At 44.4% G+C, this 144,179-nt stretch overlaps 1 protein-coding gene across 5 annotated transcripts; it reads left to right on the forward strand.

The window, feature by feature from the left end:
* Positions 1–26,289: 26,289 nt before the first annotated feature.
* Positions 26,290–116,107, forward strand: C6H8orf48 (chromosome 6 C8orf48 homolog). Of its 5 annotated transcripts, none has more exons than XM_029607707.1 (7): positions 26,290–26,442; positions 66,507–66,648; positions 70,552–70,877; positions 79,564–79,689; positions 96,881–97,104; positions 109,021–109,173; positions 115,951–116,107. In XM_029607707.1, the coding sequence occupies exons 3-7, from the start codon at positions 70,619–70,621 to the stop codon at positions 116,053–116,055; spliced, it is 867 nt and encodes a 288-aa protein (XP_029463567.1). In that variant the 5' UTR covers positions 26,290–26,442; positions 66,507–66,648; positions 70,552–70,618; the 3' UTR covers positions 116,056–116,107. The 5 variants fall into 5 exon arrangements, with proteins under 5 accessions (XP_029463567.1, XP_029463569.1, XP_029463568.1 ...); XM_029607705.1 differs by lacking the exon at positions 26,290–26,442 and adding an exon at positions 26,475–26,844; XM_029607709.1 differs by lacking the exon at positions 66,507–66,648.
* Positions 116,108–144,179: the final 28,072 nt, after the last annotated feature.

Consider the following 144,179-nt stretch of genomic DNA (forward strand, 5'->3'; position numbering starts at 1 on the left):
TCTGGGATGTGGTAATCCAAAAGGGCTGTACGTGATGGGGCGTGAAAGACTGATGGATCTTGGTGTGATAGTGTCTGGTGATCTGAAGATGGCAAAGCAATGTGACAAGGCCAGAAGAATACTGGGCTGCATAATGAGAGGAATAAGCAGTAAGCAAAAGGAGGTGATAATGCCCTTGTACAGGTCATTGGTAAGGCCTCACCTGGTACTGGTGCACGTATCTCAAAAAGGATAGAGACAGGATGGAGGCGGTCCAGAGAAGGGTGACGAAAATGGGGTGGGGTCTGTGTCGGAAGACCTATGAAGAGAGGCTGAAGGATCTGAATATATATGTATACCCTGGAAGAGAGGAAGTGCAGGGGAGATATGATACAGACCTTCAGATACCTAAAATGTTTCGAACCCTTTCCGTTGGAAAGAAAACAATAGAACTGGGGTCAGGAAATGAAACTCCAGAGGGGACAACTCAGAACCAACGTCAGGAAATATTTCTTCATGGAGAGGGTGGTGGAAGCCTGGTATGCCCTTCCGGAACAGGTGGTAAAGAAGAGAACAGTCAAAGAATTCAAAGGGGCATGGGATAAACACTGTGGATCTCTAAAGGCTCGAGGACAGAAATGAGATAAGCATGCAGGGGGGTAACTTGCTGGTTTGGCGGTTACTACCCTTAGCCATAATGCTTTGATTCTTTTAATGCAACTGCAACATTGCTCTCCGCTTAAACAGCAGGGGGGAAAGAGGAATTGGATTCAGAAGACAACCAAGGGCCCCAGCTTCCATGGTCTGGGATACCGATATGCAGACATAAGGGTAAAAGCACAGGACTGCTTTAATGGCCAAGACCTAAAGCAAACAAAGAAAGTCTGCATTGGGGTAACTTGCTGGGGCAGCAGTTGCTATCCTTTAACCAATAAGCTTGGATACATTTTGTTGCGGAGGTGGACCCTTAGCCTGAGGTGGAGTTAACGCAACCCATGGGGAAGCCCCCACTGGTCCCCACCATCGGGAGGCGGAGCAGAACGGGAAGTGGAGGCCGACTGGAGCTTCGCTAATACCAACCCTCGTTCCCCACAGGTTGAGCCCTTGGGTACCGGGGCCGGCTGGTCTAAGGCGGGCCTCTGCGTGGTTGATACCGTGAAGGATGCTCAAGGCAGGGAGCCAGGAAGCAATGGAGACACAGGGTTCAGAGAAGCTGAGTTCAAGACAGGGCCTGGATCCAGATGTCCGGACAGGCTGAAGCAGGCTAGAGGTCAGGAACACGATAAGTCTAGGCTTGTAAATAGGCAAAAGCCTAAGAAAGGCCAAGTCCAAGTAGTCAGCTGGAGGCAAAGTCAGGTTCAAGCTGGAGTCAGGGCAGGCGGCTGGAGACAAGGTCAGGTACAAGCAAGGGTCAGAGCCAGAGAATCTGTCCAAGGCACGGTCAAGAACAAGCGAGCGTCAAAGCCAGGAATCCATCCAAGGCGTGGTCAGGAACAAGCAAGGTCAAAGCCAGGAATCCGTCCAAAGGGTAATCAGGAACAAACGAGAGTCAGGAACAGGAAACTGGAACTGAAGCACAAGAACAGGCACACAGCACTGGAACAGATCAGGTACAGGAACAGGAACAGGAACAGGAACTCGAACAAGTAGCAACTAAGCACACGACTGGAAGCATGGTTGCCAAGGCAAAGACCGGATGGCGGAGCCTGCCTTAAGTAGCAAGGCCCGGAGGCGTCATCATCCGAGGCCGTAGGAAAGTTTCCTGCCGTGGCCCCTTTAAAGTTGGGGAAGGCGCATGCGCCTAAGGCAGACAGACTAGAGCTACATGGTGGCGGCATCTCCCCTCGACGAACATGGGGAGACCTGACTGGGACCGGAGGAGGCCACGGAGCTGCCAGAGAAACCTGGGAGCATAGCAGGAGCGCGAGCGCGTAGGCGACTGCCTACCACTGCCAAAGAGGAAGAGCCAGATATGGGACCCGGGCATCGGGGGTGAGTATGGCCTGTTGTGGGCCTGCTGCGGCCGGGATACACAACACTTTTGATGCAACTCCAACATTTTGCCCTCTGCTTCAACGGCAGGGGAAAAGGGGAATTGGATTTAGACAGCAACTAATGAGGGTCCTGACTTTTTTTTTTTTTAACTCTTTGGGTGGATTTTAAAAGGGTTACGCGCCGTAACCCTTAAAAACCCCCCTGCGTGCGCCAAGCCTATTTTGCATAGACTCAGCGGCGCGCGCAAGCCCCGGGACGTGCGTATGTCCCGGGGCTTGCAAAAAAGGACGGGGCGTGGGCGGGCCGGGGGGCGTGGCGGGGCCTGAGCCTCCAGGCACAGCGGCCATTTGCCGCTGTGCCCAGGATCGCGGGCCGGCTGTTGGCCGGCGCACGTAAATTACGCCTGCCAGGAGGCAGGCATAACTTCTTCAACAAAGGTAAAGGGGGGGTTCTAGGTAGGGCTGGGTGATGGGTTAGGTAGGGGAAGGGAGGGGAAGGTGCGGGGGGGGGCGGAAGGAAAGTTCCCTCTGAGGCCGCTCCGATTTTGGAGTGGCCTCGGAGGGAACGGAGGCAGGCTGCGTGGCTCGGCGCGCGCAATTTGCACAATTGTGCACCCCCTTGCGCGCGCCAACCCTGGATTTTATAACATGCGTGCGGCTGCGTGCACATGTTATAAAATCGGGCATAGATTTGTTCACGCCGGGTTGCAAGAACAAATCTGCGCCACAATTTATAACTTTATATCATTAAAACTTCACAAGGCACATGTCATAAGACCAAGACAGTACATAAGAACTGCAAAATAGCATTAATGAGAAGAGAAGCCCCTCTCCAAAATACAAGATCTCAGTATGAAGAAAAAGAAAAGAACAAGACATAAGAACAAAAGAACATGCCATACTGGGTCAGCCCAGCATCCTGTTTCCAAGAGTGGCCCATCCAGGCTACAAGTATCTGGCAAGTTCCCAAAAACTAAGTCTATCCCACACTACTGATGCCAGTAATAGCAGTGGCTATTTTCCAACTCAACTTGATTAATAGCAGGTAATGGACTTCTCCTCCAAGAACTTATCCAAACCTTCTTTAAACCCAGCTACACTAAGGGGCAGATTTTAAAAGCCCTGCACGCGTAAATCTGGCTGAGTCACAGAGGTCTCATAAATTCACCAGGTTGATGCTCCCGCCGAGCTACTCTTTGCTTCAAAACAGAAAGACAGGGCCACAGAACTAGGCCAAGGTGCATATGCTAGACCGCGTGTTCCGATGGTCGATTGTTGTCCTTCAGCCATCATTCAGCCGCCGCGATGGTATCCAGGATAGTCGATCGGCCTTGACAAACGACATGGAGGTGGGCAGGGTAAAGCATGGCATACTTGTAGTTACACCGTGCAGACCTCTCTTAACTGTGGCGAAGGCCTGCTGCCTCCGCTGAAGCTCAGCCGAAAAGTCCTGAAAAATCATGATTCGGGAGTCCTGGTATCTTATATCTTTACTGTTCCGGGCTACATTAAGGATTTTCCTGTTGTCACTGAAATTATGCGATTTGATGGCCACCGCACGTGGTCAGCTTCTGGCCGTCAGGGCTGGTCCCGGGACTCTGTGAGCTTGATCGATTTTAATGGTGACGCGAGGTTCCTCAAATTGCAGAACAGCCAGCAGCCATTTGCCAAAGAAGGTTACAGCGTCGTCTCCTTCCATCTTCTCGGGCACTCCCAGGATACGAATGTTTCCCCGTCTCAATCTATTTTCAAGTTCGTCAAATTTGTCTTCTGCAGCGTTATACCATTGTTCAAGTTGATCTATTTTTGTCCCAGTATTGGTCAGCGCATTTCCAGATCCAGTATCTGCCGCCCTGCTCCTTGATCCTGGTAGCATTATCTCGCACGGATTCCACCAACTGGGCCACCTTATCCACAATTACTGCCAGGCGATCATCCAGTTTAGTGGAAATTCTCTCTGCAAATTCTTCCATCCAGGCTCGGACAGAAGCGGTCTGCTTGTCTGCCTCACGTGGCACGGCAGTCATGTCATCCTCAGAGACAGAGTCACGTGCCATCGATGGCCTGGCAGCGTCGGGCTTTTTAGCTGATTTTTTTAAGCGTGACTGCCCGATCTGCCCACAAGGAAGGCAGCGATCGTTTCCCAGTCTCTTTATTTAGCGCCATGACTCACCGAAGCAAATCACCCTCGAGGATTAATAAGCAGACAGGATAGTTGTCAGCAGGAGCTCCTGCGACACACACAGCATAACTGGAAGTCCTGGAGGGCCCTCGACTTTTACGGTTTGGGAAACTGATAAGCATGAGAGTAACCTGAACAGAGCAGCAGTTACTACCCTTAACCGAAGATATTACGACCCTTAACAAATAAGCTTTGATGCAACTGCAACGTTGCTCTCTACTTCAAAGGAGGGGGTGGGGGATGGAGGGAAAGAGAAATTTGGATTCATGGACAACCAACACGAGCCAAGACTTTTTAACAGTCTGGGGTACTGATGCGCAGACATTAAGGAAAAAAAAACACAGGACTGCTTCTTCAGCCAAGTCCCTAAGCATAGCACATCAAGCATCACTGACTGATACATGGGGGTAACCTGCATGGCAGATACCACCATTGGAAGCTTGCTGGGCAGACTGGATGGACCAGTGATCCTCTTCTGCCATCATTTCATATATATATATCCCAAAATAATGTCTGGAGATTATCTTTGTGCAACGCTTGGCTGTAAAACTAGCTGCCCTGAGTCGTGTAACTATTTGTAATAATGCTTTTGCTAAAATTGCTGCCGGGAAGAATTTTTAAATACTGCCTGCTTTCTGCAGGCTTTTCCAGGCAGGCAGTAATCCCCTGCTGCCTGCAGGGTTCTTGCTGGAAGCAGGATTCACATAACACCAGTACATATATTACTGGGAACCATGGCATTCGGGCATCTCAAACATCTTCTTGGCACTGTGAGAAAAGCCACCCCCGGCAATCAGACTGTCCTGTCGGCTCTGCATAAAGACACAGCCAGGCTGTGGGTATGACGGCAGATATGGACCATGTGGACCCGTCTGGTCTGCCCAGGTGTGCTATAGAGCCTAAGTGATCCCTGGCTTTCCTTTCCCCTTCTTGGTTCTTCGGCGATCCAAGGGACCAGGGATCCTCTGTGCCTGATCTCTTGAATTCTGTTACTGTTTCGTTCATCCCCAGCACCTCCACTGGGACGACATTCCCTCCAACACAACTTTATTGAAGAGCGGATCTCACGGCAGCTTCCTTCTAGGTTGCCAAGGGAAACCGAGACTAATCTCCACTCTGCTCGGGGAAAAGTCCCCAAAGTCTCAGGCTTTCTGTAAATAGTGATTTCTTGAAGGAATAGGATATAGATAACGCGCCAGTGATGATCCAATATATTTATGCTCTAGCCAGTGCATGAATCTGTAACTTATTTGGTACATTTTCTTTGCATCTCCTTGATAGGGCCCTCTCTCTCTGCTCCATAACGTAGAGAGCTTCCTCACTTGCATTCTGGTACAGGTCGAGCACAGCAGTAGCTTTGTGGCTGATCTTTGGCTTCTTTCGTTGTAGGAAAGTATTTGGTTCTGGCTTTACCTAAGGGACGTGTAAAAACATTTTTCTCTGTTCTCCGAAACTTGTCTAACTCTAGGACCAGGAACCTTAGACAAATCACTTTACTTCCCTCCTTCCTTTTCTGGTGTCTAAATCAATGCTAATTATGTTTAGGTAATAGTAACAAGGCATTAAGAGGGGGCCATACCCAGCACAGGGTCAGTGCTAGCTTTTTTGCTGCCCCATGTGAACAATTACTGTGCTACCCTCCGCCTCCACCCCTCGTACACACTTTAAAAATACTCACCCCCCCCCCACTGGAACCCAAGGCTGGTGCCCTAGATGTACCTTATAGCCTTGTTCCACTCACTACATTTAGGTGCACAAAAACACACTTGGAACCCATATGGTATTAGGCCTGATGTGATGTGTGCTGGGTGTGGACTTGACCCTTCAAAAGCCCTAAAACACTTCCTATTAGGAGAATGTCTCACCTCAGTCACACATGCAGAACACAAACAGACCCTCACCAAATACAGAATAGAGAGCAACCATAAAGCAGAAATACAAATGCGCAGACAAAAACTGAACTGGAAACTGCAAGTAGCCAGACTCTCTATGCAGTGGAACAATAAAAACCAGAATCAGCACCATTCCTCAAACAATAGAAACATACTAATAATATTTCAAAAACAGATGACAATTAAAAGATCAAATAATTAAAAACTTGCATACAGTTTCTTTTAAATGTCCCACACACCGATAAAATATTTCAAAACAGCAGACACATTAAATCATACCCAAAAAAATACAACAAAAAAGGATTTAAAAAATTCACTCTCCATACCTGGGAATTTTTTTTATTTCCAGTCACCCTGAGAATGTCTTGGATTAGTGGGTGTGAGGTACACAAAGTTTCTTAAATATCTCTATCTATCGTGTAAAAGCGATAAGGCAAAAAAAAAAAAAAGGTGTTTCTAAAAATGACAACATATATATATATGAAAACAAAGATCACTAGTGAAAGATTTCTAGAAAGATATTTTTTGTTATACATTTTTTATTTTATATAAAAAAATTAAAATACAAAATTACCAAGGCACAACTTATATCAAATTATGTTATTGCACACAGTGTATTAAAAGCTCTTACTATGCAATCTTGATACAATTCTAAATTTCCATGTTTATGATGAAAACGATTCACATTTCAATTATAAAATGACTGTGGTCCCAATCAAAAAGTTCTCATTTGAGCACACAATCTTCTTGCATACTTCACCATGAAATATTAAATGTCTGTCTCGCAAAGCGTGGTGCATGAATCCTCTCATTGCTTCTGCTTCTATTGTGTCTAATCAGAAAGGTGATTGATATCAGTCTAACAGAAATTACTAAATGAATCCTCTAGCTATGATAAAGGCCTTATGTTTCATCGAACTAGGCTTCCTCAGGGGGAGACCGCATAACCAATGAGGATTCATACAGAACATTCTTTACAGATTGTCTTAATCACACTGTTACACTCGCCGGCCGCAGAGCTTTGCAGCCGGCCTCACTCACCCAGCACTGTCCCACCATGACCTGACCAACCCCGACCTCACTCATGGCGGTAGGGACCCGCCGCCAATGCCTCGCTTCCCCTTCATGGTTCAGGGCTGCCGCCCACGCCGCCGATGTCCGGTCTCAGCCAGCACTTCCCTAGGCGCATGTGCGCGCCTCTCTGCAATCATTTAAAGGGCCCGCGGTGGGAAAGGCCCCGTGGCCCTCACTGATGATGTCAGCGTTCCAGAACTATTTAAGCCAGCCCCTGCCTTCAATCTTTGCCTCAGCAACAGGTCGAGCTCCTTGTGAGTAGCTAGTTGCGTGACTCCGTGTTCCTGACCTTGTCCTCTTCTGGATTGCTTCTCTGGCCTTGACCTCGGACTGTTCTTGGACTTCGTTGGATCGCCATCTGCCCTGACTCCTGGTACGCCTTCTGGACTTCGTTAGAGCGCTGCCTGCCTCGACCTTGGCACGTCTCCCAGACTCCGCTGTTGGCTGCCTTCCCCGACCCTAGAAACACCTTGACTAGCGTCCTTTGTGGGATTGTTCAGAGACCTGCACCTAAGTCCAGCCGGCCCTGATACCCAAGGGCTCAACCTGCGGGGAACAAGGGCTGGTATCGGTGAAGGTCCTGTTAGGTTTCCACACCGGCCAGCTCCGCCAGCTGACGACGAGGACCTGCAGGGCTCCTCCCTGCAGGTAGCATCAACCTCATCTCAGTCCAAGGGTCCACCCCCAGTAACAGTTTGCTGAGGCCATGGACCTAGCGGATCTGTCAGGGCTCCAGGCCATTCCAGGCTTGGCTCAGAAAATCCATCAACATCAGCACTTCTTGGAGATCTTGAAAGGCACGATGGAATGCCTTAGTGCCCACCTTGATGCTACTACCACGGCTAGTCCAGCGCCTCCTGAGACTCTAGCACCTGCGCCTACCGCATCTACCCTTCGTCTTCTGGTACTGCCCCGGTATGCGGGGGACCCCAAGCAGTGCTGCGGTTTCTTAAATCATTGGTTCATGCATTTCACACTACAGCCAGTGGAATTCTCCAACAATACTATTAAAACCACATTTGTCCTCTCCCTTATTGACAGGAAGGCCTTGGCCTGGACCTCCCCTTTATGAGAGCGAGGTGATGCCCTTCTCCGGAATCTTCAGCGGTTCGTTCAAGCTTTCAAGCAAGTATTCGATGAGCCAGGTCACCTGACCACCACCAGATCTGATTTACTGCATCTTCGGCAGGGTGCTAGACCTCTGATGGACTATGCCATTGAATTCTGAATTTTGACTTCCGAATTAAACTGGCAAGAAGACATTCTTCAGAGCATTTTCTTGGAAGGACTATCCTCCCGAATAAAGGATGAGTTAGCAGCGAGGGAGCTCCCAGAATCCCTCAATGCCCTCATTGATCTTGCTGGGAGGATCGACCGCCGTCTCCAGCAACAGTCCTGGGAGTTATGGACACCATGAAGGCATGTCACTCTTGCCCCATCATTTTCATGTCCCCTAGTCCCAAGCCCAGCAACAGATCCCAGTTTATTTCAACTTGAGGAATCAATGCAGCTGGGATGGAGTCGCCTCATGTCCGAAGAGAAGCACCGATGTCGCACTCAGGGACTATTTCTATTGCACTGGGAAGGGCCATCTTCTAGCGCATTGCCCTATGAAGCAGGGAAATTACCAAGCCTAGGAGTCAGTGGGGAGATGACCCTATGCCATTCCTGCTCCCCAATTTACTCTTCCGGTGGCAATCATCACGGATCAGCATGAATTCTCTACCCTTGTGTTTATAGATTCCGGCACCAAGGGAAACTTCATCTTGAAGAACCTGGACACTCATCTAAACCTGCCAATGGTTCCCAGGGACCCACCTTTAACCACCATTTACAGAGAACCTCTCCCTGGCTGAATCACCATGACTACAGCTTCAGTATGCCTCTATATCAGCCTTCTACATGGGATTACCCTGGCTACAGCTCCCCTCTCCTACCATCAACTGGGGAACTCTTCAACTGACGAGTTGGGGACCTCACTGCCATACCTCATGTCTCCTCTAGGTCAGACCTCCTTCGCTGGTTCCTCTAGCCTCAACACATCTGCATAGTCTGCATAGTATGCAGACTATGCAGATGTGTTTTCTAAAAAGAAGGTGGAGACCTTACTTGAGCACCATACCTTTGTCTGTGCCAACAATCTATTACCTGGCACTACCCCACCACAAGGAAGGGTGTACCCCTTGTCCCTTCCAGAGTCTACGGCTATGTCCCACTATATCCTGGAAAACCTCGAAAGAGGATTTTGTTAGTGATCTATGATGAGATAGAATGCGGAGTTGGCAATCTGTTAGCAATCAGACTGCGGAGTTAGCAATCTATTATAGACTGACTGCTCGAGTAGCAATCTGTTATGAAGAAGATGCTTGACGGGAGGAGCAATCAGATAGGAGGAGCAATCTGTAGAGAAGGCTCTGTGAAGCAGGGAGAGCGAGGAGTCAGCAATCTTGAAGTGTTTCAGATATCGTCTTGCTAAGGTGTAGCAATCTGTAATGAATCTGATATAGTTGTGGGTGGATCCCTGGGCCAATGGCAGATGACCACGCTCTCGGGAGGATACCCGAGAGGGACCACCGGCTAGGCTGGAGTATGGAGACAGACACACATTAGTTCTTTTATTAAACAGGTTATTAGAAACCACCAGAGGTGGCAGTATTGAGCTGATATGCCCGGCAGGGCTGTAGTACCTCAGGTACTGGAACAACGATCCCAGGATGGCTGAGCTGTTGAGAAACTGTAGAAAGTGAGTAGGCAGAGTTCATAAATAGAACTAGATGACAAAACTCACGTAAGGTCTCAAGTAAGCTCAGGAGCTGGAAAGAATTAGGCCCTCGAGGAGCGAGTACCTGGTTCCAAGGAAAGCTCTGAGAGAGCAATGGTAACTCACATTTGTTTGTAGCAGTGATAGCTTCCAGGCAGTAGAGAATCTTCAGAGTGTTCAGGAACATGGGCCCTCGAGGAGCGAGTACCGATTCCTATCTGTAATCTGAAAATAAAGAAAAGAGCGAGGCCCCCGAGGGGCGGGTACCTCTAGTAAGTCCGAGGAGGCAGAGTAGCTTGGATAGGGAAACCTTGTCCGTAACCTTATCCCTTCCCTTGCTAACTCGGTTTGTTAGCATTTTCAAAGACCTTTAAATATTGGAAGCAGATGATGTCATCTCAGGGGGATGCCCCTGAGGTTCGCGCCCTTGCTGGTACAAGAGTCGGGATGCACGGGCACGTCCTAGGCCTCAGGACAAGATGGCGGAGTTGCAGTGTCGAGCCGGTCCGGGTACGCCGGAGGGAGACGGCATGGAGACGCCGTGGTAGCCAGCCGTCCATCAGAGGGTGGAATGAGGGCATCGAGCAGCGACGGACGCAACAGATTTATCTGGCCTTCCATGTCTCCAACAGGGGCAGGATTCTTCTTTGTGGCTAAGAAGGATGGCATGCTATAGCCTTGAATCGACTACCGGTGTTTAAACACGATAACCAAAAAGGATCGCTACCCTTTGCTGCTTATCCCAGAACTTCCGGATTGTCTTCATGAGGCTTTCAGGGGGTGTGCAACCTTATCTGAATCAAGCTGGGATGAATGGAAGACCACTTTCAACACACGGGACAGCCTTTATGAATATCTGGTAATGCCCTTCAGCCTCTGCAATGCCCTGCAGTATTTCAAAATATGATGAACAAGGTCTTCAGGGATCTCTTGTATGTCAATGTAGTGATCTATTTTGACGATGTTCTTATTTTTCCAAAAGATCTCCAAACCCATTGTCAAGATGTCTGCCAAGTTCTTCAATGACTGCGGGCCAACAAACTGTTCGCCAAGTTGGAGATATGCGTCTTTGAGAAGGAGAGCTTACCCTTCCTGGGATATATAGTCTCCAGCAATGGCTTCCGCATGGACCCAACATTCTGGACTTCGCCCCTTACAGAGGTTCCTGGGATTTGCAAATTTCTATCGTTACTTTATTCCTAACTACCCTTTGCTGGCTGCTCCACTCTCAGCCCTCACTAGGAAAGGGGCAAATACCAAAAAATGACCTTCTGAAGCGATCACCACTTTCCATAAGTTAAAGCAAGTTTTCCTCCAGGGGCCATGCCTTCACCACCCAGATCCCGCGCATCCGTTCATTCTTGAGGTTGATGCCTCCTCCATGGGGGTAGGGGCTGTGTTAAGCCAACATTCTGACATCGGGGTACTCCGCCCTTGCTCCTTCTTCTCCCGTAAGTTCTCTCCTGCCAAGCAGAATTATGATAGTGGGGATAAAGAGTCACTGGCCATAAAAATGGCCCTTGAAGAGTGGTGACAGTGGCTGGAGGGAGCACAACATCGCATCACAGTATATACTGACCATAAAAACTTGGAACATCGCCATCACTCCCAGCTTTGAACGCCTGCCAAGTTCGGTGGTCCTTGTTCTTCACTTGCTTCGATTTCGTGGTGAGATACAGGCCTGCCAACAAGAACACCTGGGCTGACCCCCTCTTCTGGTCCTTCAAGGCAGAAGACACGCCCAACCTTCCCGGGCACGCTATTAATCTGGCACGGATTCTTTTGGCTGCTACTGAGACTGTCCCTCCAGGGAAGATGGTCGTTCCCCGCAAACACCACCAGAAGGTTTTGGAATGGTCCCACGACTCTTGTGTCGCAGGCCACCCTGGCCAGGCCAGGACTCTTGTGCTACTCCAATGTTATTATTGCTGGCCCCAGATACAAAGAGATGTTAAGGCCTATGTGGACTCTTGTCCAATTTGCTCCCAGCAAAAATCCATGGTGGGATGACCTTGGGGGCTGTTACAGCCGTTGCCAGCCCCCAAAGAACCTTGGACCCATTTGTCCATGGACGTTATAGTGGATCTCCCCCTCTCTAACGGCTGCCGCATTATTTGGGTCGTTATCTACTGTTTCTGCAAAATGGCCCACTTCATTGCCCTTCCAAGCTTTCCTTCTGCCCCAGAACTGGCGAAATTGTTCATTTTAAAGTTACCATCTCTGCTTTTAGCTAATTAAGAACTAGGTGTATTAAACTTTGTTCCCATAAATACAAAATAGGAGAAACCCTTTTGTATATCTGGTCCTAAGTGAGAGACCATAAGTTTCTTTGATCTTAGGAGCTCAGTAAATATTATTTTTGGCAGAGGTTCAGAATAAGACTGTAATTTAGTGTTTTTCAACCTTAGAGGCATGCCTGTCAGGGGAGCACAGACACATCACAGGGAGTGTATGAGACAGCCAGCACTTCCCAGGCACTAGCATGGAAGAAAGCATTCTACTTTCTGCCTCCTCTTTTTCTCTGCCCAATCAAGCAGAGAGGAGTTCCGAACAAGAACGGCATCTGCCTCCTCTTCCTTGCCCAATGAAGGAGGAAGAAGCCATGGATAAGCAGGACTGTCTGCATCTTCCCACCCCACTTTGCTTGCTGAATGAGTGAGGAATCAGGAACAAGGCATGGGGCAATCTGCCTTCTCTTCTCCTCCCTACCCAAACCACAAAGCAGAGATTAGCCACTTACCTCATCACCTCCAAAGGAGAGAGAAGCCAGAAAGGTAAGTCACCTGTCTCACCATCACTGAAGGACAGAGGAACCAGAAAGGAGGGACGCCACCTGCTTCACCATCACTGGAGGATCGAAGGACCAGAAAGGATGGGAGCCACCTGCTCCACCACAACTGAAGGATGGAAGGACCAGAAAGGAGGTGAGCCACCTGCTCCACCACCATTGAAGGATGGAGGAACCAGAATGAAGAAAAGCCACCTGCTCCACCACTACTGAAGGACAGAGGAAAGAGAAAGGATGGGAGCCACCTGCTCCACCACCACTGGAGGACGGAGGGATCAGAAAGGAGGGATGATACTTACTCTACCACCACTAAAGAAGAGAGGAGCCAGAAAGGAGGAAAGCCACCTGCTCCACCACCACTGACAAAAGGAGAGCAAAAAAGGAGAGACACCACCACTGAAGGATGGTGGTGTCCTCCTTTTCCTATGCAGCCTTCCTGCCAGTAGGGGTCATCAGAAAATCTAACTCACAACTGCTCTAGCCATCTCCTCATTGATCACATGATGTGGCAATTCCAGCCTTAATTAGCCCAGCCTGTCCATCCCCTCCTTGCCTCTTCATCGAGTCACCTCAGCTCCTTGATCTGGCCATCTTTGTCTTGTTTCCCTGCTTTGCCTTGTGGCCTATCTTGGCCTCCTGCCTTGTCCTCTGGCTTTCCAGGCCTTCACGCCTTGCTCTGCACCTTTCCAGGCTTACTTGCCATGTTCAATGGCCTGTGTGTTTCCAGCCCTAGCCTGGTCCCTGCCTCCAAATAGTGCCTCCAGCCCAGCTCTTGCTTACCTTTGGCTCCAACCTTGTCTCCAGCCCTGCCTATATCCAGCTCCTTTCTGCCAGCTTGTGTTTCCACTTCCTGTTTTGTCACCATGATGTTCTCCAGAAGGAAAGTCCTACCAGCCCTCAGAACTTGCGGGCTCTATCCAAGAGGGGAGGGGGCTGGTTAGGGAGAAGATCATCTCCAGTCTTGCCCTGCAGTCCTGTGTCACTTCTGCAGGGGTGATCCCAGATCCCAGCCTGCCAAACCATAACAGATGGAGGAACAAGAAAGGAAGAAGGCCACCTGCTTCACCACCATTAAAGAAAGGAGGAGCCAGAGAGAAGTGACGCCTCCTGCCTCTCCACAGCCAAAGGAAAAAAGGAGCAAGAGCTCATATAAACCAAGGAACTTTTCTACATTTTTGTCATGTTGTATTTCTTTTGGTGGACAGGATTAGTTATAATCAGGATGTCTGAAATTACAAATTATTCAGTTTAGCAAAGCAACATTAAGGAGGGAATGAGGCGGAAGCTTGGAGCCCATGTGAAATTATTGGGGATTGGGAAGAAGGGGAGGGATCTTTGTGGTATAGGTTGAGAAGCAATTTCCTAATCAGGGGAGCTCACAATGTGTGAGTTAACAATGTGTTTTTACACCAAATTTACTTTCCAACAATATCTTTTCTGGAAGAGAAAAGAAAGCAAACCCGAGAAGCTTAAATAGGAATGTGTAAAGCATTAGTTCAATCCCCATTGAATGGTGCAATAATCTCTGTTACTGTCCAGGCGTATACATTTGCATTCTCATCAGTTAAAATTAATTTGCCAGTGCAGAAATCACACTGCAGCGTTTTTTATTGGTTCCTAAAGTTTTCCTATATTTAGATCACTAACTAAATTAATTGCAGCACAATGATCGCACCTCCCCACCCTTTAACCTGGCACCTCGGGTTTCCATGGCAGCGTGGATGTAGCTGCACAGAGAAATCTCTCCCCCACATCCATAGTGCTGGCATCGCCGGGATGCACGTAGTGCGGAGGGAAAGGCTTTCGCAGTAGCAAGGCATGCAATTACAGGTCTGAAGATCCTGCATGAAGAAGACAGACCACATTTCTAATATCCTTTCTCCTGCCCAGCCTGTATTTCTTTTCTCTACCTCTCTCTGTGATAGGCACCGTGCACAGCGTTCACCCGTTTCCCCACAATGGACCTGCTGAGACTACCTGAGCCAAACAGTGTTACGTGTTCCTCCCTTCTAGCGCTGCTCTTTGATTAGCTACCTCAGGAGCATTTTTATCCCTGGCCAAACCGAGGGACTTCAGCTACTCCTTTGGCTGAATAGCATGCTAACTACTGAAGGGTGATGACTGGAGATAGGCAGGGGCAGTTGGGCAGACTGCACTAGTCAAATGGTTCCTGTTTGCTGACTTGTACTACCGTATGTTTTTATGAGTGAGAAGACAGGCCCAACATTATCTTGATCAACTATAGAATGTACTAACGATGCCAAGTGAGACCATTCTAATATTAAAAGAATTGGTCTTGCTCATCTCCTGTAAAAACCTGCAATGATTAGAAGACAGATAATACGCAAACAAATTCTGGACTGCATATGAGCTAGACGGAGTGAGGATGAAGAGGATGCGTGAGGAAGGTATATAAGTATATATGTTTGGGGAAAAGGGAAGTATGCAGGTACTGTGTATTGTGTGATGTAGACAAGGCACAAGGAGAAGGTGCGTATGTGAGAAAGCTGGGGTTGGAGGAGTGATGCATATACTACAAGACTGCAGTAAGTTACTACCGAAACAATAGCCCCTCCTTGTAAAATTGTTCTGAATTTCCTTAGGTGAATGACAACAGCAGTGGTGATGAGTATGCGTTTCATTTTCTTGCCAACACGACAGCCGAGCTCCCACAGTTTCAGGGATATCATACAGATGATGTTCAAAGAACATCAGACATGATGACTTAAAGTGGGTATCTGTGATTCTATTTACTTAGATCTAAACTGGTTCGCTGAAAGGAGTTTATGGGATGTCACATTTTCCTGTTCGGTTTTGTTCGATCATCTTTGAAATCAACTTTGATTCTGTGTTAGGTACAATTCATGTTGAGCCACCAGCAGGGCTCTGATGGAGATGTAACCATTTTCCTGAAGTCGTTCAGCACAAGGAGTATTGTTTAACAGCAGTCAAAGCACATTCATTTCTGTCACCAGCAGCAGCACAAATGAGAAATTACTATTTACCTGATAATTTCCTTTTCTTTAGGACAGTCAGTGGGTTATGCACCTCTGTCAGTAGATGGAGATGGAGGAAGCTGACGTCACGGTATCTATACCCCTACAGTGACATCAGTCTGCCAGTATTCTCTTCAAAAGCAACTGTGGACAGACTAGCAAAATCTTGATTAAAACAGATAACCATTTCAATTCTCAGCCAACAGGCAACACTGAGCTCAGACAAGAATGTAATGGCATTAGTCTAGGGAATGAACTAACACTTACCAGTAATCCCTGTAATATGTAGTCACACAGAAGGCCCACATTACAATCATTTGACAGCCAAGGGAGGGAAGCTGGATTCATCTGTTCTAAAGTAAAGGAAATTATCAGGTAAGTAGTGATTTATCATTTCTTAGCTCTGGTCAGATGAATCCAGAACAAGTGGGATGTACCCAAGCTACTCCTGAACAGGGAGGGAGGCTGCCCGCAGTCCTGTCAAAACCACATGTGCAAGGGCTGCATCCTCCCGGGTCTGCACATCCGGATGATACAGCCTGGAAAAGGCGTGTAAGGAGGACCACATCACCGTTCAGCAAATGTCAATGGGAAACAGCAATCTAACTTTTGCCATGACACTGCCTGAGCCCTAGTGGAATGAGCCCTAACCTGATTAGGTGATGGTTTACCAGCATCAACGTGTGCTGCCGTGACTACCTCCTTAATCCTTAATCCAGTAGACTACTGTAGCCCACAAGGCCAGTTCTCCTTGTTTAATACCACCGTGAAGAACAAACAGGCAATCTGTTTTCTGTAAAGGCTCAGTAACCTCCAGATACCGACTGGACCCATTCTGTGGAACTCCCTCCCCAACCCTCTTCGTTCAATTTCAAATTCTTCTCATTTCAAAAAATCACTCAAAACCCATCTGTTTCAACTAGCATTTAAAACATTTACTCAAGACCAAACATAAAGTCTTTTCCACCATCTCATTTACAGCCTCTATCACTCTCATTCATATCTCCCCCCTCCTTCCCTATTTTTTCCCTACTTTTCCCCTATTTTTCTTCCATTTACCTTATTTTTACTTTTGTACCTTTCCTCTCTTTCCCCTCCGTCCCATAACAATAGCAAGTCCCACGGCAACAATTTTATTTTTATTTACTTTAGTAAATATTTGATTTATTTCTAGCTAGAATTTGTTCCAGCTATTAATTAATTTTATGTATTTTTAATTTTTATTTATTTTTATCGTTTCTTTATAATTTTTATTTCTATTTTTATTTTTTATCTTTTCCAATGTAAACCACTTTGACTAAACCGATTTTATAAAGTGGTATATAAATACTTTTAAATAAATAAATAAATAAATAAATAAATGTCTCTTGACATCCAAGGGTCACAACAGACGATACTCCCCTACGTCTCTCTCTCTCTGACCAGAGACGGCAGGGAGATGGACTGATTTATGAGAAATTCAGTGACCACCTTCGGTAAAAAAGAAGGAACAGTACACAGTTGTACCGCCCTGGAGTCACCCAGAAGAAGGGCTCCTGGCAAGACAAGGCCTGCAACTCGGAAATTCTCCATGCCGAACAAATTGTCACAAGAAACATCATTTTCAAGGTCAGTAAGCGCAAAGGCAGATTATGCATCGGTCTAAACGTAGGACCCACTAAAAAAATCCAAAACCAAATTTAGACTTCATAAGGGTGCTCTCTTCCAGTGACTTGGCTCGAATCAGCCAGTCATCCAAATATGGGTATATGAGGATTTCATCTTTTCTCAATTCTGCCACCACTACCTCCATTACCTTGGAAAAGGTCCTTTGGGTGGTGGCCAGACTAAATGGCAGGGCCCGAAATTGATAATGGCGTCCCAGAACTGCGAACCGCAAAAAGTGTTGATGCTCTAGTTGGATGGGAATATGAAGGTATGCCTCAGACAAATCCGAAGAGGTCAGAAATTACCCTGACTGCACAGACATTATTACCGAGCACTATGTTTCCATGCGAAAATGCATCACCCTCAGATGACGGTTGACACCTTTGAGATCCAGAATGGGATGAAAGGAGCCCTCCTTCTTGGGCACATTGAAATAAATAGAATATCGACCCATATTTTCTTGAGACTTGGGCACTGAACCACAGCCCTCAGACTGAGGAGCCTTGTGAATATAGTTTCCACTGCCTGCAGTGGCAGGGAGACACCATGAACACGTTCCGAGGAACTCTGCAAAACTCCAGCGCATATCCTTCCCATATCATGTCCAGGACCCATTGATCTGATGTGATCTCATCCCACCTCTGATAGAAGAAAGAGAGGCATCCCCCTATCTCCTGTTCCCAGGGGTGGGTTGGCAAACCTTTATTGGGAAGGTCGAGAGGTTCCACTACCTGAACCCACACCCTTTCTTGGCTGTTGGGTATAAAAGGACTGAGACCTATCAAAAGGTCGAGTTCTCTGAAGGGTCGTTCCTCTATAGGGACGAAAACGTCTGGATTCTTTTGTATGACCTCTCATGTTAAAAGAACATGGCGTCTGCTTCTTATTCTCTGGCAAACGATGAACCGGAGATTCTCCACACTTACTGGCCAATTTTTCCAACTCACTCCCAAATAAGAGTGAGTCTTTAAAGAGCAAGGTTAAACTATTTCGGAGAAAGCTGAAAACATGGATGATGCTCACTATTTTTGATTGTTTTTCCAGTTCCTCTCCAAATAAGAGCCTTCCATTAAAGGGTAACTTCCTCGGTTTAGTCTTAGAGGCTGAATCTGCTGCCCAATTCTTTAACAATAACAAGCACCTCGCTACCATCTCCATTGTAGCTTGTTTGGCTGATACCCTTATGAGGTCATATATAGTATCTGCTACAAAGGCTGCCGCTGACTCCATCATGCCAAAATCTGTTGTACCACTTGAGAAGCCTGCTTCCTCTGGCTCCTGGGGGTCCTGATGGGCCCAGAATACCAGTGCTCTTGCCATGAAACCTCCGTAAATCACTGCCTGCAATGCTAGCGATGATAGCTAAAAGGCCTTCTTTAGGAGCGTTTCTACCCTCCTATCATGGGAGTCTTTTTAAAGCCGCTCCTCCCTTCCACCAGGATTGTGGTTGTCTTGGCTACTGCTGATATGGCCGCATCTACTTTTGGGAGGTTCAAAAACCTGTCCCTGTCTTATGGCTCCTGAGCCTAGACTCTGGGATCTTCCAATCTGCCATTAACATATCCTGGATTGCTGCATAGATCAGGAAAGCCCTGATTGGCTTCTTTAGCCCTGTAGGGATATTGTTTTCCTTCATGTTGGGCTCCTTGGCTTGCGCCTTCTTTAGGCTCAGTACCTGTGACACTCTAGATATCAAGAGTCCCCAGCTCCTCCAGTCTAAACAGACATACAGCTGAGTCCTTCAGTTCTCCTTCATCCTCCCACATAGGTTTTTCCTGGGATGAGGCCTCTTCCTCCACACCCCCTCCTGCTGGAGCCTTTTTACCAGGCCTCCATCTCTCCCGTGAAGTCTGGGTCTTCACCATCTCTCCCTGGGGAAGCTCAATATCTCTCTGCTTACCCTTCACCTGGCAAAATGCGTGATACATTACCAGAATGAAGCCGGTGGAAAATTCTCACTCCGCCTCCTGCCATGGGAAATCTGACCTCTGTCGCTGTTTTGTCGGGCCTACCCCTCCCAATGCTGCTGAGGAGTACCGTGAGTGTCCCAACACTGGGTCCAATAGTGCCAAAAAGAATGTGTTAGTCACAGCGCGCTGGTCGGTACCATCAGCCCCTCCTCTCTTCTCCACTGCGGTCTGCTTCTTGCCATTGCAGGTGTGGCAGAAGGAGCCAGCATCGCTTGGTGTGTGTCTAGCTTCACACTTCATGCATTTCCTGCCTTTTTCCATCAGGGAAATGTGTGTTCTTCGGGCCAGGTGGTCTCTCTCTTTTTTGTACTCATGGCTCTGCAGGAGAGGGCCAGAAGACCTGAATACTGGCTGCCCTGGGAAGGGAAGAACAGTCCTGCAGAGGCTGGTGCCCTGCGGATGTTCCCTACCTGGTCCTGGCTCCCAGGCATATTGACCTTAGGGAAGGCAGTTGCCCTGGAGTCCCTCTTCTCCTGCTGGACCAACACCCTTCCGGGATGCCCTTCACCATCTGCTGGACGCAGAGACTACTGACAGTCTCCCTGTTGGGCCAGCCTGTATACAGCCAATGTCACAGGAAGAAGTCACACACTCTACCCCATCTGCTGGTAAAAGGGAGAATACCATAGCTTCACTGGTCTGGCAGAATGAAGAGGAAAAGCGCCATAATCTTAAAACCAGCCCTGCAAGGGAGACAAGGAGAGATGCTGGGGGGGCTGGCAGTTCCCTCAAGTATAACTTGTTCACATGGCAGGATGAATGTTTTGGAGATGGACTGAGGGGGAGTTGGCGTAGCCTGTTGGGAGGATCCTCACAGGCCCCCACTGTCGGCAGGTGAGGAGGTAGAGGGGCTTCACCACTATCAGCCCGTGTTCCCCTTAGATCGAGCCCTCAGGTGCGTGGGGTCTCTGAAAAGATGGACGTCCAGGACAGCGATGCGAAGCAGCAGCACAGGCCAAATCTGAAGTTGAGAAGGAAGCTCAGAGTGATCCACGCAGGGATTGGAATGGCGGTGGACCAACAGACAATGTCCAGGCAAAGGTCTTGGCAGGCGGTGTGTCTTGTGGTCGGTATCCAGGCAAGGGTTGTGGCAGGTGGCGAGTCTCGTGGTTGGTATCTAGGCAATGGTCAAACCGAAGTCAGTCAAGAGAAACAACAAGAAGGAACGCAGGAACTCAGAAACTTAGGGCATTGCACTTCACAAGAGCGAGGAGACCTGTTGCCAAGGCACCCGCTAGTGGCAGGGTGCAGCCTTATATAAGGCTGTAGAGCTGATGTCATCAGGGAGGGCCGTCAGCATTTTCCCGCTGCGGGCCCTTTAAATGTCTGAAGGAGGCGCACATGCACCTAGGAGGAAGTCCCTTGAGGGAGGAAGTCGGCAGCGTCCCCGTCGCGGAAGAGACCGGCAGCGTTGGCCCGATGGCTTGAGCACGCTGTGTCGCGTTGGCGGCTTGGGACGGCGCGTTGACAGCGCCTTCCCCTCTGCTGTGCTCTGCAGAGGGGAAGGCGCTGCCTGCAGAGGCAGGTATCACCTGCCTCTGCAGTGCTGCTGTGGCAGGTGATACCGCGGCCGGCGAGCGTAACAAGGAGATTACAACTTCACCTTCTCTTACAGGGATTACACAAAACTTTCTGGGTTCCAGGAGGGGGATGAATGGTCCCAACTTTTACACAGGCAAGGAGGTGAAAGGGCCAATATGTCCCAATGAATTAAGAATGCAATCCGATTTTAAAGTTTTTAAAAGAAATGTGAAAACCTGGTTATTTAAGAGAGCTTACAGCAGTACTGGCTGAGTCATATCGCTAATCTTTTTCTTTTATACTGCTTTATCTCTATTTTATGTATCTGTTTAATTTTAACCTTGATAGTGAATCATATTTGGTAAGATTCTTTTAAAATTAGTTTTACCTTTCTATTCTTGTGTATTTATAAGTTATTTTATATTGAAGTGATGTATTTATTTTCTTACTCATGTAAACCGTTGTGAAAGTTTTTACTAAACGACGGTCTAGAAAACCTGTTAAAATAAACGTTTCTTTTTAACATGGGGAGGAGGGATCAGGCCGTTACTTACTCACCTGGCTATATGCTGAACATAGTCATGTAGGTTTCAAGTTATCCAGATACATGTACCCAGATATCTTTAGCCGTCTTTCCCCCAGGTCTGGACTTTGTAAATACTGAATTAAAGATTCTAATGTTTTAGTACAAACTTAGGTACAAACTTAGATTGTGAGCCCTCTGGGGATAGGGAAATACCAACAGTACCTAAATGTAATCCACTTTGAAGCGCTGAAAAAAGAGCGAAAAGCGGAATATAAATCTAAATAAATAAATACAAATAAAAAATGTATATTCAACATGAGATGTGTCCCACTGAATATTCAGCTAATGGTATTAAGATAACGTAGCCACTTGCCGGCTTACTGAATATAGACCTCTTAGGGTCTAGCACAACCTTGCGCTCTCTTTCTAGAAATAGGTTTAAACTGCAGAATACAGCATATCCTGCAGCCAGAATTACCTGCATTTATGACTCAACTGGTTCTGCACAAACCAACATTTTTCAGTATAAACTGAAATTCTACAAATTGAAAGTCCCTGCTTGTCCCTTGTCTCACAAAGCCACTGCATAACATTGTGCTTTCCAGTCAGGTCTCTGTCTTATTCTGCAGTCTGAGCATCCACTGCCCCTTGGAAAAGCAGTACTTCAAATTTACTACATCAAAAATGTAGAATAATTTAAAAAGAGTGATTTGTATTCTGTGTATAGCTGATGATGAACTTTTGGGGATCCTTTCACTTAGCAATTCTCCTCTCCTAAGGATGCACAAGGAGACACTAGAGTAACAAAGTGTTCCCAGGACGCTTACCATATGGGCAATATTAATGGCATTTTATGGTACGCACACTTTTCAACATTTAATCTGAGACCAAGGCTTGTGCAACGCCTCTGTGGCAGTGCGGCGCACTACCGTGCCAAGGGACCTGAGTTTGATTCCTGATCCAGGGATGGCTGGGGCTGGGAATACTGAGTAGGAGGTGTTCGGCAGCCCTAGGGGATGGGGAGTCATAGTCATTGGAATGATAACTCCTAGGGCCCATGACTCTAGGATGCCGGATGGGGCCCTGACACATGACTCCGGGCTCCAGGCTGTGGAATAAGTAAGTCGGGAAGAACTATAAAATAGAAGGAAAATCCCCAGATAGAAGCAAATGCAGGCTCAGAGTGCCAAATCCCTATCCTGGTTCCATCTGAGCTGGACGCACAAAAGAGCAGAAGGAAACTGCAAAGAAAGCTGGGTCAGACCAAGGGTTCATTAAGCCCAACATCCTGTTCCAACAGTGGCCAATCCTGGTTACAAGTACCTGGCAAAAACATTAAATAGTTCCCCTGATACTAATGCCAGTAATAGCAGTGGCTATTCCCTCCTAAGTCACTTAATAGCAGTTTATAGATTTCTCCTCCAGGAACCATTTTAAACCCAGCTACATTAATTGCCCTAACCACATCCTCCAGCAATGAATTCCAAAGCTTAATTGTGCATTGAGTGAAGAAGAATTTTCTCTGATTTGTTTTAAATCTGCTAACTTCATGGAGTTGCCCCTTAGTCCTTCTATTATCTGAAAGAGTAAATAACCGAACCACATTTTCTCATTCCAGTCCTCTCATTTTTACAGACCTCTACTATTTCCCACCTCAGCTGTCTCTTCTCCAAGCTGAACAGCCCTAATCTTTTTAGCCTTTCCTCATAAGGGAGCCTTTCCATCTGCTTTATCATTTTGGTTGCTGTTCTCTGTATGGTTTTCTAGTTCAGCTATATCTTTTTTGAGATGCGGCGACCAGAATTGTACACAGTATTCAAGGTGCGGTCTCACCATGGAGTGATACAGAGGCATTATGACATCCTCCGTTTTATTCACCATTTCCTTCCTAACATTGTTTCCTTTTTTTTTTAATTTAAAGTTTTATTGAGGTTCCAATATGCAAGTACAGCAGAGTTCCACTGCTACAATCAGAACAAAAACATAATATCAAATCCAAAACAATTTAGCATAACATAATGTAGATTCATGGGCTTACTCTTTTTAAGAAGATTACAATAATCCCTCCCTCCATGCCCTTACAACAAAACTCTTATGGAAAACAGACTTCTGAGGTATTCTGGCATAGCGCTCAGAAACAAAATGTCACTTACTGTAACAAACCTCAACCCCATTAACCCGTCCACCCCTCCCCCTTCCCTCCAATACAGAGATACCCAGTGTGCCAGAATGAAATTAGTAAAAGATCATCAACTCTCAATCATGGATCATAACTGACACCAACCAATGAGAGAAACAAGGAATATCAGCCAGGGATTGTCTCCACAAATCATAATGGCACCACACCTGCTCAAATGTATGCGAATACTTGTCGTTGGCTGCTGTAATCTTACTCAAAATATATAATTTTTCAAGTCTAGCTTTAGTATCACATACCTGGGGGGGTTTTTGGTTCTCGCCAACACTGGCAATGTCACATCTAGCAGCAATGCAAACATCTTATCAATGCACTTACTTATTTTGTATCTTGAGATAGATACATTAAGCAATGCGTTTTGGGGAAGAATAGAAATCGGATATGTAAAAATACTCTCAAACCAATGAGACACTTCTTCCCAATAAGCTTTAACAAATGGACATTCCCTTTACAACCCTTCCAACACAAATAAGAGATTGAATAATTAATTTTATGGAGTTGAACAGGAGTCATATACCAGCAGTATAAGACTTTATACCCATTTTCCAGTGGCTTGAAAAATATTTAACCACTGGTCTGAGGAGAAATCCACCTCCAGATCGGTCTCCCAGGCTTTAACAAAAAATGGTTTAGTTGGCAAATCATGATTTATAAAAGTAGATAATGTAGATAACATCCCAGGGACCCTGTCCACATTCTTCCACAAAGATTAGAAATAGAAAACCTGTTGTGCCAAATGCGTTGCCAGGTTAGCCTGGGAACAAAATGGCAAAGTTGCAAATAGGAATATACAGCCTTATCTGGAAGATCATAATATACCTGTAACTCAGAAAAACTATATAATCCGTTCAAACCCCATACATGCTCCCACCATAAGATTCCACTAGATTGCTAAGCTCAGAAGCTTGGATTCATCAAAACAGGTGTAAAATGTTGGTTGTAAAAAAGAGACAGAAACATACAAACATAGAAATGATAGCAGAAAAAGACCAATCGGCCCATCCAGTCTGCCCAGCAAGCTCCCACACTTATTTTCCCATACCTATCTGTTTCACCGACCACAAATGTGATGTGATGTGCTGTAGTGATCTCTTGTGCTGACTAGAAGAGAGCACCATCTATGTCACATCAATAAAGAGAGAGATATAGATGGGGACATGTCTCGAGGAATATCCCATGCATGTTTAGGCTGCCATATCAATGAGGATAGAGGAATTGTAGCCAGGAATAGTGCAGAAGGACTATATGAAAAATCCACACTTGAGTCAGTAGGTATAATAAATTTTTAGTTGGTACGGCAACCCCACGATTCATATATAACATATCATCAAATTTCAATCAATCCCCCGACACAGTCCCGTGTTTCACCGTGAGGCTGCATCGGGAGGGACAGCAGTAAGTTTAACAAATTCTTAACCAACTTCTGCACACAACTTAACCGGCGTTCTGTAGAGGGCAGTAAAGCACGCACAAGCACACGCGACATGCTGAGAAAAGCCACCGTAGGGCCTAGCCCACCTGGGCCGCTCAACCTGCCAGCCTGCCTAGTTCCCTTACCTCAACGGAAGCGGGAACGACATCGAGACAGTGTGCCGAGCACGGGGACTGAAGGAAGGCCTAAAACCCTCTGTAGGTAAAAATTCTCCAGCTGTGGGGGGGGAGAGCGCATATGCTGTCACCGCCGCACTCAGCCTTCTGCACCCGCTGCCTTTCAGCTGTACAAGCAGCTAAGTCCATGCCAGGAACCAGCCAGTGGACCAATGCACACTTCTGAGGGACCACAGAAATCACCTCAGGAATTCTCAGCTGGGGGAGGAACCTTTAGATATCATGGCAAAACACCTGGGCTTTTGTTTCTCTATATAAAATTCTCCTTTCAAAATTCACAGCAATCCCCATATGGAAATGCATGCCCACCATCTGCTGGAGACGGAGAATATTGGCAGGCTGGGGTCACTGCAGGAGTACATATACTGTGATGTCAGCTTGCTCCGTCTCCATCTGCTGGCAGGGGAGCATAATCCACTGGTCCTGAGTTCATCTGTCTACATGCTAGGAAAATAAATAATTCTGAAGGGGGACAGAGCCAGCATGTGTTCTGTACCCCGGTCTCACCCTAATGTGACTTCCATATAGAAGGTTGTGCCCGGAAGTGGAGAATGTGCTGGTTCAGGCTCTGGCTCCATGCTCCTTCAAAGTGAGCTACTGGTGCTACTGCTTGATCAGACTTTGGAGTAACCCCTGCTAAGGCAGGGAAGGGAGGGAATGAGGAGGAAGGTGGCAAGTCATATTACCATATTTTGAGGGCAAGCAGTGTTGCTTATGGTAAAGTCCAATACTTTAGACTGAAGCTGTCAGAGGAGGCAGATGCAAGTAAGAAGCATTGCTGTTTTCTATAGGATGGGAGTGGTTAAGAAGAGGACTGCGCCTGGGGTAAGAAGAAGAGCCCTGAAGCTCTAAAGTATCTAGTCATTCCTCTGAACACCTTCCACCAACTTCAGCCACCTTACGATCTCTGACCACCTCCGCTTCTAGTTTAAATCTTCACTCCACACCTTTCCATGCCCAATCATGCATGCATAGGCAAGTTTGCTTAGCTTTGGGGTGGGGCAAGGGAAATCATATTGGCTGGGGGTCCAACTCAACATTAGCCAGGACCATTGAGGAGGGGGGGGGGCACTGCCCCGCCCATTTCATACCTATGCATGCATACCCTCCCTTTCTTTCAGAACATATTTTTCACCTGTGGGCACGGAGTTCCATTTGGGAGACGAGGACGGAGACTGAGCGTCCGTTCACACATGGGAACGAAAGGAGAGTGTCCGGGAAGCAGGCGGGATGCCAATTTCAGCTGCACCCAGGCTTGCCTGAGCCTGTTGCTATGGTGAGGGACGCCCACAGGAGGTCTGCGAAAGGTAGGACCTCGCTAAGCCTCGTGTTCCATTTCTAGGGCGGCCGCCGCCGCCGGTGCACGTTCGGTGCTGATTATTTGCTTATTTGTTGATGTAACGTACCAGCAGCAGAAGGTGTTCTGTGTACGTGTTTACGTGTGGGGTTTTTGTTTTTACTGATTGTTATTCCCTTGGGGAATCGGGATTGCCGGAGCTGCAGAGAGAAGCCCCTGCCCTTGTTTCGCCTGGGACTGAGGTTCAGACCCAATCTTTGGCGGCTTCGCGCTGCAGCGGGGCTCAGGGAGGGGGAAGCACGCATGCGTGGGCGCACTTTGGTGACATCACTGAGTCGCATCTTGGGTGCCTTTTTGGTAGTTTTTTTTTGTTGCGTCTAAACATCTGGAAAAGATCACAGATTTAGGGGGGGTAAGTAATCCCTTTTTAAATAATGTGTCTCTTGGGATATAAACTTTTTATCACTTTTAAATCGGGTGTCCAGTTTGAAACAATTCATAGGGATTAACTGTACTTCTAACTTTCCTACTTAGATTCTTTTGTGAAGGGGGGAGACATTAGAAAGTCAGAGAACATTTGTGTAATCCTTCTGAGATTTATTTTTAATAAAATTGTTATTTAGAAAGCAGTACATGGTTTTTCTATGAACCGAGGAAAATGACAGTTTGAAAGGACTTTTATTTTTCTTAACGTTTGATGATTGTGAGAATGAAGTAGTGAAGTAACTATCCAAGTTCTAAGTTAGGCATGGAAAATTAATTTAATTTAGGGCAAACAGTTCATTTACAATTTGATAAAACGTATTTTTTTTAACTTTTTTTTTTTGTTTTCAAAAGAAGTGACCATTAGAACTGAATTAAATCATATTTGTTTCTTTAAGAACATAAGATATGCCATACTGGGTCAGACCAAGGAACCATCAAGCCCAGTATCCTGTGTCCAACAGTGGCCAGCCAAGTCACAAGTACCTGGCAATACCCAAACATTAAATTAATAGATCCCAGGTTACTAATTCTTATTGATTAATAGCAGTTTATGGACTTCTACTCTAGAAACTTATCCAAACCTTTTTTAAACCCAGCTACACTCACTGCCTTTACCACATCCTCAGGCATTGAATTCCAGAGCTTAATTATGCGTTGAGTGAAAAATAATTTTCTCCAATTTTAAAAAAGTTATGTTTTGCTTTTCAGCACTTCAAAGTGGATTTCCTAGCGTGTAGCCAGATGGACTCAGGACCAATGGTTATATATTGCTCTATCAGCAGATAGAGATGGAGTCAGATTTCAAAGCTGATGTTACCCTAGATATAGCCCTGCAGTGACCTCAGTCCTTCAGTATCTCTCTGTCTCCTAGCAGATGTGGACGTGCTTTCTCTATCGGGATTGCAGTACTCGTTAGAAGAGGAAAATTTACCTTTAAATTGGAGAAATTGAGCCCTGCTCTCCTGTGGTAATACCTAAAGATCACTCCCCCAGTTGTGAATTCCTGAGGCGATTTCCGAGATCCCTCAGAGGGGTGTGCCTTGGTCCAGTAGTCAATTCCCAGTGTGGTCTTTACTGCTGAAACAGCTGAAAGGCAGCAGGTGCAGGAAGTTGAGCCCGGCAATGACAGCCAAAGCGCCCCCCCCCCCCCCCCCCCCCCGCAGCCAAAGACCATCTCTGTACTCAGTTGGTAAGCGCTGAGCCCAGGTAAGTAAAGAAGGGGTCTTCTGAGCTGGTTGAGCAGCCTCGCTTCAGGCTCGGTGGGCACTCCATGTGGTAGGCCATGGCGGCGCCATCTTGCATGTCCCCATTGCCCTCCATAGAGCATCGGTACATGCAGTGTGTACCGGCTCTGCATATGTGCCATGCATCTAACGTCGCGCATACCTGCACTTCTACTTATGTACAGGATCTGTGCGCACTCGATTTCAGGCGCTAGCCAGCTGAGTTCACAGTTACCGTTTATTATGGCTCCGGCAGCAAAGAAGTATAAGCGACACTCTCTTTATGCTGCCTGCCATATTAGGGCTACAGAGTCTGACCTGGAGTCTTACCTATGTCAGTACTGTGAGGAGGTCCAGGGAGGGTTTGACTCCCAGAACTTTTCCAAGCCCAGTTCCTCCCACTCAGAAGATGGGTCAGCCATGATCTTATCCGGTAGCACCCCGGATCTGAGTAATCCCGGTGCTGGGTCTACCTCGGGAGAGGGAAATTCAGCTGCACCTACTTCAGTTCCTCCTGGGCTGGGAATGGACCCAGCAGCCTTTTCTTGGGTGCAATTTTTTCAAGACCTTCGTACAGGTGCAGTCTGTCTCTCCTGCCCCTATCCGGACCAAACCCAACCCCAGCTGGGAAGGCCTCGCTTTCCCAGCCCTATCAGCAGGCCTTGAGACATGGCTCGTCTCACCAAGGGTATTCCTGACAGGGTATTCCAGACACCACGGATGATGAAGGGGATTCAGATTCATTGGAGGATGGGGATATTCCCCCAGGCTTGGAGCCATATCGGACCATGTTACAGTTTTTCCATAGAGATGAATTGCTGACCCTTGTTTCCCAGACCCTGAAGACTCTGGGAGTTCCTGACACAGGCCCTAAGCCGAAACAAAAAAAGAATCCCATCCTGGTGTCTCTGCAGAAAGCCTCTTGCTATTTTCCGATGCTGGAAGCCATCCAGGAGTTGATTGACCTGGAATGGGTCGCCCTGGAAGCCAGTTTTAAAGGTCAGGCATTGGAAGCTCTGTACCCACTGAATCTGGCAGCCAGAGAACGCCTGAATTTCCCCAAAGTGGATGCCCTGGTCTGCACCATTTCGAAGTGGACAACTATCCCAGTATAGCTAGGAGCGGCCTTAAAGGATGCGCATGATAGGCGGTTGGAGTCCATCCTTAAACAAGCCTTTGACGCGACACCAATGACACTACAGATTGCTTCCTGTTGTGCCCTGGTGGTTCGTTTGTGCCTGCTTCTCTCTCTCTCGAGGCAGATAATTCAGGGGCACATTCCAGAGAGGCTGTGGAGCCCGTTGCCTCCTTTTTAGCAGACGTGGCTCTGACCTAGTCCGTACCTCAGCCAGAGGAGTGGCCTCTGTGGTGGCAGCCAGAAGAGAGCTATGGCTGTGAAATTGGTTAGCGGCACAACCTCTAAGGCAAACCTCACAAAGATGCCCTTTAAGGGATCCCTTCTATTTGGAAACGAATTGGAAAAGCTGGCCAGTAATAGGGGTAAATCTCCATTGTCTTTGCTACTGGAAGACAAGAAAGGTTGCAGCGCCCCTTGCCTATGAGGGGTTGGGCTAGGGGTTCCCAGTGCTTTTGGCCCTACAGGAACTCGACATTTAACACATCTCGGACCTCAGGAAGGTCTCAGTCCTTTTGGAACTGACATCCAAAAAGAGGGGCTGGTTTGGGTTCAGGTTCGGCCCGAACTTCCCAATTACGTTTTGCCGAGCTATCCATGGGATGAGGAGATAGGGGGTAGACTATCCCTCTTCTGCCAGCGGTGGGTCGAGACTACGTCAGAGAAATGAGTACTGGATATCATACAAAAATGATACACGCTAGAGATTCGCAGTATTCCTCAGGACATATTCATGATGTCTCCGTGCCACTCCCAGCACAAGAAGCTGGCAGTGGAATCTACCTTGATAAGGCTCCTCAGTTTGAGGGCTTATAATTCCTATACCTAGGCCCCAGGAAAATTCGGGGCTTATTACATCTATTTCATTGTAGCCAAGAAGGAGAGTTCATTTCGCCCCATCCTGGACCTCAAAAGCGTCAACTGTCACCTACGAGTAATTCATTTCTGCATGTAAACTTTGCGCTCCGTCATAATGGTCATACAACCAAGAGAGTTGTTAAACTCCCTGGACTTCTCGGAGACCTACCTTCATATTCCAATCCGACAAGACCACCAGTGTTTCCTACGCTTTGCGGTGCTGGGCCATCATTATCAGTTCCGGGCACTGCGCTTCGGCCTGGCCACCGCCCCCAGAACATTTTCCAAAATTATGGTGGTCGTGGCGGCAGCACTGAGGAAAGAAGGAATCCTCTTGCACCCATACTTGGATGACTGGTTGATCCGGTCGAAGTTGTTAGAAGAGAGTCTCCAGGTGACCAACAGGCTGATGTCCCTGCTTCAGGAGCTTGGTTGGGTCGTGAACATGGACAAGGGCAGTCTTGAGCCCTCCCAGTCCTTAGAGTATCTGAGGGTCTGGCTCGACACCAAACAGGACAAGGTCTTCCACCCACCCTCGAGGATAAGGAAGATGATGTGCCAAGTGCGCTGGTTGACGAACACGATACGCCCCAGGGTGTGGAGCAATCTTCAGGTCCTCAGTCTGATGGCATCAACCCTGGAGGTAGTACCGTGAGCGAGGGCACACATGATGCCACGCCAACGTTTTCTGCTTTCACATTGGAATCCACTGTCCCATGACTATTCAGTTTGCCTCCACCTACCAATGGAAGTATGTTCTCGGCTTAGTAGTGACTGCAAGAAGCTCACTTGAGCAAGCGTGTAAGCCTTTTCCCTCCGTACTGGCTAGTTCTCACAATGGACATGAGCCTCCGTGGGTGGGGGGCTCACTATCAGGAACTGATGACCCAGGGGCGTTGGACCAAGGAAGATGCGTGCTGGAACATAAACCGCCTAGAAGCCCAGGCAACCAGATTAGTGTATCTCCAATTCAGCCACAGGCTCCAGGGTCAGGCGGTATGTGTGATGTCGGACAACACAACAACAGTAACCTACATCAACCTTCAGGGAGGAACCAAGAGCCAGCAAGTGTCCCTGGAGATAGATCTCCTTATGGAATGGGCGGAATTGAACCTATGGATGATCTCGGCCTCCCACATCGCAGGAAAAGACAACTTCAGAACAGACTTTCTAAGCAGGGAGAGACTGGATCCAGGAGAATGGGCATTGTTGGAGAGCCTTTTCAGCTGCTGGTAGATCGCTGGTGTCTCCCATCCATTGACCTGCTGCCCATATCTCACAATGCGAAGGTCTCCCGATCTTTCAGTCGCAGAAGAGATCATCAATCCCTGGGGCTCGACACCCTTGTTCAGACCTGGCCAGAGGAGGACTTACTGTATGCCTTCCCTCCATGGCCCCTGCTGGGCAAGGGCATTCACAAGATTGAACACCACAGGAGATCACTCCTTCTAGTGGCTCCGGATTGGCTCAGACACCCATGGTATGCAGACATGCGGAGGCTTCTGGTGGAGACCCCTCCCTATGCCTTCCACCACACAGGGACCTGGTCCAGTTCTTCACAAGGATCAGACTTGTTTTGTCTTACGCTCTGGCCCTTGAGAGGACTCTCCTGTTGAAGCATGGATATTCAGTGGCAGTAATTTCCACCTTGCTCTGCGCCCAGAAGTTCTTGATGTCCTTAGCATATGTGCGGATCTGGAGAATATTTGAGGCCTAGTGCGAGGAATGCAGTGTTGCCCGTCTGCCAAAATCCCTCTGGTTCTGGAATTTCTACAGGATGTCCTGAATAAAGGGTTGTCCCTTAACTCCTTGAAGGTCCAGGTAGCAGCTCTCTCCTGCTTCAGAGCCGAGATGAATGGAACCCACCTGTCTCTGCATCCGACATGGCCCATTTTCTTAAAGGGTTAAAACACCTCTGACCACCCCTATGGTGGCCAGTTCTCCTGTGGAACCTTAATCTAGTATTGGACTTTTTTAGCAGGGCCTTCCTTTCAGCTGCTACGCAGTCTATCCTTACAACTGCTAATGTTGAAAACTGTGTTCCTGGTAGCAATATGCTTGGCTCATTGCATCTCTGAATTACAGGTATTGTGTCGGGAACCCTTCCTCCGGATGACTCCAGGAGTGTTACAGCTTTGCACTGTTCCATCTTTCTTGCCCAAGGTGGTCTTGGAGTTTCACTTGAATCAGTACATTTCCTTACTGTCCCTAGATAGGCACAAGGATATGGAAGACTACCGCCTCCTCCGCCATTTAAATGTAAGTAGGCTTTTAGTGTGGTATCTGGAACTCTCAGAACCAGTATGCAAGACTGGTTCTTCACAGTGGAAGGAAACAAAGCAAACCAGCTTTCTGAGCTACCATAGCTTGCTGGATCAAGGAGGTGGTTTCGGGAGCTTATGTAGAGGCAGGGAAGCCATTACCCTTTCAGGTTAAAGCTAATTCCACTAGAGCCCAGGCAGTATCCTGGGCAGAAGCTGAACTGCTGTCTCCCGTCGACATCTTCCGAGCGGTGACTTGCACACCTTCTCCAGGTTCTATCGCCTGGATGTCAAGGCCCAAGAGGACGCAGCCTTTGCAAGGGTGGTGCTAACCGGACCCTGGGCTGCCTCCCTCCCCATTCGGGAGTAGCTTTTGTACATCCCATTGATGCTAAGTCCATCTGGCTACACACTAGGAAATGGAGCAATTACACTAAGGAAAACGAAATTATCAGGTAAGTAATTTCTCAATTAGATCAGGTACTGTAGTTATTTCTCTGTTCCCAGAGGGTTCACAATCTAACCCCTAAATTCATCAAAATGCGATAATGCATGGATAATGCCTGTGTTAAGAAAAATTGGCATTTATGGGAATTGTAGAATTACCTCACCATGCGATAACATACTGTGATAATTCCTATTTCGTATCTCGCGCTGAGAGAGAGCACCTATCTTTAAGGCGGTCATAGTAGTCAAGCATTTATATCTCTATAGAAGGGGCATTTAATAGCTCAAGGTGAAGTGTTGGTGGTGGTTTAGGGGCCAGATTTCCATGTAAAGTGAGACACATGAACAGCACAGTACACCTTGGTGAAGATTTGACATCATTTGGAGTGAAGAAGGTCTCACAAAGATGACATTTCTACAATGTTCTCTCATCCTAGCTTGATAGACTCTATAACAGGGTACCATCAAGCTAGGCCGAGGTAACATAGTACAAACGTTCATCTATGTGAGACTTTCCTCACTTCAAATGCTGTCAGATCTTCACCAAGGTGTACTGTGCTGTTCGTACGTCTCACTCTGTAGGAAAAACTGGCCCCTAAACCACCTCCAACACTTCACCTTGAGCTATTAGATGCCTTTCCTATAGGCATATAAATAGTCGCACACTGTGAGGCCTCTTCCCCTCCCAAGCCCAGAAATGGCCGAAATGCAATTTGAAAAATTTATCGCGAATTGCTTTATGGCCATTTCGGTCATATCGCACAGCTTAACGCCAGGAAAAAAAGTGTAGTAGTTTATTTATTTATTTATTATGCATGCTATCTCACGGTTTTATGCTATCGCATGGTACGATATTGCCCCTCATTTTCATAAATTATGCCCAAACTATTCCCTAATCCCACTACTTCCCAAAATTTGCATTCGCGCCATCTGCTACTGCTATTATCGCATGCATTATGGCATTAACGCATGTGTTAACGTGTTATCGCCATAACGCAGTTTGATGAATGACCCTGTATGTTTGTACCTGTGGCAGCAGAGGGTAAAGTGACTTGCCCAAGGTCACAGGGAGCGGCAGTGGGATTTGAATCCTGGTCTTCCTTGTTCCAAGCCCGCTGCTTTAACATCTAGGCTACTTGCTAACTTCATGGAGTCCCCCCTGGATCTTATTATCCGAAAGCATAAATAACTGAATCACATTTACCCATTCAAGTCCTTTCATGATTTTGTAGACTTCTGTCATATCTCTCTCCCTCACCCCCCCCCCCCCCCCCCCCCGCCATCTCTTCTTCAAGCGGAACAGACCTAACCTCTTCAGCCTTTCCTCATAGGGGAGCTGTTCCATCCCTTTTATCATTTTGGTCGTCCTATTCTGTACTTTCTCCAGTGCAACTATATCTTTTTTGAGATGCGGCGACCAGAATTGTACACAGTATTCAAGGTGCGGTCTCACCATGGAGCGATACAGAGGCATTATGACATCCATCATTTTATTCGCCGTTCCCTTCCTAATAATTCCTAACATTGTTTGCTTTTTTGACTGTTGCATGCAGCACACTGAACTGACGATTTCAATGTGTTATCCACTATGATGCCTAGATCTCTTTCCTGGGTGGTAGCTCCTAATATGGAACCTAACAACGTGTAATCACAGCAAGGGTTATTTTTCCCTATATGCATCACGTTGCACTTGTCCACATTAAATTTTATCTGCCATATGGACGCAAAATCTTCCCATTTCACAAGGTTCGCCTGCAATTTATCACAATCTGCTTGAGATTTAACTACTCTGCATAATTTTGTGTCTTCTGCAAATTTAAGCACCTCACTCATTGTACACCTTTCCAGATTATTTATAAATATATTAAAAAGCACCAGTCCAAGTACAGATCCCTGAGGCACTCCACTGTTTACCTTTTTCCACTGTGAAAACTGACCATTTAATCCTAATCTCTGTTTCCTGTCTTTTAACCAGTTTGCAATGCACAAAATGATATCGCCTCCTATCCCATGATTTTTTAGTTTTCTTGAAGCCTCTCATAAGGGACTTTGTTGAACGCCTTCTGAAAATCTAAATACACCACATCTACCAGTTCAACTTTGTCCACATGTTTGTTTATCCCTTCATAAAAATGTAGGAGATTTGTGAGGCAAGACTTCCCTTGGGTAAATCCATGCTGGCTGTGTTCCATCAAACCATGTCTATCTAAATGTTTTGTGTTTTTATTCTTTATACACTTTCCATTATTTTTCCTGGCACTGAAGTCAGTCTCACCGGTCTATAGTTTCACGGATCTCCCCGAAGCCCTTTTTAAATATTGGGTTTACATTGGCCACCCTCCAGTCTTCAGGTACAATGGATGAATTTAATGATAGGTAACAAATTTTACTAATAGGTCGGAAATTTTATTATCTTATCTTCCCCAAGTCCCCTTTTAACCCCTTGATCATCTAACGGCCAACCAACATCTTGCAGGCTTTCTGCTTTGGATATTTTTAGAGTTTTTATTATGAGTTTTTGCCTCTATGGCCAACTTCTTTTCAAATTCTCTTAGCCTGTCCTATCAATGTCTTACATTTAACTTGCCAACGCTTATGCGTTATCCGATTTTCTTCTGATGGATCCTTCTTCCAATTTTTGAATGAAGATCTTTTGGCTAAAATAGCATCACACTTTTTAACCATGCCGGCATTCATTTGACCTTCCTTCCACCTTTCTTAATACGTGGAATACATCTGGACTGCACTTCTAACATGGTATTTTTAAACAATGTCCATGCCTATTGCACACTCTTTACCCTTTTGTAGCTTTTTTTTTAAACTATTTTCCTCATTTTATCAATGTTTCCCTTTTGAAAGTTTAGTGCTAGAGCCATGGATTTACTTACTGTCCCCCTTCCTGTCTTTAATTCAAATTTGATCATGTTACGGTATGATCACTATTGCCAAGTGGTCCCACCACCTTCACCTCTCTCACCAGATCCTGGTTTCCACTGAGAATTAGATCTAAAATTGCTCCCTCTCTTGTCAGTTCCTGAACCAGTTGCTCCTTAAAACTGTCACTCATTCCATCCAGGAACTTTATTTCTCTAGCATGGCCTGATGTTACATTTACTCAGTCAGTATTGGGGTAATTGAAATCTAAGACCAACAGTACATAGGAGCAAAAAATCCTGCACTCCAAGCAATATCGCAGAAACCACAGGTGCAGGCACACAGTTCAATCCTGACAAAGGACTCTAAATCGGTGTATATATTAAATGCTTTTAATTCTTCAATATGGCAACTCCTCTGGCTCATACAAACATCAGACTTAATGGCGTCCCCCGACACGGTACCCGTGTTTCGCCGCGGGCTGCATCGGGAGGGCTCGCCAATGGGAATTCATAAGAAAGCTGTAGAAGATAAATATACATCAGGACAGCACAACAGGACTTATAACCGAATATAAAGTGCAACATTATACAACATCATGACATACCTGACAGCATAAGAACTTCACAGTGACAGGGAGCGCACTACCCTTTCCCACTGACAGGTATTTAAAGCTGATTAAGGCGCCAAAACAGGAAGACAGACCACGTGGGACTTCAACGTCCCATTCATTGGCTGCCGTTCCTGTGACGCGCCTCAGCAGGGTTGTAAAACCAACAGTGCTTGTGATTGACCGGCGCTACGGGAGGACTCTATGTGAACAGAAACCATTCAATGTCTCGGTTTAACCCCTTAGGAGATACAGAATCCAAAACAAAGATCCAACGTTGTTCGATACGACCCAGTTGTTCAGAATAGTTACCCCCTCGTGGGCACCGCGGGAATACCTCAAGAACACTGTATGTGAGATCTGACAAGGTGTGTGATGATTTAACCCAATGGTCTACGAGGGGTTCGTTTTCACGGGAGTGACGAATATTAGAGCAATGCTCTATAATTCGAGTTTTTACCATGCGGGATGTTTTCCCAACGTAGATCAGGGGACAAGGGCATGTAATCACGTAGATTACACCAGCCGTAGTACAATCAGAGTAAGAACATAACCTAAAAGTTTTTTTAGAAACTGGATGAATAAAACTAGTGAAGGGTGAAGTATGGGAACATACAGTGCAGCGTCCACACGGGTAGTGACCAGGTACACTATCAGAATTCCGTGGCCCCGGAATATCAGTGTGAATGAGTTTGTCTCGTAAATTGTGTGCCTGCACCTGTGGTTTCTGTGGTAATTGAAATCTCCCATTATTACTGCACTACCAATTTGGTTAGCTTTCCTAATTTTTCTTAGCATTTCACGGTCCGTCTCATCATTTTGGCCAGATGGACGGTAGTATACTCCTATCACTATACCCTTCCCCAACACTCAAGGGATTTTTCCCTATAAAGATTCGATTGTGCATTTAGTCTCTTGCAGGGTCTTTATCCTGTTGGTCTGTGTGGCACTCTGCCTCCCAGATGCTCGTGTCTGTCATTGCGATATAATTTGTACCCCGATTATAGCATTATCCCATTGGTTATCCTTCTTCCACCAGATCTCTGAGATGTCAATTAAGTCTGTCTCATCATTCACTGGTATACACACTTCCATCTTCTTAGACTTCAGGCATTGGCATACAGACATTTCAAAGTGAGTTTTTTGTTTGTATTAACATTCCGCTTTTCAGTTGTCAGGGATAATTTGGAATTTTTTAGGTCAGGTGATTCTTTACTTATAGGCACATGGACTACTTTTCTTATTATTGGAACTTTTCTGATATGTTAAATTATATTCAAATTAAATAAGTAAGACTCTTAGGCACTAACAGCAATTTCACTGTAAATTCACCGTAAACTCCCAGATGGCTAAAAACTGAATACATCTGAGTGACCAGGGTCAAACGTCACTCAGATTTTGTCAACACTGAAAAATAATTATAGAATCTTGACATAGTGTGGGTATCAATTAGGGATGCAAATATTTATTTAAAAGTATCTGGTTAAATGATTAAAATTATATTGATTAATAGTTCAACTGTTAAGTTGACTGTAAATTGTGGAGCCATAAAATGAAATTCTAGAAGGACAATTCAGAACTAACATCAGGTAATATTTCTTCATGGAGAAGGTGGTGGATGCCTGGAATGCCCTCCCAGAAGAAGTGGTGAGGACAAACACAGTAAATGAATTCAAAAGGGCATGGGATAAACAGTCAGAGGCTAGATGTTGGAAATGAAGAATGGAGTGCATGGAGGTAATCTGCATCAGTTACTATCCTTATCAGAAGGCATGGGGGGGGAAGCTTGCACAGACTGGCAGTTACTACCATGAGTAACTTGCTGGGCAGACTGGATGGACCATTTGGTCTTTATCTGTTGTCATTGCTGTGCTACTATGAGCCAAAACCCAAAGCGAAGAAGTGGCCACTGTTGGAGCTGAGCTTACAGAAATGTCTATGGCTGCAGCCAGCTCAGGATCGCCTCACCCCTTCTGTTCCCACAGAAGCTCGTCACATGCTCTTAAAATGGCTCCATAATGCCAGGCTTGGTTTCCTCAGCAAATTTCCTCCTGCACTTTATGGCTTCCAGCTAGACTAGGACTGGTCCCTTTTAGTTTACTGCATGATGAAATTGACACCCCAAAATACACTTTGAGACCTTGGGCAAGTCACTGTATGTTTCACTGCCTCAGATAACCATTTAGATTACAAACTCTTTGGGGAAGGGCCTTATTGTATCTGAATACTAACAAAGCTGTAAAGCCAACTTTAACATGATTTGGAAAGGTGGGCTAAAAATCCAAAATTATTACGTCATATATTATCATTTGCAATTATCCAGGAAGATATGTGTGCATATACTGGACATGTGGTAACAGACCCAAGAAGGGGTTGCAGTAGCACAAGTTTGAAACTTGTGAGGAGTAGCGCCAATTATCCAGGAAACATTTCTGTATTTCTGGGGCCACAGACAGCTGCATTCTCCTGACCCCAGTCCTTGTGTACCCAGAGTCGGGCTGGGACTCTCTTCGCTCCAGTATCTGTGAGTGCTGCCTTTGCAGCAACCCTAGTTCATCTGGGGAGCGAAAGCTGAGCCCAGGAGTTAGTCCTAGGCTTTCTGGGCAGCCGAATGCAGCTTTGCCACTGACCCACCAGTTCAACCCTACCACCATAACATTCTAGTAAAAAATGATGATTTACACTTGGCACATTTTAACAGCTAACGCCCTGCAGCATTGTAGGTAATTGCTCGTTTTGCATTTAGACATGTAGGGGTTGTTGGTATTTAAATCTATAATATCTTTGCTTTGTACCATGGTTTCCCTTTATGGGTTTTCGTTCCTTTGTTCCTTTGTCCCCTTTCCTCAGATTTTAATTTTACGATTTACCAATTTTTTTTAAAGTGAAACCTTAGTACAGCAATAATATATTCATAAAATCATAAGAAAAATAGGACGACCAAAATGATAAAGGGGATGGAACAGCTCCCCTATGAGGAAAGACTAAAGAGGTTAGGACTTTTCAGCTTGGAGACGAGACGGCTGAGGGGGGATATGATAGAGGTGTTTAAAATCATGAGAGGTCTAGAATGGGTTAATGTGAATCGGTTATTTACACTTTCAAATAATAGGACTAAGGGGCATTCCATGAAGTTAGCAAGTAGCACATTTAAGACTAATTGGAGAAAATTCTTTTTCACTCAATGCACAATAAAGCTCTGGGATTTGTTGCCAGAGGATGTGGTTAGTGCAGTTAGTGTAGCTGGGTTCAAAAAAGGTTTGGATAAGTTCTTAGAGGAGAAGTCCATTAAATATTAAACAAGATTTACTTAGGGAATAGCCACTGCTATTAATTGCATCAGTAGCATGGGATCTTCTTAGTGTTTGGGTACTTGCCAGGTTCTTGTGGCCTGGTTTGGCCTCTGTTGGAAACAGGATGCTGGGCTTGATGGACAGTGAAGCACCTCATCAGCAGCTTGAAGAGATCAGATGTCCGGTCCTCAGTTGTTAATGATTCTATCCGTTGTGAAGAATTTGCCAGCTTTTTTTCTAGCAAAGTGCCCAGATCTGTGAACAATTTTCTCTGGACTGTAACATTGCCAACTGAAGTGAATATGGATGGATTGAGATGGAACCGATCTGAACTGGCCCTAGGCAGGAAATTTCCTGTATTATTCAGAAGATGAATGGGGAGTCTTGACCATTTAAAATTTTGTGACTCTGCTTCTTAATTTCTTTGGGACGATATTTATTGTTTTATTACCTGGATTGATAACCTCTCCTTTAGTGAAAGGTCACTTCTATCTATATTGAAGCAGGCATCTGTATGACCAGTATTTAAAAAACAAAACAAAACAAAAAACCTTCCTTTGGTCCAACTATATTGTCTAATCATTACACTCATTGCTTCCTTTTCTATCTAAAGTGGCCGAAAACATTGTACTAAGCTAATTTGTCATGATTGGCAATTTGCAGGACAGCCCCATGAGCCGTTGCACTTACCTCTGACACAGGCAAACAATATTTGTGGTAGAGACGTCGCCAGCCAGGCTGCACCTACAATAAGGATGCTGTCGTCCCAGCAAGGCTTCCGAACTCCCCCTTAAGGTACACATGTGCTCGGCATCCCGACAGAGGGGCAGAGGAAGGAAAGTCCCCACGGTGCCCTTTGACATGCAGGGCCCGGCCATATAAACCTGCTTCGGATGCCCTTTTTCACCTCAGTAACAGGTCCCTAGTGCTTCTTGTTCCAGTGTGTGTTTCGTTCCTTGTCTTGTTCCTTGTCACCTGTTTTGCTTCTTATTCCTGGTTCCTTTCTTTATCTTACCTGATTCATCCCTGTTTGTCTTGTCGGTCTTTACCTTGACTCTTGTTTCCTTGTCTTGAATTCCTGGACCGACCTTAGCTCTGGACTTGACTTCACTTCGTCTGCTGCCCGTCCCAACCCCTGGCCTGTCTTCTGGTTCTGTTGTCTGTCTTCTACCCAGACTCCTCTCGGGACTTTCCTAGGAACTCACCTAAGACCTGCTGGCTGCCAGAACCCAAGGGCTCAACCTGTGGGGGAAGTGGTTGGTATAGGCAAAACTCTGGTTGGTCCTGCCTCAGGGCTTCACTGCCAGTTGACTGTGTGGGCCTCCCTAGTAGACAACGCCAACCATACCTCAGTACCAAGGGTCCAGAACCCCGCTGAACCTTATAGATTGCTGAGGCCATGGACCTGGCAGATCTCGGCTCTCTTCAGGTCATTTGGGTCTGGCACAGAAGATCCAGCAGCAACAAGTTGTCCTTGACTAGGTCACGGGACTCCAGGAACAAATGGCCGGACAGATGTTCTAGCAACGGCACAGGCATTTCCTCCCACAGTCTCGCCTCCACTCCAGTAGGGCTTCTTTCAGGCCAGGTCCACCACTCCCTCCTTCACGTTATTATGGGGATCCAAAGGAGTGTCACGGCTTCCTTAATCAGTGCTGCATGTTTTTCGAACTTCAACCAGCACTATTTCCTTCGGACAAGACCAAGTTCCTATATATTCTATCTCTGCTGGGAGGCACTGTTCTTGCCTGGGCATTACCCTTGCGGGAACGCGATGATCCCTTGCTCCAGAGTCTCCCCGAGTTCCTATCTCAGTTCCACAGGGTTTTCAAGGAACTTGGGCGATCATTGGCACAGGCTTCGGAACTCCTGCAGTTGCAACGGGGCTCAAGAACAGTTGTAGAGTATGCTATACAATTTCTCACCGTTGCCTCTGAATTGCAATGGGACGGAAGACAGTCTCTCTGCCATCTTCTGGAAAGGCCTGGCTGGAAGAATGAAAGATGAACTGGTCAGTCAGGAGGTTCCCATGACATTGGATTCCCTCATCACGTTGGCACTCTGCATCGATCGATTCCAAGAGCGGGCCCAAGAGAGCAAGGTTTTACACTGTCCAGTCACCTTGATACCCCACTTCCAATGCCCCCTGGAACCACCAGCGGTTCCTGAGATTAAGATGCCCGAGGAGCCCATGCAGCTGGGCCGATCCACACTTTCTCCAGATGAAAAACTCTGGAGAAGATGGCAGGGAAGGGCAGATGGCTTCCCACTGCCCCGAGAAATCGGGAAACTTTTGGGCCTGGGATTAACCAGGGAAGTGACTCTAGGCTGCACTCCATCCTCCCCGCAACTTCTTGTTCTGTTTCCTTTAACATGGAGCAATGCTTAATTTCAACAGAAGCATTCATCAATTCAGTCGCTGGACAATGATGCAACAATGGCCTACATAAACAAGCAAAGAGGAACAAAAAGCAGAGCCTTGGCAGAAGAAACAGCCCTAGTGATGGCAAGAGCAGAGGTGGAGTTTGTGGACCAAATGGTACATATAGCGGGAAGGGACAACACTCAGGCCGACTTTCTCAGCCAGCAGATACTAGATCCAGGGGAATGGGAATTAGTGGAGAAGGCCTAGTGGTAAAGGCTTGGGGGTTCCCCAGTGGGACCTGATGGCCACAAGAAGAAATGCCAAGGCAGCAAAGTTCTTCAGTCGCAGGAAGGAATCGGGCTCCAGAGGCATAGATGGCTGGCGCAACAGTGGCCAGAAGACAAACTACTGTACGTGTTTTCGCCCTGGCCAATGTTAGTCTGATCAGAAGGATATTTGTGACATCTGGGCTTACTGATTCTAGTGGTGTCAGACAGGCCAAGGAGACCAATGTATGCAGACTTGGTAAAGAGGAAGGTGGTGGAGCCCATCATTTTCAACAGAGTTCTGGCACATTTCGGGCAGTCTGCATGGATGACCCACACAGGTTCTTGCTTACAGCCTGGCTATTTAAAGGAGAAGGTTCAGTCAAAGAATACTCGGGTCAAGTGACAGTGATTCTGCTAAGGGCCAGAAAGAAAAACCACGTCACTAACATATGGGTGAAATTTGGAAGATATCTGAAAGCTAGTGCAAAAGAAAAAGCTTAGCTCCGAGAAAAAGCGAAGCACTGGAGATCCTGCAGTTCCTACAGAAGAGCTTGGATAAGGGCCTGGCAACAATATCATGCTTTAGAGCAGTGGTTCTCAACCTTTTTCCCATCGTGACAGGCATGACAGACCACGCTCACATGTGTGACACCCTGCTCAATACATTTCACGGCGGAAATAAAAAAAAAATAAAGGCCCAGTATTATTTTTATTGTTAAGAATGACACAAGGGAAAGATAAATACTCTGTCTGAACAGAAATTGCATAAATAGTAAACATCACATACCAAAACAGCACCAATTTCCAGCACTTAAACAGTATTGACCTTACCTAAGAAAAGGCAACACTGAAAATATTACCCCAGGCCTTAAGACACCAATACACCTCCTGTTAGGAAAACAGAACAAGCTGGACTGCTATAGAGCCCTACACAGAAACTACACGCCAGCAGAGAACCTCACCTGAATCACATGTGCTGACCCTCACCTAATATAGAATAAAGAGACCAAAATGCATAACTAGAAGCATGCAGAAAAAACTGAATTGTAAACTGCAACAAGCCAGAGTCTCTGTATGCAGTGCAACAAAGGAAAAAAAGAAACATCACCCATCCTTATAAAACAAATCAAGAAATATAAAATCAGTAGCAGTAAAACCATACTTGAGCCGCGATCGGTGGAAGGCCTGCGCTTTCGGCGCCGAGCCCCGCCGGGGAAGGCCTGGGCTCCTCGCTCCCCACCCGGGGAGAGCTCGGCGACGACTAGCGCGGCAAAATCCGTAAGCACAGCTTTTTTCTTCTTTGACCTGCAAGAGAAAAATCTTTACAAAAAACCGCGCCGAAAAACGGGAGCCCCGCCCACCGCTCCAGCTCCTCCAATAGGAGCCAGCCCTTGAGGGGCTTTAAATCTGGACCCAGCCAGGCGCCGCGCGCCGAGCGTCGCGCGCCGAAGGAGCACGACAAAGGGGCCTGCCCCTTTGTCTCGCCCCTTCGTAGAGCCCCGAGGAGGCCCTGTGCCTTACTCGCAGAACAACCTAAATCTTCAACAAAGGCAACAGCCAGCAAAGACACAGATGTACCGTTTCTGCCATAGGGAATAAAAGTCCACCTCTCCAGCAAGCGTCCAGCACTCATCCAGCCTTTCCAGCATTCGTCCAGCAAGCGTCCAGCACTCATCCAGCCTTTCCAGCATTCGTCCAGCAAGCGTCCAGCACTCATCCAACCTTTCCAGCATTCGTCCAGCAAGCGTCCAGCACTCATCCAACCTTTCCAGCATTCGTCCAGCCCCTCCAGCAAGCCATAAACATTCATACAACACAGACCCCACAAATGGCCCCATTTTTCACAATTCCAATTCTCCAACATAATACTCCACCTAAAAGAATTTCTGTCCGACATGCCCAACAACACAACCTCAAATCCCTCTCTTCAATTTTAGTCTCTCCTTCCACACAACTTCTAGGCCTCACCCTTTTCTCTTTAAGCCTCTTCAATGCTCAATCCCTTACAAAAAAGTCTGTAATATTGAATGACTACCTCATCGATGTAAAACCGGAGATATGTGCAATTACGGAAACATGGTTAAAACCAGCAGACACAGCAATAATTAATCAACTACCTACAGAGGCGTATGACTTCTTCTCGCTACCTCGTCATAAAAAAAAGGGAGGAGGCATTCTTTTAGCAACTAAAAAGGACCTCAGATTCTCGCTACAGCAATCCAATCCCAACTCAAAACTTGAATTCGGCTTCTTCATCTCAGACAAGCTACAAATCCTTCTCGTATATGCCCCCCCAGGACTCTTGGAATCAGATGCCTCACCACTGGTTGAATTAACCTCTTCCCTCATCAACTTTGACTCGCCAGCCATCATTCTAGGGGATTTCAACATGCACGTTGATAACCCTACTCCATCACCTAACTGTGAAACTCTCCTCACTGCTCTCACAGCGCTAGGCTTCACTCAAATAGTTAATAAACCCACCCACAAAGCCGGCCACACGTTAGACCTGATCTTCGTTAACGCTGCAATCAAGTCAGTTTCTACACCTAATTGCACAAAGGTCCCGTGGTCAGATCACTATCTCATAACTACTTCATTCTCTATTAAAGATACCAACCCGGCTTGCATTCCTTTGCCCTCCTTCAAATACAGGAAAACTTGCTCCCCTGAAGACCTTAATAATCACCTATCTCCACTACTCCACCAACTGGACCTTACTGATCCGAACGCAGCACTTCAATCATGGAACACAATCACCGAAACTATAGCCAACAAGCTATGCCCGCTTATTACAAAAAAACCACACCAGAATTCCTCCAAAAGACAGCCATGGTTCTCAGCAGAATTAAGAAAGCTCAAACTCCAACTAAGACAAAATGAGGCTAAATGGCGCAAAAACCCAGGAACCATCACCCTTTCAATCTACAAATCATCTCTGCATCAATACAAATCAAGCACCCTAAGATCCAAGAGGGACTACTACGCCTCGAAGATACACGACCTTATTTTCGATGCCAAAGCCCTCTTCAGCTATGTAGCCAACCTCACACAAGTAAACCAACCTGAGATTACACATGACCAAGCTCAATCAAAAGCAGAAGAACTAGCTCTTTTCTTCAACAACAAAATCAATACTCTCCTATCGCAGCTCCCCACGAACCCCACTGTTCCATTAACTACTCCTCAACCCTCAAGCAACTACACTCGGTTAGAAGAACTTGACACAATTTCATCCGCTGAGATCCAAGGAATTCTTAGGAAAATGAAACCATCCTCTCATCCCTCGGATCACATCCCAACCAAACTACTACTAGCAATTCCAGAATCTATCTCCAAATCCCTGGCAGACATCATAAATTGCTCCCTCACACAAGGACTCTACCCGGACAACCTCAAACTTGCCTCACTCAAACCCCTTCTCAAAAAACCAAATCTCGACCCAAACGATCCTAACAATTTCAGACCGATAGCTAACCTCCCATTCATAGCCAAGATAATGGAAAAACTGGTAAACTCACAACTCTCAAACCACATTGAAGACAACAACCTTCTATTTCCATCACAATACGGATTCCGTAAAACCTTAAGCACGGAAGCCCTCCTCATCTCTATGACTGACCACATCATCCTAGGATTAGACAAAGGACAAGCCTTCCTTCTGATACTACTCGACCTCTCGTCTGCATTTGATACGGTCAATCACTCCCTTCTCATCAACCAATTATCAGCCATAGGTATTTCAGGCACTGCCCTATCATGGTTCAGAACCTTCCTCAGCAACAGAGGTTATAAGGTCAAGATTCATAATAAAGAATCCTCTCTACACCCCGCAGCCATAGGAGTCCCTCAGGGCTCATCCCTGTCTCCTACCTTGTTTAACATTTATCTGTTACCCTTATGTAAACTTCTCACTGACCTCAATCTCAAACATTTTCTCTACGCTGACGATATTCAGATCCTGATCCCCATCGAAGAATCGCTCGCAAAAACAATGTTGCACTGGGAATCCTGCCTCCAAAACATCAAACAACTTCTTACAAGTCTCAACCTGATACTAAATTCATCAAAAACGGAACTTCTACTCATCACTCCAGAAAACAGCTCCATCACATACACTCATCCTACCGTACCAAGCACTACACAAGTGAGAGATCTAGGAGTTCAAATTGACAATCACCTAAATCTGAAAGCTAACATCAACAAAACCACCAGAGACTGCTTTTACAAGCTCCAAGTGCTGAAAAGAATACGACCTCTCTTCCACACACATGACTTCAGAACGATCCTACAATCAATCATTTTCGCAAAGCTGGACTATTGCAACACCATCATGCTTGGTCTCCCTTCATCACACACCAAACCATTACAAATGGTACAAAATGCCTCCGCCCGTATACTCACCAACACCAGGAGAAGAGAACACATAACACCTATCTTGATGGACCTCCATTGGCTGCCCATCCACTTCAGAATAATCTACAAGGCCATTCTCACCATTTTCAAAAACATCCATCAATTAGCCCCAATCGATCTCCATATTCCCCTCCGATTACACCATTCCACAAGACCGACAAGAGATGCTTATAAAGGATCACTTCAAGTACCTCCAGCCAAGACTACCAGACACATCACGCTTAGAGATCGGGCATTCTCCACAGCCGGTCCAACATTATGGAACTCCATTCCCCCGGATCTTAGAATGGAACCCAACATTTCAACATTCAAGATAAGACTCAAAACGTGGCTGTTCACGCAGGCCTTTCCTAACTCCAACCCCATCTAATCTCCCTTCACACAACAAGCTCCGCTAGTATTAGCGTTAACAGCCACCTTTCAAAATGTTATTTATACTTATATTTTACTATCTAATCTTCATTTCCCTTCTCATTCCAAGTTATTGTTTTCCCTTGTTTTATGTAACTGCTTTTCTGCACTTTTGTTAAATGGTAAAGTTTCACCCCTGTTTCTTGTGAACCAGCATGATGGGACCACCGTCTTGAATGTTGGTATATAAAAAACTTAAATAAATAAAATAAAATAAATACTAACAAAAAGAACAGATTATTTCAAAACAGCAGATGAATGGAATATCCAATAATTAAAAACTGATATCAAACATTTCTAGATACCATTAAAATATTTTAAAATAGCAGACACAAAGACCCAATAATGAAAAATAAGGATACAAAACATGTTTTGCTCTGCATACCTGGGAACGTTTGATATTCAGGTGCCCTGAGATTGTTTTGAATTTGCAGGAGGAGGGATGGTTTGCTTGCAACTTTCTCCTCTCTCTGTCACATACAAGCGCTCTGTCTCACACTGGCTCTCAATCACGCACATTTACACAAGCTTTTTCTCTCTCACTTAGGCTCTCAATCACACATTTACACATACATGCTGTCAGTCTTTTCACATTTACACACATATAGGCTTTCAATCACACACTTACATACATACTGTTACTTTCTCTCTCTTACACATAGGCTCTCAGTCACATACTCACGTGCTCTCTCTCACCTATACTGGTTTTCAATCACACACAGACACACATGCTCGCTCTCTTACTTATACACACAGGCTCTTAATCATACATACACATGATCTCTCTCATTCACACAAACAGGTTCTCAATCATACACTTACATTCATGCTATCTCTCTGACACACAGGCTGTCAGTCACACACACAAATACACGTTCTCAATCACTCACTTACAAGGCTGTCTTACACACACAGGATCTCAAACACATATGCTTGCTCACTAACCCACTCTCTTTCTCTGTCCCCCCAATGAACTAGCAGCAGGCTTCTCCACTTCCAGCCTTAGCGGCAGCAGCAGCCTCCTCCACTTCAGGCCCTCGCGGCCTTGAGAAAGGACTCCCCTCCGCCGTGGGGGCTGACATCGCTCTTCTTTTGCTCTGCGCCGCGCTGCTCTTCTTCAGGCCTCGCCTCTCTTCTTTGGGCCGATGCTGCACACACTAGCGCCGTCTCTTCTTCCCGCGTGCCCGGCCGCTGCATACCGCTTCCTCTTCCGGGCCACAGGGGGGAGCATGAAGAAGAGACCCTGCTGGTGCTGCTGACGCCAACTCTCCTGCCACGTTTCGCCTGGGCTATCGGCATTTTAAGCCCGGATGGAGGAGGAATTCCTATTTTGCTGTGGCAGGGGGAGCAGCTGGGTCCGTGGGGGACTGGGAAATGTGGCGACACGCCTGCATGTGCTTGGTGGCACACTGGTGTTTCGCGACACCCAACGGTTGAGAGCTGCTGCTTTAGAGGAAACCTAGGAGGTGGGTTGATGGCAGCCCATTTATTTATTTAAAAGTATTTTATAGCCTGCTTCTCCATAGTTTGGAGTGGGTTACAAAAACCTAATGAATTAAACAGGCAATTACATCATTAGAAATAAAACCAGCTTTCATTATCCATTTTCCAGTAAAAGCACTAAATCCATTGCAGAAAAACAAGAATAGCAGACCCCCTGCGGGAGAAGCTAATCACTGACTCTAGAGCAGTCAGGACCTAAAAAAATGAAACCTAGGTCATGTGACCATCAAATGCTAATGTAAAGAGGTGCATTTTTAGGTTTTCTTAAGCATTTTTGGGTCTTGGCTATTGCATAAAGAGAATGGAAGAGAGTCCCTCAATAACTGAAAAAGGCCACTCCCTGGTCTCGTCAAAATGCGCTAGTTTGAATGAAGAGGCATCCAAAAGAGACAATAGCAACAGCTTACATAATGAAAGGAAAACCGGTGCTGACAGGACTAAGGGCGCACTTCATGAGAGCACAGGCTACTTCCTGGCCGGAATATAGAGCAATTGTGCTGCAAGGCAGCTACCTGTGCATCAGTTCATACATTCACGAAACGTTATAGCCTGCATCTTCATGAGCGAAGGGAGATGAGTTTTGCTGCAGGGGCCTTGAGGTGGCTCTGGGGATTTCCCACCCGACATAGTTGGTTTGGTAAGTCCCATAGCTCCACTGGTCTAGCAGGATGAAAAGGAAGGTACAATTAGAGCTTACCTGCTAAAAGAAAAACAGGCCATATGTGTGAAAGGAGAGGGGAGCTCCATGAGGTGCCAATGGAAGGGTTGCTCTTCTTTTGCTTTCCTTTCTTACCTTTAGTTGTGTAATTTTTCACATGGATGCCTGAGGTACATAGGTGCCCCCTCAGATGCCTGAGACAAATAGGTACCCCCTCTACTCAGGGGGAAAGAGTTCAGGCCAAGGAGCCAGACTAAAATCTCACCCTGGGGGAAAGAAGCCGAAGAGAGGCTATAAGAGAGAATATGTTATCTTTAAGTTAGGTTAGCAGGTTTGTGTTGGGAAATAAAAAAAAAAAAAAAAAGAGAGAGAATAATAATAATAGAGGAAATATACATGAGCAGCAGAGAAGCAAGCTTTGGCAAAAGACTACTGATGGTTTTCCTGCTGGGCCAGCCTATTTATATCACACAGCCCTCATCTGCTGAAAGGAGAGAAAATATCATAGATCTACTGGTCTGTTAGGACTAGAGGAAAGCTAATTAGCAGATAAGCTCTAATTGTATCTTACTGCCAGTTCCTTGGGCATGGGTTTTTGTCTTAGGGAAGAGAGGGAATGTTGTGGAGTTTAGCTTATGGGAAAGAGGATGAGAGATTCTGGTGGGCTCCAGCTTAGTGGGAAAGTAGGAAAGAGAGGGGGATTAGGAGGGGGTGGGGGAAAGAGAGGGAGTGTGCTGGGCTCCAGACTGGGAGAAGAGAGAGAGAGAGAGTGGTGGGGTTTGGCTTAGAGGAGAAGGAGGAAGTTGTGGGGCTTGGACTAGGAGAAGGAAAGAGTGTGTGTGTGTGATGGGCTTCAGCTTGGCAGGCAGGTGGGGAAGAGAGAGGTAGCATGGTGGATTTTGGATTGGGGAAGGAAGAGACAAGAGTGATGTGTCCAATTTTGGGGGAAGACGAGGAGGAAACAGAATGGTGGCATCTGGCCTGGGCGCAATATGAGGGAATGAGAGTGGTGGCGTCTAAATAGACGTGTGTGTATTCGGGGGGTCCATAGGAAAACATGCACAGGGCCCAAGTGGTGATTGCTCCATCACTGAAATGCACGTCATAAACGACAAACTTCCAACCAGTGCCCTTATAAGAACGATAAATCATCCTGTTGGAAATTTGAGATACGTCATAAAATGCTTCCTTTTCTTATATATTTTTTTTTTTTTGTAACTTATTTTTATTAAATTTTAGGAACATATAACAGAACATACAATAAATCACGATTGTACAGTTAGGGACACAGAGTTGACCATTTGGTCAGAGTACACTGTAACTCACAATTAGCCCACATGTAGTCAAAAGCGTCCTAGCACCCAAATTGGAAAGGAAAGGACAGGTACAATCTTCAAGACAGAAGTAAGGGTAGCTCCAAAATATATTCAAGATTCAGGAGAAAATCCCCAGTATGGGCTATGCAGCTAGGCAAAGCATACCCCACTCCTCCGTAGTTCCCAGTGAGAACCTGCAAACTCGTCCTCACCTAATAGAACCGCAGAACAATTGAATAGTAGAACACTTGAACAATAGAACAACCGATAAACTGATAAACTGTTCCCCCTACCTCCCCCCCTTCCCTCCCTCCCCCCCGCAAGAAACTGTGTGAGTGCAACATGAGTGCAATATGGCGTGAGAGTGAAATATGAAGTGAGAGTGAGCATACAGACCATGGGTAAGCAAGTCAAGAATTAGAAATTGAGGCAGGAGGATAGGATTAGGAACCACCCCCCCCGAAAGTTCATCAACCCAGGGCCTGGGATCACGTTCTAGGACCCAGATCCCTCTCAAGTGATTGTGGAGGGTTGTAAATATGTCTCTAGAGGATTCCAAACATTTCCCATAAATTTCATTTTTGTATCTGAAGCCTCCTGCATACAGAGATGTTCTAATGTAAACAATTTAATCAGACTCTTAAACCACAGTTCATGTTGAGGGGCTGCGTCCGATGTCCAACAGGCCAGGATGGCCTTCTTGCCCGTCAGGCTCACCCTACGAATAAACTGCAGCCCTGATTTTCCCAAACCTGGTATAGGGCTTCTATCAACACCAAATAGCCAAAGAAGTGGGTCAACAGGGAGATTCAACGAGAGTAGGGAACCACAGGTTGCAATAAGCTCCCTCCAAAAAAGCAGGATTACATTACAAGTCCAAAATTGATGGACATAAGTTCCTGTCTCCATGTTACACTTTGGACAGACCGACGAGTCCGTTATATGAGCCATAAAAGCTCTGTCAGAGGCTACATAATAACGTCGTAAAAACTTAAATTGAATCTCCCTGTATATGACACTCCCCGACCAGTCGGGCAACCGTTCATAACATTTTGCATATTCCTGGCAAGTGAGCGTGAACTCAGACCATTTGGACCACTGCCGCCAACTCTGAAATGTGGTGTCGATCGGAAAATGCAATAAGAATGATTGAGAAAAAGCTGCCACTGTGTTCCTTTGTGGTTTATGTATGGGGAGAACTTTGTGTACCACCTCAAAGGATATAGATCCCCCTGGTAGCAGCTTGTGCTTCTGACAAAAACCGCAGAGTTGCCTATAAGCAAAATGGTCTAGAGGGGATAAACTATAAAGTTGTTGCAATTCAGGGAAAGAATAAAGTTGGTTTTTTTCCATAGAGATGCATTGATATAACCATCTCAACCCCTTCTCCTTCCACTTGTGGAATGAGGAGGGAGTCATTGCCGGCATAAACAAAGGGTTACCGCATATCGGTAAAAATAGAGTGAGCCTCGAGGGCAATCGTGCCAGTCTGCATATGTAAGCCCAAGCCTGACGGCAGGCCCTCAAGAATGGTTGTGTCCCAAGCCCTGATGGTAAGTGCTTTCTGGGAAGTTGAAGTAATGGGTTTAAAGTTTGCTGGTTCCACCATGAGCAGAGCAGCTGGAGGGGGGTATAATGTGATGTGTCTCCTAACATGTCTTTTACATTGCGTAATAAGCAGGCTAAGTTGTATCTACGCAGATTAGGACAACCCAGGCCCCCTTTTTGTATGGGTTGTGTGAGGATAGTGAACGAAAGACGAGCCTTGCGCCCATTCCATATAAACTTCCTAAATAAGGCGTTTATCCCCTTACACTCCTTACCCGTTAACCATAATGGGGACATCTGCAGGACATAAAGCCATCTAGGCAGAATCATCATTTTGATTAGCTGAATACGTCCAGATAGTGATAAAGGAAGCCCCTGCCATTTCTTTAGTAGTAAGGACGTCTGTTCCATAAGTGGGTCTATATTTAATCTATGAAAATCTCGCACATCTGAAGATATCCGTATACCTAGGTATTTCATGGTGGCTGTCGCCCATTTAAGGGGGAAAGGACCCTGCCAATTTGGTTGAACTCGACTCCCAACGTCAAGGGCCTCTGACTTGTCCTTATTGATCCTTAGCCCGGCAAATTCACCATAGTGCTCCAGCATAGTCAACAGAGGATTTAGAGACTGTTGTGGATTTGTGAGATAGATCAATATGTCGTCCGCAAATGCGGCAATTGAGAACACCTGGGAACCCTTCCCATAACCACGAAGGAGCGATGAAGAAGCAATTTTTCTTAGAAGGGGATCAATAGCCAAAATGTACAGGAGTGGGGACAGAGGGCATCCCTGCCTCACACCTCTCTGAATGAGCACCTCCCCGGATTTGGAACCGTTAGCTGTAATGTGGGATTTGGGTTGGGCATACAACATATGGAGATAGGCCAAGAAATTCCCTTCAAAACCATATCTCTGCAGAACCGAGAAAAGATACGGCCAGGAGACACGATCAAAGGCCTTTTCGGAATCCAGACCTATCACTAAAGCTGGTGTGTCTTGAGCAAGGGATGATGCCATGGCAGTCAACAATTTAATGATATGCGTACAAGCTGGCCTATTTTTAACGAACCCAACCTGATGGACTGAGATGAGATGTGGCAATAATAAGTTTAATCTGTTGGCTAAAATCTTCGCAAATAACTTTAAGTCACAATTTAACAGTGATATTGGGCGATAAGAGGCTGGATAGAGCGGGTCTTTGCCTGGTTTGGGGAGAACAGTAATATAGGCAGTATTGAAGTGACTAGGGAACCCCCCTCTAGTGATGGCGTCATTATAGAAATCTGTCAGGTGATCAACAAGTTGGTTTTGTAAGACTTTATAGAAATCAAAAGAGAAGCCATCTGGACCAGGCGCCTTCCCCTTTTGCTTGTGGAAATGGCATTCAGGACTTCTAAAGGTATAATGGGTCTGTTAATAAACGATAATTGAGCCTTGGTCAGACTAGGTAAAGAAAGATCCTCGAAAAAGGAATCCTCTTCTCTCGCCCCTCCCGTCACATCATCAGTATAAAGCTGTGCATAGAATTGGCGGAACACTTCACAGATATCTGTGCGAGTGGTAACCTTAGTGCCCGATCGCGTTTTCATGGCCGGTATGAAAGTTTTTCCCCTATGGGCCCTTACGAGATTAGCAAGGTGTTTCCCCGCCTTATTACCATAGCGGAAGAAGTTCCGCTCCGCAACCTGAAACGCCCTCTGTGCCCTCTGGTGTAAGACATTATTCAAATCCCGAAGAATTGCAAAGTATTTCTTTTGGGTTATTGGAGTATGGTTGAGAACCAAGTCCCGCTTCAGGATACCCAATTTGGCTTCTAGTTCCAGAATTTGTTTACTAAGATTCCTCGAGCGTGCTGCCACAAATGAGATGACCTCGCCTCTTAAAACGGCCTTTGCCGTTTCCCAAAATAACTCTGGGTTCGATGTGTGCTGAGAATTATTATGGGCAAACTCCGACCATTTTCTTTGCAAAAAGGTCTTAAAAGACAAATCGGAGCTAAGAAAACCTGGGAATCTCCACAACCTCTCTCCCCTGTCACAAACCTGGAAACATACATCCACCCAAATCATTGCATGGTCAGACGCCCCCTGCGGCCCAATCACCGCCTCTACTACCAGATGGAGCCCCTCTCTAGGCACTAGTATGTAATCGATACGTGAGAGTGTGGCATGGGCCCTAGAGATGTGTGTATAGTCTTTCTCTGTCGGATGGAGCGTGCGCCAAGCATCCAAGAGAGAAAATTCTGAACACAAGAAAGGAACTCCCTTCCCCCATCTACTTGGGACCCCAGATCCTTGGGGAGTCCTATCAATACTCGGGTCAGCCGGTAAGTTGAAGTCTCCTGCCAGAAACACGTATCCCTTCGCATGTTCAACCAGCTGCTCCAAAACATATGTGAAAAAAGAGTGAGAGTAAGCATTTGGCGCATAGATGCTACACACCGACACTTCCTGACCATTAAGAAAACCAGTCACCAAAATAAATCTGCCATCCTCATCTTTTACTATATTAGCAGCTGTAAAGGAGGCAGTTTTATTGACCAGTATGGCTACACCCCCTTTTTTCTTCAGCGCAGGGTTATAATAACATTCTCCCACCCAGTCCCGTTTGAGTTTGCCGCTCTCTAGGGCCGTGAGATGAGTTTCCTGGAGACAGGCAACTGTAGGTTTGTGAGATTTAAGCTGTTGAAGTATTTTATATCGTTTAACTGGGGATCCCAGCCCATTTACATTCCAAGAGATTATTCTGGTATTATCCATCATCAGGCGGGAGTGGCTGATATGAGATAGGAAGAATAAACCATACTATTACGCCAGTGGAGTGGAGTCTCCCCGCACGTCCATGAGACAAAGTGATATGTGAATTCCCCACAACCCTATATCCAAATGAGAGAGATTCTAAAAGAAACCCACCCTGAGCCATATAATGTAGATCAAGCATGCCTCCCCATCCCCCACACTCTTCACCCACACACTTCAGAAAAATGCTTTGATAAAGAAACCACAATAACCACACACAGAATCCCCCATTCCCCCCTCTCTCCCTCCCTTTCCCAAGCCACCCTTCTTTACCCCCCCTTCCCACAACCCCATAAAAACCCAAAAAACCAAAACAACACTCCAAAGTCCTTACTACCTTCCCCATCCTCGGGTAAGTAGTGTTCCTCATGTATGTATCCCCTTGAAAACGGGGAAGAGATCACTTCTGCATGTGTTCAGGTGCCCCTTTCCGACCCCCCTCCCTAACCGCAGCACAAATATAAAAGTATAAAATTGTATGCCATAAAATATTAATATTAATAATAATATTAAAAAAAAAGAAAACAAAACAATGAAAGCAAGTACCAATGCCCCATGGGCTCCCCCAAGATGGCATATTACCGCATATGCATCATGAAAAGGTAAAAAGGAAAAAGTAACTGTGCTGTAAGTTCGCCCCAAGTGTACATAAAGAAAGGAAAGTAAAAGTGAGAAAACAAAACAGACTTTTGCAGCCCGGATCTCTGTGGGTTCCGTTTATGTAGTCCGAAAATCCAATAGTGCTGCATGCCTCAGTCAGTTGTTCCTCGTGTCGAAAGGAGTCCAAGCGGTGTAGCCGGAAACAACTGTAAATGAAAGCCACTACTTCGCTGGCTGCTCCTCTTCGGGATTCAGTCTGCCACGCGGCTATGGAGAAAGAAAAATGAAGCCTGGCAGTTCGCCTTCAAGCCTCCAAAATGGCCGCCGAGTACTTTGCTTCCCTAATGCAGGTTGGTTGTCAAAAATTTCTGAGCTTCCTCCGGTGACTCGAAGAAGGAGATCTTGTTTTCATGCCAAATTTTTAATCGGGCAGGGAACTGTAACGTAAATCTGACCTGTTTTTCAAATAGGGTAGAACAGATGGGGGAGAAACCCCTTCTGAGCCCAGATACTTTCGCTGAGTAGTCTTGAAATAAACGAATCTTAGCGCCATCATAAGCCAAATCCGGGACTTTACGGTATGCTTGCAGCAGAAGTTGTTTGTGGGCAAAGTTAAGTACTTTTAGGATTACCATCCGCGGTCTGCTATCCCCGTCTTTACGTTGGCCTAGCCTATGCGCTCTTTCTATTCGAAAAGCTGGGGCGAGCTCTGGGAGATGAAGGGCCTCAGGTAACCAGCTCTCCAGAAAATTACCCAAGTTACTTTCCACCAGGGATTCCGGTAGCCCCATGACTCGAATGTTGGATCTTCGTGCCCTATTTTCTAGATCTTCTAATTTAGAGGAGTGCGCTTCCACAAGTTTTTCCAGAGTTGCGATTTTGCCCGTGAGCGCAAGTGTGTCGTCCTCCACGAGATTCACCCTGCCTTCCAAGCGCTCAAAGCGAGGGTTTATTTCATCTAGCACGGATTTCACATCCGCGATCTGTGTAGAAATGGCACCAAGTCTAGAATCTAGGGCCTCCATCAAGATCGCCTTGAAGTTTTCCGTGAGGTCCGGCTCTGGGCCCCTCACCGCTGTGGTCGACGGAGCCGCCGCCATTTTAGGATCCCCCGCACCTGCCTTGTCCTTGTCTCGTCTCCCTGAGCGCATCGGCATACCCGCAGGTGAGCGCTGCATATAGTTGGTGATAGACATAAAAGAGTTTAGCAAGCAAGAAAATGCTGATTAGGAGGGGTTTTTGTGCCGGTTTAGTAGCAGGCTATACTTAGAACGGATCGAGGCACCCGGAGCTCTCCGGTACACAACCGCCTCCGCTCACCACATCACGTGATCTCTCTTATATTTTTGAAAATAGTTGTACGTAGAAATAAAGGGTAACAAGCAAACTGTAGGTGATCTTTTTATTGGACTAGCTTACTACATGCAGAGCCGATGAAAGCCAATCAGAAATGTACTAATTTCAATACAAAGTCATCATCTTCCTACTATTTGCTTGTTGACCTGCACTTCTACACATCCAAATGGATTAATACGGCATCCGCACTAATTTATTCAAAATTAGTTTTGAAATGCAAAGTCAGACTCTTTCTTTTGCCATGTAACGGTACCAGTGGGGCATTAATATGAGACAGTAGTGAGCTTCAGATGCAAGATTAATTTCAGCTTTCCAGCTATTTAATTTGATTTATTATTTTATAAACTGCCTTTTCAACAAGTTACAGCTCAAAGTGATGAATAACAATTAAACCTACAAATCAATGCAATAACATGTATTTGCTTTTCAATTTTATTCAAAGTGCTCTACAGTTAATTTTTAATAAAGGATACATACATAAAGAAGCAGGTTTTCCTGGAACATAATTTTCTACTACTCTAGTCTAAATCTGTCAGTCAGTGTTGTCAGTTGGAGGTCATTATTTTTCTGCTTCATGACTCCAGAGACCATCGGTTTATTCTTTTTATGCTTTGTTCTCTTTTGAAGTATTACTATGAGCAACCAAAATGCAGGTTTGAACATTTTGAAATGAAGCTTCTTGTACAATATGTGTGTTGGAATAACTTTATTTAGGTCACTTGGCAGTATTAACGGAAATGTTTTTTTTTCCTCTACCTTGTGGGATCCTGAGTGGCGTTTCCCTTTCTGGTGCAGATAAAACTTTATTAAATGAACACAAACGTCACAATAGACTTCCTACCTTAGCAGCAGTCACTTACGCACACAGGGGCTGTAGACTGCCTTGCTTCAGGCCAGTGTAACTTCACTCGCTCCTAGTTTGGACAGTGTGCTCTCCAGGAGCTGCCTTCCTCCTGGAGGCATAGAGGGCCTCTTGAACAGAGCTGGGCTTGCACTCTTATCCCTACCCCCACTGGTTCCCACCCACTGAGCTTTTCCCCTTTAAGATGGACCAGGTCCCATGCCTGGTCCCGCACAGGTTTAAAGGGGGAAATGGAGTCTCTCTGTCAAGCTCAGCAGACTGGATGGACCATTTCTGTCATCTACTGCATTACTCTCCATAGTAGCATAGATACGTTACTATGTGAAGAAAGCACATAAAAAAAGAGCAAGATTGGAGTCTTGCATTTTGATGTATAATTTGCTGTATAGAGGAATGAACGTGCACATTTATAAAAATGACTTCAGCCTTCCTTAGCAAGGCTTCAGCTATTGTGACCTCTAATTTCCACCTGTAAATTAGGATGGAGTGGCTACTCTCCCCTTGCACAAGAAATGGAAGATTAACCTTGACTTCTTTGACAATTAATTATTTTTAAGTGGCCCATATCTTGCCTTTGGTAATTGCAGAATTTTTTTTTTTTACAGATCCTCTAGAGTCACTTTATTCTATTTCACATCTTGTTTGTGCTCTGAAAAAATACCGAGGCTAGAACAGATATTTACATTTATTTTTAATTTTTATATACCGGAATTCCTGTATGCAATACAAATCATTCCGGTTTACAAGTAACGAAAAGGTTGCCCTGGTCTGGGAGGTTAGACCGGGGTTTTGTACATAGAACATTAAACATTGAACAATAACAATCAACCATTAAACATTATTACAAGGAACAGTGAAGGTACATCCTGATTCTCTACGAGTGGGTGGCTTAATCCTTGGTCAAAGTAAATCTACTTGGGAGGACAGTAAACGTGAATGAGTGGATACAGGTTACTCGTGTTAAAACAGGAAATACATGTTGTTACCAGCACTTGGCTATAGGAAGAAATACTCATTTTCACTCCCACTTCCAGTTGCTCTACTTCAGTTGGCTTCTCCTGCTCCTTTCCACGAATCTTTTTCTCCAGTAAAATAATAGCGAGAAGCCAAATGTTTCCCATGTAATGACATTTTCAACAATTATTTTCGTGAATCAGAATGTTTAATTAAAAGTATAATAGTTCACCTACAGTTGAACTATTATGCATTATCCATGCATATTGACTTTTGAAGCATTCGGGGCTTGAATCGCCCAAATTCAGAGCATGGGAAAAATATGGGGCAGAAAGATTTGCTGACTCTGACAAATGAAAGTAGTCACTTCCTAACAGAAAAGACATTGCCATAATGTATTTATTTATAAATTGCCTTCCAGACTTTACAATAAAAGCTTTCAAAGTGATGTACAAAACATAATTAGAAGGAAACTGAAGAGAATGTTATACAGGGGGCCGGGAGGGCCCCTATGTATTCAGAAATCTAGGGCTGAAAATGAAATGCATCATCCATTTTGAATACTTTGTCTTGCCTTATCAGTAACGCTATAAATGAAGTGCTCATGGCTAAGTATTTGTCTACACCTGCTGCAATGGGATGTTTTGGCAACTCAGAATAGACTATACAGAGCAACATGCTTCTGTGCCTTCCACAACATAGTCATCTTTAGCTTCCATTACTTTAGGTCCTGAAATGCACAGCAATACTGGAGATGAACATTACAAATGGAAGAGCTACACATAGGGGAGTTAAAACCACACCCCAGGTCCCTGAACTAGATTCTACATTCAAACAACCAATAGGTTTTGTTTAAAACCTATTGTGATGGAGAAGGTACAGAGAAGGGCTACCAACATGATAAGGGGAATAGAACAACTCCCCTATGAGGAAAGACTAAAGAGGTTAGGATTTTTCAGCTTGGAGAAGAGACGACTGAGGGGGGGGATATGATAGAGGTGTTTAAAATCATGAGAGGTCTAGAACGGGTAGATGTGAATCGGTTATTTACTCTTTCGGATAGTAGAAAGATTAAGGGGCAATCCATGAAGTTAGCATGGGGCACATTTAAAACTAATTGGAGAAAGTTCTTTTTTACTCAACGCACAATTAAACTCTGGAATTTGTTGCCAGAGGATGTGGTTAGTGCAGTTAGTATAGCTGTGTTTAAAAAAGGATTGGATAAGTTCTTGGAGGAGAAGTCCATTACCTGCTATTAAGTTCACTTAGAGAATAGCCACTGCCATTAGCAATGGTTACATGGAATAGACTTAGTTTTTGGGTACTTGCCAGGTTCTTATGGCCTGGATTGGCCACTGTTGGAAACAGGATGCTGGGCTTGATGGACCCTTGGTCTGACCCAGTATGGCATGTTCTTATGTTCTTATGTTCTTAGGGTTGTAAATCTTTTATAGTTTTATTTGGGAAGTAGTTTTTTTTTATATACCATGCATTCAAAAATACTGTGTATAATTGAACAATATAGAGTGGTGAAATGTAAATGAATGTGTTATGTGAAGGAAAAGTGTAAGTGATATATGTGTATATTAGTTTGTGTGCTAGAGAACTGATTGTATATAAGTAGCTTGTGTGAGTGTTCAAGATTGCGAATGCAACTTTGCTGTATCTTTTGATCTTCCTGTAGTCCTGGGGATCCCTTTTTTTTATATGGATACGTTTTATATGATAAAGATGAAAACTATACATGTGAGAGAGTATTTGTAAACATCTAGAAACTGTGTGGCATATAAGTGTGAGGGTGCAGCTTGTAACAATATGTGTGTGAGAGAGAGAGAGCGCTAGACAATTGTGATTTAGGATAAAAGGTGGTGTGGCTGTTGTATTTGGTAGTACGGATGTGAGGGTAGGCCTGGTGGGCAATTTTCAAACTGTCCACATTGAAACAAAGACCAGACATTCTTTTTTTTTTACCTGTGGCTTTGTACCAGTTTTCAAAGCAAAAGTCCATGTGCATTTTCACCTTGAAACTTGCCACATGTACAATGTAGATTTGGGCTGGAAAAGTAGGTGCAAAGATTTGAAAATCTCATCCACACACGTGTTTTTCCTCCCTTGCGACATGCGACAGGGAACACTCCCTCTGTACATGCCTATTTTCAGCTGTATTGAGAGAGGGCAATTTTTGGATGGTCAATTAATGTGGGTAAACGCTTTGAACCTTGTCCTCCCCAGGTGAATTTTTCATTGGAAGCTTCTAGTAGCTGATAGAGTAAAAGAAGAGGGTTTGTTCCAGCCATATTTCCTGTTAGGGAAAAGCCCAGACTGTAAATGTGCCAAATTCATTTCCATAAGTAGTTGGAGGACCATGGCTGTGGCATTGTTCCATCTCTTAGTAAATATGTTCATGTCCAAAGGCTCCCAGAGACTTAAAAAAGAAGTCTAAAACATGTGTAAGGAGGTATCTGTGTAGTGGGGGATGTTATAGAGGGTCCCCTGATTTCAGTTTTTAGGCTGAGACAAAGATTTTGTACGTTTCTTGATAAATATCTTGTCAATGACTCCTTTTTATTTTGGCTGTAATCTGGCAAAACCCAAATATTTCCTGGTATTCATCCTCTGCAGGACAGGAGTTTGGGTGAACCGAGCCCGAATGTGTTATTTTCCAACTGTTTTATTTTTATACAGTCCTGTATTCCGCGTTGTCCAACAAGTGTGTCCAGTGCAGATTCCATAAAACACAATCATAAAATATTAAAATACAAATGTAAAACAATGACAACATATAAAATAGAAACAAATCATGTATACTTAAAATCAGAATTCAAAAGCCATTCTAAAATACAGCGCCTTCACCCTCTATAAAACTGCTTTGTCTAAAATCTATAAACAGTTGCAGCTGCCTGGGACTGAATGAGCAGAAGCTCAGAATTTCCTTTAAATATATCATCTTTTTGGTATTGCAGTGCTTAGCCACCATTTCCCTCTTAACAGAGCTTTTAATACTCTAGTTGAAACTGTAACCCAAGATGGACATTTTTTCACAGTAAGCACCCTGAGAGGTGGGGGTGTTTTTCTTGCAGTGAACTCAGGATCAATAGTTTTTATCTTTTCATCTTTCTGAGCGGCATATTGTGTTTCTGTTTGTGCAACAGTGCATCCCGTGCTCCAGCCAACGCAACATATGCTTATAGATGTAAACAGATTAGGAGCAGAGGAATGAATCTTTTAAAATTCAAGGTGGGATTTAGAAAAAATAATATGCACCTTATGTATGATTAAGGCACCTTCAACTTTGATGGAAATTGCAGCCAGAAAATCCCATTCTGTAGCTTAAACATTTTTTACCCAAAGATGTTTATGAGGCTGCGTAATTTCCAAGTATTTGAGGAGAAGGCTGTAAGCTTGTGTGTTGTATTAAGTAGGTATATGCTGCAGTGCGCCTGAAATCTAGCCCAAAATGTTGTGTTTATAATTCTAAATCAAATGAAAGATTACAAGAACCAAAAAGTTTCACCTGTACTATTTGCATCAATAAAAAGCTTGGTGCTAGAAAATTGGACAGAGGGGTAAAAGAGAAAAAACCCACAACCCTATTGCAGATTTTGGTAATATCTGCATTATCGTTTATGAAAATGTTGAAAAGAACTGATCCACGTATCTATCCCTGTGGTACACCGCTAGTAATATTCCTCTCTTCAGAGTGAACTCCATTTATCACTACCTTTTTTTTTTTTTTTTTACTTTTTATTTTATGAGGTAAACAGGCAAATGCATGGATAGACCAAACAGTGAACATACAATCTGGGGTTATAGCATTTAGCTTAACATTAAAGACAATGGGGGGAAAAAAACACCCCATCAACAGCAGTGTATAGCAACCCCATTTTAAATAAGAGCATAAGAAATTGTCAAACTGGTCAGACTGAGGGGTCATCAAGCCCAGTATCCTGTTTCCAACAGTGGCCAATTCAGGTTACAAGTACCTGGCAAGTACCCAAACATTAAATAAATCTCAAGCTACTAATGCCAGTAACAGCAGTGGCTATTCTCTAAGTCAACTCGATTAATGGCAATTTAGGGATTTCTCCTCCAGGAACTTATCTAAACCTTTTTTTAAACCCAGCTACACTAACTGCCCTAACCACATCCTTCGGCAACGAATTTCAGAGCTTAATTGTGTGTTGAGTAAAAAAGAATTTTCTCTGATTTGGTTTAAATGTGCTACTTGCTAATTTCACAGAGTGCCCTTAGTCCTTGTATTATCTGAAAGAGTAAATAACTGGTTCACATTTACCCATTCTAGTCCTCTCATAATTTTATAAACCTCTATCATATCTCCCTTCAGCTGTCTCTTCTCAAGCTGATCAGCCCTGACCTCTTTAGCCTTTTCTTAGAAGGGAGCCGTTCCATCCCCTTTAACTTCTTGGTCACTCTTCTCTATACCTTCTCCATTGCAACTATATCTTTTTTGAGATGCGGCAATCAGTACTCTAGGTGTGGTCTCACTTCGGAGCGATAAAGAGGCATTATGACATTCACTGTTGTATTTACCATTCCCTTCTTAATAATTCCTCACATTGTTTGCTTTTTTGAACACTGAAGCATACTGTGCCGATAATTTCGATATATTATCCACTATGACACCTACATTTTTTCCCTAGGTGATAACTCCTAATATGGAACCTAACATTGTGTAACTATAGCATAGGTTATTTTTCCCTATATGCATCACCTTGCACTTGTCCACATTAAATTTCATCTGCCATTTGGACGCCCAATCTTCCAATCTCGTAAGGGCCTCCTGCAATCTATCACAATCCGCATGTGATTTAACTACTCTGAATAAGTTTGTGTCATCTGCAAATTTGCTCACCTCACTTGTCAGATCCTCTTCCAGATCATTTATAAATGTATTGAAAAGCACCGGTCCAAGTACGGTTAAAAACCTTGAAACGTACCCTGCCTGGTTTCCTCCCCAGAGATAGCCAGTGATGAAACAGACTTTCAGTTTCAAAACATAAAATTTATTAAGTAGCTTGGAGATCTATAATTGCTGGCAGGATTTGTTTATTTCATGCATGCATACAAAGTTAAGATAGCGGAAACTATAAGGAAAATCAAGATTGTGTTTTCCTTACGGAAGTAAATGGAGCCCAGTTTACAGAATATACTGTTTTGTGAGCAATGCCAGTTTACTCATCGTTTTAAATTTGCTTTAGTCTTTTATACACTGTTAAACGTGGCTCGCATATTCTTCTCCCCTCCCCTCTCTCATAATTTTCCTTCATGTGCCTCTCAGATATCACATAGTCTGCTTACTCAGTGCTTCCTTTGTTTCTTGTAACTTTCTTGGCACCTTTCTTATCAGGAATTCACTCTGCACTCTCAGCCTCAGTTGTTCTGTCTCTAAGCTGACTTTTTTTTCTCTTCAGGCCTTTTAATTCCAGTTACTAGTCAACATGAGGCAGTTTTCTTAAAGTAGTAATTAACCTACATCCTCAGTACAGATCCCTGAGGCACCCCACTGTTTACCTTTTTCCACTGAGAAAACTATTTAATCATATTCTCAGTTTCCTGTCTTTTAACCAGTTTGTAATCCACGAAAGGACATTGCCTCCTATCCCATGTTAGTATTCTCAGTGGAAAAAGGCAAACATTGGACTGCCTCAGGAATCTGAACTTGTAAATGGTATTCTGCATAACCATTAAACAGATATGAGAACATTCCATTTGACAAGTCAAAGAAGAAAATCAAAATGCACCTTCAAAAACCTGAATCAAAGACAGAAGTTTACAGACTATGAAAGCATAGACCAATATAACTAGAGCCACTCCCAAATAAAATTATACAATTGGAGAGAGCCTTTTAGAGAGAATGATAACTTTTCAATTTGAGCTATCTCAAATATTTGAGATTTCCAGTTATCCAACACTGATGCGCTCTTCCAGAACTGGGCAACAGCAACTCTAGCAGCTAATTATAAATGATTTATGAGGGTTTTCAGCTTCCTTAAAATTGAGTAGGAATCCCAGCATCCTAATAATGCTAATTTAGGAGAAATTGAAAGTTCCTGCCCAGAAATCTTCAAAGCAGCCTCAAAGACCCCAACCCAAAACTCTTATAGTAGAGGGATGTCCAACACATGTGAATATGCGAGCCTCTTTGTCCATAATTCCTCCAGAAATGAGCAGAATAGGAAGAATTCATTCCGTGAAATAACATCGGGCATTGATTTGATTGCAACAATCTAAATCAAACATAGGAAAGCTTGGTATCTTTCTTTCAGTCTGCACAGTGAATCAAGTTCATTATTGAAATTCCAATAAATATGATTTTATTGTGATAAAGGCTCCTGTGGTGAAAAGTAAATAGTTTTGTGACTTGTGCGTCCCCATTTAGATTACAACAATCTAAATATGAGGTCTGCTCTGAGCCCACTCCACACAGACTCGCCCAGTCTTCCTTGTCCAGCTAGAGGAGTTCAGTATTCCATGTCTGCTTCAGGGTCTTCTCATTAGAATCCTTTATCTGGATTTCCACCAAACCCTGATTAAAGGTCCGATATTGACAGTTCTCCCTGCTGGCCTGCTGAGAATAGATTTCACCAGGTTCAGGGGCCTGGGGATCCAACCACTCTCTTTTAATTTAGCAAGGGATTGTTGAAGTCATTCATATATAGGCAAGATATTGATGGGAACTTTATATTTATTACCGCATGAGGTGGTCAAAAGATAACATATGATCTAAGGCTCAAACTTGTTTAATAAATTTTATGCCTGTAGTATCCTAAGAACCTGTATTATTGAGCAGCGTGTGTAAGGATATGGTGGGATTATAATCGATAAAGGAGAAACTCTTTCCCTATTGGGTCCCATCTTCTTACGAAACTAGTGCCAGATTGACAGTTTATGAACTATGACTGGACCACCCCTGCTAATCTTTCTAATAGTAGGGTATGACAGCAGAAGGTTTATTAAGTGTATGAGCTACTTCTCCATCAAAATGGTCCTTTCAATAGAAAGCCACCCCTTTTCCCTGCAACCAGACCCTTATTGGGTGCCAGTCTAGCAGCCAAATAATAAAGTTGTAGATTAGGTAAACCCATTCTCCCTTTAAAGGTAGGAGAGAGTATGAAGCCCTATTCTAGTTAACATCCTACTAGGGACCTGACAAGGTACGTGCTGAAATAGATACATTAATTGTGGTAGGATATTAATTTTGAGAATGTTTATCTGGCCAGACCAGGCCATTGGTAGATTGCTCCAAGATTTTATTTATTTATTTATTTTTAATTTTTCTATACCGATGTTCCTGTAAGAATACAAATCACACCGATTTACAATGTAACTACAAAAATTCGCTTAGGAGCGTTACATAGAACAGTGAGGCATATAAATATGGAATGAATTAAAACTTAACGTCTCGTAAACTGTAACTTATCCTATCATATAACTTAACATATCGTAAATAGCTGAAAGATTTTAATTTTAAATCAGTGCTAATTTTTAATCAGTACTAATTTTGTTAATGACCGGCCTAAAAGTTACAGAATATGGGTCTTTAAAATCTCTAGTAATTATGACCCCCCCAGATATTTCAGTTTGGAAGTTTGTAATTTGAACCTTGAAACACATTGAGAAATAACCAACTTGGGACCCACTGGGTATACCTCTGATTTACTGAGATTCAATTTATAGCCAGACACCACGCCAAACGCATTTAATACAGACTGGATAGCAGGAGCTGAATTGCTGGATTAGTAAAGTACAGTAGAATATCATCCGCATGTAACAATCTTATGATGTGAGTCCTCTATCTTAAATCTAGTGACTGAGGGGGACTGCCTGATTGCTGTTATTGATTGAATCACCAAATTAAATAAAAGAGGTGACAGAGGGCAACCCTGATGAATACTTCAAAGAACTGAAAATCATGAGGAATACCCATTAACAACTTCTCTGGCCTATTGGTAAGTACCAAGCCCAGTATCACACCCTCCTATGTGGGTTCCGTTAAATTGATGGATCAGTTCTCCTTGCTTCTAGAAGATACCACAGCAGGAATGCCAAATCAATAATCTACAGATTGAAATCACTAGCAATAGCACCTCCCCTTTCATAGCAATTTTGTGATTATCCTCTATTAAACCTCTATCCATTTCTTCTGCCTGCAATAGAGGTTTTTATAATCACAGCAATATAGATGGATGCTCTATTCCTTCTTTCTAGATTAACCCACAGTGCCTTTTCCTTACCTCATAAGCCCTGAAGTTCTCTTGCTTTAATATTATTTGTTACATGTTGTGCCATCCTCCTCTCTTTCTTTGTTCTTGGCCTTCCTGAATAGGTTGTAGCCTTGAATAACTATATCCCAGTTGTAGTTTTCAGTGTACCATTTCTTTGTGAGAGTCACTACACCCAAGTCAGCCTCTTCCATGACTGCCTCTAAATCTGCAACTTTATTTCCCAATCTATGGGCATTAGTATACATAGCTTTCCAGATGTTGCCCCTTTTTTTTTCCCATTTGTAAAAAAGTGTTTGATGTTGTACTTTCTTGAGAGCTTTTTTCACCCATCCCTGACAATCCTAGTTTAATGCCCTTCTCTGTAAATTTGTCTCTTCTTCAATAATTGGATATCATCTTTGCTCATCAGTTCTTGAATGGCATCCCATGGTCCAGGAAGCCAAAACACTCTTGTCAACACCATCTACTCAACCATTCATTCAACTCCAGAATGTGAACTTGACCTTTATCCTTGACTGGGAGAATTTAAGAAGAAAACCACCTACACACCTATTTGCTTCCCCCTCTCTCCAAGCCATGAGGTCACTTTTGATGTGTTCCAGGGGGATACCTAATAGTATCATTCATGCCAACATGTATGAGCAGCATTGGATAATAGTTGGCTTGATGATTCTTCACAATCTCCCCACTTGGTAGACAGCACACCTTTTGATACAATAGGTCTGGTCAGCAAATGGATGCCTCCATGCTTCTCAGAAGAGTCTCTTTCTAGACACAGTGGCTGCTGATCTTGCAGCTTTGAGGCACATAAACTTAGGTTCATCCTCGGATGATTTTTCCACTTTCACTTCCAGGGCTGCATATTGATTCTTCAGCTTGAGTGTGGGAAGGGTCAGAGTGAGGATTCTACCAGCTTTGATAATCTCTGTCCAGCTGACATCTTGCAGTCTAGTTTCTCCTTCCCCCTCCACTGAAGCTTTCCATCTTAGACACCTCAAGAAGCATTCCATTGATTGTAATCCTCGTTGTGGATGCTTCTAAACCACACTGTCTTCTCTCTCACTTCCACCACCTGTTTCCTGAGTGGGTCGACCTGCAGGCATCTTTCACACCAAAATGGTTTCTTACTGTAGATCAGGATATCTGTCTGGATAGAGGTAGAAGTAGTAACTGTGGCATCAGTTTGTTGACATGATGTTTTCCAGCCATCCTTCTGCTTTTCTTAGGACCTTTGATACCTATAGAAAGAAATGAGAGAGAGACTTTTCAAAGTCCCTATCTTTTCCTCAGCAGACCTGCAAATCTGCTGGCTTCTTTTCAGAGAAATTTAGCATCTACATACTGTTTCCCTCTGTGTATCCTAATTTGCTTGCTCACATGTAATTATGAGATATGGAGTAATGTATCTTATTTTTTTACTTTATAAAATGCATTTTTTAATTTGTATCTATCTAATATTTAGTCTATTGTGGTAACATGGCCAGCTGTGGCTTAGGAAAACAGCCAAGGGAAATAAGGAAGCAGATTCTGGCTATTCCCTAGGTGCGTTTTATTTACAGTGAGAAAATCAAACAGTGCAGCTCACCTTAACTTCAGGTAACTCACAGTCCTTAAACTTAGCTGGTCTTAGCATAGGGTAGGTCTCTGCCAGCTTCCCAGGGACTGTTTAACCCTTCCAAGCCCTTAGACTCTGGTGAGAGGGCTCCTTCCTTCACCCAGGATTCTCTATGGGTCTGGATTTTAAGGAGGACTGAGCGAGACAGCTGTGTCGGTCCTATAAGGTACTCCAAGGGAGTTTTCTATATACTCCCTAACACTATAAAGAATCCTGTTGCCTTGGCTACAAAAATTCAGACCAACTAAAAACAATTACCTGAAGGATATACTATGATTTTAATTAAGCTCCCCTTGAATTTTACTTGTTTTTTATGTTTCGACAAATATCTAACAATCTAAATTATGTCCTTATGTTTTTCTGCCAACCAGTGTTGTTTTTCTGTGCAATCTAACCTCCTAATTAGTGGGCTAGTCTATATAGTAAGAATGGAAGGAAGGCAGGAAGGAGAGACTTTTAAGACTGAAAAATAAATCTCGCAACAGCAAAGCAGACTTTTCTCTCTGTAAACTAAATAGCAATGCTATTTAGTTTATATTTTCAGCCAACAGAAAAGCAATGTAAAAAAAATCCCTTTTTCAAAATTAAGTCACAGTACTTGAATCAAAAGCCAGAAAAAAAGGCCTCTGTTTGTAATTGAGCCCCTCAAAGAATGACAGATCTCTCAGGGTTGATTTGTAAACTGTACTAAGGACCTGATGCCTAGGAAATAAAATTAATAAAACCAACACGGCTAACAAGCCCCTTTAACCTGCCAAGATTTCAAATAAGCTTCCCCTTTGAACTTTTAAACCTAAAAAGGCAGAAATAATTCCTGTAACAGCAAAACTGCCCTTTCCCTGTATAAACCATATATCAGTACCAACTTAGAAAACAGAAAAACAATGTAAAATAAAAAAAATCCCATTTTCAAAAATAACTTCAGTTGTAATAGGAGCTTTGTCAAATATCCATACTCTATACTGTGATGAAGACACGGGCTAATAAAGCAATTAAACAAGCAAACTGCAGAAAAAGCAAGAAAATCTGTGAATCTGAAAATTGCAAAGAAGCCTAAAATATAGTAGAGTGGTTACCATGTTAGTTCACTTGGCTACGTTGGAAATAAAATCACTGACTTGATGGAGTATAGCTCTCAAAAGCTGACCATGTAGTTAATATGCCATCATCTACAGCTTATTGGTTGATATTTATTTCTATGTAAAAGAAACTAAATATTGAGATATTTGCAGTTTCATTATTTCTAATTTTCCAGTGAACTTTGCCATTAATTCCTATTTTCTCTCTAATAACCCCTGTTTCTCAAATTTATTTCCCCTTGCATTTTAAAGCTGCTATGAAAAGAAGTTGTTATGATTTCTGTAATGCATACATCATGTTAGAAATTATTTTGATAACACTGTGTTTAAAGAATATAGCGTGCCTGATTCACTAAGATTTTCTCATTTTTAAAATGTAAATGTATATTCTGTTTTTTGTTAAATTCTGACAGGGATTAATAAGGTGCATTTGTAAAAACTGTAGGAGCATGCATTTCTTTTCACTTTTAAATTAAATGAACTAGTAACACCCAGTAATGTGTCCTTAAAATAGCGTTCAGGACAGAAAGACAATGTGTAATGTACTGTTCTGCCTTGAACAGATGTTCTGGAAATTTGGTGGAATATAAATCATTGTAAAGAAATAGCAAAACTGTAATAATATTTTACAAATTATTCTGTAAATTCTGCAGTAGGGAATAAAATTGTCTAATTCTTGTCCAGCTTCTGCTATAAAATATCAATTTTCCCCAAAAGTAATGAAATGAAAGAAAGTAGATAAGGGATCCTGTTGCCTCTCGCTCATCAATAGAATTTCTAGCCGTGCCACTTCTGATTGGTCCATTTGCTTGTAGTAACATTAAAAGGTGTGATAACCATGTTATACCCATTGAAGATGTAAGAAACCCCATGAAGCAAGCTTATACCCTTCTTATTGATAACTTAAATTCTTTAACGGTATAAATTCTACAGGTCATGCTTTTCACAAACTGGCGGACCCTTGTTTTCATTGGCGGTTGCTCCCCTCCTTGAGGCACCGATGTCTGACGAGCTGGGCCTCGCCAGGAGCCGCGAAGAGGAACTGGTGAAAGCAGGGCAGAGCCCCAGCAGCAACATTTCAGAGCATTCACAAGAAGCACTTCGTTCCCTCACTGAGGAGAATGGATGCAGCTGGGGATATGAAAATGAATCGTTTGAATCCTGCTCCTACGACGGAGAGTCTGAGCTTTCTTCTGTGTCAGAGGCACTGAACAGCAAAGACAATGGAATACTATCTGCCACTCTCCAAGTGTACAAAGGTAACAACATGTATAATTTGGAGGGGTTCTATTTGTCCGAGAGTTATTTGGTGGGAATTGTGCAGCCATGGGAACGCTCCACAGTGGCTCACTTGATTTTGATTGTACCTTAGGACATTCATTAATGAGGGAGTTGAATGATAGAGAAGCTAAATGTAAAATTTGTCTGACGAAGCAAATTAATCTGTTTCTCAGTTAATGCAGGACTGCTTATTTTCATTGTAAAAACAATTTAACTATATTCTAATGACCTACCATAACAAATAATGAAGAATTGGATTTAATTAAAGTAGGTTTGAATCAAAGGCAAGAATTTATTTACATAGTAACATAGTAGGTTATGCATTTTCAGGGATATAAGGTTATGCATTTTCAGGGATATTAATCTGGCAATATATCCCTCAGATACCATCCCCACCAAAACCCTCCTCACCATTCCTAATACTATTTCCAAACCTACTGCCAACATCATCAACAGCTCTATCTCATCTGGCACTGTACCCAGCCTACTCAAACAAGCCATAATTAAACCCGTTCTAAAAAAACCGACTCTTGATCCAGCGGACCCAGCCAATTACCGTCCAATCTCCAACCTTCCCTTTATATCTAAAATCCTAGAAAAAATTATTAATAGGCAACTAACAAGCTACCTAGATGACCACCACATCCTCTTCCCATCTCAATAAGGTTTTCGCTGACACCACAGCACTGAAACCCTCCTCATCTCCCTCTCCAACTATATCCTGAGGGCCATTGATAAAGGCCAATCATATATCCTGGCCCTCCTCGACATATCCTCTGCATTTGACACGGTAAACCACAACATTTTAACTGAGCGCCTAAGAGAAATTGGAATATCTGGCTCTGCACTCTGTTGGATTCAATCATACCTTACCAACAGACAGTACAGAGTAAAAAGCGGGCACTGCGAATCAAAACCCATCAACTTGTTGCAAGGTGTTCCCCCAAGGCTCCTCACTATCCTCCACCCTCTTCAATATATACCTCCTTCCCCTCTGTCATCTCTTATCCGGACTCGGCCTTCCGCACTTCATATATGCGGATGATGTTCAGGTTCTCATACCCATAACAGATACCCTACCTAAGGCCTTGAAAACATGGGAATCTGCCCTCGCAGCTATCAATTCCCTGCTCACTGACAACTATCTCGCTCTTAATACCTCCAAAACAGAGCTCCTATATATCTCACCCTTCCATAACTGCACTAACCCCACAACTAACCCTCCCCACCTAACCGTCTCCTTCGCCCAAAACGTTCGCAGCCTCGGCGTCATCCTAGATAACCACCATAACCTAAAAAAATTCATCAATTCCACCCTGAAAGACTGTTTCTTCAAGCTCCACACCCTAAAAAAACTGAAACCCCTGCTCCACATAAATGATTTCCGCACAATCCTTCAAGCCACCATATTATCCAAGCTTGATTATTGCATGCTATCCTCCTAGGCGTCCCCAAATACGCCCTCCGGCCCCTTCAGATGCTCCAAAACTCGGTGGCACGTATCCTCGCCAATGCCCACCAAGGTGATCACATCACCCCAGTCCTCAAACACCTACACTGGTTGCCTATCAACTCCCGGATCATATACAAATCCCTAACCATCATTCATAAAACTATCTACAACCATGACATGCCCTGGTTCAAAGAACACCTCCAACTCCATACCCCTAACAGACCCATCAGAGCACAACACCGTGCCACGCTACACACTCCCTCCCCTAAACTGACAAAGCTTAAGTCTACCAAAGAACATGCCCTCTCCATTGCCGGACCCATCCTTTGGAACAAGATGCCTCCTAGTCTTCACCAAGAGCCTTTCCCAAAAAGATTTAAACAGAACTTCAAGACATGGCTCTTTAAACACGCTTACATCTAAACCCTCTCTCTATGTACCCGTTCCCTTCTCGCATTCCTTGTAAATTCCTTGTAAATACGTCCCTCATACACAGTTAATCAATACTATATCTTGTATCCTGTTGTTACATATTGTTATCTGTTCTTTTGTAAAGCTCCTTGCTGTATTAAGTTAACTGTAAACCGAGATGATGTTCCCAACGTATCTCGGTATATAAAAAAGCTTAAATAAATAAATAAAATATAAGGGCTTGACTATCACGGTCCGCCCCAGATGGAAGGTGCATATCTGGAGAGGCTAGGCATGAGGTGTAGCCCAGGGGTCGGACAGGAGCCTGATGTGGGGCAGGAAAACGAGCCCAATAGCAAGGCCAGATGGATAATGCTTCCATGGAGTAGATGCCAAGAAGGTTGTTGGACCAACAACTGTATGCCTTATGGAAGTGTCTTATATGTTGGTCTCAATTTTGGGCATACCAAGTGCTGGTCCAATCAGGCTGCTGCAGAGCGTGTATAGTTCTCTCTAGTACATAGGGTAAAAATCCTAGGGCTCCCTGTAAATCAGCAGCAAGTTTACAGCCTACAACTCTTAGGGCCATGGGTTCTAACCCTGTCAACTCCTCTGCTGGGTGGACTCTGGACACCACCAAAGTCCTCCAGGATCTCAGAGCCAACTTGGAGAGGTACAGTCTGAAACAGACATGGTACCAGCCTTTGCTAGGCTGAAATCAGGAACAGGGTGTGGCCTTAGGGTCTGGATCAGGAGCGGTTGTGGTGTGTCTAGGACAACTGGAGCAAGGTCAGGAGCAGTAGCAGTCTCTGGGCCAACTGGAGGAAGAACTTGAACTATGTTAGAGAGCTGGCACTGACTGCACCATTGCAAGGGACTGGAGCTGTACTGACAGAACTGGTGCTGGATTCACTGGTACAGAAGCAGACACTGGAGCTACAGAGACAGCCAAAGCTGGATTCATGGCCGCTGAAGCTGTAGAGACAGCAAGCATTGACTACACTGATATGGAGACAGTCACAGGAGCTGTAAAAATGACTGGTGCTGACTTCACCAGTGCTAGGACAGGAACTAGAGGTGAAGAGGCAGGTGATGCAAGGACAGGAAGTGGATCTTTCTTCAGGGCCAGGTACAGGTGAGCACCTCCTTTAGGTGAAAGTTCATACGAGGAAAAGGCAGATTCTGGTTCTGAAAGTGGGGACCCAGATAAAATGGTGCCCTTTCTGGGAGCAAATCCAGACAAGACAAAGTCAAAAGCTGGTTGCATGAATGAAAATTTCCTCAGATCAGGCTCCCGAAAGGCTTGAGCCAAGGCTTCCATAATTCCTGGGTAGTCTTCAAGGAGAGAACTGTTGCCCCTTTCTAAAGGGTAAGCCCAGCTTAAAGCCTTTCCCGATAGTAGGAGAATCAGCAGGGTCACGTTGGCCTCATTGCTGGGGTAGTCATGATTACAAATTCTGGAGCAAGAGATGGCATTGCTTTTTGAACTTAAAGAACTTCCCTTGAGTACCATCAAAACTATCTGGGAGCAACTGTAAAGGTCCCAGGGGCTTTAGTACAAGAGTTTCTTGGAAAGCTGGAGTCATTGAAGCACTGGCTGGGCTCAGCCTGGAATGGAGTCACTGAAGGAGTGGTTAGAATTGGTTTCATTTGTGCATGGACTGAGGCTGCTGGGATAGCTGGGACCACTGGGGTAGAGGCTGAAGTTTCTGAGTCATCCTGACATTGAGTCTTTGGCCCTGTGGGTTCAGCCTGAAGTGGGGCTCACCAGAGGAGCTTGATGGTTATACAAAGATTTGAATTTGGAGACATGAATTTATATCTTATCCACTCCTCATTGGGTGACCTTGAAGAAGCCTCTTACCCACCCTGTGCTCAAGCTTAGATATTTGTAACTATGTGAATTATCTTGTACAGTTCTAAATAAGTATTGTTAATAATCCAAAGCAAGTACCAGAGTTTGAAGCAAGGTGACTTGCCCTGGTAGTCTATGCTGGCATGTCTCACTGTCCCTTTTGCCTGGACTGTCCTCTGTTGAGCGGCTTATTTTACCAAGTTTGAGCTGCGCTGCCCTGGCCAGTCTCGTGCTGTTCATGGGGTAGGCACCACCCAGTTTAGTGCATTGAGTTTTGTGGCAGGCAGAAGAAAGCAAGCGCTCTGCTGACTGGGGGGAGAGAGGGGCAAAGAGACGTGGGGTAATTGAAGGCTGAAGGGAATGGAAAAGGAGAAAAGGCAGGTGGGACAAGCAAGCTATATTGATGAGGGGTGGGAAGGCAAAGAATTAGATGAGGGCAGGGTTGAGCGAGAGAGAGAGAGGGGAGGGGCAAACATGATTGAAGGAACTAGAAAAGGGGTGAAAGAACCCCCATTTTTTTCTTTTTTAGTCTCTAGCAAGCAGTGCTTTTTATGTCCTTTCTCTGCCAAATCCAATAGATCTTTCGTTTGGGCAGAAAGCAAGATATGGAGATTCTGCCGAAGAAACTGGCTGCACGGAAGTTCTTCCTTCATTATACAAGGAGACCTGGCATGCACCCTATTTTTTTGCATTTACTCATAGCAAGGACTTTTATGCAATGACTGCCAGTGCCAAAAAAAAGTCCACGATTTGGTGGAGAAAAGGGTGCAAACCAAAGCTGACATTAAAGCCATTATACTCCCACAGCCAATGCGTAGCGATGTACAAACGATTAGTATGATGTGAGGAGCCAGCTCAATATCCTGGTATTTTGCAACCTTCACACATGGTGAAGTATTTGTTTTTAGTTTAGTGGACAAGAACCTTTTGAAGCATTTGTCCCAACCCTACAGAACCCTCTACCACCCCACATTAGACTTGCCCTGAACCTACTGTCTTTTAAAAGACTGTGAAAACCTGGCATTTTTGAAGCAGCTTTTGGTACCAACCAGCGATCTGATCCTGATAAACTGTATTGAGAAACCCTTTAATCCTCTGTAAGATAGAAACTAGAAATAACAGAGGATACAAAGTAAAAATCAATAACAAAGAGTCTCAGCGCATCAACTCCACAAGAGGTGTTCCTCAGGGCTCTTCCCTGTCACCCACACTCTTCAATATATACCTGCTCCCCCTCTGCCAGCTACTCACAAAACTAAAACAAACACTATCTATACGCAGACAATGTCCAAATCCTGATCCCGATAACCGAAACCCTCTCAAAAACACTTAAATTCTGGGACAACTGTCTTCAAGACATCAACCTCCTCCTAACAAACCTAAACCTAGTGCTGAACACATCTAAGACGGAACTGCTCCTTATTTCTCCAAACCTCAGTGATAACCTTCACCTATCCCATACCAACACCCTGGTCAGCCAAGCTAGAAATCTCGGCGTCTTAATTGATAACCAGCTAAATCTAAAGAGGTTCATCAACAACACAACCAAGAACTGCTTCTTTAAACTTCAGGTGCTAAAGAGACTCAAACCGCTTCTGTATTTCCAGGACTTTAGATCAGTACTACAAGCCATCATTTTTTTCCAAATTAGACTATTGCAATTCAATTCTACTAGGTCTTCCCACTTCCTCCACCAAACCGCTGCAAATGCTGCAAAACTCAGCCGCCAGAATCTTATCAAACGCCAACCGTAGAGACCACATCACGCCTATCCTAAAAAATCTGCATTGGCTTCCTATAAGCTTCAGAATCTTACACAAATGTCTCACCATCATTCACAAATCAGTTCACAACCAAACCCCCATCGATATCCAATACCCACTCACTCTACACACGTCACTTAGACCAATCAGAGAAGCCTACAAGGGATCGCTTCACCCCCCCCAGCCAAATCCACACTCCACTCTGCCACTAAAGAGAGAGCATTCTCGACAGCGGCACCGAACATTTGGAATTCCATGCCCCCTGACCTTAGATTAGAACCCTGTCTACTGACATTCAGAAAAAAAGTGAAGACTTGGCTATTCCAACAAGCCTTCCCTTAATCTGGGACCTCCCCATCTACAGATTCACTCCAAGGCTCTCTAGTCTTCGCTTCCCCCTGGACCGCTTTTATAAATATTGCTGTATTGGCTACACTTGTAAATATTGCTGTATAGGGCTGCATTTGTAAATATTGCTGTTTATGGTTTAGTTCCGAGTTCTTCTGCCATCTGGCTCCTCTTATTCCCAGTTTTGAGTACCCCTGTTTTATTGTAACTTTTGTTTATTCTTGCATATGTTAATGTTATTCCCCCATGTTCCATGTAAACCGATCTGATTTGATCCTTATCAAGCATGTCGGTATAAAAAAAAAACACTAAATAAATAAATAAATAAAATGTATTTCTAAAGCAGCCATCAATACCCAGTCTATGCTACAAACCTTACAAATTATCTGTATGGTAAACCCCCAACTCCATACACAATATCAACTCATCCAAACTACTTCTTTAACTATAAGGTCCTTGTATTTAATCTTTGTCCTCTGTATGAAAACCTATGAGACGGGTTATTTAACCAATTGAACTGTATTATGTTGACCCCATCTGAATATCCTTGGTATGGGCTATAAGTGAGTGACTGGGCTAGAAATTGGTTGAGTAGGAGGCAACAAAGGGTAGCAATAAATGGAGTTCACTTCAAGGAGAGGGACATTACTAGTAGTGTGCTGCAGGGATCAGTCCTTGGACTGTTTCTTTTCAACGTTTTCTTGAGCAACATTGTGGAAGGATTGTTGGGAAAGGTTTGTCTCAAAATCTGCAACAGGGTAGACAGCCAACAAGGTGTGGAAAATTATGAGAAGGGAGCTAGCAAAGCTGGAGGAGTGATCTAGGGTCTGGAAGCTAATGGTAACAAAATGTAGAGTAATGTATTTAGGATGCAAAACCCAAGGGAAAGGTACAGTATTGGAAGTGAAATTCTTCTAAGCACATAGGAAGAGTGGGATCTTGGGGTGTTCGTATCTGATGATCTTAAGGTGGCCAAACAGGTGGATAAGCCAATAGCAAAAGCCAGAAAAATGCTTGGGTACATAGGGAAAGATATGGTCACCAAACAAATGAGGTGATATTGCCCCTATGGGAGTCCTTGGAGAAATCTCATTTGGAATAATATGTACAGTTCTAGAGAGCGCATCTTCAAAAAGATAGAAATCAGTTGATTTTTAATTATTTGTGTATCTTTATTTTATTTATGCAATGTTTTTGTTTTATTGTTTTTTGTTTTTATGTGATTTATGTATGTATCTTGTAATCCACAATGGATATTTTTTAGAATTGCAGAATAGAAGTGCAAATAAAATATTAAAATGATCAGTGATCTTCGTTCTAAAGCATGTGGGGACAGACATAAACATCTAAACATGTATACTGTAGAGGAAAGGCGAGACAGGGGAGATCTGATAGATGTTGAAATACCTCCAAGGCTTCAATGCACAGGAAGCGAGCCTCTTTCAACAGAAAGGAGGCTCTAGAACAAGAGGTCATGGGATGAAGGGGAAAGGGGGGAGACTCAGGCGTAATTTTAGGAAATATTTCTTTACAGAGAAGGTACTGGATGTATAGAATGGCCTCCTGTTACGGGTTCATACCCTGCACACTGGTATCCTGCCCAGGAGCTCTGACCTGGGGTGGGGTGCCTAATCTCTTTCTGAGGTTTACACTGGGGCTACCTGCGAGGCTTATTGCCTGCAGGTACACACAGGACTACCTTGGGGGCTTACCCAATATAAACGCACACAATTACTGGGATTATACCTGGGGGCTTGAACCCAGGAGCTTATCCCCTATACAAATAATCACACATAATTACTGGGATTATACCTGGGGGCTTGAACCCAGGAGTGTATCCCCTGTACAAATAGCCACACATAATTACTGGGATTATACCTGGGGGCTTGAACCCAGGAGCTTATTCCCAACACAAAGAGCCATACACACACACTTTGATTTAGTACATCACGGTTCCAGGTATATAGGAAAGTGAGTTTATTTGACCAATAGGAGGTTAGAACAAATAAAATCAGATTAGACAGAAGTAATGGTAGATACGAAGAATTGCTACTTAGATAAAAAGCTTACATTTCCCAAGGATCAGCCTGTACCATCATGTCCAGAGTTCTTTCCCCCTTCCCCCCTCCTTATACACTACAATTACTTGTGGAAAACAGTGGTGTTACCTCCCTCCTGATTTCTTATCAAATTTCAGGCATAGCTGTGTGGTCTTCATTCTCTCTCAGGCTTTAGTGTAAGTTAATAACAACTGCTTTCTCATCATAGACTTAGTGGAATAACCAAATAAACACTCTTGCCTGTTAGTAAACATTTCAAGGGGCAAGACAGTAAACAGGAGTTCACTCAGAGGTTGGCCTGTGGCCTTCAAACTAGTCTGTGTCTGGATGAAAACTCTGAATCTATACACCCTCAGCCAAAGTAACAAAAAACGACTCCAACACTTCCCCATGGTGGTGGTAGAGACAAGGAGAGTATCTGAATTCAAGAAAGAATGAGATAAAACAGAGAGGATCTCTGAGGGAGTGGTAGGGATTGTAAAGCTGAATAGTTGGCGAGGATGGGTAGACTTGATAGGCCATAATGACGTTTTTCTGCTGTCATGTTTCTATTTACTGTACTTAACCTCTTGAGCTTACCCCCTACTGTTCTAGCCTACTTGACTTCTGAATAACACCACACCCAGTGGCCCCACTATAGCGCATATCGATTTAATGTATCAACTTGTATAATGTACCCTATAAAACAATCCTACTTCTTAACTCACTTTGAACTCCCCGGCTGGAAAAACGTATCAAAATAAACAAAGATGATATTTCATTTTTATAATTTAGATGAAAAGCCTGAAGTTCCAGACTCAGAACTTGTACAGAGAGCACTGTTGTGCAAGTGGATTGGCATCCTGCAAGATAAAGAACATGGTGTTAGACACCAGAGAGTAGCCAAAAGACCACAAACAGGCAAGTCAGAAATGAGTTTGCTCACCGGACTCGATGAGTTAGATGTGCATTATCTTGATGTTCTATCCAGAAATATCTTTTGGGAAAATCTAATTTTTATTTTAAAAGGACCAAATTTTGCTTTGATTAGAGAGATTTGCTAGGCAGAATATTGCAGAAGCAATCGATTCACAGCATGGAGCACAGATCCTCCGTGTCATGTACATGGCAAAGATAGAAGAAGCAGCGAGATAGTATTGACTGCCCAGAAACGGAGAATATGACAAAAGATAAGGACCATAGGGCCTATCAGGTCGTCCCAACTCTTTCTTGTTTATCTTTGGCTTTCCTTTGGTTTCTGATGGCCAAGTTTCCTCAGTGCTTACCTCTTCTTTCTGTTTTTGCTTCTGGGAGGCTGGGCCATGCATCCACCTTTCTCTCTCTGTGAAGAAACATTTTCTATCCCAATTGAGCCTCAGATCATGACCTCTTTTTCTAGGACACCCTAAACCCTGAAGAAGGTTTGCTTTTTGTGCACAATAGAAGCTCCTGAGCCCAGCACCACGCAAACCTCACTCCAGCGAGCTTGGAGGCAATCACGTGCGTCGAGACGTAATCCAGGAGGAGGAACCACGGTGCATAAAGCTGCAGATTTTCATCCTTGATTTGGAAGGGCTGGCTCTCCATTCCCAGTAGGTTCAGAGCCTGACACAGTTCCACTTTGCCAAAATCGGTAGGAAATTTGGCAGCTTAATGAGGAAATGTTGTTGTTTTCCTTAGAAGAAATCACTGAAGAACAAGGAGGCAGGTCTAATCCAGTGATATCTTTAATAACTGTAAACTCATCGGTTGTCTACTACTTCCTGCAGGAAATTGTCCCCATAAGCTTAAGCTTATGGGGACAATTCTCCATTCTGTTTGTTTCTATTTCTGGGTGCAGAGGTCAAGTGCCATATTCTTTCCTGGAGAATACAAGGGCTTTTATAGGTTCTAGTACATTTTATTGGTCTAAAATCAATTTTAATATACATTTTCTTTTGGATGGGCATGGGAGAAAGAGAAACAGAATGTAGTTATAAACTCTAAGCTGATACGTTTAAATTATTAGGCTATCCACTTATTTCTTGGGCTCTCACTCAGGGGCAGGCCTTCTATTAGGTGAACTAGGCAGTCACCTATGGCGCCAACATTTTGGGAAGTGGCAAAAGCCTCTGTTGTGGTTCTCTGCAAATAAACTAAAACAAAGCCAAGTGCTGTAGAGAAAAGCTTTTTATGAAATGCTATGAAATATAAATCTTAGACCTTAAATAATAAGGTACCTTATACAGAGACAGACACACAAGGCATCAACATTTACTCCCTCTCAAATGATTTTACTGATGGCAAAGCATTAAATAGAATTAACTGTAAGCTAGGTTACATAATTGTCAAAATGTCTATGATTGGCTTTCTTTTATAAACAAAGAATCTGAATGGCCGTATAGTAATTTAATTCTGGTCTCGTCTGTAAATGGTTTCATGGAATTATGCGGCATTAGCGGCCTTGGGTCTGTTCTAAGAATGTTTTTTTTTATAATCTTAGATGGAAGGTCACCTGGCCTTATCCATGTTCTAGATATGTTTCTAAGACCCTGTGATCCAGTTCTTCCTGCATTTTTATCTAGCTTATAGCATCTGACTGACTAGAAGCACAAATGTCACGTTACAATGTTTTATACTTGTGATCAAAAACTTAGGAGAACAGGAATAAAGGCTTCTTGTGTGACATGTCAAAAAGTGTTTCACTGCGACTCTGGGCCTGGGAGCACCCACTTCTACCCCCTTTTAAAGCACTGCATCGGGAGTGGGTGTTGGGTTGAAGTGGGTTGGTAGGACAGGGAGGAAGATGGATGGGTGGGGAAGAGAGGGTGCTCGGAGGGAAGAGAGAAGATTCTGATCAGGTAGGGGTGGAGAAGAGAGGATGTTGGGTACTTTAAAAAGGGAGCAAAGAGATTGGTGTGATGCTGGTGGTGCTGAGGGAGAGAAAGAGGAGATTGCTAGGGAGAAGAAGACAGAAGGGATGCTGAGCATTTTGGGTGGGGTGTAAAGGGAGAGGGATACAGGACTTGGCAGAGGATGAGAGGAGAGTGAGAGGTGGATGGGTGGATGCTGAGGAGCAGATGTGTCATTAACACCGGTCACATGAGACCCGTGCCCTGAGTCTCATCTGTGGTCCCCACTAAATTTGTTTTTTTCTGTCCTCAACTTGTCCTTGTTGGCTGTGGACAGGACTGCACCACCCATCGCTGCCTCCCGTTGTCCTATAGCTGCTAGGCGTGCCTCCGACATAGAGACCGAATGCGGGAGAGGGGTGTGCAGCAGCTTATTCTGCCTGAAATCATTACTTCCTGCCCCATTCTCTTCCTCTACCTCTGCCTCCCTCCCGCCACTTCCCTGTGCTGCCGTTGGGTGGGAGGAGAGAGGCTGCTGCCTTCTGCTCTTGGGTCCCATGGCCATCGTAGTCTCCCCTGGGCTGGCCTTGGAGGGACTGCTGCCTGGGAGCCAGGAGGAGGAGAGAGAGAGCTCGGCTGCTGTACAGGGAGAGAGAGGGCACGAGAGGGAGAAGGTGGGTGGGGGAAGGAAGAGATTGGGACTGGGAAGATGGTCAGGGGAATGGTGAGCAGAGGGTGAGGAGCTAGGAAAGAGCGGGGTCAGGGGGGATGGTGGGGAGAGGGTAGAAGAGCGGAGTCAGGTGGGCAGGGAGAGGGTGGGGGATGTGAGCAGAGGGGGTGGGGTCAGTCAGGGAAATACTGGGCAGAGGGGTGAGAGGAGGAGGAGAGGCACCTTTTGGCCGTAGTCCAAGCCTAGGATTGGCAGCATCTGGAGAGGACAGGGTGGGGGAGTAGTGATGTGTTAATTTTTCCACCATTGCACTGCAGAGTCTGTCGTCTTGGGATTTTCCATTTATTTATTTATTTATTTTTGTGTATATTTCTGTTTCTAATTTGTGGCTCCTTCATTCTGTATTTTGTGAGGGTTTGTCTGTGTACTGCATGTGTGACTGGGGTAAGGGATTCTGCTAGTGTGCAGTTTCTGTGTTGGAGATTATAGTAGTCTGGTTTATTCTGTTTTCAGTAGGAAGTGTACTGGCCGTCTGAGGCCTGCTGTAACATTTGCATTGCCGCTTTTTCATGGGTAAGGTTGGCATGGGAGAAAGAGTCCAGGGAGTTAGTGTTGTTTTGGTGTGGCAGATTTGGCTTCTGAGATACACAGTATTCTTGGCAGGCTGCGATAGCTTTTATTGGATCCATGTAAGTATTATCCAGAAATGTTATATGTGAGCTATTGAGTCAATATAGGTCTTGCCTCCAGATGTGAATGTCTCTGATCTGACATTTGCAAAAGAGAGCTATGCAGTTTCCAAAGCGTGTGTACAATATTTCAGCTGATCCAGTAAAAGTTTTCAGAATCCCCCCGTCTGGATGATCATTTTCAGTATTAAGATATTTATTTATTTATTGTTTTTTGTTATACCGAGTTTCATGATAGGCATCACATCAACCCAGTTTACAAATAACAAGGAGTGTAAAGCATAACGTAACGTAAAAAACAATATTTTCAATAAGAACCTTGAACTTTAAATACAGTGAATCAGAAAAAGGGAGAGGGAAAGTTACAAAAAAACAAGGAAAATAAACTTGGGATGGAAGGGGAGAAATTGAACAGCACAATATTTACATTTCAGCCTATTGATACATTATTTCTATGTTCTATGTACAATTTATTTTTTCTCACAGGACAAGCAGGATGGTTGTCCTCACAAATGGGTGACATCGAGGATGGAGCCCAACCACGGAAAACTATTTTATCTGGAGGGAGGTGATAGGGAGTTAAAATAAATAAATAAAATAACATTTGTGAAAACAAACAAGGAGCATGCCACCAAGTGGAAGAGAGCTGGTGAGAGCCCCTTGATTTGAAATTGGCAGCACATTACTGATGGCTCGTGCAGTATGGTTGGTGCACAAACATAAGGCCAGCGAGGATTCAGTTACACTCTGTCCAGTGCTCCGTTTAGTTTATTTACCTGGTTCTTGTGGGGAAGGAGACCTTAATTATCAAAATCTCCAGGTGGGGGGGATCTTTTTTTTTAATTCTTTATTTATTGATTATTAACTATATTAAATAAAAAAAAATAAATTTCCAATCTGAAATATATCAGTCATTCACATTAAATTAGGAAAAATTACAAAGAAAAAAATAATACCTGTAAGCGGTAATAGGGAGATCCAAGGGTTACAAGAACAAATTTTAAAAGAAAAAGAAGATAAAGGAGGTGTTATATACTGCCTTTTACAATACCCTGAGATGGCTAGGTAGCAATGCCCTCAACTCCATGATTATCCAAAAAGAAACATAAGCCGAGATGGCTCAGAGAAGATATACCGGGTGTTATTTAATTTCATCACACATTTACAGGGGTATCTAATTGTAATCTGTGCTCCTAGCTGTCTAGCCTCCTGGCACATTCCCAGCAATCCAAATCTTCTGACCATAATATGGCTTTTCTCTATCATGGAGGAAAAGTTTCAAAATGGAATCTCTGTCTGCTGGAAAAAGAAAAGTTACCAATAGTGTTCCACGAAAATCCACTTGTTCCTCCATCGATGTCTCCAAGAATATGCTGTAAGATCTGTGCCTATCTTCTGAGGCAAGCAGGATAATCTCCTTTCTTTATTGGTGATGAGAAATAAGTATTAGATATTGGCGGCACATCTTCTACTGGTAATTGAAGAATATCCATCAAATATCTTGTAAATGGATCCCTCAAAGGCACTCATTTTACTTGGGGAAAATTTAACACTCTGAGATTTAAATATCTCAGAGTATTTTCCATATTCTCCATTGTATTTTTGATGTAACAATTTCTCCTTGTTGTAATTTGGTTTGGACTTCTTGAAAAGAGGAAACTCGTGTCTCCAAATCCTTCTTTTTAGTATCATAGAGAGTTAATAAAGGTTCCATAACTTGAATACTTTTCTGTGAATTCGTTATAGCCACAGTGAGAGAGGAAATCGATTTTTCCAAAGAAATGAGGGCATTCCACACAGTTTCTAAAGTAATTTCTTGAGGTTTAAGCATTTTTAGGTTCACCTAGGGCGCCTGATACCCTTGCACCCAGCCCTGCTCTCAGAAACAAAACTCTAATCTAAAATAGTCTACTTTTGTAGATATCATATGCACCATTTTCATTGTTATTGTTAGTTTAAATGGAAAATTATACTGCATTAGCTGACGACTAATGCTTCAGTGCATTTACCCTTATTTTCATATGATTACTGAAAGAATGCTAATGAGACTGGCTTATCTTCAATTATGTACCAAACAATTAAGAGGTAATCAAGACTGCCTCTAAACATATAAACAATAAAAACCACAGGCTTAAATGTTTAGCCACTTTGAGAGAGGCAAATGTTGATTGCCTTTTGGAATTGAAAGACAATTCTCCGAATAACCTGTTGTGGTGATTTTTGTTACTGTCCTCATTATTACAGGAAAACAGTGCGCCTTTTAAAAAGGTGAGTTTTGTTTTTGATGTTACATGGCAGTCAAAAGAATGCAATTTGATTGATTGTAACTTCTGATAGCTTGTGGTGTTGAGAGACAAATCTCTACTAGTGACGGATTGATCTGTCTTCAAAATAAAGATGCAACTGTTAGAGCCGTGACTACCTGAGAGAGAACAACTTGAAAGAAGACCAGTATGACTGTGAAAGCTAATGTAGTGCAATCTATTCAAATTGTTCTTACATTGCTGTATTAAAATCTCTGTCTTACTTTTCTCTTTGCTTGGAGTCCTGATCCCTAGCTTTTGACCCATTGGCTGTTGCATGACTAATTTATTACAGCATTCCAGTTGCAAACCTGGGACATCAGGACCAAATACCCAATGTTTCCCACTTAATGAATTTCATACCATTTCAACATATAAGTGTTTTTCGTTTTCCTTTAGCATCAGTTTATATGGATGTGCACAGTTGCAGATCTCGTATATAGAAATGAGCCAACTAAAATGGACATGGCTGAGTAGGCCCAGATAATTATTGATCTTTGTTTCAGCCAGCGGATAAGCCTGTAGTTCTTTGGCACTTGACTCAATTTTACTAGTAGCTTACTTGGAGAACACACTCAGTGATCACAGTAACATACTGTTGAGAAACTTGCAATCTGACCGCATTTACTGCAGCTTTTCTTGGATTTAAGTTTTTGGCAAAAACAGTAAAAAAAACCCCAAAAAACAAAAAACCTGCAAGTCAGTTTACTTGCACAATTTTGAAAGACCATGTTACTTGTCTTGGAATTTAATTTCTCTGAGGGCAAGCAGGAGGAATCAGCCACATAAGTGGTGATGCCATTGGGCTCCCAGATAATTCTGGTAATTTAGCAAGCAAGGTATTTCTCAGGGAGGTAATGAACCTTCCTGTTCATTACCTCCCTGAACAGGAAGGTTCTAGGTTTCGGCTCCAGTAGAGGATCAGAAGACAGACTAGCATTGGATGCTATTATTTTCATAGCTCCTATTTGGCCAAATCAAGTTTTGTTTCCACTCCTTCAGGTGTTCTTCATCTGGAGCGACCTCCTATCCCAAGAGGAAGGCTCCCTTCTGCACCCGATGCAGGACTCGCTGCATCTAACGGTGTGGAGATTGAATGGTCATTAATAAGTGAGCAAGGAATCTCCCAGGGTGCTCAGGATGTCCTCATTGTCGCCAGAAAACCCTCTACCAGAAGAAATTACCAGCTGAAATGGAAGTGTTACTCGACTGGTGCGTAGGTCACCACTTGGACCCATTCGGCTGCTCACCAGAAACCCTCTTGGACTATCTACACACGCTGTATACAGCGAGACTGGCAACGGCTTCAGTTAGAGTCCACCTCAGTGCCATTGCAGCCTACCACAAACTACATCAAGGTCACCCAATCTCTAACCACACACTGGTTACAAGATTCATTAGGGGCCTCTGTCATCTTAGACCCCCGATATCTAAACCGCTGGTGGCCTGGGATCTTAATCTCGTTTTGGAGCAGCTGATGCTGCTACCATTTGAACCTATGGAGTCCTCGTACATAAAATACCTCACGTGGAAGGTGTTTTTTTCTTGTAGAAGTTACATCAGCAAGACGCATGAGCGAACTGCAAGCGCTAGTACATTATACACTGTATCTACAGTTTTGCCACCACAAGGTGGTGCTCCAGACTCATCCCTCCGTCCTATCGAAGGTGGTTTCTGCCTTCCACCTTAATCAGTCCATCGAACTCCGGACGTTCTTTCCAAAACCTCACTAGAACATCTATTGCACACGCTAAACTGTAAAAGAGCTTCAGCCTACTACAAAAGTTGCACTCACTCTGACACTAGAGCATCACAACTTTTTGTCTCCTTTAACCCAAACATCCCTGGCCAGCCAGGGGCAAAGCGAACTATTTCCAGCTGGATTTCCCAATGCATCCAGTTCTGCTACGACAAGCAAAACATTCCGCTCCCGAATAAGCCGAATGCTCATCAACTGCAAGCGGTCTCCACCTCAATGGCCCTCCTACGGCACGTACTACCCCTGGACATCTACAAAGCTGCCACTTGGTCATCTCTTCACACTTTTACATCTCATTACTGTCTGGACCAGCAGACATCCGAAGATGCCAAACTGGGACAGGCGGTGTTGCAGCATTTCACTACATAAACAGTCCAAGCGGGCTGTCCACGGCTTCAGGGTTACGCTCAAGCAGGTATTGTAGGAGTACACGAACCCCCGCACACCCGGGAGCTAGGGACTGCCATGACATCATGGCTAATTCAGCCCTGCTATCAACGAGGAAAAGTCAAGTTTGCTTACCGTAAACGGTGTTTCCGTAGATAGGATGAATTAGCCATGCTGTCCCACCCACCTCCCTGGACAGCCCCGCCAGCGCATATTAATACTTTTCTTTCTGCTATAATTCAGACTGAGGAGAAGCTGCTTTCCTGCGCGGGATCACACATGCAGCTGCACAGAGCTAAGCTCTATTTCAGCTTTGGCAAGCTCCGCCTCTCGACGCCTGACGGACGTTCCCATGAGAGCATGGCTAATTCATCCTGCTATCTATGGAAACACCACTTCCGGTAAGCAAACTTGCTTTTCCTAGAAGGAGAATGGAGCAATAAGATCATCATGCTTTTGTGCCTTGTCTGACCCTCTCCTTCCCCCCTCCAGTTTCACTCAAGCTTCTGGCACAGATAGTAGAGCACACAGTGGCATCCAGCTCAGGACTCCCTATACTTAGAATCCTTTTTGCTTTGTCTTTCCTATTGGGAAATGGGCCAGTTCAGTTGGATTCGGTTGACATATCAAATAGGCCAGAGCAAATTGTGATGTCATTGAGCGTTATTAAAGCTGCCCTGCCATTGGTTGACACTGACCATTTTTAAATCTTCCCTATCGTTGGATAACGCTGGCAGTGGACCACCAGATGACTCCCATTTCTTGTTTGGTTTCACATAGGCAGGGATCGTCATTTCAGTTTCCATTTTATTTTTCCTCGGAATTTATTTGAATTGATTACAACAAAAATGGGAGTGGAAAAAAATAGACTCCTCATTTTTCAGGGTAAATATCCTTTTTTCATGTTGTAATAAACACTGATAAATTCCCAGGGAAAATAAAAATAAAAAATTGAAACAGAGGGTCCCCTGCATAAAGGGGGAAAACCCGTCTCTAATGTTTACTGATGTCCTTATTACACAGAAGCTCAGATCACGAATGTTGTCATTACAGTTTGCAAATTTCTGCAGCAAAGAAAGACAGTGGGCCTCACGAACAGTTCCTACATCTTGTTTTCATTTAAATTTCAATTTATTTTAGTGCAATGTTAGACTTTGGTTGTCACTACAGCTCTGCCATGTCATGCAAGGAAATAAGTTTGGGCCCTGTATCTATTACTGAGCAAGATAACTGGGGACAGAAAATATTCTGCCAGTTGTTTTAGAGATAACACAAGCAGACATTGTATCTTGTACGCTTCCTTTTACTGTTCTTAAAGTTTTTTTCCCTTTTCTTTCTCTTTTCTCTTCCTATCCCAATAACTTTATGGGAAGGAAGCCAGAAACAGCCTTTCATTTTATTAAAAAGACACAAATCATATGACCACATTTTTATTTTTTTTTTACCAATTTTCTTAATAACGTTTTTGAAATTAGTGGTAAAATGCAGGATCCACTGTGGAGTGCGTGCAGATGCTCCCGGAGTGGCGCTTCTGTTGCTTCCTAATGTGCGTGGTTTTGTAAATGTGCACTTTAGAAACCCCCATTGACCCCTAGCCTAGTGGAAAACACACTTTAGTTCTGTAAAAGCCTTCCCTCTTCACACAGAGTCGAGACCTCCTGGAAGCCGGTGCGGCCTGACGCCCCCAGAGCACTGCTCTGCTGGAAACCCCGAGTCCACGTCCTGAGCTGAACTCCTGCAGTTGTGCTTGTCAGGCAGCAGCCGTGGGACAGGGGGGGAGAAGTGAGTCCCAGCCATCCACAGCACTGTGACATGGGAATCGGGCTGTGCTACAGAGGGAGGAACCTTCCACCCAGCCGTGCAGGAAGGCCTATGGAGCCTCAGTTTTGCACACCCCCCCCCCCCTCCAGTCCTGAATGGCCATAAGTATGGGTACGGTGTGGAGGAAGGTGGGCCAGTTGACATTTTCTACTCAGGAGTATAGAATTAAATTATGATGCTTTCTGCTCTCCAAAGAGGAACGGGCTTTCCAATAAAATTTTAATATTCTCACAGATTTGTATGCCCTTCCCTTTCTAACGCCTTGTTTTGCCTTTCACTGAATGTAATCCGCAAGCTCGAGGAGAACCTCACGGGCGTCAGTGGTACCGTCACTTCAGGAAGTGTTTCTGCAGGAGAGGGGTTACATTATACAGTGTTTGATGGAATTAGTACCGAAGCCTCTTTACATCCTGTTTGATACATTTTCCCAGTAAAGCAGCCACGCTGGGAAGTCCTCATTTTAGCACCTGAAATAACGTGACGGAACCCAGCTTCGCCCTGAGCGTTGTAGGAATGGGGCTGCTTCTTTGCCACCTGTCGTCCGTAACAGCACATGCTTGAACGAATGTGCCACGAATTCACAGAACCCGTTCCGGTGACCCAAAGCCTGCCCATAGCAGGCTGCTAAGGTGAGATGCGTCAACAATGGCTGTGGATCGTGCCAAAACCGGGGCTCGTTTCTCAGACTTGGGCTCTCTACTGCTGTCATAATAGGGCCTAAATTGTTTTTACTGGGAAAAGTACCATCTGCACAGATGGTATGCATTGTGCTTCTTGCCTTAGAAGAGCCTGGAGTAGGTAGAGGATTTTTTTGTGAGATATTTGTTTTAAAGAAATTACTTTTTTGCCGCCATCTTTGCTTCCTGCTTTGTGCTCGGATGTATCCCAGGATGTACCTTTCTCAGTGACATCAAAGTGCTGGTACCTCTGCAGTCTGAGAGCTGCCACCAATCCCTACTCCTCCCCTGCCTCCCCGCCAGTCTCTGCTGCTCTGTAAAACTGACAGGACGCGTGTGTCCCTTCCTTCACTTCTGTTGCTGCTTCTGAACTGTTCCCATGAGCCGGCCTCTGCTGCTTACTCAGGCCCACCCAAGGGCCCCCCCCCCTTGCAGGAGGCTGACGCTCCCTCATGGAGCTAAAATAGTGCACCTACTTACTGAACTCTCCAGGATCCCTTGTAACAGGAAACACACAGAGAACTGAGAGGTTTACAGGGAGACTCCAAAAGCACAGCAGACCGATCCATTTCAAACCAAATTACTACCTCCACCTTCCTCTATTCCTGATGCCTTTCAACTAGCTTGATCACTCCATTCTTATACTTCACTTTCAATGCATATCCAGCATAGTTCTCTGCTTCAACAGCAGGGGAGAAGAAAAACTGTTACTTCACACATCCAGCAGGGCTCTCTGCTTAAACGGCAGGGGAGAAGAAAAAAGGGTTCGCACTCACAAAGCGGGGAGTAGCTGGCTTGTTACGGCGGTTACTACCCCAAACCAAATGTACCTGATACTTCACTCTCGACGCATATCCAGCATAGCTCTCTGCTTCAACGGCAGGGGAGAAGAAAAACTGATACTTCACGCATATCCAGCATAGCTCTCTGCTTCAACGGCAGGGGAGAAGAAAAACTGATACTTCACACATATCCAGCATAGCTCTCTGCTTCAACGGCAGGGGAGAAGAAAAAACTGATACTTCACGCATATCCAGCATAGCTCTCTGCTTCAACGGCAGGGGAGAAGAAAAAAGGATTCACACTCACAAAGCGGGGAGTAGCTGGCTTGTTACGGCGGTTACTACCCCAAACCAAATGTGCCTGATACTTCTCTTTCGATGCATATCCAGCATAGCTCTCTGCTTCAACGGCAGGGGAGAAGAAAAAACTGATACTTCACGCATATCCAGCATAGCTGTCTGCTTCAACGGCAGGGGAGAAGAAAAAAGGATTCACACTCACAAAGCGGGGAGTAGCTGGCTTGTTACGGCGGTTACTACCCCAAACCAAATGTGCCTGATACTTCACTTTCGATGCATATCCAGCATAGCTCTCTGCTTCAACGGCAGGGGAGAAGAAAAACAACCAATAAGGGCTGTATAACATAATCTGGGTAAAAACAAATAAGCATGGGTGTAGCTTGCTTATTGCGGCGGTTACTACCCCTACTACCCCTACCTAATCAAGCTAGATATTTCACTTGGATGCAGCTCCATCACCGCTCTCTACATTAAAACTGGGGGTGGAAGGGAATTAGAACCAAGAGCTAAGAGAAACAGATAAGTATGAGAGAAAAAAGTGTGTGAAGCTTGCTGGGCAGACTGGATGGGCCATTTGGTCTTCTTCTGCCGTCATTTCTATGTTTCTATGTTTCTATAGATTACAGGTAAACCAACAGCAAGGTACCAAAATGTTGCTGGTGCTTTCCCTTTGAACTCTCGTCAGGTTTCTGCAAAGTTTTCCTCTCTCACCATTCCCTGCGTCTCCTTTTACTAGTGTTGGTAAACTTTTAATCAGTCTTCCTCATCCATAAACCATTGAAAACCTTTCCAACTTTGTTCTACCACCTCCTGTTTAGCAAATTACCAGTGCAGAGCTCTGAACGTCCCGCTGTGTTGTGACTCACTAATGCGGTGGTGGTTAAAGAGCGAAAACCTGAGGTTTAAAGAACAAACCCAGAGCTGCATTCAGCAGCTTTTTTTTTGTTTTTTTGCGGCCTACCTTTTACAGTACCTTTTTAAATCTCTTTGCTCAAACAGTTACCTGGAAATAATGAACTTCTTTTATGCAAGACAAGCTCTTCTTCAAACTCCAAATTGTCATCATTTATTGGAAGTGAGAGCATCTCTTTGTGGTTCCTTCCTCGCTCTTATTTCTCAATTACAGGAGTAATCGGATACTTTCTGAGCAGAGTTGGGAACTGTGACTTGTTCAGCACTTTCCCGTCAACTGCCGCTGTGTGAAAAAAAAAAAAAAGAGAAAAGTAATGAAACTTCCCCCAAACGAGTACATTTTGCTTATTATAGCAGCAATGCCCTCTGGAGAGGGGATTTGCCATCAGCCAGTGCTCTGTCTGGTGTTAGTCCTTCACAGTAGCTGTCAGTACAGTCTCTATCCATTGGGGATTACGTCTTCAAATTACCTTGTAGGAGTCCTGTATTCTGCATTAGAACCAGAGCAAATTGCATGGCCTTGAGGTATTATTGAAAGCTGGAGGTTGAATATGTAGCACGCAGCAGGACATCTGAGGAAAGGGATTTGCATGAGCTTGAAAACTCAGCTATAACAATATCTTTGGATACTTTTTGTGTATTTAGATCCAGCTGGCGCCTTTTCTTCTGTAGCTCAGGGTGAGTTGCATTCAGGCGCCAGAGCTATTTCCCGGTTCTCGGACAGCTTGGTAAGGTATTTGACAAACTGCAAAGGATCCACCCAGGTAGAAAGTGGAAAATCACCCATGCTGTTTTCATTTCTGCCTTAGGATCTTTCTCTTACCTTTTTCGTGTCTCATTATCTCACAGTGCTTCAGCTGTAATTATCTCTTATTTATTTATTTATTTGAAACCTTTTTTATACTGGTGTTAGTGTGAACATTACATCGGTTTACAATATAACAAAATGAATAGAAAATACAATTAACAAGGGAATAAAACAGGTGGGCGAAGAGAAACGCGGGAAAGCAGCATAGAAAGATAGTGCAACTGGTGTAGAGTTCTTAACATAGGTAACTATTGGAACACATCATGTTGGATAATATCATGAATGCTAGTTATTATATACATTATATACATTATTAGAACATAAAGATCACAGTGTACGATGGTATTTATTTATTTATTTAATATATATTTCTATACCGGACTTCACGAATGGAATTCACATCAGGCCGGTTTACATGGAACTTAGGGGATTAACAAGTGCAACCAAACAAGAAGGCCGAAACAAGCAAAGTTACATGTAACAAGGGGATTGAACTTGGGGGCTATAGTAGCCAGGAAGTAGGCAGAGCAGAATTAACAACAAGATATGACTGGTTAAGAGATTAGTAAACATCCCATTCCTTGGGCTGAGTCCGACGTGACATTTTGACTTAGGGGAAGGCTTGGAGGAAAAGCCACGTCTTAAGTTTTCTTCGAAAGGTATGAAGGAAGGGTTCATACCTGCCTTCATACCTGGTAGAAGGCAGGGTTCATACCTGGTAGAGGAAGATGATTGATGGTTATAGCAGGGGGGTTTGCTAGTCAGGAAATGCCTGTTTAAATAACCATGTTTTTAGTTTCTTCCTAAATTTGAGAGAACATGATTCGAGACGGAGTGCTGAGGGCAGGGTATTCCAACGTGAGGGGCCTGCGATAGTGAGGGCACATTCCCTTGTGGTGGAAAGGTGTGCTGTTTTTAGAGAGGGCACGTGAAAGGTTCCTTTGTTGATTGTTCTAGTGGGACGATTAAGGTGTGCAGAGGTGAAAGGAAGGTCAAGCCAGTTGGAGTGGTAGGAGTAAATGGCTTTGTGGATGATAGTGTTTTGTGAAGAATGTGAGAGGGGATGGGGCGCGTCTGTTTTACGGGCATTTGATATGACTCTTGCCATAGCGTTTTGGAGCATTTGGAGAGGTCTTATTGTGGAGTACGGGAGATCCAAGAGTAGAGTTGCAATAATCCAGTTTAGATGTTAGTGTGGTTTGGATTACTGTCTGGAAGTCATGGGAGTTTAGTAAGGGCTTGAGTTTTTTTAGTACATTAAGTTTAAAGAATCCTTCTTTGAGGATGGAGCTGACGTATCTCTTGAGATTTAGTTGTTGGTCCAGGAGTACTCCAAGGTCTCTTACAACTGGTTGCGAGGAGATGAGCTTGAAGGCTGGGTCTAGAGCAAAGGGTGGTTTAGGGGTGGTGTGGTGGGAAATGAAAAGTAGTTTGGTTTTTGTGGTGTTAAGTGCAAGGTGGAGATTGGTTAGGAGAGAGTTGATAGATTTAAGGCAGGTGTCCCAGTGCGATAAGGCATCTGTGATAGAGGAGTGGATTGGTATGATGATTTGCACATCATCGGCATATAGGTAGAATTTTAGTTTGAGATCTGAGAGGAGTTGGCAGAGCGGAGTGAGGTAGATATTGAAAAGGCATCTGTGATAGAGGAGTGGATTGGTATGATGATTTGCACATCATCGGCATATAGGTAGAATTTTAGTTTGAGATCTGAGAGGAGTTGGCAGAGTGGGGTGAGGTAGATATTGAAAAGGGTGGAGGAGAGGGAGGAACCCTGAGGAACCCCATGTAAGAGAGGATAGTGGGCAGATGTGGCATTACCTATTTTTACAGAGAATTTTCTGTTAGAGAGGTAGGAAGAGAACCAAAGAAGGGCTAAGCCTGAAATGCCGATATCTTTTAATCGGGTGAGGAGGTGGTGATGGCATATGGTATCAAATGCGGCCGAAATATCGAGGAGGGCAATAATGTAGCTGTTCCCTTGGTCCATGCCTCTGAGGCAGTGATCGGAGAGAGTGAGGAGGAGGGATTCCGTGTTAAAATGTTTACGGAAGCCAAATTGTGCGGTGTGAAGGATCTTGTGGTCTTCAAGGTAGTTGGACAGTTGTGAGTTGACAACTCTTTCCATTATCTTGGCTATAAATGGGAGGTTTGAGATGGGGCGGAAATTAGCAGGGTCCTTCGGGTCCAGAGAGGGTTTCCTAAGGAGGGGTTTGACCACTGCTAGTTTGAGTGTGTCTGGGATTATGCCTGTGGAGAGGGAACAATTGATGATGTCAGATATAGATTTAGCAATGGAGGTTGGAATGGAAAGGAGTGCTTTGGTGGGGATGGTGTCTGAGGGATGGGAGGTAGGTCTAAGCTTTTTTAGGATAGATTCAACTTCTTTGGCGGAGGTAAGCTCCAGAGTGCTTAGGGAGGCAGTGGGAAGGTCAGTCCCTGATGGTGTGGGGTGCAGGGGGTTGGTGAATCTGGAAAGGAGGTTTGCTATTTTATTGTTGAAGAATTGTGCCAGTTCTTCACATTTAGCATGGGCTTCAGAGTCAGGAATCGTTTGTGGGATAGATTTGGTAAGGCTTGAGACATAGGAGAAGAGTGCTTTGGGGTTATATACGTAGGTGGATTTTTAAGGCATAGAAGTCCTTTTTGTGTTTTAAGTGTGATGATTCTGTAGCAATGAAGGGCTGATTTGTAGCTGGAGGTATGCTGGGGGGTGGGGTCCTTGCGCCATATTCGCTCTTTTTGTCTCAGTTTATTTTTCATAGTTTTTAACTCTGAGGTGTACCATGGGTTTGAATGTTTGGAGTCAGAGTTGAGTATGCGTGTGGAAGCTGGGCAGAGTTTGTTGGCTATCTCCAGCGTGAGATTGTGTCATGAAGAAAGGGCTGCATCGGGATTGGTACAGTCAAGGTTGGGCAGGGAGATTGCTAATGCTGAGATGAGATCATCAATGTTGCAGGACTTTCGAGAGATTATGGTGGAGCTCTTGTCAGTGTTGCTAGGGGAAGAAGTGTTAATGGAGAAGAGGGTTTCAATAAGGAAGTGGTCAGACCAGGGGACAGATGAGCAGGAAGGGGGTGTTGACGGTTGGAGACCGGAGTTGGTGAACATCAGGTCTAACGTATGTCCAGCTTTATGTGTGGGGGATGTAATGAGTTGTTTGAATCCTAATGCCAGGAGGGAGTTTAGAAGGGTGTCACATGAGGATGTTAGCGGAAGGGAGTCGACATGGAGGTTAAAGTCTCCTAGGATGATGGTAGGGATATCGGAGTTGATATTATCGGCAATGAACTCAATCAGTGGTGAAGGGTTGGATTCTAGAAAGGCAGGTGGGGAGTAGACTAGCCATACTTGTATGTCTTGTATGTAGCACTGTCTATGTTAACAGTGAGCTCTTCTAATAGGGAGCTCACTGTTAGCATAGATGCTGTATTGGGGCACTTCCCTTTGTCGTACACATGGCTGAGGTGACATTTCAAAGAGTAAAAATAATTTTGAAAAAAAAAATGTATTAAAACAAATGTGAGACATGGACTAATAATTTAAAATAAAATTAAGTTCCACCAAGAACTAAAAGAACCTGCTTTGTATGGTCCACAAATATGTGTGGATCTGCCACCCCTTCTCCCTCCTGATGAACCTCTCCTGAAGATGTGGGTATGGATCAGGCACCAAAGATGAGACTCATTAGGGTACAGTCCCAGCACTCTCTTAAGCCTGCCTTCCCTTTGGAAAGTGTCTTCAGTGACTGGGAGAGTGGCCAGGGCTATGCACACTCGAGATCCTGAATCACCTGGGGAAACCACTCCTTGGGAAGAGTGAGACAAAATGTAAAAACATCACTCCAGTGAGATTTTGCTGGTTTCAACTTATGTAATATTAAAGTCCCTTCATCCAGAATCTTTTTTCGCAACGTGCATACCTGCCACAGTAGCGGTGGGACTGTATGGATTTCTAAGTAGATGTGTTTGGGTGATGCCAAATCTTATTATGGTGGGCAGTCTTACCGCTTTTGAAAGCAGAATATCAAGAACACCCAGGGAAAATGATTGTACTGTTTGTGGACAGTGATCGAGAACTGCTGTGGGGTCATTTCCAATATGCTACAGGTTTTAAGCCACTTTCAGCCTTCTTATAGTAACAAAACGTATTATGTTGATGCATTGTTAATAGGAGCAACAGAAGCAGCAGGAGATGCACTACGGACATTTTGCTCCCTTAAGATAAACCAGATCCATCACCTACTGAATTCACAGCAACGAAATGGCAGTAGACAGAAGAGACGGCAGCTTGGAGTTCATCCCAAGAAGCCCATGGCTAGTGATCGGACTTGTGCAGGTCCTGGTCAGCTAATGAATAGAGTTCAGCTGAAAAATATTCAAGAGACCATGAAAAAGGTACACTTGGAGTCTATCTAGGGGAACATCTCCTTGGCAAAGAGGTCCCTTTCGCCTGTAGTGGTTTAATATCATTGCAATTTATCTGGGCTATAACTGTTTTTTTCTTTTTGTTATAATTTGCATAGTTAGACACGCATCTGAATGTTTTAGCACTTTCCTGATCCTGGCATGTACTAGCTGAACGTTTGCTGAGCAGTGCTCTTCTAATGTGGGGGGAGGAATGGAACCAGCACTGCATCCCTTAAGGCAGCGATTCTCAACCGGTCTGTCGCCCGATCCCACTGACCCTGCTACACTTTTCCCTCCCTCTCCTCCACCCCAGCGAAAGGCATTCTTCCACTGCTGCTGTTGCCGCCCAGGCTATCAGCACATTCGGGATCGGCAGCAGTATTAGTAGAAGCTGCAGCATGGCCCTTTCTTCTTCCCGCCCCCTGTTCCGGAGGTCGAAGCGACATACGGTGGGGGTGTGTGGGAAGAAGAAGAAAGGGCCATGCTACATTCAAAAGTAGCAGCAGAGGCATCGGCCTGGAGCAGCAGCCAGCAATAGGAGCAGCAGGGGCTCAGTGCAAAATTATCAGCCGGCAATCAGCAAGAGGAGACCGAGCTGCATTAGCTCCCATGACTAATGTGACTATTCTTTCTTGGGCCGTGAGGGAGGCTGCTGCAGCTGCCATTTATGCTCCGGGGGGGTGGGGGTGAGTGAAAGAGCAAGCTACAGTGTGCGTAAGTGAGAAAAAGCATGTGTGTGATTGAGTGCATGCATGTAAGAGAGCACTGGTCAGGTAGGTGACTGGTATCACTGGCGAGAGACTGGTCAGGGAGGTAACTGGTGTGTGTGAGAGAAAGATTGATCAGGGAGGTGACTTGTGTGTTTGTGTGAGAGAGAGATTGATAAAGGGAGGTGACTGGTGTGTGTGTGTGTGTGTGTGTGTGTGTGTGTGTGTGTGTGTGAGAGAGAGAGATTGCTCAGGGAGGTGATATGTGTATGAGAGAGATACTGGTCATGGAGGTGATGTGTGTATGAGAGGGAGGTGACTAGTGTGTGAGAGACTGAGACTGGTCGTGGGGTCTAACTGATTGGGTGTGTGTGTGTGTGTGTGTGAGAGAGAGATTGGTTGTGGACTCTAAGGAAGAAGGCCATGAGGATGCAGCTCAGCAGCCACTGCTGCTTCTGGTGTGTGCTATTGCTTGCAGGGGAAAGGAGTAGGAGAGTTGCTGGAGACGGTAAGTCAAGGTGGCTTTTTAAGTTTATTTTTCTTGATCGACTGCCATTTTAATTATTGGTTATTATGTGATGTGTCTGCTGTTTTGAAATATGTTATTGGTGTTTGGAGACTGTTTAATAAGTTTTATGAGTTTTTAATTATTGGATGTTCTATTTATCAGTTGTTTTGAAACAGTCTGTTTGTTAATAGTTTTACAGTTATTTTATATGTCTTAAAGAATGTATAATTAGAAATGTATAGACAAAAACTGAACTGGAAATAGCAAGAAGCCATGCTCTGTATGCAGTGCAACAATGGAAAAACAAAAACATTAGCTTTATGGTCCCTTAATTCTGTATTTGGTGAGGGTCTGTGTGTGTGACCCAGCTAAGAGTGTTCTGCGAACTTGTAGTTTCTTGGTAAGGATCTATAGCAGCTTGGCTTGGTCTGTTTTCCTAATAGGAGGTGTATTGGTGTTTAGGGCCTGGTTTAATATTTGTAGTGTTGCCTTTTCATAGGTAGGGTTGTTACTGTGAGTATGTTCCATAATACAGGTGTAACTTTGTGCGGATTAGTTTTTGTGCATTATAGCAGATCCTGGGAGCACGTTAGGTGCTATATTTCTGTTTCCATTTCTCCAATTTTGTATTGCACGCAGAGTTTCCATTCTGATTTCTGTCTTCATAATTGTAATTTGTGGTATTTATGTATTTGGTGAAGGTTGATTGTGTGTGTGGGTAAGGCTATTGCGCCTGGTAGTAGAGGGAATTAGTGTTGCTGTAACTTTTTTTTCTATGGCGAGTTGTACGAGGAATATCCTGGTTTAATTCTGCAGTCATTGCTGGGGGTCAGGGGGTTCCTGTGGCTGCAGAGTATATGTTTACATTTAGCCCTGTCATGCATGTGAGAACCATCAGTCAGGTGTGTCCCCAATGTTTGTATGTATTGTGTTTCTTTCACCTTAACTTTGGCCTTCTAATATTGAATATATAATATACCCTCCTGCAGCATTTCCCAACCGGTGTGCCTTCAGACCTGATCAGGTGTGCCACAGAAAAGTCAGCCCTGCCGGACGCCGAAATCCAGGCCAGCACCTGGGCTCTGCTCTCAGCCCCTCGTAGCAGAAGAGTCGTTGGCAGTGGCTCTTAAACATGTAGGAGCGCCTTTCTGAGGACGTGTGTAACCAAGCGTGCCTGCTCTTCCTAGTGACAGCGTGAGCCCGGGAGTGTTGGAAATGAATGGGCAGCGTGCAGGGCATGGACAGCCGGGTCCCACTGTGCGGCACCCACATCATACACAGTGTCCTCCTCCTCAGCTTCCTCTTTTTCAGCCCGCTCCTTTATATCCCCGGGCTGGGGGAGACAGGAAGAGCGTGCACGGAGTACTGGATGCGACTCACTCCTGAGGACTGGGAGCAGCAGCAGGGGAGGAGCTCTGGATGCCCCATGGGGCAGCCAAGGGAGCTAACCAAGCTCATCATACCGATGTCTTCCTATGCAGAGGGAGCTGGTCCGCTGTGATGAGTTCCTAAGTGTCTCCACCCCCTCTCTCCCTTTGTTTTAAAATTTCAATGCATCTGTATTCTTTTAGCCATAAGAGTCCTCTCCCTGTCCACATTTCCTGCTTCCCAGAGGATGGTGTGTCGCACATCTTCTTTGTTAATGTAGGTGTGCCTTGGGCTTGAAAAGGTTGGGAAACGCTGCACTACTGTACTAAATGAATAGTGTTGAACCACAGGGCACATTTATTAACACAGCTGGCGATGTCAAGAGACTAAAATCTCATGCCTCTAAAAGCCTCTTTCCATGAATGCAGACCAGAAGTGGAGTGTAAACCCTGACGCACTCGATCCAGCGGACTGAACAACGTCAGACCTCCAGCTGGGGTCAGAGAGTGCGGCGGGGGTGGGAATTGACTAGGTCAGGAGCTAGGGAGAGTCACGGTAAGCAGGCAGTTCTTCAGCACAGCCCCTAATAATTCTCTCTTCTTCCATTCCTTAGCTTTGCTTCCTGGAGGCACAGTGAGCCAGTTCAGTGACTGTCCCTTATAAAACCAATGGGGATGAAAACAGCTTGCCCGAACGCATTCCTTCCCTTCTGAGAACAATCCAGAGGAGCCTTTTTCTCTAGCTTCTCGGAAGCTTCCCTGTAAGATCTGCCTGTGCTTCCTCAGACACCACTACTGTTACTTTTTAAGGCAGTGGGGTTTTTTCCCAGTTACTTGTTATGGCATTTGCCATAAATCATTTCTTAGATATTCTCCTAAAAACTGAAGTCTTTTCTTTAAAAATGTTTATTTACGTTTGACGTTGCTATGACTAGGAAGAGATCTCCACAAAGGTAATAATTCCTCCGTGAATGTACCTAGCAAGGCAAGCGAACATTTCAAAAACGGAAAGATATATTAAATTACATCTCAAGGAGTCCATTCTGTGCACGGCAGTAACGCGCTCCTCACAGTTCATATTGTGCTAAAGTAATTTTAGGAATTGCTTAGGAGGAAAGCCTGTAAAAAGAGCTTGCTCGGAAGATTCGCACAATTTAGAGAAGAGGGCTGCTACTCACCAAGGATTGGATTCGGCCAGATTTATGGCGTGCAAAAGAAAAACCCCACACTTGGAACCTCTGAATATAGATTTTTATTCCAAGTTGAAAAATAGGGCTGTAAGAAAGTATCCCATAGATATTCACTTGCTGCGAATTGTAAGATTTCTAAGTATGAAATGTTATCCAGGAATCATTTAACTGCTGCAGACATATTCAGTCTGCAGAGGACAGGCTCTCTGGAGTCTTGGAGAGTGGGTGGCCATAGAGTCACCTTTCCAGTTAAGAAATGTTGGATATATATTGGCTATCAAAAGTCTACACCTCCTTGAGCATTTTTCACATTGAGTTGTAATGGACTTGCATGTATTTACACGCAGAGGGATTTGTCCACACCACAACTTTCAGGGCCAAAAACGTCTTACCCAACAATTGGATAAGTTTTCACAGCAATTACAGCTGTGTGTGTGTTGGGAATTGTTAATAGTAGACCATTCTTCTTTACAAACTTGTTCAAGCTCTGTCTGGTTCCTTGGGGAGCATTGATGGACAGCGATCGTCAAGTCATGCCCCAGATTTTCGAACGGGCTGAAGTCAGGGTTCTGAGTGGGCCACTCCAGGATATCTACTTTTTTGTTCCTTAGCCACTCTGTTAGAGCTTTGAGTGTTTGCTTTGGGCTGTGTCATGCCGAAAGGTGACATTCATCCTAGTTTCAGCTTTCTTGCAGAGGGCAGCAGGTTCCATTCATTGATTGCCCTTTCTATCCTGACAAGTGTCTCAATCCCTGCTGATGAGAAATGTCCCCAATACATGATGCTGCCACTACCCTACTTCACAGTAGGGATGGGTGATGTGCTGGGTTGGGTTTGTGCCAAGTATTCAGGCCAAAAAGTTCTATTTTAGTTTTGTCAGAACCCAAAATGTTTTGCCACATGGCTACAGCCTCCCCTGAGTGTTCCTTTGCATACTTCATACAGGATTCAGGGTGGGATTTCTTGCCACCGTAGCACACACGCCAGACTTGTGGAGTGCTTGAGATATTATCACTTGCATACTTTTGACCAGTCTTAATCATGGCAGCACTATAGCTCTTTCAGAGTTGCCATTGGTTGCCTTCCCATGCCATCTCTTCCTTGTAGGTCCACTTTGGAGGGATGGCTTGATCTAGGCCAGGGATGGCAAACTCCAGTCCTCGAGTGCCACAGACAGGCCAGATTTTCAGGATATCCCCAATGAATATGCATGAGAGAGATCTGCATACAATGGAGGCAGTGCATGCAAATCTTTCTCATGCATATTCATTGTAGATATCCTGAAAACCTGGCCTGTTTGTGGCACTCGAGGACTGGAGTTTACCATCCGTGATCTGGGCAGATTCTTGCTGGTGCCATTCACCTTCTACTTGATAATCATCTTGATCATGCTCCAAGGGATATTCAAGGACTTTGCAAATCTTTTATATCCATTTCCAGATCTGTGCCTTTCCATAACTTTGTCCCAGAGATTTTTTGACAGTTCCTTGGTACTCATGGTTGGGTCTTTGCTCTGAAATGCACTACCCAGCAGAGAGAACCAACAGGAGCTACTGAATGTACCCTGTCATCATGCGATGCAGTACAGTTTTAAACAGGTGGGGGTCAATTTACTTGGTGAGTGCTTTTGATTGGTGATTGGTTATGGGTGAGGGTTGGACACTTATCCAGCCACGCTAGTCAGTGTTTTTATTTCTCCTTCACTTTCTAAGGAATATGGAATGTATTTTTCACTTGGTAGCTATGGGGCAGGATGTGTAGACACATGGAATGATCACTGGCTTAGTGCATTTTAATTCCAGGCTAAAAGGCAACAAAAGGTGAACAGTTTGGTAGGGGGTGTGTAGATTTTCTATAACCACTGTATATCCATGAATTTTGTCTAATTTCTTTAGTTTGTGAACTGCCCTTCCAACAGAGGGTTCCTGTTGGAAGGGCAGCAAAGTTGAAATGCGATGTCCAGCTGTTCCCACTTTATTTTTCTTGGGATATTTGAGGGAATACACCAGCACAGTGACATTTTGATGCAAAAATTGCTTTTGGCCACTAGGATAACGGGAGCAAAACTATGAAAAACCCAGGGAATTGTACAGAATTGGATAGGTTGGGTAAAGTTTGAGAGAGAGAGGGGTCGGTAATAGGTATGAAAGAGTCTGGGCACCATTTGTAATAGTAACATGATATGCAATAGTGTCAGCTGATGTAGAAGGGATGAGATCCTAGTTAAACAAATGTACATGCAAGAAACATATTTAAATAACCACATTTTGCATAGAGTTCTAATATGTCGCTAACTGCAGCAGTTAACTTTGCTTTTTCTTACCAAATTAAGTTCATAATAGGTTGCAGGCATGCATTTTTTATATGTTTAACTCCTGTCTTTCCGACAGTAAGCAGGGTGTTGATTGGACTCCAGTTTGAGGTCGGACATTGGGTTATAACAGGAGACTCTCAGCCGCATGGAGCCAAAAATACATAACTTTTTTTTTTTTTTCCATTTCAAATCGCACACAAGGAAGTAGCCACAGGCAGAGCATTTGGAAGGCATTTTAAACAGTTCCACTGTTCAAGTAGGAAATGGAACAAAATGTAATTACAATTACATTACAGCTTTAAAGCAAATTGTAATGAAATCAACTTTTCCGGAGGTTTATTATTTGCCTTGTGATTGAGAAGTGGAATTGGTGCTGCAAGAGCCTTGTGCTAGGATACAGGAAAGTCGCCGTCATCCGTCCCAAACACCGCGCATAAAAGCACTCATTAACTTACAGAATACATATTATTTTATATCCTATAACCTTCTGTCCTGTTCCCATCAAAGAGATCTTGACATCAAAAAGTCTCTCACCGATGGTCTTTGAGCTGTGGCCATTTCAGAAAGGGTCGCGTTTGACGGACTTTCGCACCCCATGGGCTGGTGTCGTCTAAAGTGATTGTGACTCAAACATTTGGGTCGGGATCAGTTGCAGAAGAAGATTTCCATTTTAAGAGGAATCACGGTCCCAACACTCATCTTCTCATTCCCGTTCACCTTCATAAGTTCTGAGGTGGGGGAAACGCTCACGAGAAACCTCTCAGCTAGCGGGCTCTAGCTTGTACCGGTAATCCCACTGAACACAGGGGGGTTACAGGATTTGAATTTAATTATTCGCCTGTCCAAATCTGAGTGTAAGTCCAGTTACAGATTCAGGCCCGGGGATATTTCCCTGTCCTGCAGGGCTTACAATCTAAGAACCCAACGTAATACGGGGCGCTCATCAGAGGTAAACATTTTGCTCGCAGTTGTGCGCGCGTTTCTTTGTGTGCAGACTGTTCTCCTGATGCAGCAAGAAGTTTTGTGCATGAAGGCATTAACTGTTACCCCCCAATTGCAGAGAGGTGCCCTAGCTTAACTCAGGGTTTCTCAGCGCTGGAGATTTTACTCCTGGTCAGAGGTGGACTAAGGTTCCCGGCACTAGTGTCAGGCTGTGGGCAGAAGCTAGCGTGCCGGTATTTTATTCGCAGGCAGCATACTTTGTGCACAAAATGCAACTTCTTTTTTTGTGCAGAAATCATTGTTTTTCCTGCGCTCTAAGGGCCTGATTTTCAAAAGCATTTACATGCTTAAAACCGGGTTTCACACTTTACCTATGGAAGTGAGCTTTTGAAAATTGCTACAGTACACGCCATTGAATTTTCAAAGCGTTTTTTTTTCCATGTGCAACTCCTTTGCAAATTCCCCTGTAAACCTTTTCTTTGTGCACATTTTTTGGTTTGTGTGCATTTTTAACACCCATGCACTAGCAGACCATTAGCTTAGTGCATCCGGAGTTTAACAAATATGAACTTGGGTGAGAAGAAAGAGTGCACTGAATTTCAGTGCACACTTTTAATCCTCAGTTAATTACATTGGCCCCCAAGTTTGTAACGGTGGCAAGGGGAGGGTGAAATGTCTTGCCCAACATCACAAGGACTGTCGGTGGGATTTGAACCTGTTTCCTGTTTCTCAGCCCACTGCGGCTGCTCCTCCAATACAGGAAAAACAAGAGCAGAATAAATATTTTATAGTTTAATCAAGTCCTTTGGCCCTTGGCAAATCATGGAATATGTGCTTCCGTTTTTTCTTATTACAAAAGAAAGACAATGCTAGAGTAATTATTGAAGTAATGAATTTTTACCTGACATAAGACACTACCGTGGGAAAGGATAGTACCTGCCAACAGAAAAAGCAATTTAAAATACAAGCCTTTCTGCCAGGTTGATGCAGATGCAATTTGCTTTAATTTCTGTATTTCGTGATGTCGACTCATCCAGGTACATAAATGCAAGGTTCCACATTAGGAATCACCACTCAGGAAAAGGATCTAGGAGTCATTGCTGAAAATGCGTTGAAATCTTCTGCTCAGTGTGCAGCAGCAGCCAAGAAAGCGAATAGAAAGCTCAGGATTATTGGGAAAGGAATGGAGAATAAAACAGAGAATATCATAATGCCTCTGTATCACTCCATGGTGCATCCTCATCTTGTGTTCATATATCATACACACACAGAATGCTGGGGATTATTAGGAAAGGAATGGAGAATAAAACAGAGAATATCATAATGCCTTTGTATCACTCCATGGTGCATCCTCTTCTTGTGTTCATATATCATACACAAACAGAATGCTGGGGATTATTAGGAAAGGAATGGAGAATAAAACAGAGAATATCACAATGTCTCTGTATCACTCCATGGTGCATCCTCATCTTGTGTTCATATATCATACACAAACAGAATGCTGGGGATTATTAGGAAAGGAATGGGGAATAAAACAGAGAATATCATAATGCCTCTGTATCACTCCATGGTGCATCCTCATCTTGTGTTCATATATCATACACAAACAGAATGCTGGGGATTATTAGGACAGGAATGGAGAATAAAACAGAGAATATCATAATGTCTCTGCAACTTCATCTTGAGTATTGTGTGCAGTTCTGGTCACCACATCTCAAAAAAGATATAGCAGAATTAGAGAAAGGTGACCAAGATAATAAAGGGGATGGAGCAATTCCCCTATGAAGAAAGGCTGAAGAGGTTAGGACTCTTCAGCCTTTCTTCATAGGGGAATAAACAACTGATTAACGTTTACTCGTTCCATTCCACTACACTCATTTTATAGACCTCTATCATATCTTCCCTCAGCTGTCTCTTCTCCAAGCTGAAGAGTCCTAACCTCTTCAGCTTGGAGAAGAGACAGCTGAGGGAAGATATGATAGAGGTCTATAAAATGAGTGTAGTGGAATGGAACGAGTAAACGTTAATCAGTTGTTTATTCTTTTAAAAAGTACAAAGACCAGGGGGAACGAAGTTACTGGGAAATACATTTAAAACTAATAAGAGAAAATATTTTTGTACTCAGCACATAATTAAGCTTTGGAATTTGTTGCCAGAGGATGTGGTGAAAGGTTTTAGTGTATTAGGTTTGGACAACTTCCTGGAGGAAAATCCACTAACTGTTATTAAGGGAAAGTTGCAGAAATCCACTGCTTATCCCTGGGATAAGCAGCTTGGAATCTCTCTACCCCTTGGGATCCTGCCAGGTTCTTGTCACCTGGCTTGGCCACCATTGGAAATAGGATACTGGGCTTGATGGATCTTTGGTCTAACCCAGTATGGCAAGTCTTATGCTCTTATTTTATATCCCTTCTCGATTTATCTCAGTCCTTGGTCGGTGGTTCCTTCTGAAACCTTCCAATCCATAAGCCCTAACTATGGCTACTGGGTCCTTCCTAGAAATGTGGAGACCTGGGAAAAACACTTGGAAAATTTCCAGTGTTTCTACTTCTAGCCTAAGGGATAAAATGTGTTTTCCCCAGATTTTACTGGGGGGTTTTTTTTCCGGGCCTACACATCTCTGCTCCCTCCTCCTGGGGCTGAGAACCACACAGGAAGCAGAAGAACTGAGCTGACAATCCAACTCTGGTTCCTTTGCATAGTGGTGGGCAACACGGCCAGCGAGTCATGGGGCTGACCCTCTTCTGCTTTATTTCTTTGTTGAGATAATTTTTAGGTGAACAACCCCCCAGCTTGGAGGTCCCAGGTCCACTCTGTGTCTGACCCTGCTCTTGAGACCTGTCCCGACCAGGAATGTAATTTCTACCAGTACCGCTCCCAAGAGCATCAGAGGACACAAGTCTTGTGCTTGCATTTCTTTGTCTAAATAAATGTGTAACTTTCTGAACTAGTATTAAATATTTGCATGTTTCTATCGTATTCCTCCGTTCCATTCTTTCCTCCATCCTGGTGGTGTTCTAGGTTCTGTACCATTTTGATAGCCTTTCTCTGATCCATTTCCATCCTTTCAGTGACCTTTAACACTGAAGATTCAAGGTGGAATCTCAGAGAGGTAGCATTACCTCTTTTTATTTTTTTTTCCTGCTAATGATATCTCTCTCTATGCCCCAGAGTATCCTGTGAGCTTTCCCTTGTGGCGTTATTACGTTGACTGGCAGCCTTCAGGTCATCCAAGAGAGTGCTCCTTGATCCCTTTCCTGTGTAAGAGTCACCAGTTCTTGCCTTTCTAATTGGTAACTAGTGAATGGATTTTTATGCCCCCATGTGCATGGTTTTACACTTTTTTTTTTTTTGGCACTGAAGCGCTGCTTCGAAATGCCCAATTTTTTTTTTCAAGTGCATCCATCCTGTTACAGATTTTTGTTTTTATCATCTGCGAATAAGTTTATTTTTTCCCGTGCACGGTTGTTAAAGATATTGAAAGGACCTAGCCTTAGCACAGAGCCCTGAGATATTTAACTGGGCACTCCTCCTTCAAGGTTATGAACCAATATACTGCTGCTTACCAGTGCAAAAGTCTCTGCTTTTTTTTTAAGCTGAAGGGAAGGAGGATTTATTTATTTTATTTACTTATTTAAAAGTCTTCTATACCGATGTTAGTCGAAACATCACCTCGGTTTACATAGAACAAAAGCAACGGAAATTACAAGTAACAGGGGAAGGGTAAGGGGTACAAAAAACCATAAGGAGAGCAGAGAAGCATAGGAACAAACAACAAGTGAACTATAATGTCATAAGAACAAGGTCATAGTCAAATTCAGGGCATGATCCATCACAATTCAATATTCATCAAGGGTGTTGGGGAAAGGCTTGTTTGAATAGCCAGGTTTTGAGCTGGGCTCTGAATCTGGTGATGCAAGGTTCAAGTCTGAGGTGGGTTGGGAGTGAGTTCCAGTGCATAGGTCCAGCAATGGAGAGCGCCTGATCCCTTGTAGCTGTGAGGTGCACTTTCTTTAGGGATGGCACATGGAGGGACCCTTTGTTAGTGGTCCTTGTCGGCTGATTCGAGCAGGCAAATTGGAGGGGATCTGCCAGCCAGTTGGAGTGATGGGAATATAAGGCTTTATGTATAATGGTCAGGGATTTAAAGAGGATGCGGGAGGGAATAGGGAGCCAGTGTAGGTCCTTCAGTATAGGGGAAATATGGTCGTATTTGTGAGCGTTGGAGAGGGTTCTGGCTACAGTGTTCTGTAGCATTTGGAGGGGCTTTAAGGAGGAGTAGGGTAGGCCAAGAAAGAGGGAGTTACAGTAATCCATCTTGGATGCCAGTGTAGCCTGGACGACAGTGCGGAAGTCACTGGCGTGAAGGAGAGGTTTCAGGTTTTTTAAGACTTTAAGTTTGAAGAAACCCTCTTTGAGTATGGCACTGATATGTTTTTTGAAGTTCAGTTGTTGGTCGATTAGGACCCCCAGGTTCCTTGCGCAGGGATGTGCATCAGGAATCTTGATAGCAGAGTCAATTGTGAGTGCGGGATTGGTAGGGGGGTGATGGGATATGAGGAGGAGGATCCAAAGGAATGCACGAGGAGGAGGAGGATCCAAAGGAATGCACGGAAATACCTTTTTTTCTTTTTTTTAAAGTGAGGATGCTGGACACCTGGATCCGACTTCACGCAGAGATCAGAACCAAAACAGGGGGAAAGTTCGAGCAGGCTTGGACAGGCACAGAGAGACCTTAGTGATGGAGGGAAGGAGGTTGACGTCTGCGTGTGGAGTAGGACTTGTGACAGTACAAGAGGCAGCAGCAGACTTCTGATTTTTAATGCTGCATTCCCCCCTTGTTGCATTGATTTTTTATTTCTTATTTTTCACCCAGGTGGCGGATATTAAAATGCACCAGCCCTCCAAGTGTCCCGATTGTTGCAGAAAAAAGGGAGAGCTGGCAAAAATAGAGTTCCTCAGACGAAGGAAAACAGCAATGCAGACAATTCTCCTTCGTGAGAAAATAGAAGAAGAGATTTTTGTCAGAGTAAGTCCATTTACACAAGGCTATTTTGGAGTGTTTCAGCTCTAGTGAAGAAGTCACATTGTTGTTAAACACAAAATTGTCCTCGTTGTTTAAGGAAAAGAAAGAACATGTCCGTTGCGGTCTCTGCTGTCCCCAGTCATGCTGCCCGGGTGGCAGGTTTTTGGGTCACCTGCCAGTAAGCCTCTCCACTCCAGGATTTAATGGCCGGGCTCTATTGTAGTATACATTTTAACAGAGAGCAAGGATGTCCTGGCTTACATCTGCAGGGCTAGGTGTCTGGTTTACAGGTTCCTTCTCTTCAGAGTTAAAACACAAAGAGGTCATCAGCACTTATCTGGGACCATTTTAGTTGGATAAGTCATTACTCAGAAAAAATGCATCCAGGTAAGTATTTTGGGAGTGTTCCTGGATGGAGTTGTTAGCCAAATAACTTATTCTACTAATTGAAGATGTAGCTAGCAGCAGGGTTAAAGTTCTCCTAAGACAAGCAGGATTGTAGTCCTCACAGGTGGGTGACATCATCAGATGGAGCCCGGCATGGAAAACGTCTGTCAAAGTTTCTATAAACTTAGGCTGGCACACTGAGCATGCCCAGCATGCCACTATCCACGCATTCTTGCGGGGTCTCTCTTCGGTCCTTTCTTTTCTGCGGAGGTGGAGCTCGTGCCTTTTTGTGAGGGAAAACTAGTTTTTTTTTTTTTCATGAATAATTTCTGCCTTTTTTCCCTGTGCTGGGTCTCTCTCTCGGTCCTCTTGAGTTCTTGCGGTCGGTGAGTAATTTTTTCATCCTCTTTTCATATCCACCAGTCATCGTGCACTTGTGGTCTCTACGTGCCTCATGGCGGCCTCAAGCTACCGTCTATACCAGAGTATACTGTGAACTTATATATACCAGTGCCCCCGAACTATATGACTAGTGGATCCACATGAATTGTGCATCCTCTGCCTGGGGGCATTGCACGATGTCCGCAGCTGCGACTTGTGTGCTCAGATGACCCTGAAGTGCTGGTGGGCAAGGCTGGATAAAACGGAAAAGGTCTTCAGTTTGGGGTAAGTCTGACCCTTCGCATGCAATCGGCATCCTCGATGCCTCGGGACTGGGGGGAATCGATTAACCTAGATGCCCTGGTCTCCACCCCTCCCGTGAATCTTTTGGAGCGGGAGGGGGGGGCTCTGGGGATCGGCTGGTCTGTGTCCTCGAAGTCCCAGACATCTGATTCATCGTCCTTGGCACTAGGGAAGGACCGGGCTGAGCACCACGGGAGATCTTGCAAACATCGACACCGGTCTCCATCCAAGCATTGGTCTGGGCCGGTGAGGACCATGGCGCTGTCGCCTTGCTGCATAAGCGGCCTAGACACGAGGAGGCCCTATTCTCTCTCGATGTCGGTGGTCCGGGGCCATTCACACTTATTCCAGTGCCGGCCATCAACTCTCCTCGGGGCTCCGGAGAGGAGTCGAGCCCAGCCCTCCTCTCAGCCTCTGCTGTTGGCCGAGGCCTTCGAGAAGGATTTGGAGCGTTGGGTGCGCCTGGCAGTAGAAAGCGCTTTGCGCGAGTGGTAGCCGGTGGCCCTGCCACTGATGCCAGTGCATTCCCCAATTCCAGTGCCTTCGCCGACTCCCTTGCAGCCAGCTCCTGCACTGATACCAATGCCGACTGCGGTAACTGGGCTGGAGGCGTTGCTGGACAGCCTCGACATCCTCTTCAGTGTCTGCCCAAGCCAGTTGATGCCAGTGCCTCGTGATCGCTCGGTACCTTGTAGGACCCCGAAGCACAAGGCATCCGAGTTGGTCCTAGTCGGATATTCCTCAGAGATGAAGGACTGTTGGTGCCATCCGCACTGCGAGGTCTCTCGGCACCATGCTTGGCGCCCTAGGGCCAGGGCCTAGCCCTGAGTTCCTTGGTCCCACCGAGCCTCCCGGTGCCTATGCCTAAGACCATGCCTGGAGCTCTGTGCCCCACCTCTCCAGGTGGCCTCAAGGAGCCCAAAGGACCTTCATCCTGAGGCCCAGGACCAGCTAGCAGATTTATCTTGTACCCGGGATAACCTTTTTGGTGACAAGGTCAAGGAGGCGGTGGCACTCCAGCATCTGTCCACTGAACCCTCTGCATCACTAGCCTCTTCCAAGCGGTGGCTCCGCCCGGGCCTGAGGAGGCCTTTCTACAGGCCTAGAAAGTACTTCTCTCCGGCCCCACGCACCAGGCCAAAACAGTGAACACTAGGGGCAGATCCTACCAGCAGTGGGGCCCGCGCCCACAGTCAGCTCCTTAGGCTAGTCCCATTATGGGATTTTGACTGGCAATGAGGGAGCATATGCCAGCCATTTCTTCCAGTGCCAGGGGACCTCCCGGTTGGGGCTGGCTCCACCTTTACATGGACTGGTGGGCCACCATGACGTCAGACCGCTGGGTCCTGTCTGTTATTAGACGAGGTTGTCGGCTGAATGTTGTGGACACTCCACCGGATTTTCCCCTGAGCCCGCAGTGAGTTCCTGTCTCGCATCCAGAGTTGCTTCAAAGGGTATTCTTGGCCCTTCTTCAGGCCAGGGCGGTGGAACCAGTCTCTAGGAGCAGCAGGGTCAGAGTTTTTATTCCCACTACTTTTTGATTCCAAAGAAAACGGGAGACCTTCAACCCATTCTGGATTTGCGAGCCTTGAACAGATTCATAAAAAAGGAAAAGTTCAAGATGGTATCCTTGGGCAACATAATTCTTCTGCTGAACCAAGGGGACTGGCTTTGCTCCCTCAACCTAAAGGACGTGTATACACACATCGCGATTCTCCCAAATCACAGGAGATATCTTCGCTTTGTGGTGGGGCTTCAACATTATCAATACCGTGTGCTTCCATTCGGCCTCTCCTCTGCACCACAAGTGTTCACAAAGTCTCTCGCCTTGGTGGGGGCTTATTTGCACCAGCTTGGAGTCCAGGTTTTTCCATACCTGGACGACTGGATGGTGCAGAGCAACATGCAAGTGGGGGGCACTGCACACCAACATTCAGATCTTTGAGCATCTGGGATTCTTATCAAATACCTGAAGTCAAACCTCCACCCCTCGTCGCAGCTGGCTTTCATCGGAGACATCCTGGATGTGTCACAGGCCAAGGCCTTCTTGTTTCACGACAGAGCATGTGCATTGGCCTCCTTAGCAAAGGAAGTCCAGGAGAGCAGACTGGTTTCGGTGCAGCGCATGTTACATTCTTGGGGCATATGGCCGCAGCTGTGCATGTTACTCCCTTTGTCTGTCTTCATATGCGCACCCAGTGGTCCCTGTGCTCCCAATTGTGACAGGCCACTCAGGCCTTCAGGTCCATATTCGGGTGTCTCCACCGCTCAGGACCTCCCTGTCTTGATGGATGTCTCACCTCACTCTGGAATGCGGTGTTCCTTTTCGGGCGCCCTCGCCTCAGGTTGTACTGACCACAAACATGTCCCAACTGGGGTGGGGAGCCTTCGTCAATGGCCTCTGACCCAGGGGCTATGGACCGCGCGGGAGTCACAGTGCCAGATAACCTCCTGGAATTGAGGGCGATCTGGTATACCCTATGGACCTTCTGAGACCACTTGGCCCACAAGGTCGTCCTTGTTTGGACAATCAACCAAGTGGCCATATGGTATATAAAGAAGTACCAGGTCCTTCCTCCTGTGTCAGGAGGCAGTACAAATCTGGAGTTGGGCACTGGCGCAGGGAATGCTTCTCCTAGCAGTGTACCTCGCGGGCACTCAGAACACCCTGGCGGACCGGCTGAGCCGCACCTTCCAACCCCATGAGTAGTCTCTAGGAGGTGGCGGATCGACTCTTCCATCTCTGGGGGACCTTGGATGTAGATCTGTTCACCTCCCCCAACAACACAAAGGTGCCCCAATACTGCTCTCTGATCAGATCAGGCGAAGTGCTGCCCATGGACGCCTTTGTGATCCATTGAGGGACGGGCCTCCTGTATGCCTATCTGCCTTTTCCATTGGTGTGGAAGACCCTCCTGAAAGTTCGCCAAGAATGGAGATCCATGATCCTTATTGCCCCGCATTGGCCATGACAGGTATGGTTCTCTCTTCTGAGGCAACTGGCCAGATGAAACCCAGTGCCTCTGGGGACGGCTTTGGACCTCCTCTCCCAGGACCAGGGCAGACTGCACCACCCCAACCTCCGTGCCCTGTCTCTCAAGGCGTGAATGTTGAGAGGTTGATCCTGCAATCCCTGGCTCTGTCAGAGGACGTGGAAGGGTCCTGGTGGCTTCCAGGAAGCCTTCCACTCTGAATTCTTACTCGTTGAAGTGGAAGAGATTCACCATTTGGTGCGAGAAGAAGGGTCTCAATACTTCCTGAGCTATCTTCTGCCCCTCTCGGAGGGGGGTCTTAAAACTAACTCTATGCGGGTGCACCTCAGCGCCATAGGGACGTACCATCAAGAAGTGGATGGTTCACCCGTCTCTTGCAAACTATTGTGGGGCAATTCATGCGAGGGCTTCTTCAATTGAGGCCTCCACTGCAGCCCCCTGCAGTCTCATGGGACCTGAACATGGTCCTGGCCCAGCTGATGAAACTGCATTTGAGCCATTGCGTTCTTGCACTCTCAAGCATCTGACATGGAAGGTAGTCTTCCTACTGGCGGTCACATCAGCGCGCAGGGTCAGTGAACTGCATGAGTTAGTGACTTATTCTCCCTAGAGTAGATTCTATCATGACAGGGTGGTAATGGGCAAGCAACCTTCATTTCTGCCCAAGGTGGTTACCGATTTCCATCTTAACCAGTTCGTTGTGCTGCCTACATTCTTCCCCTGACCCCATGCCGGCCCGGGGGAAAGAGCGCTTCACACACTGGATTGCAAGAGGCCCTGGACTTCTACTTGGACTGTACGGCGGGCCCCAGGCTGTCTACCCAACTTTTTGTCTCGTTTGACTCCAATCGGCTGGGTAGGGCCATTACCAAGCAGACTCTTTCCACCTGGATAGCAGACTGTATTTCTTTCTGCAATGGTCAGGTGGGCCTACACCTGGAGTATCCTGCCATGGCACACTCCATAAGGGCCATGGCGACCTCCACACTTTCACTGCGCATTATTGTCTGGACAGGGATGGCCGACGGGATAGCAGATTTGGCCAGTCTGACCTGCGCAACCTTTTTCAGCTGTGAACCCAACTCTTCCACTGGGGCCCCTGATTTTTTTTTTTTTTTTTGTTCAGCCTGTCCCTGAGGTCACCACTAGCACCTCTGTTGTTGTGCGCGTTGGCACCTGTTTCGGTATCTGTTGGTTCCCTTGAGTCGGGTCCAGCCTCGAGCTAGGGATTCAACCATGTGTGAGGACTACCATCCTGCTTGTCCTAGAGAAAGCGCAATTGCTTTCCTGTAACAGGTGTTCTCCTAGGACAGCAGGATGTCAGTCCTCAGGAATTCCAACCGCCGTCCCGCAGAGTTGAGTTCTTCTAGTTGATTTTGTTTTTATCATATCTACTTACATGGCTGAAAATAGGCCCCGCGTGGCTGTGCGGATAGTGGCATGCTCAGTGTGCCAGCAAAGTTTCTAGAAACTTTGACAGACATTTTCCATGATGGGCTCCATCTGTTGATGTCACCCATATGTGAGGACTACCATCCTGCTGTCCTAGGAGAACACCTGTTACAGGTAAGCAACTGTGCTTTATTGGGTACAAGTTCCCTGATAACATCAATCGGCTGTATTCAAGGAGTATAACTGGTTAGGAAGAATACCAAATTGAAAATAATAAAGAGTGGGCTTGTAGGCCCAAGGCCCCAGCCCCACCCCAGTGAAACCAATGTCCGCCCTTTGTGGCTGATCCTCCCTCCCCTCATGCCGCCCACATCCCCCCAACCCTGAATTGGCTAAATATAATGAAATGGAAATCCCACTCCAGAAGATCACTCTTCCCCCACTTTCCTCTCCTCCCAGCCCGCCCTGACCTCCTCCCCAAACCCTTTACCACAGCCGGGAGCTCAGAACAATTGTGCAGCTCCCGGCGCGTCTTTAGTTTCTCTGACAGCAGCCTTGGCAGCGTAAGTTTACACAAGCGACAGCAGCACTGGCACCGGTGCTGCTGTGAGATCAACCCTGGATGCGCCAGGATCTGGACGTAAATGTGTGGGGGTGGCTTTTCTGGCCACCCCCACACATTTACAAAGGGAACATCAACCTATTTTCCCTTTTGAAAATTAGTGTCAAATCTTTAGGTACAACCTACCCGTGAACTTTGCATCAGGGCAGTCAGCTGCAAAATGACCCCCACTGAGGGCAATTCTCTAAGCCCCAGGCTGTTTTACCTGCGGAAATGGAGTCTCTAAAACTGCCCACCCTCGATTTGTGTAAAAGGCCACGCGGTGTTCTGCGACACGTGTAACGTTACCCAGCTTGTTCGGAGGAATTCCTGCGGGTGGGGTTTAGGCAGGTGAGGTAACAGAAAAAGCAGGAGTAAATCTCTACGGTGGGGGGGCGGGAGGTAATCAAACACACTTGCGCCTGTAGTTTGGCTTTGATTATTGGTGCAAACCTCGCAGAGTCTGCACCAACGCCCCCTCAGCTTTTTAGCTGTGCCTGGATTTATTAGTGCAGGTGTTAGCTTGATTTTAGAAATGGCGACCATCTGAAAATCTTGGCAGCTTGGCCAACGGCTCGAGCAAGAGATGTTGCTCACTTTTCTTTTTTTTTTTTAAACTGGAGTCCTAAATCTTTAATGATGGCCTTTGCCTCCGTGTGACGTACTGGAAGGTTCTGTATGTTGGTGCTCCCAAGAAAATAACGAGACTTCTTTATCTTCCAGGACTCGCTGACACTCATAGGAGAAATACATCAAACTCTTCCCAGGCTCTCAGAGGACCCAAAGATCATTTGGCAAAGACTGTTTAAGGCAGGCTGTAAAGCGTAGTCTGGCTTGGAGGAACCTGTCATTAAAGGCTGGCCGAGCACATTGTTGGAAAGGCTGCTTTCTGTGACTGATTGAAGCCCTGTGCTGTGTTTATTGCCCATTCAGAATTCGGAGGCCTGCGGGGATCATGGGGTATGTTTACAGACATGTAAATTTACAAGGGCAAAGTACCCCGGCAGGGCCACATGGGGAACTGCATTTTACTCCCTTTGCCCCTTTTTGGTCAGCTAAAAATAAGCAAGAGTCCTTTAAGCCAGTGGTCCCCAACCCTGTCCTGGGGGCCCACCAGGATATCCACAGCGAATATGCATGAGAGAAAATGTGCATGTTAAGGAGGCAATGCATGCAAATTTTCTCTCATGCATATTCATTGTCCTGGGGGCTGGAGGGCCCCCAGGACAGGGTTGGGGACCACTGCTTTAAGCCACATTAATGGGGAAGGGGGGAGGAGTTTTCACTTGGATAAACATTTGCAATTTTTGGTGTGTATAGGCTAAAACATTTGCTTTCATTTTATTTACTAAGTTTCAAACAATATTAAGCTAGAGACCTTGATACAGGAAAGCGAGATGCATTCAAAATGACAGTACAAGAAAAATCTCTATGAATTCTGCCATATTAGAGCACACAATGGGGAGAACCTCTGTGAATATGGAGTTACAGGTAGCGATAACCACTGATACATGCTAGGAGCAACCAAAGTGTATGGGCCGGGATTCCGTATACCAGTTGGAGCAGCTCTGTTTTGCATATATTGTCCAATAGAATAGGATCCAAAAAACCATGCTGAACGCCTTGGAACTTAAGAACATACTTACAAGGGAATATCAATGAAAATTGTGCACCTAAAGCTAAAACTCTTGGCTTTTTTCAAAAGAGAGATTCTTCCCCTAGCTGGCGTTTCTTTCACAGCATCAAGAAATAAAGAAATATTTTGACCCATTAAAAGACACAGTTTTTAAATAAAAAGAAAATTTGCCAAGACCACTGTTCTCTCTCTCCTTAGCAAAAGCTACCACTAGAGTAGCACTGTCCGCCATCTCAGAAGCAGCCTGCTCCAAGAAATCGGAAAGATCCAAGCCAGTGGGAGCTGAAGCTCTCTTACGATCACATTTTAATGCAAATTTTAGTGTATAGATCCCAGTATGCTGGCAAATAGTCTGCTGGGTAAAACATTTAATCACAGACATATAGAGGATTTTTCTAATCTTTGTATCAAAAGGAAAACAAAACTATTTAAACCTATAATTAAAGGAGCCATAGATTATGTAACAAGTTTATACTACAATGGAGCTGGTGTAGGGGGAGGAAGGCAATCCTTTATATTTGAAGGGGAAAAAGCCTCAGGAAGGATAAAGCAAGATTCTTACTTTGCAACTCAGAACTCCAGTGAGGCTCTTCCTAGACTTGGACCTTTATAATCACCAGTAAGCGGAGCTATCGAATGCCCCTCCCAGTGCTTCAGCCAGGAAACCTGTTCAGCCCTTTTTCACTGGCGTAGGTAACATGAGCTTACAATGTTAACCCTGCACCTCACGCAGCGCTGAGATCATTTTCAAACTGGGGGACTGCGAGCAAATATTAAAAGGAAAGCTCGCCACCAACTTTGCAGACGTGAGGTGAAGCGCTTGTGGGGCTTTCAAAATGAAAGCCCAGTGTTTACTTTGCTGTGTCTGCCCCCTCCCCTTTGCGGCACTGGTGAAAGTGTGTGGGTATAAGTCAGCATGCTTCAAAACATTTTCTAAAATGCCCCCCCAAATGTTCGTATTGCATTAAAAAGCCGCTATCTGCAACTAAGAACATCTTCAGACGTTCTCTTGTGCAGATTCTGGAGGATTCACAGGGGCACCAGAGCCTGAGGTTCCTTCTGATTATGAAGGACTGGATCCTGTATGCCCCAGTTGGAAGTCCTTCCTGTTGAAGGCAGGTTTCAGCTTTGTAGTATTTATTCTAGAATTTTCTTGTGGGATGTGTGCTATTTTTACTAACATTTGTAGCCCGTGCTGCTGTTGCAGGAGAGGTGCAGTTATTGGGTTTCCCTGCAAGCTACGTCTTCTGGCTCCTACTAAATTGAAAAGCCAGAGCCTCAGGTGGAGGAGAGAGAGGGGAGACCACAAAGCAGTGAATTAAGAGCCATACTCTCTGAAGACGAGCTGTTCACCATCATCACGTGTATGGGGACAAGTGACTTGATGCTGAATGAACAGATTCTTCCAGAATGATCTGAAAAAGGCCTCCGTGTTCTTGTGCTGCCACAGCTCTCTGGTTCCTCCCCTCGGTTCCTTTCATCTGCCGGAACCGTTGGGTGGGTTTTCTTCTCTGCGGTTCTGCTGAGCTGCTGAATTGATCTTTTTCTCTTTTTTTTGTTCTTCTGACTTTGGCCAAAACCTCCATCCCAGTTTTTCCCTTAGATTGGATTTTAGCATTTTTATAGGTTTCCTTTCTTCGCCTGTGCTTTACCACAAATGGGCGTTGAAAGGCTTTTAGCCTTTTCAGAAAGCTCTGGAAATGTCTCTTTCTTGCCAAGCATAGTTGCATGACTGGTGAATTGCTGGCTTCCGAGAACACCGGTGACAGATAAGCAGCTTTGCTGTATTGCGGCATTATAAGGGGCCGATATAATAAAACACGTGTCCATAAACCAAAAAAGTAAAAATAACCCATGATAGACATAATAGTCAAAAAAGAAGGCATATGTCTGAACAACTCGCAGTCCATGCAAATTCAGAATATTCAAGGATTCAGACTCACTCATTTTCCAAAACTTTTATTCAAACTGTTTCAATACTACTATCTTCAGCAAAACAAAAAAAACCCCAAAGAATTGTGTTTCTGACTCAGTCCATGTTTTGCCAAAAGGCTGCAATGGGAGGGACAAAATATATTGCCTCATATGTACCACATGAAGCAAAATGAAATCTTACATAGGATAGAGTACAGGCCATCAAAACCAGCAAGACGCATCATTGTTATGTAACCTACCTCAAGAAATGCCAATATGGACTTAGCAGGAAAAAAAAGGAGGGACCATATAACTGAAACTCTAGCAGACTTACATTGGTTACCAGTCAAATACAGGATAAAATACAAGGCCTTATGCACTATACACAGACTAATATATGATAAAGAAGCAGACTGGCTAAACACAGCCCTACGAGTCCATGTCCCACAAAGAAACCTTCACTCAGCTAACAAAGCACTACTAACAGTTCCCTCAGTAAAATCAGCAAAACCATCCCAAGTAAGAGAAAGAGCCTTATCACTGTCAGGGCCCAATCTATGGAACACAATGCCCACTGAAATCAGATTACAGAGTGATATCAAATTTTTTAAGAAAACCTTAAAGACATGGCTCTTTAAACAAGCCTTTCCTAAAGAAACGGGAGGGTAGAGAGGAGGAGAGAAAGCAAGTCAGAGAAGCGCAGTTGGGAATGAACAACATAACAATATTAAAAATGCATGTTAATACAGCTATGAAGAGTAACTCAATAATACGCCTGGACATGACCATCACTACTCAAACATTGATTTTATTAATGAGTTTGTAACCGTACTTAATTGGCACCTGTTAGAATGTACGATAACCTACCTATACTTACCTTATTTTGTGCCTGTTTGTAAACCGTTGCGATGGTACATAACTTAGCGACGGTATAGAAAAGTTTTTTTAAAATAAATAAATAAGAAAAACAGGCAAAAAACCTGCAGTTTTTTAACCCTTGGAAAATATGCCAAAAGAATCACGTGACAGAAAGGACCAATCAGAAATCTGTATTAACCACAAAGAAGGCGGGGGAGGGGGTAAAAAATACACAAATACCCTCTCATACACACACACACACAAATACCCTCTCTTACACACACACACACACACACACACATACATGGCACTTACTCTCACAGGGCCAGTCTCTTGCTTCTTCAGCTGCTGACTGCACTGCAGGTCCTCTTCTTCCGGCAGCTCTGGGGAACGCCGTCAGCACCGCAGGGCCTCGTCTTCTGCAGTTGGCCTTTTCTTCCGCAGGAGCTCGCTTTTGCTGGCGTAGAGTGGGAACCCCGCCAGCATGTCGCTGCTCCGCGCCATCGCAGTACCTTCCTACTGGCGTCATCAGCACCCCTCTCCCTGTTGTCACCTGGGGCGGACCATCCCCTTTGCCCCTCCTTACCATGCCACTGCAGAACACCATTCCCACACATTTACTCTTATTTCTTGATTGATTGCAAAATCATTAAGAAACATCAATGAGGTGTACAACAAAAGCATAAAACATTATAATAAATCTAATTAAAGTATATCTGAGTATTCTCTGATTATATGTTCAGCGGCCACATTGTTCACCAGATGTATCCGATATGCAAGCCACTCTTTCTTCCACCTTTACTCATGCATATTCAGAGTTTGTTTTCAGTTTAATTCAAGGATGTGTCAGTTTCTATCGCCTTATGTCATTTTCTGTTTCATGGCCTTCAAAGAAATCAACTTTCTTTCAAATCAAGATTCTTCCATCCACTGCTCATTTAAAAAAAAAATGTAATAGCCACCAACCGAAATACTCCAACTATTGCAGCGATAGTCCTTTGACCACAAACCACAGCTCCCTTTGGAGCTTAGTGTGCACACAACCTGAGCTTGACCAGTAGGTATGGCTATCACATTCAAAAAGAAGCTAAAGACTTGGCTATTCACTCAAGCTTTCCCTGAGAGCTAAAATCTGGTGAAGCGACAGACGATATACCTACCTCTGTACATATGTTCCTGATTTATGGTTCCCAGTTACATTTAATTGAGTTTATGAAAGTTCTCTTTAATAGTTTTCCTGTATACTTGTGTTAATGTATTCTGCCTTGAGGCGACTGTTTTAATGTATTTCCGCCCTGGAGGCGACTGTTCAGTTCCTTGTAAACCGGTGCGATATGTATTCTTTACAGGAACATCGGTATATAAAAATTAAAAATAAATAAATAAATAAATATCACATGAAGACTGATAATCCCAGGGCCTGTGGGTTCTGCCTTCACAGCAGCTCCAATTCCTGCTGGCTCTAGGTTGGGTCTGGATTTCAAGCCAAGGTCTCCTGCATGGTCATCAAGCCAACTGGAGAGAGATCTGTTGGGTTTCAATCTTGCAGCCAGCCTAACGGGAAAGTATTTTTTTCTGCCAGGCTTACATGTAATAATTCTCTTGTTCCCCTATATGGTTAGATTATTTTGTTCAGCCATTGGTCTTTTATTTCATCTTATATTTTTATGTACGTTTTTTTTTTTTGTGATATATTTTTGTCTGTTGATTTGTACATCACCTAGTTTCCTGATATGCAGTTCATAAATAGCAATAATGATAAAGATGCTATGATTCTGCTCACGGGAAGGACCCTCGAACGCTCACTCACCCCGATGCCGCCTTGCCTCATGATGTGGCCTGGAGCACCACCGACCTCCTGGTTGCCGCCTGTGGTCTTCACGGCAAGGAGGTGCTGTCTATGCCCCTGCTTTTTGCGGTCGGAGTTGTTGTCGGCATTTTCTGGCTCGGCGTGTCTCCTTAGGCATGCACGCACCCCTGCTTTAAATTTAAAGGGACCACAATGGGGAAAAGCCCCGTGACCTTCCCTGATGATGTCATCCTGCCAGGCCCACATAAGGGGTTTTTCTTCAGTCTAGCATTGCCTTCTTAAGGTCTTTCTTGTTCCTGTGATCATCAATGGACTTCGTGTTCCTGCTCCTTGCCTTTGTTCCTCCTCCAGTGTTCTTTGTCTTCAGCCCGTTCCTGAGTCTGTCCAAGTCTTTGGTCAAGTTCCTGGTGTTTCAGTCTTTGTTCTGTCCAGAGTCTTCAGTGTCTTTGCTGCTAGATCTAGTCTCCAGACGTCCACCCTTAGTTTTAAAGCCTGAGTCCGAGTTTCTGAGTCCAGTCCCCAGACAGGCTGAGCCCAGTGCCTTCACTGCTATTGTCATGATCTGCGACCAGCCTTTGGATTGTGTAGGACCTGCAGCGGTGCCAGTCACCCTCAATGCCTTCATCTTGTTCCTGAGCCCAGTGCCTGCACTGTTATTGTGGGCTGCGACCAACCTTCAGGTTGTGTAGGATGCACAGAGGTGCCAGATACCCTTAGTGCCTTCGTCTCGACCAAGTCTTCTGTGCCTTTGCTTTTGTCATGTCCTTATCGCCAAAATCATCGTCTATCCTCAACCTCCGTCTGCCCTGATGGCTCAAGCCATTCCCAAGCGGCAAGTCCAAAAGGGCTTTTGGAGTGGCCGGAGGGCTACCCCAGAGACCAGCATTGCGTTGCTGGGTTCCACTCCTGTGTGTGCAGGTTCAGCGAGGCCTTCAAGTTATGTGACATGTTCAAGAGTATTCCAGACTCAGCCCAGCCTGTGCTCGGATGTGTCTGGCCAGTCCCGCAGTTGTGCAGGTCGCGCTGCGGCACAGGGATTCACGAGCACATTCCATGCTCAGTCCGCAACAAAAGAATCTCCATTTTCCTTCTTAAAATAGGGTTTTGGGGTTTGAAAGCCTTAGGGCAGTATTTACTAAACATTTTCCCGATTAACACAGAATGGGAGAAAAGCCTTAGTAAATCAGACCCTTGTAGACTTCCACACAGTTGGGCCTATTTATCAAAATACAATACCGCACACTAATATGCCTTGTTAATAGGGCTTATTTACTTAACAGCACACATTAATGCATTATCCTATTTTGATAAATAGGCTCTAGTGTTAGCAGGCTGGAGAGAGAGAGCCACTGGTTGTCTGAACTAAGGTACTGAGGAACTATCTCATGCTTCACACCATGTGATTCTCAAACCACTTTTTTAAAATATATGGGGAAAAAAACCTTTAAATTGCTCTCAAACACATTTTGGTTTATAATAGCAATGATCACCTCTCTCAGTTAAATACCATGCCCCTCTGCATTTATGTACTTAAGAACATAAGAAATGCTGTGCTAGGTCAGACCAAGCTCCATCGAGCCCTGTCTCAGACAATGGCCATTCCGGGTCACAATGTAGCCGAAAGATCCCCAATAGTTGATTTATTTCTTGTATCTCACTCCCAGGGATAAGCATCGCTTTTCCAGGTCTACCTGCATAATAACTGCTAATGGACTCTTCCTTCAGGAACTTGTCCAATCCTCTTTTTTAACCCCACTATGTTAGTTGACTTGACTACATCCTCTGGCAACAGAGTCCACAGCTTGATTTTGTGCTGAGTAATAAAATACTTCCTACTATTTGTTTTAAATCTTCTGGTTGCTAGTTTCATGGAATGTCCCCTAGTCTTAGTGTTGTTTGAAAGTATAAAGGAACAAGCTTAAGTAAAAAAGATGAGATAACTGTTGCAATTTTGTGTTAAATTTTATTACTGATTGTATTTTGTATGTGGTTTATTTACTATTTTATTTTATGTTTTTGGTTTTTTTTGTATACCACACAGCTCAATTTGTATTGTGCAGTACTAAATAAATAACTGTTCCCTATTTACTCATTTCACCCAACTCATGATTTTATAAATCTCAATCATATCCCCTCTGTTGTCTCTTCTCCAAGCTTCAGCTTTACTCCATAAGGGAGCTTTTCCATCACTGTTATCACTTGTCGTCATTCTCTGTGCCTTTTCTATGTCTGCTGTGTCTCCTTTGAGATGGGGGTGACCAGAATTGCACATAATATTCAAGTTGTGGGTGCACCATGGATCTATATGAAGGCAATATGATATTGTCAGTTTGTTCTCTATTGTTTTCCAAATAATTTCTAATATTCTATATGCCTTTTTGACTGCTGCCACACCTGAGTCAAAGATTTCAATGTATTGTCCATAAGGACTCCAAGGTCCTTTTCCTGTGTGGTGACTCCTAACACAGAACCCAGCATCATGTACCTGTAGTTAGGATTATTTGTCCCTGTGTGTATTACTTTAAATTACAACTGAAATTTAGATGTCCTGCCTCCTAGTCTCATAAGCCTTTTGTAGTTCCTCACAATCCGCAGCTGTTTTAATGATTCAAAACAATTTTGTGTTATCTGCAAATCTGGTGGCCTTATTCACTGTTTCTTTTCCAGTTCATTTATGAATGTGCTAAATAGCACAGGTTGCCTGTACTGGGGCACTCCAGTAATGACCCTTCTCCATTTGGGAAAACTGACCATTTAGTCTTACTCTCTGGGGCAGATTTTCAAAGGGGTACGTGCATACCGCCCCCCCCCCCCCCCCCCAAAACCTGCCCCAAGCTTGAGCTGGCTTCTGCCACTCCTTTTCGTCCATGCATAGACTGAGCCAGGCACAGAACTTCTCAGTGCACCCTCCCCGGGACCCAGGAGGTAGGCACGTTTCTCTGTCAGAACAGCAAGTCCAGTGCTTGAAAGTCAGTCACCTGATTTTACTGGTAGGGGAGGGAGAGGGATAGAACCTCTCCTGCTACTTGGGCCATAGAGGGGAAGGGAAAGGAGAGGCCCCTGGGTGGCAGGGGAGACGGGGAATAGGTGGGTGCTGGTAGAGGAGGAGGTTAGTTGGGACGCAGGGATGTGGAGCGTGCATATCGATAGGATGATGGGGTCTAGGGGAATCTTGGACACCCCTGACATCACTGGGGCCAAGAGGTACTGTAGATATGGAGAGACTCCTCTTCCTCAATCTCCTGGCATGACCCTCCCCCCAGAGATTGAGGGGTGGCCTCTCCATACCTACAAATCTTTCATTGTTTTCATACCCCCCTTCCCCCGATCTTCATCCTTCAGGCGGGGGCCTCTCCCTGGGTGGAACCTACAAAAATCAACCTGATCCAACCATTGACCCTGTTGGTGATCACAAGACCCATTTGGTCTGTTGTCATTCCTGACCTGGTTCTGCAGAGGCAAATCACACTTCAGAACTGTGGACAAAGCAAAAAAACAAAAAGTAAATATTGAAATTGGTGGGTTAAAAAAAAAACAATTTGGAAAGGCTGCCAATCAGAAATGACTTAATTGGAGCTGAATGTGCAAGGCCGTATAGACACGGTGGTGTCCATCCCTGGGAGGTGGGACAGGTTTATTCTAATTGTGGTGAAAAGAAACCAACAGAAAGAAGTTATTCCCCAATTATTTCAGACTGCAGTGAATGGTTTGGAGGGAGGAGGGGCAGGTATGAGGAAGGAATGTGGTGCCGGTCCTGCTAGAGATGTCATGGTGGAGGTTTTATTGTTCGGAACAGCAAGTGCAAAGTTCACCAGGGGTCGCGAGGGGCTTTGACGGAGCCCAGGGATCCTGGTCCTCCATGCAAAAGGATGTGGCCTGGAGGGGGAGGGGACAAGTTTCACGTTGTTCCTTTGGTAAATGCAATAAGAAGGCTTGGTAACTTGCATGAAGCAGCAGGTACTACCCTAAAAAAACCCCCAAAAAAACCCCAAAATAAAAAAAAAAAACTTGCTGGGCAGACTGCTGTCATTACTATGTAAATAATTTCTGTGTTTGGGGATTTTGTGATAATGTATTCATAATGTTAAGAAAGCTGTAACCTCTATTATACAAACTTGCTCTTCTGTAGTCCCTTTAGTATATATAGAAACCGAGAAATGACGGCAGAAAAAGACCAATCGGCCCATCCAGTCTGCCCAGCAAGCTCCCACACTTATTTTCCCAAACTTATCTGTTTCATCAACCACCAGGTTCAGGGCCCTTGTTGGTAATTGTTTGATTCAAATTTCCTGCCACCCCCTGCCATTGATGCAGAGAGTAATGTTGGAGTTGCATCAAAGGTGACCATAAGGCTTAATGGTTAAGGGTAGTAACTGCCGCATCAAGCAAGTTACCCTGATGCTTGTTTACCCAGACTGCACAGATCAATGCCTTGTTGGATGTTGTCTGAATGTAAATCCTCTTTTCCACATTTCCCCCTGCCGTTGAAGCAGAGAGCAATGCTGTATATGCATTCAAAGTGATGTATCAGGCTTAATTGGTTTAGGGTAGTAACCGCTACAACAAGCAAGCTACCCCCACGCTTATTTGTTTATCCAGACTGTGTTGTTCAGTCCTTGTTGGTTGTTGTCTGAATGCAAATCCTCTTTTCCAATTTCCCCTTGCCGTTGAAGCAGAGAGCAATGTTGAAGTGGAAGAGGCATGTTGGGAGAAAGGACGTGGGAATATAGATGGACTTAGGGTGTATGCATGTAGGCACCTATGTTATGGGGGTCATAGCAGACTTATACCCTGGCTAGTAGGGAAGTCTTAAAAATGTTTCACCTTGCTTGCTTTTTTTACTTTTCCTGTCTTCAGGCCCAGCCTAGATTCTGAGAATAAAGATTTAATTTGCCTTATAGGCTATTAAATAAAGTGGTCATTGTTATTCTGAAATGGTAGTCTAGTTTTTGCAAGCATGGCAGATGTACCAAGCAGAAGAGAGACCTTCAGCTTCTGTCGAATATCCTATAAATGTATCACCTTGCAGGGCAAAGAGAAGAACCAAAAGGCAAAGTTTGACATGGAGGGCTAGAACTTGGATGTAGGTTGCTCTTTCCCATTGGGATTTTTTTAAATGTTTATTTGATTTTTTTTTCCTGAGATCCACCTTCAAAGCTCTGATTAAAAACATTTATTCATACTGTTTCCTTGCCTGTTCATCAGAGTATACAGACGGTCTGATGAGGGCTAATTCATATGATAAGCAGATACAACAGCAAAGCAAATTATTCCTGCCGCCGTGAAACCTTCCTGCCAGTTCTGTTGGTCCCTTTTCTTGTGACTGAACAGCTCTGATGACTGTGAATGCCTTCTAAATGTCAGCCCAAGCTTTATGTAAGAGGTGCTGATTAAAATTCATTTTACATGCAACCCTGCGCGGTTTTGGACTTGTTCGATGTTTGTTTCTACTTTTGTGGCCGGCACAACAATCTCATCTCCTCATCTGACCTTATTGTGCCGGATGCAGGCAGAAGGTGAGCTCCGTACCTGCTTTATTCCATTTTCACAGAAGGGTTGATGACCTCATTTCCTGAATTTTAAAAGCGCCTGTAATTTTAATGTTGCTGCGCTGTCTTTGTGGGAAAGCATTTTTTGCATATTTGACTTTAATGGGCCCTGTTTATGCCAGGAATTGCTTACATGGAGTCCCACTGAGCTCTCTCTTATGCTTTCTCTCCCTCACTGTTGCTGCTAAAGTTTTAGTTTTACAGTAAACACTTGCAAAGTCCCACCTTCTTGTAATTTTACTTCCATTTCTTTGGCCTTACTAGCGGAATCCCTGGAAATGGATTTTAACTGTAACATCTCTGAAATTCCTTTTGGTCCATTACGGTGCTAGATCTTTAAATGAAAACTATAAATGAACGGGAATCTGTATAAAGACTGAGAAGGTGTTTAGCGCCTCCTATACAGCCTTTGTTGTGGAGGGGGATCCATGCAATCTTACACGACATAGAATATAGGTCTACGAGCCACTTAACCTGCTGAGTCTCCATCTAATGAGTGAAGATTTGTGACTTTCAGTAGTTATTCTGGGATAATTTAACTCGTTGCAAGGTGATGCTAGTAACATTGAAGGAGGTGATGTGTATGTGCTTGATATAGAGAGGTTTGAGCATACTAAGGCTAGTCATGGAAAATGAAGTCTTGTCGAATGAGCCCAATATTCCAGGAGCCACTGAGTGGTGAAATAAGCCGGTTAGCCTTCTCCAGATATTCAGACCCACGTCACTGGCTGAATATCTGGTTACATTACTTAGGCAGTTCAATTTAAGAGCATCATTTCCTTCTCCTTCTGTTCCAGCAGTCAAGAATGTGTGGGTGTAATCCCCTCACCCAGCAGTTGGAGGCAGAGTTGTTTACTTTCGTTTCCTGATGACATCACCTGTATGGATGTCGTGCGTGGAACCAGATAAAAGCCAGTGGTCTCTGCTTCCAGCTATTGCACGGATGGTTGTGGATAAACCTTGACCCGTTTTTTTTTTAATTTAAGAGAATTTTTATGGCTATTTCATGGTTGTGATATAGCACTTAAATTAGTTTTGAGTCCAATTTGTCTTAAGGGCAAAGCTTCTGCAGTGATGCGAGCCAGGACAGCAACGCAGCTCACTATCCATCTGATAGGGTTTGTTTTCTCTGGGAGAGCACCACGTGTGTAGTTTGAGAGGCTGAAGGATGAGAGGAAGATGATGATTTAGTTTCGTTGTTGCCAAAAGTTTGGCAGGATCCCTGTCGATCCAATCCCTGCGCCTGCTCCCTCCCTCCACTTCCAAACCCCCAAAAGAGCCACCAGATCTGCCAGCAACGGAGCCATGCCCATACCCTCATCCAAACTAACACACTTCGTCTCCACCGGGGAACGAGCACTATCACTTGCCGGTCCTTCCATCTGGAACTCAGTGCCCCTAGAATTAAGACTAGAGCCCAACACTCAAAATTAAAAAAAAAAAATTTGAAAACCTGGCTGTTCAAGCAGGCCTTTTCATAACTCCCTCCCACACCAACAATCAAGCCACTAAACTCAAGTATCCTTATATAAAACTCCTTGTATAAAGTTTCTTCTCCTCTTTCACCTGTCTTATGATCCTCTCTATATAAAAAAATGCAGTTAACTGTTTGCCCTCTCTCCGCTCACCCTAAGCCTCTTCCGACTCCCTGTAACTTAACTGCCCTGAAATTTTGTGATGTTTCTTTTAATGTTTGAGATGTAACTTCTTATTCTTATGCTAACACTACATTTATCTATCTGTTTCATTGTAAACCGATGTGATGTGCAAACGAACGTCTGTATAAAAAAAAAAGCTATAAATAGTAAATAACACCTCTGGGAAGACTCAGCAGTGCACTCAGTTAAGACAAAAGCAGAATGGGAAGGGATTGGAGAGTCAAACTGCTGGGGACAAGATAGGTCCTACGGCAGGGGTGGCAAACTCTGGATCCAAGAGCCAAACATAGGACTGGTTTTCAGGATATCCACAATGAATATGGATGAGCTAGATTTACATACAATGGAGGCAGTGCATGCAGATCCATCTCATGCATATTCATCGTGGATATCCTGAAAACCTGGTCTGTTTGTGGCTCTTGAAGACTGGAGTTAGCCACCTCTGTCCTAAAGGAAAGGGGGAGGGGGATTGAAACTTGAGAGAGAGACACTGCTGGAGAAGAGCAGGAATTGGGAGAGAGACTACCGAGGACAGAGTGAGGGATGGGAGTCATCTCATCACTCCACCCTGTCCCAGAAATCACTCTTTCAATTCCTCACCTCTAGCAGTCTCTCTCTCTCTCTCTCTCAAAGGGGGAGAGTGGGACATTGCGGCAGAGGCTGCTGTGGGAGGAGAAGAGTTTATTGATAACAGTATAACTAGCATGCTCCCAACCCTCTGCCTACTGACCACCCAGGTTAACTTTGGGCCCTGCCAAAATATTAGTTCTGGCTATGCCACTGGAGAGAACAGCTGTTTCTTTTGTTGTTTGGAATGCTGCCATCTTGATAACAGCTCCAGCAGCTGCAGGTTCAGCACAGCCGCATATAATTAACTCTCGAATTGCTGGGACAAAGAAACAAAAAAGGCATAGTGATTACTGCCTGCATCTCTGCCTCTGGGGGGTTTTTTTTTTTGTTGTCCCCCAGATCCTTAAGAATCCTAAATAAATCCTTTCAGCCTTTTAAAGAAAAAGATAAATATATATTTAAATGCATGCAATCTTTATGTCCTGCAGCACGATTATAGGAATCTAGTAACAGGACATATTGAAAGGGTATAGTTATTTCCCTCAAACAATAGTGTCTGAGCAATAGGAGGTCTCAGTAATCTATCTGTTTCACTAAATTGAAATTTAGGTATGAAAAATTCTGCTGTGATTCATCCATAGCTGTTCCACTCTGTGCAGAACTGGAGATTAAACTCTCTTCCTCAAGACTGGCTATAGACGTAGAGTACTATTTTCAAGGTTAGCTCATCTACCATTGGAGGTAAAGTAAATTGTATATCCCTGTGCAAGGAGACACTGCACGTAAGAAATTATGCTACACATTTTTTCTTCAACTATCTATGTGGATGGCACCTGCACTAGTAGTGTGGCAAGAGCCATATTAAGCAGAAATCAGCTGCTTTTTGATGGAGAACAGAAGGTGCAGCTTGAATCAGCAGCTACTTATCATTCTGAAGAGGTTGATGAATTTGTAAGTTCTTCAAGATCACTAGTGCGTTAGGAGCTAGAAGACTTCTGTAACTCAAGCATTGCTCCAAATTGTATCTCTGCAAAATGTCTTGCAAAGAGAGTTTATTTGGTGAGATATTTGAAAGACTAGATGAATCAAGACCAGCAAGACTTCCTGAGCATAGGTCAAATTTTAGATTTTTCAGAGGGTCTGATGGGATCTGACAGGATCCAAGGGCCAGAAAAGCTAGAATGAATGTTTTACAAAGAGTGGATCCACATTACCAGAGACTGGCAGCTCTTGGATATCATTCAAAATGTTTATTCCCTAGAGTTGGTTTCCCTAACACCCAGCACCTAACACATTCATTTTTTTTTCATGTATATCACTAGCAAAGACAACTGCTGTACTGGCAACACTAAAGAAATTAATACAGCTAAGAGTGTTAGGTCCTGTTCCATTTCAAGAGCAAAAGAAAGGATGTTAGTCATTAGACTTTGAAATTCTAAAAGCTTTAAAAAAAAAGGGGGGGGGATTGGATCTCATTCATTAATTTTTGGGAGGAGGTTTCTGTCGCACCTCATTTGATTGACAGTCAGCCTCCTATATTAGAGGAGCTGTCGGTGGTGAATTCCAGTAAAGAGCAAGTTTTCTGGGTTGTCGTTGCTTAGAGCTGAAGTCACTATTGGAAATCAGTAAGTGTTTCTTGCATAAATTAAACAACATATGCCAAATTACTTACACTGTTTTATTGCAATTTTAGACGCCCTTATGTTGTCCCTTGTTGAAGAACTAATCTAGTTTGAAACGTGTTCCGTGTTGGGCTTGTAATCTACAGCATGCATCAGAGTTTTTACTACAATCCAGCGACGTTGCTACAAGTTACGAACATTGAGAAGTTCATTCATTATTGTTTATAAAGAGAAAGACTGTGCAATCTACCTATTATGAATGCAAGATTAATAGAAAGTTTAATATAGAGACATTGCATTACATTGTATTTTATTTGCAAATGAAAAATTCAAAAAGTTATGAGAATTACAGCATTTTGACCTATGATTATATAAAAGGCTGAGAGAGAAAAGTGGAAACACATTCCAGTAATGCCTAGTATGATGGTCAATCTACAAAACCCATTTTGATGGTGCCTAGCATGATGGTCAATTTCTCAGCGTTCAGTTTAACAGCATTTAAAATTTGAGGAAAGAAGGATTATTATTATGTTATGGTTATCCATTGTCCAACTATCCTCATTACGTATTATATACGTTCTTTGTCCAGTTTCTCTAATGGCAACCCACCAGAATGAAAAGACAAGAAGTTTCTTCAGCCAACGAAAGCATTATAGCAGTGGGGCAATAGGCGTGCTGATACGAAGTAGCCCAAGGAAATGTTGCTTTATGTTTTTTCCCACCTTGTTCATTAGGCTGTGTAATAAGGAAGGAGTGGGTATAAGAGGCCCTAATGGTACCAGACTTTCTGTGAAAACTATGGAATGCTGATCTAAGCAAACTGACAGTGGATCGACCATTGCATTTTCAAGGCATAGAGGGTTTCCTTCACCAGGGACTGGTAGTAATGGGAAACCCATCTCCATTCTCACTTATGGTGTGGCTCTTGAGAGGGTGAGATGAGCCAAGAAGGGATTCAAATTGTCAATTATTAGAACAAAGTTAAGTTCTAAAAAATATTCCACAAAGAGAACTTATGTGAGGGTATGGAAAATTTTTGCGATATATTGTAGACGGATTATCGATTCGTGATGCCATTCCAAATAGGAGATATTCTGACATTCTTACAGAAGGATCGTGACAAGGGCTTGGCCTTCAATTCTTTAAAGGTACAGGTTGCAGCGATTTCTTGTATTAAGAGAAAAGATTAAGGGGGCATCTATATCGGTTAACGACGTGTTAACTTTTTCGACACGGCATTACATGCCTTAATCCTATATTGAGGCCTATGATACTGTTATGGAATTAGAATTTGGTAGTGAGCACATTAGCAAGTTATCCTTATAAGCTGTTAGAGCAAGCGATCCTGAAGGACTTGACATTGAAAACCACATTTTTATTGTCAATTACCTCAGTACAATGTGTTCTTGGAGTTGCAGTCTTTGTCTTGCAAGGCTCCTTTTCTAGCATTTAGTAAAGCTTCTGTAATGCTGAGACCTATTCCATCCTGCTTACAAAAGGTGGCTTTAGATTCCATTTAAATTGGTACATTATATTGCCATCTTTCGATGAGGATTGCAGGATCTTGCAATTTATTACCATTCTTAGATTTCAGGAGATATGTAAGAGAATATTTAAAGATGACCATGAATTTCATAATTCTGATAGATTGTACTTTTTAGTCGTGCACGTAAGGGGAGACTGCCGCAAAGGCGACCATCTCAAAATGGATTAAGAAAGCCATAGCATCGGCATATTTACTACAGAGGCTGCAAATATAGGAGGGCATCAGGGCCCATTTGACTAAAGCACAGTCTTCATCGTAGGTGGAGATAGCCCCAGTAAATCCAGTCAGTATTAGTAAAGCAGCAACTTGGACAACTCTCGGACCATTTGCCAAGCATTAAAGTTGGATGTTCTCGTGAGACAAAATGCTAATTTTGGGACAGCTGTCTTAAGAGCGAATTTGCATTCCACCTACCAATTGAAATGGGGCTTTTGATACATCCCACGTATTCTGGTGGAGCAGAAGGACAAGGAAGGAGAAATTAAGATTTACCTGATAATATCCTTTCTTTTACTTCTGCTACACCAGTCAAGAAGTCCACTCTGGGATGTACAAATTGGGATACCTCTATGAGAATGAGATCTGATTGACTAAATGTTATAAACTGTTAAAAAAAAAATAAAAAAAATTTTGATAAAACGGTTAAATAATCCGAGGAGGTTTTCAATCCTCCAAGGATTTTTAAGACCTCATTTCTTAGTTAAAGTGCTTCTTATAGTGTAAGTTGATAATTTATCTCAAAGAAAGTATAGTTATTACATTTTTGTGTTTTTGTGGAGATTAGGTCGAAATTTTAGGTTTCAGTTTTAACATTTTTGTGTTTGCTAGTGCTACAGTTTAAATTTAGCTTTGCCAGTAGTATGCTGGCTGTAGCTGGTTCCATGCATGACATACATACAGGTGATGTCCTCAAAAAAGAAAATAAACCACGCTTGCTTCCAGCTGCTGGACTAAACTCACGTGTTCTTGACTGGTGGAGCAGAAGTAAAGTAAAGGAAATAATCAGCTAAGTCTTAATTTCTCCTTGTGCGGTGGCACTCCAGTGGACCCTCATAGCCAGAAAGTGCTGAATATGGTGATATCCAACTAAATCTGAAAACCCCGCCTCGGTCTTGTTTCAGTGCAGCCTCTTTGCTGGCTAAATCTGTACACGCAGAGGTTTTGCGCAGCAATATTTTAGCTGGACAGGTTCAGGAGGGGGAGTTTTTAATCAGCTAGGTTTATGTGATTAAAATCTGATTTTAACCACAAATGTTTTGAGTATTGCCCCCCTCCCCCCCATACACACACACAGTAATGATAGCCTCTTTTGGAAATAGGATGCTGGGCTTGAAGGACCCTTGTTCTGACACAGCATGGCAAATTCTTATGTTCTTATTTGTAGTTGGTAATTTCATGTTTTCTTCAAGACCAGACTAAAGAGGCCAGATGGTCTTTTTCTGCTGTTATGCTTCGTTAATGGTGGTCACTGATGGTGCTCGTCACTGCTGTGCATATGATTTCTGTCTCAGGTCCTCTGCTCCCTAGATTAGCCAGGCTGGGAATGTTGTGAAAGTGCTATTCCCAGCCCTTGGGGGTGGTGAGAGTCCAAGTCGTCATGCATCGGTGCCATCTAGTGGCCAGATTCCAGAGGGCGCTGTGGTTCCTGGCTGAAGACTGTCCCCACCGTGGGGACAGTGGGCTGATGTGGGAGGGGAAAAACCTCTGGTTACTTATAAATGAAGGTTCATGACTCTGAAATCCAATGGAAGATGTTCCAACTGACCTGAAAACCCAAAAGAGCAGTAGAAGCCTGCATAGATGAAAAATCTTTTAATAAATAGCTTTCTAAAGCATATAAACACCATGCAGTCTTTCTGATTTTGTTACTGTCAGCTATCTATAAATAGAAAGATGTTACATTTTAGTATACAGTTATATCCCCTTGTTTGCATTTTGGTGTAAGCACTTTAGTTTAATGTACAAATAGTTAACTATCTAATGTTTCCTCTCTCATTACTCCATATCTTTTTATTTGAGTTCTCTTTGCAAGATCTGCTGATCAGTGCTGGATAGCACACAATTAAAGTCAGCAGAGACCATCTGCCAAACAGCAGCAGGATCTGCTGCAAGCCTCATGTTGTATCACTTCAAAGATTAATTGCACATGGTCTCTGGCTCAGAATGCCAAATTCCCCAACAGCAGGGGCAGCCATCGCCATGCCTCCAGAGCCACAAACAGGACATCCCCCAATGAACATGCATGAGATATATTTGCAAACAATGGAGGTAGTGCATGCACATTTATTCTGTGCATATTTTTTGTGGATATCCTGGAAACCAGACCTGCTTGTAGCTCCTGAGGGCTGCAGTTGGCCGCCCCTGACCTACAGTTCTTAGAGAAATGGACCTGATCAGATCATTGTACCTGTGTGTCTGCTCCCCAGTAACTCTGAGCCCTTCCTTCAGATTTGTGACACGGCTGGTAGAACATTCAGGGGCCCTTGACTTTCATTTTTCATATGCCCCCCTATGGTCACTGCTCTCCCATTTCATTTACCTATAGGAAAATGTTCCAGTTTAGAGCTCACTGTGACATCACTGGGCATCCTTAAAGCTGCTCTGCTATTGGCTAGAATCTTATAGGACCCTCATCACATGGTTTGAAATACAAGAGACTGGAAAGAGAAGTTGAAGCCTCATGGAGGTCAGAACATATTGTGATGTCACTGAGAGTTTAGACAGCTGCCTGGCCATTGGTTAGTAGTCAGAGCCGGGTGTACATTTTTGTACCAAAGAAGGAAACGGGGCATCATGAAATGTTCCCACAGCTCCTCCTCCTCTACTTGTGATGGACTGTGAAAATAAAATAGTAATACGGGATTCCGTTACATACTACAGATTACAGTTTTAATACATTTTCAGGTTATGCAAAACATTTGTTGAGGTTTTGAGATTGTGCATCCAAGAGCAGTTCACTGTACATTGCATTTTTCTTATACGTTTCCTGCAAAAGGAGAAAGTATTTGCAGTTCCTTCTTGCGCACACATTCTCCTGCACAACCAGTAACTTGAAACATCTGTGCTGTGCTGTGTGTGTCTACTAGTGCTTTAAAAATACGTAGTAGTAAGGCCATTAAGAAAACTGAGATTTGCTTTTAAATATTGCCTTTTCTTTCTAATGCTTCAGTTATGAATTATATCCCTTTGAGTGTCTGTAAGGAAAGGCTACCCCATAGTTTGATAACCTCGGGTCTGTTTAGTGCAGTATTGTTTTATTTCTCTTTTGATTCTGTTCTTGTGTGTGGCTGGATTATTGTTTTGCCAGTATATATTGTTTTATTCTGCTGTTGCTTTTTTTTTTCTGGTGTGGGGCTGATTAACTTTTCACCCCATCCCACCCAAAAACAAAGCTTCTTCATTAGACACTGCTTTATTTTGTCTTTTGTGTGCCTGGATTCTTACATTTGTTGTCCCGGTGGTATATTATCTTTGCTAGCTATTATTTTAAGGCCCTGTGTATTTTTAAGAGAAATACAGGGCTGTACCTAGCAGACTTGTGGATACAGTTTGTAATTACTTGTTCAGCAAGGGCTACTGAACCAAGGAAATAAAATCAGGGTAGACTGGATGGGCCATCTGGTCCTTCTCTGCCATCATTATTCTGCTACTATGTGTGTTACTATGACTCGAGACTCCTTGTATAAGTAAGTTGAGGTACCCGGGGTCCAGGAGGAGAAGAGCGACCTCTCCTTCCAGTCCTCGGCCAGCAGGGCTTAACTTGGTTCAACACAGAAAATATAAAAAAAATAAAATAAAAGCTACATGTTGAAACAAATCCATTCTGGTCTGAAAATATTCCCTAGCACAGACTGGTAGCTGACTAGAAAAGATTGTTTTTCCTAAGTGAAATACCTTTCAACAAATCTTGGTTTTCAGGAAATGTGAAACGAAATATTTCAGGAGTCTTATTGGCTCCTGCTGCTTAAGGTCAGAAGTCACCTTGGCCTGAAAAATGTAACTTTGTTTTGTAGTCCTGAAGGGTCCTGAACCCTCAAGGGATACTTGTCTGCCAAGAACAGCTGGTGGTACTCCATTAACCAGAGGGAAATCTGGGGGTTTGATCTCATTGCATACAGTTCAGAGGCAGGAGATGGATTAAACCACAGGCCTACAGATTGTATTCAGAAAGCCTAATTCCTCCTTCTGTTCCACCAGTGATTTGAGGACTGTCATCCTGAAAGCTTGAGACATATCCTTTCTCTCTAGCTTTCAACCTCTTTTAACATGCTGTATGTTTAGTTTTCAAATTTTGCCTTTTTTATGCCCTCTGTGGTCTTTGCTACTTCCTCGCTCTCCCTCCTCAGATAAACCCTGCCTGGATGATTCGGGGGAAACCTTTGCGAGAGGGTCTCTTCCAAGGTGCACCCCCAAAGCCATTGGTTGGCTGATAGGGAATAACATTGTAGCCGCAGCCGATCTCTGTCTCCTGAGACCTGAACGCGTTGCATTCCAGGGTGACCCGGGACCCAGTTGGTCTTGCCAGACAGGGAATCCAAATTCAGATCCCCTGTGCCGCAGCGCGCGGAGCCCTGCAGCCTGAATACATTTTTAGTTTAACAGAAAGGTTGAGAATGTTTCTCGGTGTGCTGGAACAAGGCAAGGGTATGAGATTTGAGGACGAGCATTGGATGCACCCTGGTTGAATCAGCTCCCTTTCTCTTATTATGTGAGCTTAGCAAAACTAAGTGTTCTCCTCTGTAGTCTAGCACAGCCTTCCTCCATATCATGTCATCTCCTGCTGTTTTTGTAAGAGCAGTGATATATTTAATAACCGCCTTGATTTAAGCTGACCATGGTTATTGGTTTTCACAGAAGTGTTTGTACAGCAGCACAGCATCAGAGCTCCTTGACAGATGCAGACTGCTCGAGCTCATGGGAATTACAAGCAACTGTGCACGGCGCTTTGAACAAGCTTTTTTTTACATAAGCTTTTTTTTTTTGTATACAGTTGAAAACATCAACTTAATACTGACGGTTACATTCAATATTCTACTAGAAAATATTACTTACATATGCTAGCCACATATATTCATTACCTTTCTCATGGCAGAAAATTACAGGCTTATGAAAAATAGAAAAATGCCATTGTCATCCTGGTTAAAAATAATGCTGTGTGTGCGCAGACTGAGAGATTGCCCGGGAGGCCTCACGGATTTACAACCTGCTCCTTCTCATGCACACAGCATTTGCAGTGCATTCACCAAGCTCATTTCCATTTTTGTGCACGGCAGTGTTGGATGCTGATCACCATAAAACCAAAAGTCTTTTGGAGTCATTCGTGGAATGCGGTTTTTTTTTTTTTTTACTACGTGATTGCTGTCCTTGAACAGCTGGAGGTCTTAGAAATGGCCTAAGATCTAAAATGAAGCAATAGGAAAATCCATAATAATGAAGAATTTTCCTGCAGAACGGGTAAACCTTGTTATATTTAATGCCTCTCAGTGTATGTCCCCTCATCCTGCTTTTTAAAATTTTCATCAAATGCAGGCATTTCCACACACGGTGTTGTAAGAGGAAGTGAATCAGGAAAGGCCCTGAAATGTGTTTTCATGGTCTCTCTCGTACTCTTCCTGTGCTTTCTGCAGTTTTTTACCTCTCAGCTTCCATTTGTGAAAACAGTAAGTCACTAGAGATGTGGTGATCAACGTGAAAATGATAGTGAGCACTATGGCCAGCGCTACTGTGGAAGAAAGAGTGCCCTCTAAGAGTCTTAATTCCGTGGTGTCGGTGGCGTTTCGTGTTGGAAAGTGTTCATACTCCGTGGGCGTCGAAAACAAAGACGCAGTAAAGACATTCAGCCTGGGCCCCATTTGGACTTAGTGCCGTCAGCTTGCTCACTTGAGAATTTCTAAAGGAGCATGGACTTTAAAACGTACCTTATTAACACAGCCTAAAATGTCTTCTTCCCTTTGAAGGCATGCAGCTCCAGAAACCTGTTTCTGAAATCAACACATTGTAGGGAGTATAGGAGACTTCATAAAATTGATGACATGTCCATCAAGTGCCTGATGCTGTGGTTCAGATACAGAAAACCTAAGTGTAGACGGGTTCAGTTTCTTTTACTGAATGACTCTTATATTCAGTCAAGTGAAATCCCAATTATTTTCCCCATTGGATCTAAGATGAATATCATTTCTGAAAGTGCAATGAGCTTAGATTTGATGTTTATTTCCCACGGAGTCTAATAACAGAGTCTGCCATGATCTACCAAAGAGAGTTTGAAGTTGACGGTTGCCCTGTGGAGGAGTCTTGTTTTAGAAACGTGACGCTACGGAAAAGTCTCACTAGATGGGCTTTTATCTGAATGCAGTATGTGTGTCTCTGCTTCTTGGAGGATTTGTTGTTGTCTCGATTCTATGCCTCTTAGAAGTCTTCCGTTTTAGTCATCCTCACCGGTTGTGACAGTGGTGTAATGACCTACAAGAAGAAAAATATAGGTTACTTCAATTTTAGTTCATTTTAGCTGTTGCAATCAAAAGTCATAGGGTTAAGAGAGGATTATGGGAACTTCCATCAGGGCTAGACTTATGCTCAGTGCAGGCTGTCCAGGTGGAGGTAAGAGTCCTGAATCACAAGGAGACGAATGCTGTGATGGCACCCCTTTTGAAGTAGTAGCTTCATAGTGTGTCCCTTTGAGTATTATTTGGAAGAGTAAATAACCGTCCTTCATTTACCCGTTCCACCCCACTCTTGATTTTATAAACTTCTATCGAGTTCCCCTCTCAGCCGTCTCATTTCCAAACTGAACAGCCCTAGGCCTGCGTAGCCTCTCATCATAGGGGAGCCCTCCCATCCCCTTTATCATTTTTGTCGCCCTGCTCTGCACCTTTTCTAGTTCTGCTCTGTCTGTCTTGAGATGGGGGTGACCAGGACTGCACACAGTACTCAAGATGAGGTTGCACCATGGCTCAATAGAGAGGCATTATGATATTCTCTGTTTTATTCTCCATTCCTTTTCAGATCGTTCAGAACGTTCTGTTTGCTTTTTGGACTGCCGACACACACTGAGCTACGGATTTCATAACATCAGAGCTTTTTTTTCACCTCTGTGCAAATTTTGTTACCTCTCTGTATATTCTCATGCCCTTATTGCATTTATTCTACAACATATTACTTAAGGCTAAATTTTGATATAACTCTGTGTTTCTTTGATTATATTCATTGGGGAAAATGTGCCTCTGGCTGTAGGATGGATTATGATCTGAATTATTAAACGTGGCTTTTGAAGACAGCAGAGAAATCTGTGACAGGGCTGTTTTGCAATGTTTTGCCCATGTTGTCACAGGTGAAAGCACAGCTGTGACAGAAACCTTTAAACATAAAAACCAAGCTCACCCATAAAATCGATTCCTAGTGTCATGGGGTGCATACGCTTCAGGCCGTGCTTTATCTGACTGATGCAGCACATCTTCCGAATTCACCCCGAGATGGGTTGTAATGGTTGGACAGAGCCCACCCTTCTCGTGCCTTAATGCTACACCGTGAAATGATGAGAGGAAGGCGCGCCGCAGCCAACAAGGGTCCAGTTTTACCTGTCATTTCTGCAGCCTTGTTAACCCGAGAAGATTGAATCTTGGCCATCAAATTGCTGAACTTGATTAAACGTACTTCTAAATTCAGGAGGCTGCTCAGAAGCAGGGAAGCGAATGCTTCTAGAGACAGTGATCGGGTGTGGTGTAACGATGCTGGGATCTGTAGGCTGGGGTGAGCCAACTGGGTCATGAAACAAAGGCTGCCTTGCCTATTTATCGTCCTTGTTCTATTCATATAACCAGAGGGCTACATCGCAGCCACGCATTGGCTAAAAATAGAGAACTTTTTAATTCTGCAGTTTATGGAACCATCCCTTCCACTGTAGGGAAGCTGTCGCTCTGTTAGTCTTATTTCATAGTTATACAGAATATCACACACCCCCTCCCCCACTGAAGTAAGGCGATAGTGTGAAAGCTGATTAATTCTCCCAGCCTGCATGATTTCACAGCCTGCTGCTGCCACCATCACCAGGGTCTGGCCTAGGACTAGACTTGCTTTATAAGAAAGTGTCCGTGGATAAGAAGAAAAAGTCTGCAGGGAATCGGGGCTTCTGGAGGAAAAGGAGGTATCGTGCCGAGCGGGGGAGGAAGAGGGGGAATGGATGGACGAGGTGGTGTGGAGGGGTCCTCTAGTACTTAGAACGGCAGACTAAGAAAAAGATTCAAATCCAGCGACTCTCACTGGTGGTTCTTGTGACCTTGAGCGAGACACTTCACCCTCCGGTGCATCAGGTACAACCATAGGACCCTATTTACTAAGCATTTTTTCCCATAAACAGAAAATGGGAGAAAACCTTTGGTAAATAATCCCCTTAGATTGCAGGCCGTCTGGGACAGGGAACTACTGTACCTGTATGTAACTCACCTTGAGCTAAGGGTTGGGAGGTGAGTAATTAAATCTCATGGAGGGAGGGAGAGGAGAAGAAGGGCCATGGGAATGGGGGGATATGGAGAACAGCCATGGGAGTGGTATTGAGGAGAGCATGTTGCAATGGTGGGGGGGAGGAAGGAGGGCCTGAACTGTCGTCGTCGTCCCCTCTAAGGATACAAGAGCAGGTATGGGGAAGGGTCCTCCTCTGAGTGTGCCTTGTAGTCAAAGGGACACCTCTGTCCCTAGAGCACTTTCACAGGAGCACTGCTTAGCCTGGACGGCAATGTCCCATCAGACCTGCCCTCTTCAAGGCACAGGGGCAGGCCAGCAGTAATTCTATTTTACAGTGCTTGAAAAGCCATTGGCCTGTGATCTCATGCATGCACTTAAGGGGGGGTTAGGTGCCACCAGGACAGAGGCAGTGCTTCTAGGCAGCTGCCTCCCCTGTCTGCTCGGAAATCAGGGCCTAGGGGATGGTGGTTTTGGAGGAGAGAGAGAGAGAGATAAGTGGGAGGGGAGGGGCCAGGTTATTACTTTCAAAGCTGGCAATGTGAAGCAGACTCCAGTGGTTTCACTGGTAAATTTCATACTTTATTTTATGCTGAAGCACATGTTTATGAGTTTTCCTGTTACGTGGCCAAGTGGTGGCTCAACCACATCATGATTAGGTGGAGTGTGAGGGCTGGTCATACTGCCAGGGTATGGGCTGTGCTTAAGAGCGTAATTCTCAATCTGCCTGCGTTACATGCACAGGTTCGCTTTGGCAATCCTAGGGGAGTTGGCCAAGTAGGCGCACGCATTCACTCATGTAAAATTACATCACCTTTTCAGAGGTGCTTGCTCTGCCCCTGGAATGCCTCTGCTTAAAGATACGCACGTAACCAGGTTACACACAGTCAGCCTCAGGCCATTTACGGGCATAAAACTGGATTTTAAAAATAACCCTAAAGGTGCAGAGCATTGGGCATCATAATGAAGAATTATAGACGTAGTTCAGCTTGGCCTTCTGAGAATAGGTGAGGACAACTAGAAACATGGCAACAGAAAAAGACCATATGGACTATCCAGTCCGCCCATCCCTGCGGCTCCTTCAGGGCTCCCCTGGGCTTGTCCCTTGCTTTCTTGAATTCAGATGCTGTCCCTTCCTCTGTGCCATGCACCTATCACCCTCTCTGTAAAGAAATATTTCCTTAAATTATTCCTGAGTCTACCCCTTTACGCCCTCATCGCATGACCCCTTCTCTGCATTGATACCTCTGAAACATTGAAATGTTTCTGTCACATCTCTCCTATCCTGTGTTTCATCTAGGTTACACATGTTTAGATTTTTAACTCTGTCTCTCTATGCTTAGCAAAAAAGATGACTGATGATTGTAGTAGCCGCCCTCTGGACCGGCTCCATCCTGTTTCTCTCCTTTTGAAGGTGGGGTCTCCAGAACTGGTCACAGTATTCCAAGTGAGGTCTCACCAGGGTCCTAGACAGGGGCAACATCACCTCCCTCCTTCTGCTGACCAGCCCTCTCCCTGTGCATTCCATCATCTTTTTAATTTGTGCCATCACCTTATCCACCTTGAAGTGATCAGATAAGATCACCCTCGGCTCCCGCTTTTATTTCTCTATACTGTACTGCTCCTGGGGTTTTTGCGACCCAAGTGCATGAGTCTGCATGTTTTAGCATTAAATCTTAGCTGCCAGGCTCTGGGCCATTCCTCAAGTTTCACTCGATCCCTCCTCATGGTTTCCATGCTTTCATGGGCGTCTATCCTATTGCAGATTGTGGCATCATACTCAAAAAGACAAACATTTCCCTACAGTCCTTCTGCAATATCGCATATGAAAATGTGGAACAGAACCTGTACAGGAACTGATCCTTGTGATACAGCGCTAGTAATCCCTCAAATCAAGTAAGGGATTTAGATGTACAGCTAGATGAGAACCTCACAATGAAAATGCCAAGATGCGTATTCTACATCGGTTGAAACCATTATTAACTTTTGCAGCCTTCCGTACTGTACTGCAAACTCTAATCGTCTCAAACCTATACTGCAACTCCCTACTACTAGGTCTTCCAACAAGTCACTTAAAACCACTACAACTATTACAAAATGCTGCAGCAAGACTATTACTAGGATCTAGGTAATATGATCGCATTACACCCTCGCTGATATCACTGCATTGTCTAACAGTACAATCCAGAATCTACTTTAAAGTATTAACAATAACATTCAACAATCATTCACATCAATAACACCGGCTTATTAGGAGTGACACTACAACCTTACAATCCTCAGCGAACACTAAGATCTCAAAATAAAGGACTAGTGACTCTTCCAACAATTAAAAGCACACATCTGATGCAAATGAGAGAATGATCGCGTGTTTTCCATAGCAGGTCCAAAGCTCTGGCATTCTCTGCCTGAGGCGTTGCGTATTTTACCAGATAGAAAGAGATTTAAACGTGATCTAAAAACATGGCTGTTCAAAAACGCATATAATTTAAGTTAAAACATCATAACATACAGAACCACAAAACAAGAAGGACAAAAATAATAATCAATCATGAAGAATAAATCAAATGATAGAATGCAAGATTCTCAAAACAACTCACTGACTAAGATGTGAAAACCATCATTTCGTTTTTTAATTATCCATACTCTCTGCCTTATGTACTGGATCAATTTTAATACGGACTAGAAAATTTGACTTGATAGATAAATGCCTGCCTTTGAATACCATCTCTATAACCATTCTTGTTTGTTTGTTGAGTTATAATTATGAATGTCCCTTTGTAAACCGTTGTGCTCTATAAATGGAACGACGGTACATAAAATGTCTAAATAAATAATGCCCTGCTCCTTGGAGTGAACTCCATTTGCCATTACCCTTTGTCACTTCCCACGCAGCCAGTTTGTGACCTAATTTGTCACTAGGGCCCAGATCAAGGATGCTCAGTTTGCTTATAAGTCGCCTGTGCAGAACTGTGTCAAAGGCCCTACTGAAGTGCAAGTGCACTATAGCTAGCGTTCTCCTCTGCTCCATCTCTCTGGTCACCCAGTCAAAGAAACTGATTAGATTTGTCTGACAAGATCTACCTCTGGGAAAACCATGATACCTTGTCAGCTGTCATGCCACTGCCGAGACTGAGTGCTGTTAGAAAACACAAATTAATGTAGTCACTTCCCTTAGCATCTTTCTCTCTCTCTCTCACTGTTTTGCCTTCCTCACTGATTCCCAGCTCTCTTTCCCTACAGGTTCTAGTTCTTAGGGGCCTCCATTCTCCATGACCCCCTGCAGTTTGCTTTAAGTTCCTAATGAGCCTCGCCTCCCAGTGCCTGCTGGAAAT

This window comes from Rhinatrema bivittatum, chromosome 6, assembly GCF_901001135.1.
Source record: "Rhinatrema bivittatum chromosome 6, aRhiBiv1.1, whole genome shotgun sequence".
Classification (NCBI taxonomy): domain Eukaryota; kingdom Metazoa; phylum Chordata; class Amphibia; order Gymnophiona; family Rhinatrematidae; genus Rhinatrema; species Rhinatrema bivittatum.

What these genes read in the sequence shown, in the direction of transcription:
- C6H8orf48 (XM_029607707.1), top strand. Translation starts at nt 70,619, where the DNA reads ATGTCTGACGAGCTGGGCCTCGCCAGGAGCCGCGAAGAGGAACTGGTG. An exon ending in AGCCAAAAGACCACAAACAG is followed by an intron (nt 79,690 to 96,880) that starts GCAAGTCAGAAA and finishes CATTGTTAATAG; the next exon opens with GAGCAACAGAAGCAGCAGGA. An exon ending in TTCAAGAGACCATGAAAAAG is followed by an intron (nt 97,105 to 109,020) that starts GTACACTTGGAG and finishes TTTTTCACCCAG; the next exon opens with GTGGCGGATATTAAAATGCA.